The sequence below is a fragment of the Muscardinus avellanarius genome, assembly GCF_963383645.1.
Source record: "Muscardinus avellanarius genome assembly, chromosome: 18".
NCBI classification, from domain to species: Eukaryota; Metazoa; Chordata; class Mammalia; order Rodentia; family Gliridae; genus Muscardinus; species Muscardinus avellanarius.
Window position 1 is genome coordinate 52,768,078 of NC_137804.1, and position 111,807 is coordinate 52,879,884.

At 53.2% G+C, this 111,807-nt stretch overlaps 5 protein-coding genes across 6 annotated transcripts; 1 reads left to right on the top strand and 4 right to left on the bottom strand.

Annotated features, from left to right (window-relative positions):
• Positions 1–4,336: 4,336 nt before the first annotated feature.
• On the bottom strand, positions 4,337–6,193 carry FAM32A (family with sequence similarity 32 member A). Its single transcript, XM_080715288.1, has 4 exons — positions 6,113–6,193; positions 5,884–6,025; positions 4,980–5,033; positions 4,337–4,474 (listed from the first exon to the last, which is right to left on the bottom strand). Exons 1-4 carry the CDS (start codon positions 6,184–6,186, stop codon positions 4,406–4,408), a joined length of 339 nt encoding a protein of 112 aa, XP_080571414.1. The 5' UTR covers positions 6,187–6,193; the 3' UTR covers positions 4,337–4,405.
• An 11,569-nt stretch (positions 6,194–17,762) lies between these two features.
• CIB3 (calcium and integrin binding family member 3) lies at positions 17,763–24,790 on the top strand (the record flags this gene model as incomplete). The annotated part of the gene is made up of 6 exons (XM_080715594.1): positions 17,763–17,813; positions 18,013–18,047; positions 19,326–19,437; positions 21,626–21,773; positions 22,577–22,772; positions 24,769–24,790. The coding sequence occupies 6 exons, from the start codon at positions 17,763–17,765 to the stop codon at positions 24,788–24,790; spliced, it is 564 nt and encodes a 187-aa protein (XP_080571720.1).
• Positions 24,791–35,778: 10,988 nt separating this feature from the next.
• On the bottom strand, positions 35,779–42,193 carry HSH2D (hematopoietic SH2 domain containing; the record flags this gene model as incomplete). The annotated part of the gene is made up of 5 exons (XM_080715595.1): positions 41,881–42,193; positions 39,609–39,698; positions 37,813–37,978; positions 37,044–37,178; positions 35,779–36,294 (listed from the first exon to the last, which is right to left on the bottom strand). The coding sequence occupies exons 1-5, from the start codon at positions 42,012–42,014 to the stop codon at positions 35,779–35,781; spliced, it is 1,041 nt and encodes a 346-aa protein (XP_080571721.1). The 5' UTR covers positions 42,015–42,193.
• Positions 42,194–53,552: 11,359 nt separating this feature from the next.
• RAB8A (RAB8A, member RAS oncogene family) lies at positions 53,553–72,560 on the bottom strand (the record flags this gene model as incomplete). The annotated part of the gene is made up of 8 exons (XM_080715972.1): positions 72,372–72,560; positions 64,633–64,693; positions 61,559–61,619; positions 59,856–59,933; positions 56,922–57,011; positions 56,402–56,467; positions 54,532–54,582; positions 53,553–53,645 (listed from the first exon to the last, which is right to left on the bottom strand). Exons 1-8 carry the CDS (start codon positions 72,493–72,495, stop codon positions 53,553–53,555), a joined length of 624 nt encoding a protein of 207 aa, XP_080572098.1. The 5' UTR covers positions 72,496–72,560.
• A 3,054-nt stretch (positions 72,561–75,614) lies between these two features.
• On the bottom strand, positions 75,615–96,750 carry TPM4 (tropomyosin 4; the record flags this gene model as incomplete). 2 transcript variants are annotated; one of them, XM_080715763.1, is made up of 9 exons in its annotated part: positions 75,615–75,697; positions 81,159–81,228; positions 81,301–81,363; positions 82,804–82,879; positions 84,185–84,255; positions 84,352–84,469; positions 86,829–86,962; positions 90,588–90,713; positions 96,637–96,750. In XM_080715763.1, 9 exons carry the CDS (start codon positions 96,748–96,750, stop codon positions 75,615–75,617), a joined length of 855 nt encoding a protein of 284 aa, XP_080571889.1. The 2 variants fall into 2 exon arrangements, with proteins under 2 accessions (XP_080571889.1, XP_080571890.1); XM_080715764.1 differs by lacking the exons at positions 90,588–90,713; positions 96,637–96,750 and adding an exon at positions 90,263–90,394.
• Between the last annotated feature and the right edge of the window lie 15,057 nt (positions 96,751–111,807).

Genomic DNA, 111,807 nt, shown 5'->3' on the forward strand with positions numbered 1-111,807 from the left:
TTGCAGCTCAGTGAGACCCTATTTCAAAATAAGAATGAAGCTGGGCGTGGTGGCGCACACTTGTAATCCCAGCGCATGGGAGGCTGAAACAAGAGGATAGTGCAGGCTCAAAGCCAGCCTCACCTATTTAGTGAGGCTCTTGGCAACTTAGTGAGACTCTGCTTCTAAATAAAAATATAAAATAGGTCTGGGAATGTAGCCCAGAGGTAGAAAGCCCCTGGGTTCTACCCCCAGTGCTACCAAAAACAAATAAGTAGGGCTGGGGTGTAGCTTGGAGAAAGAACATTCTTGGGTTCAATCCCAATACCACGAAAAGAAGACCTATAGTCAGGAGCAGCCATACCTGCCCGTCACCCCAGCTACTCAGGAGGCTGAGGCAGGAGGACTGCAGGTTCTGGGCCAGCTTGGGGAACTTAGGAAGAAAAGACCCTGTCTCAAAATAAAAAAGGGCTGGGAAGTGTAGTTCAGTGATAGAGTATTCCTGGGCTCAATATCCACTACCAAAAATGGAAGAAAAAAAGAAAGTCAGCCTCAAAGGAGTTGGAAGAGATGGGACAGGTCTTTGGAGGCTGTAATTCTCATCACAGTTTGTCTTTACACAAAAACCACTAGAAATCCTCTTTCCGTATGTGGAAGCAATTTGGTCACATCTGAATTTCATCCCTGGCATTTACATAAGTTTAATTTATAAGCCAAATTTGGCCACTGTGATACCAGAAAAGACCTTATCTATTGTGGTACACCAGAGTTCCTCAAATTTTGTTGCAGGCTAATATTATTTTCTTTCTTTCTTTCTTTCTTTCTTTCTTTCTTTCTTTCTTTCTTTCTTTCTTTCTTTGTGGTACCAGGAATGAAACCCAGGGACTACCTACCTCTGGGCTACACTCCCAGACCTATTTTATATTTTATTTGGAAACAGGGTCTCACTGAATTGCTGAGAGCCTAAGTAGTTGAGGCTGGCTTCGAACCTGTGCGATCCTCCATTTCCACCTCCTAAGCGCTAGGATTACAAGCATGCGCCACCATGTCTGGCTCTAATATATTTTATTTTTTGTGTGGTATTAGGGATTGAACCCAGGGCTGTTCTACCTCTGAGCCACACCCCCAGCCCTATTTTATTTTTAATGTTAAAACACGGTCTTTTTTGGTGTGTGTGTGGTCCTGGGGATGGAATCCAGGGGTATTCTACCTCTGAGCTATACTCCCAGCCCTATTTTATTCTATTATTTTCAAACAGGGTCTCACTATGTTGCTGAGGCTGGCTGCGAACCTGCATTCTCCTGACTCAGCCTCCCAAGTACTGGGATTACAAGTGTGCACCACCACACCCGGCTGAAACAGGATCTTTCTAGGTTGCTGAGTCCCACTATGTTGCTGAGGCCGGCCCCAAACCTTTAATCCTCCTGTCCCAGCCTCCCACGGACTGTGATTACAGGTACGCACCACCACACCTGGTCCTTGGATAATTTTTTTTTTTCGGGTTGGGGTGGAACCCAGGGGCATTTGACCTCCGAGCTACACCCCCTGCCCTATTTTTTTATTCTTTATTTTGAAACAGGGTCTCACTGAGTTGCAGAGAGCCTCACTAAGTAGTTGAGGCTATCCGCGAACCGCGATCCTCCGGTCTCAGCCTCCTGAAAGCTGGGATCACAAGCGTGCGCCACCACGCCCGGCTGGTCCTTGGATAATTTAAATGTTCTCTGGACCTGAGTTTCCGACGTCCACGGTTCTTAATGCTCCGTAGGAAATCGTAATGTGCAGCAGAATTTGAGAACCCCTTGCCAGGCATGGTGACACATACCTGTAATCCTAAAACTTGGGAGGCTGAGACAGGAAGATCTTGAAGGTTCAAGGACAGCCTTAGGAATGTAGCAAGGCTCTCAGCAATCTAGTGAGTCTGTTTCAAAACAAAAAGTTAAAAGAATTCGGGGTGTAATTCAGAGGTAGAATGGCCCTGGGTTCAATCCCCAGTACCGCCCGCCCAGAAAAAAAAACCCAGAGAAGCCTGCAGTGGAGCCCAGGGTAAACTACATCTCGTGTGTAGTTTCCTTTCAGCCCATGTTTGGCTACATGAGTTGCTGTGAGCAATAAAATAAGGTGTGTGCAGAGATCTGGGATAACGGGCTGCACCTCGGACTCCTGGGCCCAGAGTGAGTCAATACAGTTGAGCAAGTGAAATAAACCTCACGAGAACTGTCCAGCCGAGTCGTCACACCGCACAACTGTGAGAGGAGGGATCCGTTTGAAACCCGTTTTACAGCGGCTCGCTACACAGGGGCTGAAGGTTGACCGTAGCCGCCTCGCGAAGGCTCTTCCCAGCACACTGGCTTGTACGCGGGAAAGGCCTGAATCCGCCCTCCATCAGCCCCAGGACGATCCGTGACAAAACCAGCCAGTGCCAACCAGAGCGCAGGCGCAGCGGCCTCGCCCCAGAATCTGCGACGCTCCACCCCCCAAAATGCGTGGAGTTGACACGGCAAAAATGCAAAGCCCCGCAACACACAACTGTCCCATACACAAAATTTAAAATACTGTGTAAAATTACCTTTAGGCTGTGTGTGTGTGTGTGTGTGTGTGTGTAAAGTGTACATGAAACATAAATGTTTACCCTTGGGTCACATCCCCTGGATATCTCATTATATATATTATACACAAGCTATATATATCTACATATATAATATACACTAATATAGCCGGGCGTGGTGGCGCACGCTTGTAATCCCCGCGCTTGGGAGGTGGAGACAGGAGGATCGCGCTGGTTCGGAGCCAGCCTCGCTGGCTTAAGAGACTCTGTTTCCACATAAAAATGTTAAAAAATAGGTCTGGGAGTGTAGCCCGTGGGAGTGTATACCGGAGGTAGAAGGGCTTCCAGGAACCCCAGTGCCACCAAAAAATAAAAAAATAAAAAAAATAATATACACTATATATATATATATATATATATATATATATATATATATAATCCTACACACGAGATGTAGTTTACTCTAGGCTCTCTCACAGTCCACTGCAGGCTTCTCTGGGTTTTTTTTTCTGGGGGCAGTACTGGGGATTGAACACAGGGCATTCTACCTCTGAATTACACCCTCAATTCTTTTAACTTTTTGATATATATAAATAAATATCTCAAAAGATCATCAATCCCAAGCTCTTCTGGTCCCAAGTATCTTGGATGAGATGCTCAACCTGTCTGTCATCTCTCTTAGGCGTAAACCACGGGTGGAAAACAATGTGTCTTCTAATCTTTTACACACTGAGTACACACTATGCACGGTCAATTGCAATAAATCCAAAAGGGAGCGTTCCTATGATTATCAGCCCATAATTTTTATTTTTTCTTTTTGGTACTTGGGATGAAACCCAGGGGTATTCTACCTCTGAGCTACACTCCCAACCCTATTTTTTTTTTTTCTTTATTTGGAAACCGGGTCTCACTGAGTTGCGGAGGGCCTCACTAAGTAGCTGAGGCTGTCCGCGAACCGCGATCCTCCGGTCTCAGCTCCTGAATGCTGAGATTATGAGCGTGCGCCACCACACCTGGCTATCAGCCCATAATTAAGACAGTCATATTCCTATAAATAAGACACCGAGGCTTGGATTTAATAACTGGTCTTTGCTTTATTGTGTAGTTTACACATGGCTGCTGCAAATCCACCAGCTGATTTTTCTCTTCTGACTTTGTTCTTTTGGTACCAATGCCAACAGTTTTTGCCATCAGCATAAGCAGTTTGGTTCTCCTGTGGCACAGAGAGGCCCCAAAGATCCTGGCTCTCCAAGCTTCGTATAACTGTCCCCCCATTTCTCTGCATCCACCTCTGTCTGTGCCGGGGCCCTGCCCTGGTCCTGTCGCTCAGGACGTGTCCTTGGGCTAGGAACACCACTGGATACACCAACTCAGGGCGCTGAGACGACATCTGAAAGCCACAGGGCTGTGGGCGGCTACCCCGGGGCCTGAGTGAAGAGCTGAGTCCCCACCAGAGGGAGGTTGGCAGGCGGGCAAGCAACGCCCAGCTCGTGGGGTCTGCACACTCGCCACGAACCTTAGCTTCTTATCCTGTGATGTCTGTCTCATTCAAGCCAAGACCGCTGCTGACCTCAGTCTGTGAGCTGCCACCCTGGATAAAACCCTTTTTACACGGCAGTCACAAAGAAATGGCCATAGCCTCTGGACAAATCCAGAACGCTCCAACCCGAACTAGAAAGGTTATCGTCTACGTGCTGAGAAACCAAAGCTAACTAAGAGGAGAATCTTACTTTAATCCAAGTTCCGGGATGAGGGGACAGTTTGGAAAAGCCCGCAGCAGACGCACGGTGTGTGTAAAAGAAGGTTCCCGGGAAACACCAAAGGGACCACATGGTGCCGGCTGCCGTCCGCTCCCCCTCGCCCTCCACAGCGGGGCGGTGGCTACTTGGTCCAGCTGACTTTGGGGATGTCGTAGTGCTCTGTGAGTGTATCCAGGTGCCTGTTGAAATCCTGGGATGCAAAGGAGATAGCCAGCATCAGTCAGCGCGCCCCAGGCAGGGAACACACACACACACACACACACACACACACACACACACACACACTTGGAGCCTCGCACCCTACCAGCCCCGCCTTACAAGCCCAAGCCCCAGGCTTCCCTTCCAAGAGCCCAGGGAGGTGTTGCTCCTGTTGGGTAAACTCCCCTCCCTATAGACCTCTGCCTCATGCCGGGCGTGGTGGTGCACGCTTATAATCCCCGCGCTTGGGAGGCTGAGACAGGAGGATCGCACGGGTTCGAAGCCAGCCTCAGCTACTCAGTGAGGCTCTCAGCAACTTAGTGAGACCCTGTTTCCAAATAAAATATAAAATAGGGCTGGGAGTATAGCCCGGAGGTAGAAAGCCTCTGGGTTCTACCCCCAGTACCACCAAAAAAAAAAAAAAGAAAAGAAACTCTGCCTCTGGGCTGATCTGGGATCACAAACAGCTCAGTCTCTGCCACCAAGCACACACATACCTCCACTCTCTGCTTGTGGGTTTTGGATGCCTTCTTCAAGATCCTTTCCATTTGCTGCAGAGAGAACAAACACAGATGTGAGTTGGCCTGCTACCGGCCACTCCAGGAGGGAAGACAGGAGCCTCAGCCCGCCCGGAATCGACAGCAGCATCTAGAAAAGCCGCTGATGCCAGGCTGTGCACCCACCCACCACCAGGCACCCTGTTGTGTGCCAATTCTAAACAGGCTGGGCGCGGCAGCGCACGCTTGTCATCCCAGCATTCGGGAGGCTGAGACAGGAGGATCACGTCTTGCAGACAGCCTCAGCTACTTAGGCCCTTCGCAACCCAGTTGGACCCTGTTTCCAAATAAAGAATAAAAATAGGGCTGGGGGTGTAGCTCAGAGGTAGGATGCCCTTGGGTTCCATCCCCAGTGCTTCCCAGTGCCACAAAAAAAATATAATAAATAGATAGACGGGCCGGGATCCCCAGTGAAGGGCGTCTGAGACAGTCAGGCCTGGACTCAACTACTAAAACCGCTGTGATTGGTAAGCAGTATCTGCCAGGACAAGAACCATTGAAGAACCGCATCTTGCTCGAAGGCAAAAGTCCCCTAAAGAGAATCATTCCACGAACCTCCACCCCTGCCTTCCCCTCCTCCGGGATCCACTCTGGTCAGCCTCCTCCCTCCCCGAAACGCTCAGCAGCCCCTTCATACCGACAGCACCAGAGCCGGTGCCCCAAAGTCCCCAACCATCCTGGGAGATGGTGCTACCCCGACGGCTAGAGCTGCAGCCGAGGCACGGAGGGGAAAGTGGCCAGGGTCGCCGTGAGTCACAGAGGTGCTGCGAGCCGGGGTCCCCCTCTGGGGTCCCCTCGGACCAGGGGCCACCTCCTCCCGGCCGAGCCCCGCCCGCCGCCTCACCCGCTTCTCCTGCATCTTCTCGAAGGCCGCCTGGGCCGGGGTGCGCTTGTCCAGGCAGCGCCGCTTCTCCTCCTCGTTCTTCTTGCTCGTCCCCATCGCCTCCAGCAGTTTCGCCTTATCTTTGTCCTTCTTTTTCTTCTTCCTGGGAGAGGAGAAGCGAGCGGGCGACAGATGAGAGAAGGTCGGGGCAGGCCTGGGGGGACAGAGGCCGGGGTCCCGCGGGCCTCACCGCTTGGTCACGCCGAGCTCCGCGACGCCTTTCAGCTTCAGGGGCCCCTTCTGGACCTGCTCGTAGGCCTCCATGACGCCCGACGGCGGGTCCGCGGGAGACGGCCGCACTTCCGGGTTTCGTAGCATTTCCGCCCAAATCCCCGCCCTACTTCTTTTTGATTGGTTGAAATCGCAGGCGTGGGAACGAACCAGACGGCGACCTGTGCCACACTTCCGGTTGCGGGTATTTGGAGGAGGGATAACTGCTGCCACACTTCCGGTTTGGTGGCTCAATTTGGTTTTCTTTGCCTTTTTATTTCTTTTTCTTTTTCTTTTTCCTTTTCCTTCTTTTCTTTTTAACCCAGGGGCATTGTACCTCTGGGCGTCAAACACCCAGCCCTATATTTTTAGTCTTTTTTTTTTTTTGCGGTAGAGCTACATCACCAGTCCTATTTTTAGTTATTTTTTATTCTTTGAAAGAGGGTCTCACGAGTTGCGAAGGGCCTCGCTAAGTAGCTGCTGCGATCCTCCTGTCTCGGCCTCCCGAATGCTGGGATTACAAGCGTGCGTCACTACGCCCGGCTACGATGCTTTAATATTTAAAATATTTAGTCTTTCTCTCTCTTTCTTTCTTTCTCTCTCTCCCTCCCCCCCCCACTCCCTCTCCCTCTCTCCTTTTCTTTCTTTTTCCTTTTTTTTTATTTTTTAGGGTCTGGGGATGGAACCCAGAGGCATTTGACCTTCGATCTATGCCCCCCAGGTCTTCTTCTTCTTCTTCTTCTTTTTTTTTTTTTAACTTTTTTTGGTAGTACTGGTGTTCCTGGAAACCCTCTACTTCCGGGCTACACTCCCAGACCTATGTTTTTTATATTTTTGTTTGGAAACAGGGTCACAAGCCAGCGTGGTTGGCTTCGAACCTGCGCGATCCTCCTGTCTCCGCCTCCCAAGCGCGGGATTACAAGCGTGCGCCACCACGCCCGGCTCCCAGCCCTATTTTTAATTCTTTATTTTGAAACAGGGTCTCACTGAGTTGCAGAGGGCCTCACTGAGTAGCTGAGGCTGTCCGCGAACCGCGATCCTCTGGTCTCAGCCTCCCGAATGCTGGGATTACAAGCGTGCGCCACGCTCCCTCTCCTTTTGTAATCACCAGTCTAATTTCTACTCCTGTGAATTCCGCTTTTTAAAAATCATTATTCCATATGTACACCCTTAAGGCAAACTGATACACAAACTAAATAAGAAACAAAAGGAGCTGGATAGTGGTGGTGCACACCTATATCCCAGGACTTGGGAGGCTGAGACAAGAGGATCACAATTGGAGGCCAGCCTTAGCTGCCAGATAGAATGCCCTTGAATTCAATCCCAAAAACACACACAGGAGTTGCAGCTCCTGAAATACATTTCAGGCAGACCAAAATGATCTGGGGCCTTATAGGTTTCAAACAAGTTTTGTTGTTGTTGTTTGTTGTTGTTGTTGTTGTTTGTTTTGTTTTTGGTGGTACTGGGGTTCCTAGAAGCCCTTCTACCTCCGGGCTACACTCCCAGACCTATTTTTACATTTTTATTTGGAAACAGGGTCTCCTAAGCCAGCGCACGTGGCTGGCTTAAAACCTGCACGATCCTCCTGTCTCTGCCTCCCAAGCGCAGGGATTATAAGCATGCGCCACCATGCCCGGCTCAAACAGGTTTTAAAAGCAAAGATCAAGCTGGGTGTGGTGGCACACATTTGTAATCCCAGTACTTGGGAGACTGAGACAGGAGGATCGTGCAGATTTGAAGCCAGCCCCAGCTACTTAGTGAGGCTCTCAGCCACTTCGTGAGACCCTGTTTCCAAATAAAGTATAAAATAGTCCTGGGAATATAGCCTGGAGGTAGAAAGCCCCTGGGTTCCACCCCCAGTACCACAAAATATTAAATAAGGAAAAGCAAAGATCAAGGCCGGGTGTGGTGGCACACAATTGCAATCCTAGCATTTGGGAGGCTGAGAGAGGAGGATCACGGGTCACAGACAGCCTCAACTACTTAGGAAGGTCCTTTGCAACTCAGTGAGACCCTGTTTCAAAATAAAGAATTAAAAATAGGGCTGGGAGCCGGGCGTGGTGGCGCATGCTTGTAATCCTAGCATTCGGGAGGCTGAGACCGGAGGATTGCAGTTCACGGACAGCCTCAGCTACTTAGTGAGGCCCTCCACAACTTAGTGAGACCCTGTTTCAAATTAAAGAATAAAAACTAGGGCAGGGGGTGTAGCTCAGAGGTCAAATGCCCCAGGGTTCCATACTCCCCAGATCTGCAAAAAATAAAATAAAATAGGGCTGGGGATATAGCTCGGAGGTAGAATGCCCCTGGGTTCTGTATCACAAAATAAATAAAATAAAAATAAAAGCAAAGATCACAGATAGAAAGGGGGATTGCTAAACTGGGCGTGGTGGTGCACACTTGTAATCCCAGCATTTTGAAGGCTGAGACCGGAGGATCGCGGTTCGCGGACAGCCTCAGCTACTTAGGCCCTTTGCAACTCAGTGAGACCCTGTTTCAAAATAAGGAATAAAAAAATTGGGCAGGGGGTGTAGTTCGGAGGTCAAATGCCTCTGGGTTCCATCCCCAGACCCTCAAAAAAATAAATAAATAAAAGAAAGGGGGATTGCTCGGCTGTTTATAAAGAATTTAGACCTGGCCTGGCATGGTGGTGCACTTGGGAGGCTGAGACAGGAGGATCACGGGTTCATAGCCAGCCTCAGCTACTTAATGAGGCCCTGTTTCCAAATAGAAAATAAAACAGGGCTATTGATGTAGCTCAGAGGTAAAGTGTCCCTGGGTTCAATTCCTAGTACCATCCACACACACACACACAAACTTAGATTAGTAGCTTGGCATTGAGGCACACACCTATAATCCCAGTACTTGGGAGACTGAGACAGGAGGATTGCAGGTTTGAGGACAGCCTCTGTATACAGTGAGAGTCTCATCAATCTAGTGAGACTCTGCTTAAGAAAAATTTAGAAGTCGGGCGTGGTAGCACATGCTTGTAACCCCAGTACTTAGGAGGCTGAGACAGGAGGATTGCAGGTTTGTGGCCTTAGCAACTTGTGAGGCCCTCCGCGACTTAGTGAGACCGTTTCAAAAATAAAGAATAAAATAGGGCCGGGGGTGTGGCTCAGAGATAGAATGCTCCTGGGTTCAATCCCCAGTAACACACACACACACACACACACACACACACACACACACACAAATTAAGGCTGGGGGTGTAGCTCGGGGGTAGAGTGACCCTGGGCTCAATCTTCAGTACTATAAAAAACAAATAAAATTAAATTGAGCTGAGAGCTGGGCATGGTGGTTTATGCTTGTAATCCCAATACTTGGGAAGCTGAGACAGGAGGATCAGAGGTTTGTGGCCAGCCTCAGCTACTTAGCGAAGCCCTCTGCAACTTAGTGAAACCCTTTTCCAAAAAATAATGAATAAAAAATAAGGCTTGGGGTATAGTTTGGAGGTAGAATGCTCCTGGGTTCCATCCCCAGTACCAAAAACAAACAAACAAAAAAGAATAGAAATAGGACTGGGGGTGTAGCTCAGAGGTAAAATGCCCCTGGGTTCAATTCTTGAATCTGGAAAAAAATATTGAACTGGGGGTGTAACTCAGGGGTAGAAAGCCCAGGGATTCAAACCCAGGACGAAACACAAAAATGTCTGTTTGGCTGGGTATGGCGGCACACACTTGTAATCCCAGTATTTGGGAGACTGAGACAGGAGAACTGCTGGTTAACAGCCAGCCCCAGCTACCTAGTGAGGCCTTCTACAACTTAATGGGACCCTGTTTTAAAATAAAGAATAAAAAGTAGCTCCTAGGAGGCTGAGATAGGAGGATCACAGGTTCGGGGACAGTCTTGGCAAGTAATGAGATTCATCACCCTAGTGAGACTGTTTCAAAATTAAAAAATAAAATAAGGCTGGGGGTGCAGCTCAGAGGTAGAACACCCTTGGGTCCAATCCCCAGTACTGCAAAAAAAAAAAAAAAAAAAAAAAAAAAGTTTGCTTGTTTGTAGCTAGAACTAAAGCCTCATTGTCACCTTTATTTAAATTTTCCACACATCTATAAATGAGACAATGTGTTACCTGTCTTTGTAAAATGAATCCATTTAATTGCACCCTTTAATGAGTGTTGATACATTTATATTTCTCAATTATATGACACTTTTATAGGCTACTCACAAATGTGTGCTATACACATTCATAACCACCCCCACAATCAAGGTACAGAGTTCCCAAAGGAACACCCTATGTCCCCCTTCCCACTTAATCTTCCCTTCCCGGTCTCCAGACACCTTCTAATTGTTAAAAATGGATTTTATCCCAGTACTTGGGAGGCTGAGACTGTAGGATGACAGGTTCTAAGCCAGCCTCGGAAAGTTAACAAGGCTCTAGGCAACCTAGTGAGACCCTGTTTCCAAATAAGAGGTAAAATCCGGCTGGGATGTAGTTTGGAGGTAGAATGCCTCTCCTTTCAATTCCCAGTAACCCCCCTCAATGAATTTTAGGGAAATCACAAATAAAAACTCATGAAATCAAAAGTAACTCAGCAAGGCAACTGACTTCTGCACAGAAGAGGACAAGCACACCGGGCGGGTGGTCGCTCAGCCTTTTATTCCCTAACGCTAAGGCCGCTACGCCCTTCCCTATTGGCTGGACTATGGCTTGTACAGTCGAATCTGGTTGGCTAGTTGTCACTGGGCAGATTTTATTTTATAAAAGGTAAAACACAAAAGCAGTATAATATATTCCTGCGTGGAACACACACACACACACACACACACACACACACACACCTGTGCCCAAAAGATACAAAATGGATACTTAAGTTAGAGTTACAAAATGGAAGTCTGCCAGTTTCTATGCCTTCCTTTCTTACGTGATCTCTTTCTCTCTCCTCTCCTCTCCGATCCTCTTCTCTTCTCTCTCTCTCTCTTTCTCTCTCTCTCTCTCTCTCTCTCTCTCCCTCCCTCCCTCCCTCCCTCTCTCCCTGTCTCTCTCTCTCTTTCTTTCCACTGTTGGGGGGCATTCTACCTCTAAGTGACACTCCCACCCCCCCTTTTTTTTGCGGTACAGAGGATGGAACCCCGGGGCATTCGACCTCCGAGCTACACCCCCAGCCCTATTTTTTATTCTTTATTTTGAAACAGGGTCTCACTAAGTTGCGGAGGGCCTCACTAAGTAGCTGAGGCTGGCTGTGAACCGCCATCCTCCTTTCTCAGCCTCCCAAGGACTGAGATTACAAGCATGTGCCGTCACGCTTGGTTTATAAAATCTATTTTGTCACTGTAGATCAGATTTCTCTTTAAAATTACAGGAGGCTGACACAGGCCTCCTGTAATCCCATTACTTGGAGGCCAAGAAAGGAAGACCAAAGGTTGGAGGCCAGCCTCGGCAACCTGGTGAAACCCTCATCAAACCAACGAGACCCTGTTTCAAAATAAAGAATAAAAGCCAGGTGTGGTGGCGCACGCTTGTAATCTCAGCATTTGGGAGGCTGAGACAGGAGGTTTGCTGACACCCGCAGCTACTTAGCGAGGCTCTTTGCAACTCAGTGAGATCCTGTTTCAAAATAAAGAATAAAGCCAGGCGTGGTGGCGCACGCTTGTAATCCCCGCTCTTGGGAGGCTGAGACAGGAGGATCGCACGGGTTCGAAACCAGCCTCAGCTACTTAGTGAGGCTCTCGGCAACTCAGTGAGACCCTGTTTCCAAATAAAATATAAAACAGGTCTGGGAGTATAGCCCGGAGGTAGAAAGCCCCTGGGTTCCGCCCCCAGTACCACACACACACACACACACACACACACACACACACACAAAGAATAAAAAGTAGGGTTGGGGGGTATAGCTTGGAGGTAGAATTCCTTGGGTTCCATTCCCAGTACCACTAAATAATCAATAATAAATAAATAAATAATAAATAAGGCTGGGAGTGTAGCTTGGAAGCAAAACACCCCTGGGTTCAATTCCCAGAACTGCAAAACAAAACAGCCATAACCAAAGCCCCACGTACCTGTAAATGGACGCGTCGCCAGGTGTCTGCGCTGGGGCTGCTCGCTCAGCGAGGCGCCCGGGATGCTTGCCGTGGCTGGGGTAACAAGACCGCATTCAATTTTATTGCGCAGTCTCCTTCCATTGCGTCCGTGCGCCCCCATGCCTATCCCCTCTCCCGTTGATGGATTCCCGGGTTGTTTCCAGGCCGCCGCGAACATGTCTGAGCCTGTGTGTGGACGTGGGTTCTGCTTCTCATGAGCTCATTCCGGACGCCTCTATTAACCCCAGCAGAATGTGGCAAGGCTTGGATTTCTCCAGAATCAGATGTTTATTATCGACCACTCTGCTTCGAGGATTTAACCATAGGAAAGAGTTGCATGGGGTAGACTTTAAAAACCCGATTTTAGGCTGGATGCGGCGGCGCACGCTTGTAATCACAGACATTGGGAGGCTGAGACCGGAGGCTCATGGTTTTGCCGAGAGCCTCGGCTACTTAGTGAGGCCCTCTGCAGCTCAGTGAGACCCTGTAGAATTAAAAAAAAGAAAAAAAGACAGGCGTGGTGGCGCACCTTGTAATCCCAGTGCTTGGGAGGTAGAAAGCCTCTGGATTCCACCCCCAGTACCACCAAAAAGAAAAAAAGAAAAAAGAAAAAAATAGTTCTGGGAGTGACACCCTTAGCAACTTCTTGAGACCCAACTTGAAAACAAGTAAACGAAAAGGCTTGGGGGTGTGAATGGAGATAAAATGCCTCTGGGTTTAATCTCTAGTACAAAAATAAAAAATAGAAAACCAAACTACCAGAATCCAATGAGTTGGTATTTTTGTTCCCCAACGCCATGAGTAATTTGTTTCTGGAACAAGCAGAACGATTATCATAACCCAAACACCTTTCTATTTTTGTTTCCTGCCATCATTTTAAGCATTTTTTTAAACATGCAAGTCATCTTCCTCTGACTCTGGGTAAATTACTAGCAGGCCCCATGACATGCCCCGTGTTTTTAGGCCACATTATGAGGTTATAATGAAGTCTTTTCTGTCCAAGGTTTAGGTGTGTGCGTGCGTGTGTGTGTGTGTGTGTGTGTGTGTGTGTGTGTGACTACGGACTGAACCCAGAGGCATTCTACTTCCAAGCTATACTCCCAGCCCTATTTGATTCTTTTATTTTGAAATAGAGTCTCACTAAATTGTGGAGGGCCTCACGAAGTTACTGAGGCTGGCCTTGAACCTGCGATCCTCCTGTCTCAGGCTCTGAAGTACCGGGATTATAAGCGTGCGACACCATGCCTAGCTATTTTTAATTTTTGGTACTAGGAATTGCACCCAGAGGCATTCTACCTTTAAGCTATATCCCCAGCCCTATATTTATTTATTTATTTATTTACTTATTTATTTCAGTATGGGGATAGAACCCAGGGACATTCTACCTCCAAGCTCCACCCCAAGCCCATTTTTCTTTTTCTTTCTTTCTTTCTTTCTTTCTTTCTTTCTTTCTTTCTTTCTATTTTTTGTGGTTCTGGGGATGGAACCCAGGGGCCTTCTACCTCCAAGCTACACCCCCTGCCCTATGTTTTATTCTTTATTTTGAAATAGGGTCTCACTAAGTTGCGGAGGGCCTCACTAGATAGCCGAAGCTGGCTGAGAACCTGCGATCTCCTGCCTCAGCCTCCCAAGTACTGGAATTATAAGCCCAGGCCGGCCTCTGACTTGAGATCCTCCTGCTTTAGCCTCTCAAGTTGCTGGGACGACAGGCATGCACCATTTTTTTTTTCTTTTTCCGGTACTGGAGATGGAACGCAGGGTCATTCCACCTCTGAGCTACACCCCCAGCCCTATTTTTTATTTATTTTGAAACAGGGTCTCACTGAGTTGCAAAGGGCCTCAATAAGTCACTGAGGCTGTCCTCGAACCCCGATCCTCCAATCTAAGCCTCCCAAGCACTGGAATTATAAACGTGCGCTACCACGCCCAGCTTATGCGCCGACTTTTGCAAGCGAACTGCGTTCACAGCAGTAGGGATGCTGGGCCTGATTTACGGACTGCTCTGCTCTTTCTTCCTTTCTTTCCTCTTTCTCTGGGGATGGAACCCGGGCTCCCGTGTGCCAGGCAAGTGTTCTACCACTGAGCTACACCCCGCCCCGTGAATTTTACTTCTCACATCTATTGCCCAAATTATATCAGAGATGGGGTGTGTGTGTGTGTGTGTGTGTCTTGCAGGGTGGACAAGAGAGAAGAAACAACTTTCTTAAATCGACAGGACAAGACCAAGGAGGGCACAGTGGTCGCCCTTCCCAGTCTTGCCTGCAGGGGGCAGCAAGCAACAGCCTTTTGCTTGGCCGACTGGACAGAGCAAGCACCGCGGCACCTGCGTGAGGGTGAGCTGGGCCAGCGTGCGTCCCCGGGCTCCATCCCCAGCCACCCACCTCAAACGAGGTGACGCCGCACCTGCCTAGCAGAATCATCTCAGAGAGTGACAGGGCAGACTCATGGGGAAACCTGTCCTCCCCCATCCACCAGCAGCCTGGGCTGAGGGAACACAGAGGCCTGAGGGGGCTCTACCTCTGACCTAAAAAAAAAAAAATTATATATATATATATAAAATTTTTTTAAGTACTGGGGATGGAACCCAGGGGCATTCTACCTCCAAACTACACCCCCAGCCCTATTTTTTATTCTTTATTTTGAAACAGGGTCTCACTGAGTTGCAGAGGGCCTCACTAAGTAGCTGAGGCTGGCCGCGAACCGTGATCCTCCGGTCTCAGCCTCTTAAATGCTGGGATTACAAGTGTGCGCCACCACGGCCGGCTCAATAATTTTTATTTATTTATTTATTTAATTTATTTTTTGGTGGTACTGGGGGTGGAACCCTGAGGCTTTCTACCTCCGGGCTATACTCCCAGACCTTTTTTATATTTTATTTGGAAAGAGGGTCTCACTAAGTTGCTGAGAGCCTCACTAAGTAGCTGAGGCTGGCTTCGAACCCGTGCGATCCTCCTGTCTCAGCCTCCCAAGCGCGGGGATTACGAGTGTGTGCCACCATGGCCGGCTCAATAATTTTTATTTTGAAACAGGGTCTTGTTAAGTTGCGGAGGGTCTTACTAAGTAGCTGAAGCTGACTGTGAACCTGTGATCTTCTTACCTTAGCATCCCAAGTACTAGGATTAGACAGACGCGGGGTGTGTGTGTGTGTGTGTGTGTGTGTGTGTGTGTGTGTTACTGAAAATTAAGCCCGGTGGAATTCTACACCCCAAGTGTTATTTTTATTTTGAAACAGGATCTCGATAGATTGATGAGAGTCAACCTACCTGCTGAGTCTGTCCTGGAACCTGTGATCCTCCTGTCTCAACCTCCCAAGTACTGAAATTGCAAGTGTGCACCACAAGGCTTGACTTCCAGGCCTTTATTTTATTATATTTTACTTTTATTTTTATTATATTTTACTTTATTATATTTTACTTTATTTTACTTTATTTTATTATATTATTTTTTACTTTATTTTATTTATGGTACTGGGGATTGAACCCAGGGGCATTCTACCTCCAAGCTATGCCCCCAGCCCTATTTTTTATTCTTTATTTTGAAACAGGGTCTCACTAATTTACAGAGAGTCTCACTAAGTAGCCGAGGCTGGCCACGAACCACGATATTTCTGTCTCAGCCTCCCGAGTAATGGGATTACAAGTGTGCACCACCAGGCCTAGATTTTTATTTTTATTTTGAGACAGAGTCTCACTAGGTTGTGGAGGGCCTCATGAGATTGCTGAGGCTGGCTGTGAACCTATGATACTATGTATTAGCCTCCCAAGTACTGGGATTACAAGCTTGCGCCACCACACCAGGCTTATCTCAGCCTATTATTATTATTATTTTATTTTATTTTTACTTTTTTGGTGGTACTGGGGTTCCTGGAAGCCCTTTTACCTCCGGGCTACACTCCCAGACCTATTTTTATAATTTTATTTGGAAACAGGGTCTCTTAAGCCAGCGCGGCTGGCTTCGGACCTGTGCGATCCTCCTGTTTCCGCCTCCCAAGCGCGGGGATTACAAGCGTGCGCCACCACGCCCGGCTTATTATTATTATTTTATTTGAAAACATGTTCCCAGTGTTGCTGGCACTTAGGTTGGAGAGTCTCACTATGTTGCTGAGGCTGTCCTTGAACCTGTGAATCTCCTGTCTCAGCCTCCAAAATACTGAGATTATAGGCGTGTACACAATAGCACCTGGTTTACATTGTGTGTACTTAAGGGTGCAGGGTATACATTAGAATATCAAAGACCCTGAGAATCCCTGCAATAAAAAAAAAAAAATAAGTCTGGCCAGGCATGGTGGTTCAGGATTCCAGTACTTGGGAGGCTGAGGGAGGAGGATTGCAGGTTTGCAGCCAGCCTCAGCTACTTAGTGAGACTCTCTGCAACTTAGTGAGACCCTCTTTCTTTTCTTTTCTCTTTCTTTCTTTCTTTCTTTCTTTCTTTCTTTCTCTCTTTCTTTCTTTCTTTCATTTTGTGGGTCTGGGGATGGAACCCAGGGGCATTCAACCTCCGAGCTACACCCCCTGCCCTATATTTTTATTCTTTATTTTGAAACAGGGTCTCACTAAATTGCGGAGGGCCTCACTAAGTAGGTCAACTGCAATCCTCCTGTCTCAGCCTCCCAAATGCTGGGATTACAAGCGTGCACCGCCACGCCCGGCTGAGACCCTGTTTCAAACTAAAGAATAAAAGCCAAGCATGTTGGCGCACGCTCATAATCCCAGCATTCGGGAGGCTGAGACAGGAGGATCACAGGTTCTGGCTAGCCTAGGCTATCTAGTGAGACCGCTTCAAAATAAAGAATAAAAAATAAGGGTGTGTGTGTAGCTCAGAGGTCAAATGTCCCTGGGTTCCTTCCCCAGTACTGCAAAAAACAAAATCAAGAGCTGGGCGTGGTGGCTCACGCTTGTAATCCCAGCATTTGGGAGGCTGAGACAGGAGGATTGTGGTTTGCGGACAGCCTCAGCTACTTAGTGAGGCCCTGTGCAACTCACTGAGACCCTGTTTCAAAATAAAGAATAAAAAAAAAATAGTGTTGGGTGTGTAGCTAGGAGGTAGAATGTTCCTGGGTTCCCTCCTCAGTAATGCAAAAACAAAACAAAACAAAAACCCTCAGTCTGGTGTTATTTTACCCACTCTTTCATGACATATAATAATATTAAAAACTCCAGGACATACCTCAGAACCCCCAGAGCGGGTGGTCATCAGGCTTCCAGCCAGTGGTCGTTCACCTCTCTAGGTCCTCAGAATGAGCCAGTAAGGTAGGTCCTGATGTAATTTCCATCTCACAAACAAGGCCTGGAGAGGTCTCCCCCTTACCTAGGGCCACTCAGCCAGAGGACAGGAAGCCGGGCTTTCAGGCAGATGCGCCCACGGCCTTCCTGCCACCCTGCTGTCTCTGGAAGGTGCCCAGATCCAGTGTTACCTTAAGGTGACAGCGGGGCTGCCCACCCACCGCTCCATGACCTCTCTCGGCCCTCCCCCGGCCCAGACCGCGCGAGTAACCTGAGTCTCACCGGGCTTGGGGTGCCGGGGGTGACACCCAGGGTAGCCATTCGCCCAGACGCGGTGCGCGGCTCCTGGCCAGTGTGTGCCAGAGCCCGGGCGGGGTCCCCAGCATGGGCAGCAAGCAGACAGTGTTCACCCACCAGCAGCTGGAAGAGTATCAGGTAGGGTGGTGCGCGGCCCTCGGGGGCCCCGGGCTTCGGTTCCTGGTGAGCCGAGCAGGGCCAGCGCCCCTTCCTCTGAGCAACTGGCCTGGGCTCCCGGAGACACCCCGTTGCAGCATCAGGCCCTCTGTGTGGATTGGGGCGGCTGGAGGGGGCGGAGGAAGGAGGGCTGGGGTGCAGACCAGGTTTCTCTCCCCAGGACTGCACTTTCTTTACGAGGAAGGCGATCCTGAGGTCAGTCGGGTCTGGAAAGGAGGCGAGACCTGAGATCGGCTTTCTAGAGAATACCTGTGACCCCCCTCCCAATATGTCGGTGATGCTAAACGCTCCAGTGGGGGCCAGTTCAGTCATGGTCAGTGGATGGGAGCAGAAAGGGGAAGCTGCGAAGTCCTGTTCTATCCGATGGTCACAGTCTCTTCGCTAACGAGCTCTCAGGTTTTCTCCAAGGGTATTTGGGAGCCATGGAAGGTGCATGAGCAGGGGAGAGGCAGGTCAGTCAGCAGGTTGGAAGATCTCCCCGAGGCCAGGTTTGGAGTGTGGGTGCAGCTGTGGGCAGGGCTCCTGCGGGTCCCTGGCATGAGCCCAGCGAGATGGGCAGAGCTAAGCATCCTTGTCATCGCTCGGCTGGTGGGGCCATTGTCCAAAGGCCGACCCGTGAGCCCGGAGCTGTGAAACCCAAGCTGGCCGGGCCCCCCACGGCGGAGCGAGCAGGGCCGCGGCCCCAATCGTGTGGGCGCAGAACATCCATTATTGATGGGCACACTTTTGACCAGGGAGCCCATTGTCTGCCTGAGGTCAGCCTGCATGTTACCTTGGTCATTGCGATCGGGTTACTCCTGGGGAAACTGAGGCTCGGACAGGGCGGGGCTGGCCCCAGGCAAATACACAGAATCCTGACTTTTTTTTTTTTTTTTGCAGTACTGGGTATTGAACCCAGGAACATTCTACTTCTGAACTCCACCCCCAGCCCTGTTTTATTTTTTTTATTTATTTTTTTGCGGGTCTGGGGATGAGCTACTTAGCCTCACTAAATAGCTGAGGCTGTCCGCGAACCGCGATCCTCCTGTCTCAGCCTCCCAAATGCTGGGATTACAAGCGTGCGCCACCACGCCCGGCTCCAATTCTATTTTTCATTTGGAAAGAGGGTCTCACTAGGTTGCTGAGAGCCTCACTATGTAGCTGAGGCTGGCTTTGAACCTGTGATCCTCCTGTCATAGCCTCCCAAGTACCGTTGTGACAAGCGTACGCCCTCCCTCCCGGCTTTCAACTCTTTTTCATACATCTACACTGAGCACCAGTGCCCACCTCCAGGATGTAGCCCCTGCTCTTTAGCTGGCTTTCCACACTGCAGTCTTTCCTTAGCCTTGGGGTCCTCTCTCTGCCTTGGCTCTGTGTCCAGCAGAGGTGACCTGTATGGCTCTAGCGGCCCTGCGTGCGAGCGAGGATGGCTGGTCCCTGCCTCCCTCCTGGCTCCTAGCCTCTCCTGCCTTCTCCCCCCAAACCCTACACTAGGCTCTTCTATCGCTACCAGGACCTGGCGCCCCAACTCGTGCCCCTTGACTACACCAGGAGCCCAGATGTGAAGGTGCCCTACGAGCTCATCGGCAGCATGCCGGAGCTGAAGGTATGCCGGGGCCCCGGGCAGGAGGGGATGGGGAAGAGATGGCCCTTGTTGCATTCCTGTGAGGGAGGCCACAACCACCACCTCCCCATTTTGCAGAGGAAAAAAACTCAGGCTCTGAGAGGCTAAAACATGTGTTCATGTCACAGAACTACAACCTAACAGAGGCAGGATTACAGAGCAGTTGAGAGCCAGGTGTGGTAGCCTATACCTATAATCCCAGGACATGGGAGGCTGAGACAGGAGCATCACAGGTTCAAGGCTAACCTCAGCTAGTTAATGAGGCCCTCCATAACTTAGTGAGACCCTGTTTCAAAATAAAGAATGAGGCCGGGCGTGGTGGCGCATGCTTGTAATCCCCACACTTGGGAAGCGGAGACAGGAGGATCGCGCAGGTTCGAAGCCAGCCGCGCTGGCTTAAGAGACCCTGTTTCCAAATTAAAAATATAAAAATAGGTCTGGGAGTGTAGCCCAGAGGTAGAAGGCTTCCATCCCCAGTACCACCAAAAAACAAACAAACAAACAAACAAAAATAGGGCTGGGAGCCAGGCTTGAGACAGACTTGTAGTCTCAGCATTTGGGAGGTTGAGACAGGAGGATCGTGGTTGTCAGAGAGCGTCAGCTACTTAATGAGGCCCTTTGTAACTCAGTGAGACCCTGTTCCAAAATAAAGAATAAAAAAAACAGGGGTGGGGGTGTAGCTCAGAGGTCAAAGGTCCCTGGGTTCCCACCTCAATACCACAAAAAAAAAATAATAATAATAATAAAAATAGGGCTGGGGATGTAGCTCAGAGGTAGAATGCCCCTGGTTTCAATTCCCAGTACTGAAAAAAAAAAAAAAATTCAGCACAGGTGGAAGTTTTTTGTGTTTGTTTGTTTTATGTGTGTGTGTGTGTGCCTGGGAACTAAACCCAGGGACATTCTACCTCTATTTAAAACAGAGTCTCACTAGATTGATGGGAGTCTTATTACTTGCTGAGGCTGTCCTCCAACCTGCGATCCTCCTGACTTAGCCTCCCAAGTACTGGGATTAGAGCATGCACCACCAAACCTGGCTTCTTTTCTTTTCTTTTCTTTTCTTTTCTTTTCTTTTCTTTCTTTCTTTTCTTTCTTTCTTTCTTTCTTTCTTTCTTTCTTTCCTTTCCTTTCCTTTCCTTTCCTTTCCTTTTCTTTATTTGGAAACAGAATCTCGCTGAGTTGCAAAGGGTTTCACTACGTAGCTGAAGCTGTTCTCGTACTAAGATCCTCCTGTCTCAGCCTCCCAAGCGCGGGGATTACAAGCGTGCGCCACCACGCCCAGCTTCTATCCTCCTGTCTCAACTCGAAGTACTGGGATTGCAGATACGTGCCACCACGCCGGGCTTTTCCTAAATAGTGTCTACCTATGGTTGGTTGAATTTCTGGATTTGGAACCTACAGATCTGAAGGGAGGACTCTTATCGCAAGCAACAGAAAACTCATTCAAGAGAAACAAATTGAGAGCTGGGTGCGGTGGAACACACCTGTCATCCCACTACTTGGGAGGCTGAGACAGGAGGCCAGCCTCAGCTTAGCAAGACCCTGTTTCAAATTTTAAAAAGGGGTGGGGGGGGCTGGGTGTACAATGGGAGGTACAATGCCGCTGGAGGATATGAATGAGAGAGAATGAGAATAAATATAAATAGGGGCACCTGAAAAAAAAAAATGTAGGAGCAGATCAGTACAGGTACAGCTAGAAGCAGGGCCGCTGACGACGCGCCGGCCCCTCTCAGCTGCTACAGGGGCGGCGCTTCCGTCTCAAGCAGCTTCTCCCCTCAAGATGGTGAAGAGAACCTTCCGCCAGCCCAGCCTTAGCTCCCGTCTACTCTGCTACCCGCAGAAAGCAAGTCTCCTGTCCCCGTCTCTCAGAAAAGCCCCAGGGCAGCCTCGGATTGGCCAGCTGGAATCACATGCTCAACCCAGAGCCAATCACAGTTGCCAGATGAATGGCGATCTCTGATTGGCTGCCGCTGAATCACGTGGTTTCTCCTTCCGGGTAAAGGCAGGTGGATGCTGGCGGACCACAGAGGCAGTGAAGTGGGGATGCTGATTGTCCTCTCCAGGGTCCCCGTGAGGGGCAGAGGATTACCGGGGGTCCCGAGGAAAGTGGGGGCGCGTGGACCTCAGAGACCCTGCTCAGAGGATGGTCCCCCTGGTTTCTTCCTGTCCTCAGGACAACCCTTTCCGCCAGCGGATCGCCCAGGTCTTCTCCGATGATGGGGATGGTCACATGACCCTGGACAACTTCTTGGACATGTTTTCTGTGATGAGCGAAATGGCTCCGCGGGACCTCAAGGCCTACTACGCTTTTAAAATTTATGGTGCGTGCGGAGTGCGGGGCTGCACATCTGTGATAGCTGGTACCTGGGAGGCAGAGACAGGAAGATAGCAGGTTCGAGGCCAGCCTCAGCTAATTAGGCCCTGTGCAACTTAGTGAGACCCTGTTACCAAACAAAATAATAAGATATGGCTAGGGGTGCAGCTAAGAGGTAGGATGCCCTGGGTTCCATCCCCAGTACCGCACATATACAAAAAAGAAAAGAAAGAAAGAAAAAGAAAAGGAAAGAAAGGAAAAGAAGCAAAGAAAGAAAAAATTGTACAGCTTAAAGGAGCAATACCCCTGGGTTCTAATTCAAGCACAAAATAAATAAATAATAGTCATCAGAGTGCCTGGCACACAGTAGGCACTCAATAAATACTTGTTAAATGAGTGACTACATGACCAAGTTATCAGCCTGGCACACAGTCCCCACTCAATAAATATTTGTTGAAGCCGGGCGTGGTGGCCCGCTCTTGTAATCCCAGCATTCGAGAGGCTGAGACAGGAGAATGGCGGTTCTTGGACAGCCTCGGCTACTTACTGAGGCTCTTTGCAACTCAGTGAGATCCTGTTTCCAAATAAAAAATAAAAAATAGGGCAGAGAATGCAGCTCAGAGGTCGAATGCCCCTGGGTTCCATCTCCAGACCCGCAAAAAGATAAATAAATAAAAATAAAATAATAAAAATAGGGCTGGAGATGTAGCTCGGAAGTAGAACGCCCCTGGGTTCCGTCCCCAGTACCACTAAAAAATAAAAAAAAGCTGTGCCTAGAGGCCGCCGCCGGCGCCCGCCTGTCCCCCGCAGACTTCAACAACGACGACTACATCTGCGCCTGGGACCTGGAGCAGACGGTGACGCGGCTGACGCGGGGCGAGCTGAGCGCCGAGGAGGTGAGCCTGGTGTGCCAGAAGGTGCTGGACGAGGCCGATGGCGACCGCGACGGCCGGCTGTCCCTGGAGGACTTCCAGACCATGATCCTGCGCGCGCCCGACTTCCTCAGGTGCCCGCACCCCAAGACTGCCCAGACAGCCGCTGGCTGGGGGGGGGGGCACTCTGGCGTGCATTTGTGACCCTGGGAAACCCTCCCTGGCTCAGTGCCTGCATCTATAATACATATATATAATATATATGAACATATATATATGAATATATATACGAACATATATATATGAATATATACATATATACACATACACGTGTACAAATATACACATATACATATATACATATATATGGGATGGGGGGATTAGGAATGGAACAACCCAGGGGCATTCTATCTCAGAGGTACACCCTCAGCCCAATTCATTCATCCTTCCTTTCTTCTTTTTTTCTTTTTCTTTTCTTTTCTTTTCTTTTTTTTTTTTTTTTTTTTTTTTTTTTTTTGCGGGTACTGGGATTCCTGGAAACCCTTCTACCTCCGGGCTACACTCCCAGACCTATTTTATATTTTTATTTGGAAACAGGGTCTCTTAAGCCAGTGAGGCTGGCTTCGAACCTGCGCGATCCTCCTGTCTCCGCCTCCCAAGCGCGGGGATGACAAGCGTGCGCCACCACGCCACCACGCCCGGCTCCAATTCCAGATTTTATTTCTTGGAGACAGAGCCTAGGTACTAGGCTCAGAGCCTAAGTAGCCGAGGCTGGCTTTGATCCTAGGATCCTCCCGTCTCAGCCTCCCAAGTCCTAGGATTACAGGCGTGCACCAGCTCACCCGGAGCCAAACTTAACTCTTAAAGAGTGGAGCAAGTCCATGCAACGTGGGATCCTGATGGGTCCCGGCACAGCCAAAGGCCTTCAAAACTGGCTCTTTACCCTCAGAGTTTGCCAGCCCTGGAGTTAATCAGTGGGAAGGATTTACGGTAGTGCAAGCATACAGTAGGCATCCCATAAGTGTGTGCTCCCTTGCTGTTGTTGCTAATATCGGTGACGTCCTTTGGTGCACATAACGATCTTTTCTACCTTGAATAAGAAAGATGGATCTCCTGGCAAAAAGAAACACTAATCTAGCCAAGGTGGCACATGCCCATAATCCTCATACTTGGGGGGGCTGAGACAGGAGGATCGCAGGTTCAAGGCCAGCCTCAGCAATTTAGCAAGACCTCCTCCCAACCCCGCTAGCATCTTAGTGAAACCTTGTTTCAGGGGCATGCTGGTACACACTAGTAATCCCAGGATTTGGGAGACTGCGATGGGGTGGGGGTGGGTCACAGGTTCAAGGACTGTCTCAGCAAATAGACTCTCAACCTAGTGAGAGACTGTTTCAAATTTTAAAAAACTAGCCGGGCGTGGTGGCGCGCTTGTAATCCCAGCATTTGGGAGGCGTAGACAGGAGGATCTGGGTTTGCGGACAGCCTCAGCTACTTAGTGAGGCCCTTTGTAACTCAGTGAGATCCTGTTTCCAAATAACGAATCAAAAATAGGGCTGGGGGTGTAGCTGGAAAGTAAAATGCCCCCGGGTTCCATCCCCAGTATTGCAACAAACAAACAAACAATTTGCCAGGCGTGGTGGCGCACGCTTGTAATCCCAGCATTCGGGAGGCTGAGACTGGAAGATCACGGTTCGCAGACAGCCTCAGCTACTTAGTGAGGCTCTCCTCAACTTAGTAAGACCCTGTTTCAAAATTAAGAATAAAAAAAAAAAATAGGGCTGAGAGTGTAGCTTAGAGATAGAAATGTCCCTGGGCTAAATCCTCAGGACTGCAAAAATAAATACATCAATAAATAAAAAGTGAAATAGGGCTGGGAGTGTAGCTTGGAGGTAGACTGCCCCTGGGCTCAATCCCCAAAATAAATAAATGAATAAGTAATAAAAAATAAAGAAGGGCAAGGGACATAGCCCAGTCCCCAGTACTGCAATTCCTGCGTAGAGCTGGGATACAGACAGATACAGAGCCCTGGGGGGCGGGAGGCTGGTGGGGGCCCCTCCCACGCGGTCCTGGGGGTCGTGGGGGTGTTGCCCTGGCCCGCCGGCCCTGACCCGCTTCCTTATCCTCACACAGCACCTTCCACATCCGCATCTGAGAGCACCTGGCAGCGGCAGAGGGCGGTGTGAGCCCTGGTCTGTCTCCCCGAGGATTCCAGCCCACTTGGGCTCTGGGAATAAACACTGGTCACTCCCCTGCTGATTCTGCTTGCTGGAGGACAGTTTTCCACCTCCAACCTGGCGCATGGGAGGGCGGAGGACCGGGGCCGGGAGCCTGCTGTCTGCCCTTTGCTGCGTGACCTTGGGTGCCAGAGTCCAGCCCTAGCAGGAGTTGGGGGTCACGTGTTGGTGAGAGAAGAGTCGAGGTCACTTAGCGGGAAGACTCTGACACACGAGACCAGATGCAAGCTTCTCTAACTTTATTCCGGACTTGCTACAAGCTTTATACTTTCTTTCTTGGCAGGATAGACAAAAACAGTCATGCAAGCAGAAAACTTCAAGGATAGAAAAAGTCTTTAACAGACTTCAGGGCAGGGTGCCAGACATTTAATGAATCATAGAAAGTATGCTTTGCCTCATATCACACGGCCAGCTTGAACTTAATGTTATATGTTGGCCCAAACTAAGGTCAGCTTGAACTTAATCTTTGGCCCAGACTTTGTCCTTGGGGAAAAAAAAGATCTTTGCTGACTCAGTCTCTCACATGTCGCTGCCCATCTATTTTAGTTATAATGCTTATACATAAAATTCCAATTATACATATTAATCTAAATAATCTTTTTTTCTTTTTTTATATTTATTATTGATGCATTGTAATCATACATCACATTGGAATACAAGACTTGAGAGGATATACAAGCACACATCATCCAATTAGCCCTCCTCCAGTCCGCATCCCACTCCCTCCCCCTCCCTCGATCCCATGCTTGTTTGGTGATTAACTTTGATACATGTGTTTATGTACTTCCTGCTTTTTAAAAAGGCTCCATCCTCCCCCATTCCATCCCCTCTGATTGGTCACCTTAATTGCTTCTCTATAGGGCCCTTTCTACAACTCAACCTCCTCCTGTTACTCCTTTCCTCCTAGTTCTTGCTAATTAGGGGAAGCATCTGGTTTTTACTTTCTGTGATATTTCTCTGTGCATGCCGCATTGCAAGTTCCGATTCCACTCTTGACGGCCCCAGTAGTGGCCTGGCCACCCAGAGGACACTAATCCTGACCTCGATGGCTCCAGCACCGGCCTTGCCTCATGGGAGGCCCTGATCCTGGCCTCGCTGGCCCCGGCACTGACCTAAACCTTGGCTGGCTCTGATCCCGGCCTCAGAGGCCCCAGCACCGGCCTTGCCTCACGGCAGGCCCCAATCCTGGCCTATCTGACCCTGGCACCAGCCTAACCCCTCGGCAGGCTCCTATCCTGGCCTCAGAGGCCCCAGCAGAGGCCTTGCCTCATGGCAGGCTCTGATTCCAGCCTTGCTGGACCCGGCACGGGCCTAACCCCTCAAAAGGCTCCGATCCCGGCCTCCGAGGCCCCAGCAGAGGCCTTGCCTCACGGCAGGCTCCGATCCCTGCCTTGCTGGCCCCAGCACCGACCTAACCCCTTGGCAGGCTCCAATCCTGGCCTCGGGGGCCCCAACACCAGCCTTGCCTCATGGCAGGCTTCGATCCCGACTTGGCTGACCCTGGCACCGGCCTACCCCTCGACAGGCTCTGATCCTGGCCTCAGAGGCCCCAGTACCGGCCTTGCCTCATGGCAGGCTCCAATCCTGGCCTCACTGGACCCGGAACCAGGTTAACCACTCGGCAGGCTCCGATCCCGGCCTCGGAGGCCCCAGCACAGGTCTTGCCTCACGTCACACTCCCATCCCGGCCTTGCTGGCCCGGGCACCGGCCTAAACCCTCAGCAGGCCCAGATCCTGGCCTCGGAGGCCCCAGCACTGGCCATGCCTCATAGCTGGCTCCAGTCCCAGCCTCACTGATCCAGGCACCCAACTAACACCTCGCAGGCTCCAATCCCGGCCTCGGAGGCCCCAGCACTGGCCTTGCGTCACGAAAGGCTCAGATCCAGGTCTCCCTGACCCTGGCACCAGCCTAACCCCTCCGAAAGCTCCTATCCTGTACTCGGAGGCCCCAGCACCAGCCTTGCCTCATGGCAAGCTCCGATCATGACCTCGGAGGCCCCAGCACTGGCCTTGCCTCATGGCAGGCTCCAATCCCGGCCTCGCTGTCCCCGGCACAAGCCTAACCCCTTAACAGGCTCCGATCCAAGCCTCGGAGGCCCCAGCACCGGCCTTGCTTCACGGCTGGCTCCAGTCCCGGCCTCGCTGGCCCTGGCACCAGCCTAACCACTCGGTAGGCTCTGATCCCGGCCTTAGAGCCCCCAGCACCAGCCTTGCCTCACAGCAGGCTTCAATCCCAGCTTCGCTGACCCTGGCACCACCCTAACCCCTTGGCAGGCTCCTCTCCTGGCCTCGGAGGCCCCAGCAATGGCCTTGCCTCACAGCAGGCCCCTATCACCACCACAGAGGCCCCAGCCCCAGCCTTGCCTCATGGCAGGCTCCAATCCCAGCCTCGCTGGCCCTGGCACCGGCCTAAACCCTCGGCAGGCTCCGATCCTGGCGTCGCTGGCCCTGGCACTGACCTAACCCCATGGCAGGCTCAGATCCCGGCTTTGGGGGCCCCTGCACCGGCCTAGCCTCACGGCAGGCTCCGATCCTGGCCTGGCTGGCCCCGGCACCGGCCTAACCCGACAGGCTCCGATCCCGACCTCACTGACCCTGCACCGGCCTAACCCCTCGGCGGGCTTCGATCCCTGCCACAGAGGCCCCAGCACCGGCCTTGCCTCATGGCTGGCTCCAGTCCTGGCCTCCCTGGCCTCGGCACCGGCCTAACCCCTTGGCAGGCTCCATTCCTGGCCTCAGAGGCCCCAGCAAAGGCCTTGCCTCATGGCAGGCTCCGATCCCAGCCTCACTGACCCCAGCATGGGCCTAACCCCTCAACAGGCTCTGATTCCGGCCTCAGCAGCCCCAGCAGAAGCCTTGCCTCATGGCAGGCTCCGATCCCAGCCTCACTGGCCCCAGCACCGACCTAACCCCATGGCAGGCTCGGATCCTGGCCTCGGAGGCCCCAGCACTTGCCATGCCTCATGGCTGGCTCCAGTCCTGGCCTCGCTGATCCCAGCACTGGTCTATCCCCTCACAGGCTCCAATGCCGGCCTCGAAGGCCCCAGCACTGGCCTAACCCCTCGGCAGGCTTCGATTCCTGCCTCAGAGGCCCCAGCACAGGCCTTGCCTCATGGCAGGCTCCGATCCTGGCCTTGCAGGCCCCAGCACCGGCCTTGCCTCACGGCAGGCTCCAATCCTGGCCTCACTGGCCCCGAAACTGGCCTAACCCCTTGGCATGCTCTGAACCCAACCTCGAAGTCCCCAGCAACAGCCTTGACTCATGTCAGGCTCCAATACCGGCCTCGCTGGCCCCGGCACCGACCTAACCCCATGGCAGGCTCCGATCCCGGCCTCGGAGGCCCCAGCACCGGCCTTGCCTCACAGCTGGCTCCAGTCCTGGCCTCGCTGATCCCAGCACTGGCCTAACCCCTCACAGGCTCTAATCCTGGCCTCAGAGGCCCCAGCACTGGCCTTGCCTCACGGCAGGCTCCAATCCCAGTCTCGCTGACCCTGGCACCAGCCTAACCCCTCCAAAGATTTCTATCCTGGCCTCAGAGGTCCCAGCACCAGCCTTGCCTCATGGCAGAATCCGATCCTGGCCTCGCTGGCCCCAGCACAAGCCTAACCCCTCACAGGCTCCAATCCCAGCCTCAGAGGCCCCAGCACTGGCCTTGCCTCATGGCAGGCTCCAATCCCGGCCTCACTTGCTCTGGAACTGGCCTAACCCCTCGGCAGGCTCTAATCCCGGTCTCCGAGTCCCCAGCACAGGTCTTGCCTCACAGCAGGCTCCGATTCCGGCCTTGCTGGCCCTCGCATGGGCCTAACCCCTTGGCAGGCTCCGAATCTGGCCTCAGAGGCCCCAGCACCGGCCTTGCCTCATGGCAGGGTCTGATCCTGGCCTCACTGGCCCCAGCACAGGCCTAACCCCTCAAAAGGCTCTGATCCCAGTCTCCGAGTCCCCAGCACAGGCCTTGCCTCAAGGCAGGCTCTGATCCCAGCCTCGCTGGCCCCGGCACCAACCTAACCCCATGGCAGGCTCCAATCCAGGGCTTCGAGGCCCCAGCACTGGCCTTACCTCACAGAAGGCTCCGATCCCAGCCTGGCTGGCCCCGGCACTGGCCTAACCCCTTGGTAGGCTCTGATCCCGGCCTCGGAGGCCTCAGCACTGGCCTTGCCTCACGGCAGGCTCCAATCCCAGTCTCGCTGACCCTGGCACTGGCCTAACCCCTCAGCAGGCTCCTATCCTGGCCTCGGAGGCCCCAGAACCAGCCTTGCCTCATGGCAGGCTCTGATCACAGCCTCGGAGGCCCCAGCATTGGCCTTGCCTCATGGCAGGCTCCAATCCCGGCCTCGCTGGCCTTGGCACCAGCCTAACCTCAGGCTCTGATCCTGGCCTTGCTGACCCCGGCACCGGCCTAACCCCTCAGCAGACTTCTATCCTGGCCTCAGAGGCCCCAGCACTGGCCTTGCCTCACGGCAGGCTCCAATCCCAGTCTCGCTGACCCTGGCACCAGCCTAACCCCTCCAAAGATTTCTATCCTGGCCTCAGAGGTCCCAGCACCAGCCTTGCCTCATGGCAGAATCCGATCCTGGCCTCGCTGGCCCCAGCACAAGCCTAACCCCTCACAGGCTCCAATCCCAGCCTCAGAGGCCCCAGCACTGGCCTTGCCTCATGGCAGGCTCCAATCCCGGCCTCACTTGCTCTGGAACTGGCCTAACCCCTCGGCAGGCTCTAATCCCGGTCTCCGAGTCCCCAGCACAGGTCTTGCCTCACAGCAGGCTCCGATTCCGGCCTTGCTGGCCCTTGCATGGGCCTAACCCCTTGGCAGGCTCCGAATCTGGCCTCAGAGGCCCCAGCACCGGCCTTGCCTCATGGCAGGGTCTGATCCTGGCCTCACTGGCCCCAGCACAGGCCTAACCCCTCAAAAGGCTCTGATCCCAGTCTCCGAGTCCCCAGCACAGACCTTGCCTCAAGGCAGGCTCTGATCCCAGCCTCGCTGGCCCCGGCACCAACCTAACCCCATGGCAGGCTCCAATCCAGGGCTTCGAGGCCCCAGCACTGGCCTTACCTCACAGAAGGCTCCGATCCCAGCCTGGCTGGCCCCGGCACTGGCCTAACCCCTTGGTAGGCTCTGATCCCGGCCTCGGAGGCCTCAGCACTGGCCTTGCCTCACGGCAGGCTCCAATCCCAGTCTCGCTGACCCTGGCACTGGCCTAACCCCTCAGCAGGCTCCTATCCTGGCCTCGGAGGCCCCAGAACCAGCCTTGCCTCATGGCAGGCTCTGATCACAGCCTCGGAGGCCCCAGCATTGGCCTTGCCTCATGGCAGGCTCCAATCCCGGCCTCGCTGGCCTTGGCACCAGCCTAACCTCAGGCTCTGATCCCGGCCTTGCTGACCCCGGCACCGGCCTAACCCCTCAGCAGACTTCTATCCTCGCCTCAGAGGCCCCAGCACTGGCCTTGCCTTATGGTAAGCTCCGATCCCAGCCTTGCTGGCCCCAGCACGGGCCTAACACTTAGGCAGGCTTCTATCCTAGCCTCAGAGGCCCCAGTACCAGCCTTGCCTCATGGCAGGCTTCTTTCCTGGCCTCGCTTGTCCCGGCATGGGCCTAACCCCTTGACAGGCTACGATCCCACCCTCTTAGGCCCCAGCTCAGGCCTTGCCTCACGGCAGGCTCTAGTCCTGGCCTTGCTGGCCCTGGCACTGACCTAACCCCATGGCAGGCTCCGATCGCGGCCTCGGAGGCCCCAGCACTGGCCTTGCCTCACGGCAGGCTCCAATACCGGTCTCGCTGACCCTGGCACTGGCCTAAACCCTCTGAAAGCTCCTATCCTGGCCTCGGAGGCCCCAGCACCAGCCTTGCCTCATGGCAGGCTCTGATCACAGCCTCAGAGGCCCCAGCACTGGCCTTGCCTCAAGGCAGGCTTCGATCTCGGCCTTGCTGGCCCTGGCACCGTCCTTCCCCTCAGCAGGATCCAATTTGTCCTCAGAGTCCCCAGCACCAGCCTTGCTTCACGGCTGGCTCCAGTCCCGGCCTCACTGGCCCCGGCACCAGCCTAACCCCTCAGCAGGCTCCAATCCCAGCCTCGGAGGCCCCAGCACTGGCCTTGCCTCACGGCAGGCTCCAATCCCAGTCTCGCTGACCCTGGCACCGCCCTAACCCCTCGGCAGGCTCCTATCCTGGCCTCGGATGTCCCAGCACCAGCCTTGCCTCATGGCAGGCTCTGATCACAGCCTCAGAGGCCCCAGCACCGGCCTTGCCTCAAGGCAGGCTTCAATCTCGGCCTTGCTGGCCCTGGCACTGTCCTTCCCCTCAGCAGTATCCAATTTGTCCTCGGAGTCCCCAGCACCAGCCTTGCTTCACGGCTGGCTCCAGTCCCGGCCTCGCTGGTCCTGGCACCGGCCTAACCCCTCAGCAGGCTCTGATCCCGGCCTCAGAGGCCCCAGCACCGGCCTTGCCTCACGGCAGGCTCCAATCCCAGCCTCGCTGACCCTGGCACTGGCCTAACCCCTCGGCAGGCTCCTATCCTGGCCTCGGAGGCCCCAGTACCGGCCTTGCCTCACAGCAGGCTCTGATCACAGCCTCGGAGGCCCCAGCAATGGCCTTGCCTCATGGCAGGCTCTGATCCCAGCCTCGCTGGCCCTGGCACCAGCCTAACTTTTCAGCAGACTCCGATCCCAGCCTCGCTGTCCCTGGCACCAGCCTAACCCTTTGCCAGGCTCTGATCCCGTCCTTGCTGACCCCAGCACCAGCCTAACCCCTTGGCAGGCTTCGATCCCCACCTCAGAGGCCCCAGGACTGACCTTGCCTCATGGCTGGCTCCAGTCCCAGCCTCCCTGTCCTCGGCACCTGCCTAACCCTTCGGCAGGCTGCGATCCTGGTCTCAGGGGCCCCAGAACCAGCCTTGCCTCACGGCAGGCTCCGATCCCCACCTTGCTGGCCCCAGCATGGGCCTAACCCCTCGGCAGGCTCCAATCCTGGCCTTGGGGGCCCCATCACCGACCTTTTCTTACAGCAGGCTCCAATACCGGCCTCACTGGCCCCAGCACTGGCCTAACCCCTCGGCAGGCTCCGATCCTGGCCTTGGAGGCCCCAGCACCGGCCTTGCCTCATGGCAGCCTTGCATCCCGGCCTCACTGGCCCCAGCACCAGCCTAACTCCTCGGCAGGCTCCGATCCCGGCCTTGGAAGCCCCAGCACTGGACTTGCCTCACTGCAGTCTCCAATCCCAGCTTTGCTGTCCCCGTTACCACCCTTACCCCTCAGCAGGCTCCAATCCGAGCACCCTCTTCACCCAGCAGGTTGTCCCATGTTCCCGAGGGAGCATGGTGGGTTCTGCCTCTGGGTTATTTCTTCAAATTTTCCAGGTGTATTGCATCAGATCTCTGCCTCTCCTGAGTACTGGCCGCTGCCATTGCCGCTGCCTCCACCATTTCAAATATTTCTCAAGCTCTTTTCCCACACTGCATGTTGTCCAGTGTTTCAAAGCCTGCGAGACGGTAGCATTGCACCTTTGGGGTAATTTGTTCTTCAGAAGATCAGGGTGGGTTGAATCAGATCTCTGCCTCTCCCAGATACAAACCTCCACCGCCATCACGGCCACGCTGCCAACACCGCCTTCCTCCTAGGTCTCCGCTAAACTCTCTCCTTACAGGTGATGTCCAGGATTCTTAAGGAAGTAGAGAAGAAGCAGGCCTCCTTCGTGGGGAATTTTTCCAAAAGTTCCAATTCAGTTGGATATGTTTTGTCTGCCACTCCAGTATCCTGGCTGCCGCCGTGGCCATCTTGACCCCTCTCCAATATTTTTCTTTTCTGTTTTCTTTTCCTTTTTAAAAAAAAAAAATAAGAGAAGACAGTATGTGTGGTTTGAGGAGGTTGTGGGATCAGGCACTTGGTAGCAATGAATTTTTTTCCTTTCCTCCTTTCCAAGAGTGGAGTCCAACAGCCTCACCACGCAGAGCAGAATCTGCTGTTCTAAGCGCACCATGGCCTGGCGCAGCACAGCAGTGCTGGGTTCCTCTGAACCCACGGCTGGGCCTCCTGTTTGGTACCAGGCCTCCCGGAACTTGGGCTCGGCCTCCTGCCCAGCACCATGCCTTCCCGGGGGGTAGGCCGGGCCGCCCCTCCCCCTTGCCCAGGGCACCGGACCTTCTGGCCTGGGCCCCGGTCCTTCCGGCGTGCTAATCTAAATTATCTTAAATTATTTTTTATGAAGAAGGAGATTCTGATCATGCTCATGGGGGACTTAGGCTTTTGCGAGTCCCCTGGCCGAGCTTTTGCTCAAGGCCTGCACGAGATGCCGTAGCACTTGGGTGCAGCCATGCCCTCTCTGGGCCGGGACCTCCCATTGGTACAAAGAATGTGCGGACTTGTAGATTCCCCTCCACCGCGAAGGCTGGGTGGGCCTTGTGGCTGGGAGTCAAGAGCCCAGGGGCAGCTGACTTTTAGAGCTGTCACGGGAAAACCCACCTCAGGGTGTCACGCACCGAGGTGGGCACCACGATCCAGTTTGCACTTGGAGTTTGCCCAGGTCCCACTACAAGTCATTGTCAGAGGCCTCCAGGTCCCACTCTTCTTATCTCGTGAGCTTCGGACCCTCATCTGCAGCCCCAGGGACCTTCCCAGACACCTCTGCTGTAAGCGCGCCCCCACTCTGAAACCCATCACCTTAGCCAAAGACCCAGGTCTTGCCTGCCTCCTGACAACTCCCCCTGAGGAGGGACAGCTCTTCTCATTTTCTAAGTGAGGAAGGAGGCCCAGAGAGGCCTAGATTTGGCAAAAGTCACACAGCACTTATTTATTTATTTATTCATTTATTATTGGTGGTACTGGGGATGGAACTCAGGGGCCTTCTACTTCCGGGCTACACTCTCAGACCTATTTTATATTTTTATTTGGAAACAGGGTTTCTTAAGCCAGCTGAGGCTGGCTTCAAACCTGCCCAATCCTCCTGTCTCAGCCTCCCAAGCACGGGGATTACAAGCGTGCACCACCACGCCCAGCAACCCCAGTCCTTTTTATTTGGAAACAAGGTCTCACTGAATTGCTAAGAGCCTCCCTAAATGGCTGAGGCCGGCTTCAAATGTGTGATCCTCCAGTCTCAGCCTCCCAAGTACTGGGATTAAGGGCCTATTATAGCCAAGTGTGGTGGCGCACACTTGTAACCCCAACATTTGGGAGGCTGAGACAGGAGGATCACGGATTGCAGACAGCCTCAGCTACTTAGTGAGGCCCTTTGCAACTCAGTGAGACCCTGTTTCAAAAATAAAGAATAGGCCGGGCGTGGTGGCCCACACTTGTAATCCCCGCGCTTGGGAGGCAGAGACAGGAGGATCGCGCAGGTTCGAAGCCAGCCGCGCGCGCTGGCTTAGGAGACCCTGTTTCCAAATAAAAATGTAAAAATAGGTCTGGGAGTGTAGCCCGGAGATAGAAGGGCTTCCAGGAACCCCAGTACCACCAAAAAAAAAAAGAAAGAAAGAAAGAAAGAAAGAAAGAAAGAAAGAAAGAAAGAAAGAAAGAAAGAAAGAATAGCCGGGTGTGGTGGCGCCCGCTTGTAATCCCAGCATTCCGGAGGCTGAGACCTGGAGGATCGCGGTTCGCGGACAGCCTCAGCTACTTAGTGAGGCCCTCTACAACTCAGTGAGACCCAGTTTCAAAATAAAAGATAGCCGGGCGTGGTGGCGCACGCTTCTAATCCCAGCATTCGGGAGGCTGAAACCTGGAGGATCGTGGTTCGCGGACAGCCTCAGCTACTTAGTGAGGCCCTCTACAACTCAGTGAGACCCGGTTTCAAAATAAAGAATAAAAAATAGAGAGCAGGGGGTGTAGCTCGGAGGTCAAATGCCCCTGGGTTCCATCCCCAGACCCACACACACAAAAAAAAGAATAGTCAGGCATGGTGGCACATGCATGTAATCCTAGTACTTGAGAATCTGAAACAGTAGGATTGTACAGGTTTGAAGCCAACCTCAATAACTTAGTGAGGCTCTCAGCAACTTGATAAGCCCGTTTCCAAATAATCCAGGTGCAATGCCCCTGGATTCCATCCCCAGTACTAAAAAAAAAAAAAAAAAAGAATAAAAAACAGGGCTGGGAGCTGGGTGTAGTGGCACATGCTTTCGGGGGCTGAGGGAGCTGAGGCCCGAGGATCATTCGGGAGGCTGAGGCTGGAGGATCACGGTTCGCGGACAGCCTCAGGTACTTAGTGAGGCTCCCCACAACTTAGTGAGACCCTGTTTCAAAATAAAGACTAAAAAATAGGGCAGGAGGCATAGCTCGGAGGTCAGATGCTCCTGGGTTCCATCCCCAGAACTGCAAAAAAGGGCCTATTATATTATTAAAATAACCGAAACCGGGCGTGGTGGCGCACGCTTGTAATCCCCGCACTTGGGAGGCGGAGACAGGAGGATCGCGCAGGTTTGATGAGGCCCAGTTTCCAAATAAAAATATAAAAAATAGCCTGGCGTGGTGGCGCACGCTTGTAATCCCCGCGTTTGGGAGGCGGAGACAGGAGGATCGTGCTGGTTCGGAGCCAGCCGCACTGGCTTAAGTGACCCTGTTTCCACATTAAAAAAAAGTTAAAAAATAGGTCTGGGAGTGTAGCCCGTGGGAGTGTATCCCAGAGGTAGAAGGGCTTCCAGAAACCCCAGTACCACCAAAAAAATAAAAAATAAAAAATAGGTGTCTGGGAGTGTAGCCCAGAGGTAGAAGGGTTTCCAGGGACCCCAGTACCACCAAAATAAATAAGTAAATAAATAACTGGATCACCCCACTGATAGTTGCAGGGTTAGAGCCCCCCACTAGAGCCCCCCCCCCCCGTGCAACTTTATTACACACCCCTGTCCCTGAGCTCTGCTGCAGGACGGGCCAGGAGGGAGGAGTGCTGCAGTCCTGGATCCATGTGGACACAGGTGAAGCCCTTCTCTAACAGTACCCAGGGGCAAAGGGCGGCGGAGGGCGGTACTCCTCAGGGAGCCAGTCCTCCTGGGGCTCAGCCAAGTCCCCAGGCGGCTCTGGCCCGGGCTCCTGGGAAGACAAGGCCCTCAGGATCGGCTGGTGCCTGGTCCCTGGAGCCGCCTCACTCCAGCTGGAAGCCCTGGTGAACTCTCTGGAGGAGGTTTCTCTGCCTCTCCGGGTCCCAGCAGGGTCCTCCAAGGCCGTGGCTCCAGGGACGGTGTGCTGGGCCAGGTGGCCTGTGTGTTCTTGGCTGTCAGCTGCGGACCTGGGCCCCGGGGCCACAGCCGATCGCCTGGCTTCCCAGAGCGCTGAGAAGCTCGCAGCCCTGAGGCGGGACCGCAGCTGCTGCTGGACTCTCCTGCTGGACTGGGGCAGTGTCTTGAGGTTCCTCCAGAGTTTCTCACGGACCTCCCCAAAAGGCACTTTTGGGGGGCAGGGGAGAGTGGCTTCCTCTGGGGGCTGTCTGTCCATCTCTGCAGGAGCCTAAAATGGGAAGAAAGTGATACCTGGGGGCTGGAGCCCCCCAGAGCCCTCGAGGCTGAGCAATGCCCTGGTGAACCCCCAGCCCCGACCCACGCCCGGCCTTCCTGTCTGCCTGTATGGCTTTACTACTGGGTGTGGTGGGGCACGCCTGGTATCCCAGTCCTTGGAAGGCTGAGACAGGAAGATCACAGGTTCGAGGACAGCCTCGGCCACTTAGGTCCTCAGAAACCTAGCGAGACCCTGTTTCCAAATCATAAAATAAAATTTATTTATTTATTTTGGTGGTACTGGGGGTGAAACCCAGAGGGTTTCTACCTCCGGGCTATACGCCCAGACCTATTTTATACTTTATTTGGAAACAGGGTCTCACTAGGTTGCTGAGAGCCTCACTAAGTAGCTGAGTCTGGCTTCGAACCTGTGCGATCCTCCTGTCTCAGCCTCCCAAACGCTGGGATTTCAAGCGTGCGCCGCCACATCCGGCTCTTATTTATTCTTTATTTTGAAACAGGGTCTCTCTGAGTTGCAAAGGTCCTAAGTAGTAGCTGAGGCTGTCCGCGAACCGCGATCCTCCTGTCTCAGCCTCCCAAATGCTGGGATTATGAGCGTGCGCCCCGCACCGGGCAGTCAGAAGGTTTTTGAAGCACCTAGCTGCAGGACTGAATCTTTCTAGACCAGCCTCCCCTGGCACTGCCGGGCATTCTCTGCTTATGGCCCGCGTGGGTTGGCGGTGTCATCCTCCTGTCCCTTACCTCCTTGACGGCCCCAACTTGACCTGAGGAAGGCCCTTGACCTTCTCTGGGGTCGTGGTCAGGGCTGGTGGCCTCCTCAGCAAGCGTGTAGGAGTAAAGGAAGAGATCTTCATAATCCACATTTTCTGGGTCCTTCTGCAGAACAAGAGACCTACAGTTCAGACCCCTGGGAGAGGAAAGGCTGGAGCCCTGGCCAAAGCCTGGCAGAGGGCCTCACAGCCTGCTGGCCAGTCCTACACAGGAGTCTTAGGGTCTAGGTCACACCCACGGAGCCTTAAAAGCAAATATCCCCATTTCAAAATAAAAATAAGATAGAGGTGGGGGTGTAACTCAGAGGTAGAATAGCCCCCTCCCCCGTGACATTCCCAGTGACACAGAAAGAAGATAGATAGATAGATAGATGATAGATAGATAGATAGATAGATAGATGGATGGATGATAGAGAGATAGATAGATGGATGATAGATAGATGGATGATAGATGGATGGATGATAGATAGATGGATAGATAGATGATAGATATAGATAGATGATAGATAGATGGATGGATGATAGATGGATAGATGGATAGATGGATGATAGATGGATAGATGATAGATAGATGATAGATAGATAGATAGATAGATAGATGGATGATAGATAGATAGATGGATGATAGATGGATAGATTGATGGACAGACAGACAGACAGACAGACAGAAGAAGCCAGCCCTCGAGTCCGTGGCGCCCAGGAACGCCCACCGCCCTCCCGGGCCCGGCCGGCCCCCTCACCTGCCCGCAGGCCCGCGTGAGCAGCTCGCCGTGCGGCCGCAGGGGCGTGCGCCGGTGGAAGGCGACCAGCGCGGGCAGCGCGGCGTGCGCCGCCCCCTCCCCGGGGATCCGCAGGCGCCCATCGTCCAGCAGCTTCACCATCAGGTGGCGGCAGCAGCCGGCGGCTCTGCGGAGACATCCCGCCCGCGCTCCCGGGCCGCCGCGCCTCAGTTTCCCCACTTGAGACAGGGCGACGCTCGCCGAGCTCAGGGCTTCTCCCGTGAGGCCCGGGTGCATGACCGGGGGAGAGCGGAATGGGAGCCGGGCGCCGCGGCGCAGCTTGGAATCCCAGCACTCGGGAGGCTGAGACCCGAGGATCGCGGTTCGCGGACAGCCTCCGCTGCTCAGTGAGGCCCGCTGCAGCTCAGGGAGACCCGGTTTCAAAATAAAGAATTAAAAAAAAAATTGGGCAGGGGGATGTAGCTCAGAGGTCAAATGCCCCTGGGTTCTATCCCCGGGCCCGCAAAAAAACTAAAAAAAAAAAAAAAAAAAAAAAAAAAGAACTGGATTTGTTTGTTTGTTTGCGGGTCTGGGGATGGAACCCAGGGGCATTTGACCTCCGAGCTACAGCCCCTGCCCTATTTTTTATTCTTTATTTTGGAACTGGGTCTCACTGAGTTGCAGAGGGCCTCACTAAGTAGCTGAGGCTGTCTGCGAACTGCGATCCTTCAGTCTCAGCCTCCCTAATGCTGGGATGACAAGCGTGCGCCACCACGCCCGGTCTTATTTTTTATTTTTTATTTATTTATTTATTTTGGTGGTACTGGGGGTGGAACTCAGAGGCTTTCTACCTCTGGGCATATATTCCCAGACCTATTTTATATTTTATTTGGAAACAGGGTCTCAATAACCATTGCTGAGAGCCCAAGTAGCTGAGGCTGGCTTTGATCTTCCTGTCTCAGCCTCCCAAGCACAGGGATTAGAAGCTTGCGCCACCATGCCTGGCTAAAAGAACTGGGTTTTAACCCAGGGGCATTCTACCTCCAAGCTACACCCCCAGCCCTATTTTTTATTATTTATTTATTTATTTATTTATTTATTGGTGGTACTGGGGGGTAGAACCGAGAGGCTTTCTACCTCCGGGCTATACTCCCAGACCTTTTTTCTATTTTATTTGGAAACAGGGTCTCACTAAGTTGCTGAGAGCCTCACTAAGTAGCCGAGGCTGGCTTCGAACCTGCGCGATCCTCCTGTCTCAGCCTCCCAAGCGCGGGGATATTCTTTATTTTAAAACAGGGTCTCGCTAAATTGTGAAGGCCTCACTAAGTAGCTGAGCCTGGCCACGAACCTGCGATCCTCCCGTCTCAGCCTCCCAAGTTTTAGGATTACAGGCATGTGCCACCACATCTCTTGTATTTTTAATTCCTTTGGCCAAGTATTATTTGTATTTGCTTGTCAGAAAATAGTTTAGGGCTTCAGAATTCTCTGAGATGCCAAATCGGGCTTCGAGGCCTGGAAGGGGAAGGCTGTCCTGGGTGTCCTTCACACAGACTCAGGGAATCACTAATAGATTTTAAGGGAGAAGGAAAGGGCGCGGCCACTCTCAAGCCCCTGGCAGTCTCTCTTGTTGGATAGTAGTCACTTACCAAGTGCCTGTGTTTGCTGGATACAGCCAGACCTGCAGCTGTATCTTAGAATCTGCCCAAACCCTCACACTGCTTATCTCTCTAGAAAGCTCTGGTCCACGGCACCTCTCTCCCCACCAAGGAAGCCCCGGAGCCCGCCTTCCCCTGCCCGGGCCCCCAGCCCAGCCTTACTTGTAGGACAGCGTGTAGCCCACGTGGCTGTGACTGACCCTGATGAGGAAGGATCCCAGCGGCTGCGACTCCAGCAGGTTCTCAGCAGCTCTGGAAAGCACACAAGATGGGGCGCCGGTCCAGGCCACGCCTGAGGCCAGACCGGGCAGGCCTGCGCTTCCCGGGCTCCAAAAGGAGCACACAACCCAGAATCAGTTGTTTCTCCATGGATGTTTCAAATCTTAGGACATTTGGGGAGGGAGACGGCCCCCCCAGGACTGCAGTCCACCTCTGATGCTGCTCCACCGGGGACCTTGTCCTAGCAAGCAGGCCACGCCGCCAGGGCTGGCCCGCGCCTCGCGGTGGGAACACAGCTGAGTCCACCCCCTGCCCTCTTTCCTTTTCTCTTTCCTTCTTTTTCTTTTTTGCGGTACTGGGAATGGAATCCAGGACCATTTTTCCTCCGAGCTACACCCTCAGCCCTATCTTTTATTCTTTATTTGGAAACAGGGTCTCACTGAGTTGCAAAGGGCCTCACTAAGTAGCTGAGGCTGTCCGCGAACCGCGATCCTCCGGTCTCTTTCTCTTTTTTCCTTCCTTCCTTTCTTTTTTTTTTTTTTTTTGTGGTACTGAGGGTTGAACACAGAGGCTTTCTACCTCTGGGCTATACTTCCATACCTGTTTTATATTTTATTTGGAAACAGGGTCTCACTAGTTGCTGAGAGCCTCACTAAGTAGCCGAGGCTGGCTTCGAACCTGTGCGATCCTCCTTTCTCAGCCTCCCAAACGCTGGGATTACAAGTGTGTGCCACCATGCCCGGCTTCTTTTTTTTTATTTTTTTAAATTTTTTTTGTGTGGTACTGGAAATTGAATCTAGAGGCCTTCTACATCTGAGTTACACCTCCAGCCCGATTTTATTTTTATTTTTGAAACAGGGTCTCACTGTTGGGTGTGGTGGCACACACATGTAATTCCAGTATGTGGGAGGCTGAGACTGGAGGATCACAGATTCATGGCCAGCCTCTGCAACTTTGTGAGACCCTATTCCAAAATAAAACAAAAAATAGGGCTGGGGTATAGCTCAGAGGCAGAAAGCCCCTGGGTTCCATCCCCGGTACCACCACCACTACCCCCTACAAAAAAAGAAAAAAAAAGAAACGGAGTCTTGGTAAGTTGCTGAGGCTGGTCTTGAACCTGCAATCCTCCTGCTTCAGCCTCCCAAGTACTGGGATTACTTACAGGCGTGCACCACCATGACTGACTTTTTCTTAGTGGTGCAGGGGGACCCAGGACCTCGCTCATGCTGGCATGCGCTCTGCCACTGAGCTACACCCCTAGCTCTGCTATCCATCCATCCATCCATCCATCCATCCATCCTTCCTTCCTTCCTTCCTTCCTTCCTTCCTTCCCTCTCTTCCCTCCTCCTCCTCCTCCTCCTCCTCCTCCTCCTCCCTCTCTTCTTCTTCTTCTTCTTCTTCTTCTTCTTCTTCTTCTTCTTCTTCTTCCTCTCTCTCTCTCTCTCTCTCTCTCTCTCTCTCTCTCTCTCTCTCTCTCTCTCCCCCTTAGCCCTCCTGTTACTAATATTTTAGTATCTTTATTACCCCCTTTGCCTACAGTTCCCAGAGTAAGGTGGCCTTCTGTGGGACAAGATGAGGAATCCTTGCACCTGTCTTTTGTAGTACAGAAGGTCCTGGCTCAGTCAGGCACGGTGGCACACACTTGTAATCCCAGCATTTGGGAGGCTGAGACAGGAGGATCGCAGTTCGCAGACAGCCTCAGATGCTTAGTGAGGCCCTCTGCAACTCAGTGAGACCCAGTTTCAAAGTAAAGAATAAAAACTAGGGCAGGGGGTGTAGCTCGGAGGTCGAATGCCCCTGGGTTTCATCCCCAGACCCGCAAAAAAAAAAAAAAAAAAAAAATAGCGCTGGGGTGTAGCTCGGAGGTAGAATGCCCCTGGGTTCCACCTTGAGGAACACACACACACACACACACACACACGTCTGAGCTGCACACTGCGTTCCTGGATTGTGATGTCTGGCCTGGACAAAGTGGCAGCTACGGCCAGGTGGCTGGCGGTGCCAATGAGGTGGCCACTGGAGGAGAGAAAAGACGAGTCCCAGAGAGGGGAAGCGACCTGCCCGAGGTCACACAGCGAAGCACGCAGATGGAGGCCAGGGCTCTGGAGCTCAGATGGAGGCCAGGGCTCTGGAGCTCGATTCAGCCCGTGGAGACAGGTGCTAAGCAGAGCCCGGGATCGCGCAGAGGGCCCTGGTCAGGGCGGGGCGTCCTCACTCTCTTGAGATGGCGCCATGGAACCACTCCGGGATGCCGGCTCCGGCCAGCGGGCCCATCTGGGTGTGCACGAACCAGTCCAGCCGAGGGGGCAGCGGCGGGGGCAGCGCGGGGCGCGGCTCGGCCTCTTCCATGGCTCCCAGGAGGCGGTCACCTGGGGGCAGAGGGCGGAGCGGTGGGGCTCTGCTCAGCGCACCTGCTCCGTTGAGAAGTTCCCGCTCCCGGGCAGAAGAGGCCAAGGAGCCGAGCACCAACGGGCTCCTCCAGGTGCTGGGGGTGGAACTAGCTAAAACGCCAGTCTTTTTTTTTTTTTTTTTTTTGCAGTACTGAAGATGGAACCCAGGGGCCTTCTACCTCTTGCTGAGACGGGAGGACGCAGGTTTGCAGCCAGCCTCAGATAATTAGCCCCTAGCAGGGTCTCAGTGAGACCCTGTTTCAAAATAAAGAATAAAATAGGGATGGGGGTGTAGCCCGGAGGTAGAACGCCCCTGGGTTCAAAAAGAAAAAGAAAGTATTTATTTTATTTATAAAGGGCAGAGTTGCACAGTGGTTAGTCCTTACCTAGCATGTATAAAACCCTGAGTTAGCCGGGCGTGGTGGCGCACGCTTGTAATCCCTGTGCTTGGGAGGCGGAGACAGGAGAATCGCGCTGGTTCGGAGCCAGCCTCGCTGGCTTAAGAAACCCTGTTTCCAAATTTAAAAAAAATATAAAATAGGTCTTGGAGTGTAGCCCGGAGATAGAAGGGCTTCCAGGAACCCCAGTACCACACACACAAAAAAAAAACCTGAGTTCCATCCCTAGTACGGGGGGGGGGGGCGGGAGGCAGGTGCAGTGTTACACACCTGTAATCCCTGTACTTGGGAGGCTGAGACAGGAGGATTGTTCGAGGCCAGCCTCAGCACTTTAGCGAGACCCTGCTTAAAAACAAAACAAAACAAGAAGGCCTAGAGGCGACTAGAGGCGTGGCAGGGGTAGCCCGGCCTGGGCTCAGGCCCCAGCAGCGGCCAGTCTGCAGTCTTTGCTTAGTGGGCTGTCCCCGCAGGGAGGAGCGGTCGGTGTTGACTTTCTCCAGTAGGTGACGGTGCCTCCAGGGAGTGGCCCAAGGAAATTAAACAGATCTTTTAGGACGTCTGATAAAGCAGCGGCTCCTCCCGCCCCTCCCAGCTGCCGCCCTCGCCCCCCACCCCACATCCTCATGGGGTTGGGACCTTGTCGAGCTTCAGCTCCGCCAGACCCAGAACTCCCGGGACCGCGGGCCAGATAGCACAGTGCAGCTGGAGCTCGCGAGCATCTCCGCGCACGGTGCTCCCCCCCCCCCCCGGCGGTGCTCCACCTCCTGTGCCTGGATTCATTCTTTCTTTCTTTCTTTCTTTCTTTCTTTCTTTCTTTCTTTCTTTCTTTCTCTCTCTTTCCTTCCTTTTTTTTTTTTTTTTTTGGCGGTACTGGGGATGGAAGCCAGGGGCCTTCTACCTCCGAGCTGCACCCCCTGCCCTATTTCTTCATTCTTTACTTTGAAACAGGGTCTCACTGAGTTGCAGAGGGCCTCACTAAGCTGAGGCTGTCTGCGAACCCCGATCCTCTGGTCTCAGCCTCCCAAATGCTAGGATTTCAAGCATGCGCCACCACGCCCGGCTCGATTTTTTATTTATTTTGGGTCTCACTGAGTTGCAGAGGGCCTCACTAAGTAGCTGAGGCTGGCTGCGAACCGCGATCCTCCGGTCTCAGCCTCCAAGTGCTGGGGTTACAAGCGTGCGCCACCACGCCCGGCGGCTCTCCCTCTCTCTCTCTCCCCCTCCCTCCCTCCTTCCCTTCCTCTCTGTGTCTGTCTGTCTGTCTGTCTGTCTGTCTGTCTGTCTGTCTGTCTTTCTCGTTGCGGTACTGTGGATGGAAGCCAGGGCTCTCTACCATCAAGCTACACCCCCAGTCTTTTCTGTTTTATTCTGAGACAGAGTCTTACCAAGTTGCCCAGGCTGGCCTCCAACCGGCAATCCTCCTGCCTCGGCCACTGGAATTCCAGGCATGCACCACCACGCCTGATTCCAGGGGGTCTCACCTACTTCCTCTTCCTCCAGGAAGCCCTCCCCAGTGCATCCAGAAATTCACCAGCCAGCTGTGGCCCGGCCCACGTGGCGTCCCCCGGAGGCTGAGCAGGGCTGAGGCTCTGGGCCTCACCTGGAGACCCCTGGGTGCGGATCCAGCCTGCGAGGCAGCGGGCGCGGGAGCCTCGGTTTCGTTTCAGGGTCTGCCTGCCAGGCAGCAGGCGGGGCCAGCTGAGCCGGGCAGTTCCTGTCTCCTGGGGCAGGTGCGCCCCGGAGGGTGGGGCCAGGAAGCCCAGCAAATCTACGCCCCCCTGCAGGCTTGGCGCTCCAGAAGCCTTTCTGAGTACCCACTGTGTGGCAGCTCCCGCGGGGCACACGGGGAGGATCCCAGGACAGGTGCAGCCCACCCCTCCCTGTCGATATTCTAGCAAGCAATGAACAGGGGTCATGACACAGTGGGTGCTTGTTGGGAGAGGGGCAACCCCAGAACCCCCGCAGGGGCTGCATGACCTGGACACCCACCCCTTTCTTTCTTTGCTGCTGGTATTGAACCGAGGGGTGTTCTACCTCTGTGCTCCACCCCCAGCCTTACATTATTTTTATTTAATTAATTTTGGTATCAGAGATTGAGCCCAGGGGCATTCTACCTCTGAGCTACACCCCCAGCCCTATTTTTTATTCTTTATTTGGAAACAGGGTCTCACTGAGTTGCAAAGGGCCTCACTATGTAGTTGAGGCTGTCTGCGAATCGTGATTCTCCTGTCTCAGACTCCCAAATGCTGGGATTACAAGAGTGCACCACCACGCCCGGCTTATATTCATTATGAGCGTACACATTTTCCTAATATTTTTTGTTTTGTTTTTTGAAGCCAGGAGCGTTCTGCCTCTAAGATACACCCCCAGCCCTATTTTTTTGTTTTGTTTTGAAACAAGGTCTTGCTAAATTGCTGAGGCTGGCCTCAAACCTGCGGTCCTCCTGTCTCAGCCTTCCAAATAGTGAGATTACCAGAGCGTGCCACCATACCCGCCTTTTGTTTAGAGATTGACATAAACTATTAGTGGGGCCTCTACACACATCAAGGGGGAGGGCAGACTGGCTGCCGTCGCCCCCACCCCTCCCCTCGGCTGTGCACAGGAACCAAACCACATCCTCCCATCCTGTCAGGCAGAAACAGCTCAGATCCTCTTGTGGGCCCAGGGCCTCCCCACCGCCTATCGCCCTGGCCCAGCTGGCCGAGGGGAGCCCCGGCTGAGGCTGGAGCTGGGTGCCCTCGCCCCTGCTCCCCTCAGAGGAGTTGGGAGGCTTGGGGGGGAGACCCATGGAACCGCATCTGCCACCTTATCTGCTGTGTGGCCCGCGAGCCTTGCTCCGCCTCTCTGGGCCTTGGTTTCTACATCCCTGAACCAAGCAAAAGAACACCCTCTTGGCTGCATGCTTGTAACCCTAAGCTGAGACAGGAGGATCGTGGTTCGCGGACAGCCTCAGCTACTTAGTGAGGCCCTCTGCAACTTCCTGAGACTCTGTTTCAAAATAAGGGATAAAAAATAGGGCTGGGGGTGTAACTCGGAGGTAGGATGCCCCTGGGTTCTATTCCCATTATCACAAAATAAATACACAAAATAAAAAAGATAACACCCTAACACCCTTTTTTGTCATATAAAGACAATAGGAGACGCTGGGGCACGTGCCTATCATCCCAGTACTTGGGAGGCTAAGACAGGAGGATCCCAGGTTCAAGGCCAGCCTCAGCGATTTTGCAAAGTCCTCGGCAACTCGAGAAACCCTATTGTGTGTGTGTGTCTGTGTGTGTATCGCTAAGGATTGACTCAAGGGCATGCTACTCTGAGCTACACCCCCAGCCCTATTTTCTCCTCCTCCCCCTCCTCCTTCTCCTCCTCCTCCTCCTCCTCCTCCTCCTCCTTCTCCTCCTCCTCCTCCTCCTCCTCCTCCTCCTCCTCCTCCTCCTCCTCCTCTTCTTTTTTTTGGTGGTACTGGGTTTCCTGGAAACCCTTCTACCTCCGGGCTACACTCCCACACCTATTTTTACATTTTTATTTGGAAACAGGGTCTCCTAAGCCAGTGTGCGCGGCTGGCTTTGAACCTGCGCGATCCTCCTGTCTCCGCCTCCCAAGCGCGGGGATGACAAGCGTGCGCCACCACGCCCGGCTTTATTTTATTATTTTCTGCAGTACTGGGGGATGGAACCCAGGGGCATTCTACCCCCAGCACTATTTATTTATTTATTTATTTATTTATTTATTTATTTGGTGGTACTGGGGTGGAACCCAGAGGCTTCCTACCTCCAGTCTATACTCCCAGACCCATTTTACACTTTATTTGGAGACAGGGTCTCACTAAGTTGCTGAGAACCTCACTAGTAGCTGAGGCTGGCTTCGAACCTGTGCGATCCTCCTGTCTCAGCCTCCCAAGTGCTGGGATTATAAGCATGCGCCCTCATGCCTGGCTTTTATTCTTTATTTTGAAACAGGGTCTCACTGAGTTGCAGAGGGTCTCTCTAAGTAGCTGAGGCTGTCCGCGAACCACGATCCTCCTGTCTCATCCTCCCAAATGCTGGGATTACAAATGTGCGCCACCACGCCAGATCCCTATTTTATTTTTTATTATGAAACAGGGTCTTGCTAAATTGCTGAGGCTGGCCTTGAACCAGCGAGCATCCCATCTGTACTGAGATTACAGGCATGTGCCTGGAGAGACACTGTTTCAAAATAATAAATAAAAAGGGTTGGGAAGCTGGGCATAGTGGCTCAAATTTGTGATCCCAACATTCAGGGGGCTGAGGCAGGAGGATCTTGGTTCCCGGCCTCATCTGCTTAGTGAGGCCCTCTGCAACTCAGTGAGATACTGTTTCAAAAGAAAGAATAAAAAATAGAGTCTGGCATGGTGGCGCACCCAGCATATGGGAGGGTGAGACCGGAGGATCGCGGTTCATGGACAGCCTCAGCTACTTAGTGAGGTCCTCTGCAACTCAGTGAGACCTGGTTTCAAAATAAAGAATAAAAAATAGAGCAGGGGGTGTAGCTCAGAGGTCGAATGCCCCTGGGTTCCATCCTCAGACCCGCAAATAAATAAATAGAATTAAAAAATAGGGCAGGGGGTGTAGCTTGGAGGTTGAATGGCCCTGGGTTCCATCCCCAGACCCACAAAATAAAATAAAATAAAATAATAAAAAATAGCCAGGCGTGGTGGCGCACGCTTGTAATCCCCGCGCTCGGGAGGCAGAGACAGGAGGATCGCGCAGGTTTGAAGCCAGCCGCGCGCGCTGGCTTAGGAGACCCTGTTTCCAAATAAAAATGTAAAAATAGGTCTGGGAGTGTAGCCCGGAGGTAGAAGGGCTTCCAGGAACCCCAGTACCACCAAAACAAAACAAAACAAAACAACAAAAATAATAAGAAATAGGACCAGGGGTGTAGCTCAGAGGTAGAATGCCCCTGAGTTCCATCCCCAGTACAAAGAAAAAAAAAAAAAAGAATGAAACAAAGGGTTGGGGATAAAGCTCCTGGGTTCAGTCCCAGCAACACACACACAAGCAAGTCACGCCTGCATCGCAGGGCTCTTCTGTGACACAGTCCTTGGCTGGGGCTGGGTCGAGGGCCCAGGCTGTCAGGGAGGGGGACAGGTAGCACCTGGACACCCTTGTTCCTTAGAAAGCCTGGCCGACCTGGGTCATATGTGTGGATTCGGAGTCTCCGGGAACTTGGGGCGCCTGGCCCACCACAGGGGCTCCTCCCCTCTTCACCTGAGCTGCTGGGGACATGGTCTCCGCAGGTCAGCCTCCTGCCTGCAGGGTGCAGGAGGGGGAGGGGTCCTCCCGGTGCCTGGGCCTGGGCACCCAGGCCATGCTGTGGGCGGAGGGCCAGGGCCCCATGGGCACGGAGCTCTGTGGCGGTTCCCAGTTCCGTCTTCCTACTATACCCTGTTCTGTCATTTTTGTGTTTGTCCTGGGGGGTGCACACGGGACGTTCTACTTCCAAGCTACACCCCAGCTCTATTTTTTTTTTTTTTTATGGTACTGTGGATTGGACCCAGGGGTGTTCTACCTCCAAGCTATACCCCAGCCTTATTTTAGTCTTTTATCTTTTTTTTTTTTTTTTTTGGTGGTACTGGGGGTGGAACCCAGAGGCTTTCTACCTCCCTCCCATACCTTTTTTATATTTTATTTGGAAACAGGGTCTCACTAAGTTGCTGAGAGCCTCATTAAGTAGCTGAGGCTGGCTTCGAACCCGTGCGATCCTCCTGTCTCAGCCTCCCAAGCGCGGGGATTACAAGCGTGCGCCATCACGCCCGGCTAGTCTTTTATCTTGAAACAGGGTCCAAGTTGTGGAGGGTTTCACTAAGTTGCTAAGGCTGGCCACAAACCCGTGATCCTCTTGTCTCGGCCTCCCAAGGATTACAAGGTGCATCACCACGTCCGGTGCTGGGGTGTGTGTGTGTGTGTGTGTGTGTGTGTGTGTTACCGGGAATGGAGATGGAACCCAGGGGTATTCTACCCATGAGCTACACCCCAGCCCTATTTTTTGTTCTTTATTTTGAAACAGGGTCTCACTGAGTTGCAAAGGCCTCAGTAAATAGTTGAGGCTGTCCGTGAACTGCGATCCTCCTGTGTCAGCCTCCCAAGTAATGGAATTACAATTGTGTACCACCACGACTGGCCTGTTTTTATTTGTTTGTTTTTAAGATTTTTTGTGGTGCTGGGGATTGAATCCAGAGGCATTCTACTTTCAAGCTACATCCCCAGCCCAATTTTTGTCCATTCCACAGACATCGACTGAGCCTGGCTGTGCGTCCCCCACCGTGGGTGCCAGGATGAAACAGCAAAGAAAACAAACTTGTTTCCTACCTGCCTGGAGCCCACGGCCTGTGGCGCGACACGTGGGTTCACACACAGGGAAAGCCGACAGAAAAGGAAGCAGTGAGAGCTGGGGTCCTGTTGTAGGAACAAACTCAGCAGGACTGAGGAGCAGCAGGCAGGCTGCCAAAGAGGAGGGAACCATCAGAGGTCCCTAACCGGATGAAGGGACAAACTGAATGTAGTAAGAACATAAAGCTTTGCCTGTCTCCCATTGCAGCAACAAAACACCCAGGGCGGGACAACTTACAAAGTAAAAAGGTTTGGCTCATGATTCTGGTGGCTGGACAATTGCAACAGTGTCACAACACTGTGGTTACATCACAGTGTGGCAGAGAAGCAGAAAAGCAACCAGCCTCGCCTGCAGGCTACCTCACTGTATAAGACATAACTCCTGCTGGGACCCAGCCCGCCCCAGGGGACCAGCACTAATGTATTCAGGAGGGCGGAGCCAACATGGCCGAATCGCTCTCCTCTAGGCCCCACCTTTTAAAGGTTCCTCCACCTCAACACCTTCACGCCAGAGACCGAGCTGCCAGCTCATGAGCCTCGAGGGGCACACATTCAAGACATAGCACCCTACAGTGGAATAGTACTCAGCCAGAAAAAGAAAAGAATACACACCGACACATGCTACGACCTGGGTGCACCTTCGGAACGTGGCGCTGAGTGACAGGGCCCGACACGGAGCCACACTCGTGCGACTCCGTTATCTAAAATGTCCAAAAGAGGCAAGTCCACAGACAGGAAGCGGATTGGTGGTTGCCAGGGCAACTGATGGGGAGGAGAAATAGGAAGTCACTGTTCAGGAGGACTGGGTGATAAAAATGTTCTATGATTGACTCGATGACTGCACAATTCCGAGAATACACTGAACCGGCCAATGAGTAGCAGCAGGCTTAGTGAGTGGACAACGACGTGAATTCCATCGCAACAGAACTGTTATTAAAAAAATCAGAATGATGCCGGGCGTGATGGCGCACGCTTGTAATCCCAGCATTCGGGAGGCTGAGACAGGAGGATCGTGGTTCAAAGACGGCCCCAGCTACTTAGTGAGGCCCTCTGCAACTCAGTGAGACTCTATTTCAGAAAAATAAAGAATAAAAAGTAGAGCTGGGGTGTCACTTACAGGTAGCATGCCGCCGGGCGTGATGGTGCACACTTGTAATCCCCGGGCTTGGGAGGCGGAGACAGGAGGAGCACACTGGTTCGGAGCCAGCCGCGCTGGCTTAAGAGACCTTGTTTCCACATAAAAAGTAAAAAAAAAATAGGTCTGGGAATGTAGCCTGTGGGAGTGTATCCCGGAGGTAGAAGGGCTTCCAGGAACCCCAGTACCACCAAAAAAAAAAAAAAAAAAAAAAAGGTAGCACGCCCCTGGGTTCCATTCCCAGTACCCCCCAAAAAAGAAAAAGAGTTGGGCATGGTGACACACGCTTGTAATCCCAGCATTCAGGAGGCTGAGACAGGAGGATCGCGGCTCGCGGACAGCCTCAGCTACGTAGTGAGGCCCTCTGCAACTCAGTGAGACCCTGTTTCAAAATAAAGAATAAAAAAATAGGGTTGGGGGTATAGCTTAGAGGTAGAATGCCCCTGGGTTTCATCCCCAGTACCACAAAATAAATAAATAAATAAATAAATAAATAAATAAATAAAGCCAGGTGTGGTGGCGCACACTTGTAATCCCAGCATTTGGGAGGCGGAGTCAGGAGGATCAGAGTTCATGGCCAGCCTTAGCTGCTTAGTGAGGTTCTTTGCAACTCAGTAAGACCCTGTTTCAAAATAAATAATAAAAAATAGGGCTGGGGGTGTTGCTCAGAGGTAGAAAGCCCCTGTGTTTTATGTTTTATCCCTAGTACTGCAAAAAAAAAAAAAAAAAGAATAAAAATGAATAAAATAAAGCCGGGCGTGGTGGTGCAGGCTTGTAATCCCAGCTTTCAGGAGGCTGAGACTGGAGGATCGCGATGTGTGGACAGCTTCAGCTACTTAGTGAGGCCCTCTGCAACTCAGTGAGACCCGGTTTCAAAATAAAGAATAAAAAATAGAGCAGGGGTGTAGCTCGGAGGTTGAATGCCCCTGGGTTCCACCCCAGAACAACAACAAAAAAGAATTTAAAAAAAGAATAAAAAATAGGGGATGGAGGGATCACTTGATCTATTGGAGACAGAATACCCCTGGGTTTCATTCTCAGTACCGCAATAAATAAATAATAAAAAATAGGGTTGGGGGTGTAGTTTGGAGGTAGAATGCCCCTGAATTCCATCTTCGGTACCATCAAAATAAATAAATAAATAAATAAATAAATAAATAAATGGCTGGAAGTATAGCTCAGAGGTAGAATGCCCCTGGGTTCAATCGCCAGTAACACACACATACACACACACACACACACACACACACACACACACACACACACACGAAAGGCAGTGACTCTGGCTGAGTTCAGTTCAGGGTGGGACCCCGCTGGGCCCTGGAGGAGCTGCAGGGCTGGGGCCAAGCCTTGTGTCAGATGGGGAGAAAGCGGCCCGGAGGCCAGGAGTACTGGGCTCAGTGTCCAGCTGCGCCACTGGGCTCATCAGGTACCACCTGGGCCCCGGAGGCGTGGGGGGGTCAGGCGGAGGCACCGTGTGCAGAAGGGGACCCCGTTTCTTGTGAAGAACAGGGCCCAGGGCTGCGGGGGTGGCGTGGGCTGGGGGCTCATGATGAACTCAGCCTGGAGCTACACTCCACACCTGTTTCTTTCTTTCTGAAATCGGATCTTGCTAAGTTGCCGAGGCTGGAGACTATAGGTGTGGGCCACCATGCCCGTGTCTTTATGGGCTGTGCGTGTGTGTGTGTGTGCGTGTGTGCGCGCGTGCGTGCGTGTGTGTGCGTGTGTGTGTGCGCGTGTGTGTGTTTCTAGGGATTGTACCCAGGGGCATTTTACCGCTGTGCTACATCCTCAGCCCAATTTTTTTTTTTAATTTTAATATTTTTTAATGCTGGGGATTGAACCTAGGGTATTCTACTTCAAAGCCACACCCCCAGCCTTTTTTATTTTTTCAGTACTGGGCATGGAACCCATTCTATCTGAGCTACACCTCCTGCCCTGTTTTTTATTCTTTATTTTGAAACAGGGTCTCACTGAGTTGCAAAAGGCCTCACTGTGTAGCTGAGGCTGCCCACAAACCATGATCCTCCTGTCTCAGCCTCCCAAATACTGGGATTACAAGTGTGCGCCACCATGCTCGGCTCCGCTTTCTTTTTTGAAACAGGGTCTCACTAAGTTGTGCAGGTGCTAAACTGCTGAGGCTGGCTTGGAATCTGCGGTCCTCCTGCCTCAGCCCTCTGAGTATTGGGATCACCGGAGTGCACGATGCACCTGGCTCTCGGCTGTCTTTTCCTTTTGGTACTGGAGTCTGAACCCAGCTCATTCTACCTCTGACCTACACCACCAACCCTTTTGGGTTGTTTTCTTTTGAAACAGGTCTTGCTAAGTTGTTGAGGCTGGCCTGGAGCCTGCGATCCTCCCGTCTCGGCCTCGCAAGCGCGGGGATTCCAGCGCCCCACCGAGCCTGGCGAGGAGCCGTCTTAGTACACGGCGTCCTTAGGACACTCTGGGCAAACGCGCACATGAGAACCATCAGCTTTCGAAAGAGCTTTAATTTGTTTTCCTTAGGTGTGTTTATCGATGTAAACAGAGCAGGTTAGAGATCCCGGGAGAGCAGACTGTTGCTGGTACGTTGGTTTTAATTCGTAAAATGAGGATGATGCCGATGAGCTGGGTTGACAGCAGCTTTGGGGGAAAAGTAAAAAGAAAAGAAAGGCTGGCGGGGCGGCCTGGCCTGGCCGTCTGGTCCCAGTCCGTCTTGGAGAGCAGAGCTGCCGGGTTGGGGACAGCGCTGCCGCGGCCACCTGTCACCTGGAATGCCGGGGTCCGGGCCGCGCCCGTGGGGACGGCGACGGCGCTGCTGGTGCTGGTGGCCACGGTGGGCCAGGGCGACTCTGCGCCTGTTCCTGGTCACCTGGGCTTGCCGCTGGAAATCAAAGGCGGAGTCACGTCGTGGCACTACAAATCTGGAAAAATAAAAATCTTCAGCTAGAGTGTCCGATTTGGAGATGGCTGGAGCGGGCGGAAGGCGGGCCGCTGGTCCTGCTGAGGAGGGAGCCCCCAGGGCTGGCGGCGGGGCCCTCGGTGCTCCGGTGAGGACAGCTGCGACGCCTGGCTGGGCCCCAGACCGCGGCTGGCCCGTCCTCCTTCCTTCTACACGTTTCACACAGGATTTCCTTAATTTGTGCTTTCCTTTGGTTTAACAGTTAAAAAGAAGGGGTTGGAATTGTCACTGGTCCAGAACTGAGAGGAGGTCATGTGGGCCCCGAATCTGCCGGGCAGGTGCTCCCCGGGCCTGGCCTCGCTCCACGCGGAGGATGGCAGGCTTCCCGGTGGGCTTTACTCGTGTTGGGGAGAGACATGGAACGGAACCCATGGCCCAGAGCCAAGGCCCGTCATGTTGGCTGCCGCTGGCGATCACACCTGGACTCCATCTTTATCTGGGTACACGATGCGTACGTGGGCCCACTCAGTTGGATGCTACAGGAAAAATAGCAGATTCTTGACTTCTTCCATCTCCAAAGTTGAAAAAGATCAGACAGCTACTAAAATAAACAATTTCTCAAGTGCGCCCTGGTGGCTGCGCCTGGGCGGGCGTGGAGGCGGCAGGCCCCGGCCGCGGGGCTCGCTGGCGGCGCGCACAGTCAGCTCGGTGGAGCGGGCTCGGCGAGGCGGCCTCACAGAAGGGCACATCGGAAGAAGCTGCTCCGCTTCTGCTGGTCGGGGCTGATCTTCACGCCCTGGGCGCTCCCCTGCGGGCTGTGGCCTTCCTGAAGTCACAAAGGGTGTCCTCAGGTTAGCGCTCAGCACCAGTGCTCGCCTCGGGACCAGACAGCCACCCGCCCACCCACCCGCCTGTCCACCTCCCCATCCACACATTAGCCAGCCCGCCATTCCCTAGCCATCCAATTCACACACCCACTCACCCACCCACCCACCCTCCTCACCCATTCATCCATCCTTGTCCCCCCCGCACCCTTTGGTCCTGGGGATGGAATCCAGAGGCATTCTACCTCTGAGCTACATCCCTGGCCCAGCTGTATTTATTTGGAAACAGGGTCTAGTAGGTTTCTGAGAGCCTTGCTAAATTGCTGAGCCTGGCTTCGAATCTGTGATCCTCCTGTCTCAGCCTCCCATGTACTGATTACAAGCGTGTGTCACCACGCCCGGCTCACCCATCTGTCCATCCACCCATCATCCACCCCCCCACCCGCCATCCAATCTTTCTGTCCATCCATCCGTCCATCCATTGGTCTGTCTGCCGACCCACCCACCTCTGTGCGTCTATCCATTCTTCCAACCATCCCTGTCCATCTGTCCACACATCCCTTCCCAGCCTCGGCTCACCTCCCACGCCCCGCCGGGCTGGCTTTCCTGTTTCCCGCCTCCCCTCCCAAGCACCCATCTTTCAAGCATGAGCCACCACGCCTGCCTAAAACTACTCTTTATAAATGATCTGGTCTCAAGTATTTTGTCACAGCAACAGAAAGCAGACTGTGACGCCTTCTCACAGGTGGGGCGAAGGGCCATGTGCCCACGGTCAGCCTGGGCAGCGTCCGCTCCGCCATACCCACAAACCTCCCCCCAGCCACGTCCCGCCGGGATGGCCGGACCCAACAGGGACCGCGCAGGGATCCAGGAAGGGCACACACTCACCAGCTTTTTGTCCATTTTTGCTTTGATATCTCTGGCGAGGGTGAAGAAGGCCTGTGGGACAGCGGGGTCAGGGCCTGAGCGGCACGGGGCGGGGCCTCTCACCGCTCCTTCGCTTCCTTTTTTTTGTGTGTGGTGCCGGGGATTGAACGGCATTCTACCTTTGAGCGACACCCTCAGCCTGATTTTCTATCTTATTTGGAAACAGGGTCTCACTAGGTTGATGAGTCTCAGTACTTGCTGAGGCTGGCCTCAATCCTCCTGTCTCAGCCTCCCAAGTACTGAGATTACCAGGCGTGCGCCACCACGCCCGGCTGGTGTCCTTTTCATTTTTTGTGGTACTTGGGGTTGAATCCAGAGGTATTCTACCTGTAAACTACATCCTCATCTCTCTATCCCTATCTCCCTCCCTCTGTCTCTCTGTCTCTCTCTCTCTCTCTCTTTACAGTACTGGGGATGGAACTCAGGGGCATTCTACTTCTGAGCTACACCCCCAGTCCTATTTTTTATTTCTTAATTTTGAAACAGGGTGTCACTGAGTTGCAAAGGGCCTAAGTAGTAGCTGAGGCTGTCCCAGAACCGTGATCCTCCTGTCTCAGCCTCCCGAATGCTGGGATTACAAGCGTGCACCATGCCTGGCTCCTCATCTCTTTATTGTTTTAAAACAGCATCTTGCCGGGCGTGGTGACGCACGCTTGTCATCCCCGCGCTTGGGAGGCGGAGACAGGAGGATCGCGCAGGTTCGAAGCCAGCCGCGCTGGCGTAAGAGACCCTGTTTCAAAAATATAAAATAGGTCTGGGAGTGTAGCTCGGAGGTAGAAGGGCTTCCAGGAACCCCAGTACCACCAAAAAAAAAAAAAAAAAAAAAAAACCAGCATCTATGCCAGGCGTGGTGGTGCACGCTTGTAATTCCAGTACTTAGGAGGCTGAGACAGGAGGATCGCGCAGGTTCAAAGCCAGCCTCAGCTACTTAGTGAGGCTCTTAGCAACTTAGTGAGACCCTGTTTCCAAAGAAAATATAAAACAGGTTGGGAATGTAGCTCAGAAGTAAAAAGTCTCTGGGTTCCACCCCCAGTACCACCACCACCAATAAGAGTATTAATAATAATAATAATAATAATAATGATGATGATGATGATGATGAATAAATAAAACAGGATCTGTCTAAGTAGCTGAGGCTGGCCTTGAACCTGTGATCCTCCGGTCTCTGCCCTGCAAGTACCAGGATGACAGGCTGTGCCTCCACGCCTGGCAACTCACTTCTGCAGGTACCTAGTCGTGGGCAGGGGCTCTGAAGTGTGCCCCCTCCTGTGTGAACACCCCGGGAGAGAGGACGGGGCTCCCTGGCCCAGGGGACGCCGCGGCCAGAGGGCCAGTGTGGCTTGCTCATGGCGCTCAGCTCAGGGCTCAACTCTGGCCCAGAAGGATCTGGGTTTGGCGGGAGGACAAATCCGCACACACGCTGTGTGCTGTGGAGGCCCTTGGTGGAGGGTGGCGAGGTGCTGGGGTCCCCAGGGGATGGAGGCTTCCCGAGGAGTGGCGGTGGGGCTGGGTCTGCAGGTGAATAACCTTTGTGGAGGGAGAGGGTGGGGCGGGGGGCTCAGAGGGGGAGCCGCCAGGGCCTCGGGTGGCCAGGGGAGTGTGGAAGGTACTTGGGGGCCACAGGAAGCTACGGGAAGAGGCTGGCCTCCCAGAGGCAAGAGGGCCGCACCAGCCTGGCTGCCGGCCTGGCTGTGGACAAGAAACAGGGCCGAGAGCCTGACATGCGTTAGCCCAAGCCCTGGGCCCCGGTTTCCCCATTTGAAAATCTGTGCCTGCCCCCGCTCCCCAGGCAGCGGGGGTCCCGTGCCCGTCTCCCACCAGCGGGACTCACGTTCTCCACGTTGATGTTGGCCTTGGCGCTGGTCTCCATGAACTTGATGCCATAGTCCAAGGCCAGCTGCGGAGAAGGGAGACGGGGGACATCAGCCCCGGGTCACACTCGATGTGGGGATCGCTCCCCAGGTCTCCGGCGGGAGCCCGAGGCAGCCAAGGTGGGGGCTGGGTCCCGATGCGGCCCTGTCCCTGCTCCTGTAGCCTTGCTGGGTCCTGGTCAGCTGGGGGTCCCGAGGTAAAGCCGGAGGGAGCCCGCGCGGCCTGAGCCACTGCCATCCGCCCTTCCCGGGGTGTGCCCACTGCGGTGTGAGGGCGCTTGGTCCCTGGCACACCAGGATGGCACGGCACTGCCTGCTCATAAAAACAGAGAGGGCAGATACTGCCCGGTGCTTAGCACGTGCCTGGACCAGGTGAGGCCCTGGGTTCCATCCCCAGCACTGGCAAAGAAACCCAGCATCCCAAGGCCCCCAGCCTGGCCTGCGTCAGCGCGCGGGCGTGCGGGGGGCCGTCACACCCACCTTCTCTCCCCGCTCCCTGGACACTTGTCTCTTGTCGTTCACATCGCATTTGTTCCCAAGTATCATCTTCTCCACGTCCGCGGAGGCGTGCTGGGGGCGAGGAGAGGTCAGACGGGTCTGCGGCCGGCCAGCCCTCGCCACGGCGCGGGCTGGACCGCAGGCGCATCCCGCTCATGGGACGGGCTGGAGCCAGCGAGGCTGCCCAGCGGGCACCAGCCTCGGGCAGGAGCCGGGGCTCGGCTGCCACTGGCAAGAGCGTGCTTGTTTTTTTTTTTTTTTTTTTTCCTGCCTTTTTTGTGGTTTTGGGCATTGAACCCAGGGGTGCTCTACCTCCAAGCTACATATCAGCCCAATTTTTTTTTTTTTTTTTTTTTTTGGTGGTACTGGGGATGGAACTCAGGGGCATTCTACCTCCAAGAGACACCCCCAGCCTGTTTTTTCAGGGGGTGCCTGGGGATGGAACCGAGGGACAATCGACCTCCTCTGAGCTACAACCCCTTCCCTAATTTTTTTTTTTTTTTTTTTTTTTTTTTTGCGGGTCCGGGATGGAACCCAGGGGCATTTACACCACTGCCCAATTTTTTATTCTTTATTTGTGGTACTAGGGGTGGCCCTACCTCCAGGCCATACTCTCAGATCTATTTTATATTTTATTTGGAAACAGGGTCTCACTAAGTTTGCTGAGAGCCTCACTAAGTAGCTGAGGCTGGCTTCGAATCTGTGCGATCCTCCTGCTCACCTTCCCAAGCACTGGAATTACAAGCGTGCGCCATCACGCCCGGCTATTTTTTATTTTAAAACTGGGTCTCACTAAGTTGCGGAGGCTGTCCACGAACCATGATCCTCTGGTCTGCCTCCTGAATGCTGGGATTACAAGCGTGTGCCACCACACCCGGCTCCCCCAGCCCTGTTTTTTATTTATTATTATTATTATTTTTTTTGTGTGTGTGGTGATGGAGATTGAACCCAGGGGCATTCTACCTCTGAGTTACACTCCCTGCCTTAATTTTTTAGTCTTTATTTTGAAACAGGGTCTCACTAGGTTGCTGAGGGCCTCACTAAGTAGCTGAGGCTGGCCAGGAACTGGAAATCTTCCTGGCTCAGCCTCCCAAGTACTGCGATTACAAGCGTGTGACGCCATGCCTGGTTATTTTTTATTCTTTATTGTGAAACAGGGTCTCACTGAGTTACAAAGGGCCTCACTAAGTAGTAGGGGCTCCCAGCCCAATTTTATTTTATATATTTTAATTTTTTCTTCAGTATTGGGGATGGAACCCAGGGGCATTCCACCTCCAAGCTCTACTCCAGCCCTATTTTTTATTATTTATGTTGAAACACGGTCTCACTGAGTTGCCGAGGGCCTAAGTAGCTAAGGCTGCCCGTGAACCGTGATCCTCCTGTCTCAGCCTCCTGAATGCTGGAATTACAAGCATGCGCCACCACGCTCGGCTTTCTGTGCAGCTTTGATCATGTCCCTCTCTTACTCTGGGCTTCAGCTACGTTGTCTGACGATCTAGAAACTTGAGGTAGACAAAAGGCTGGCCTTAAAACTCAGTGCTCTCGGGGTATGGCGGTGCACACTTGTCATCCCAGTAATTAGGAGGCTGAGACCGGAGGATCGCGGTTCTCAGACGGCCTCAGCTACTTAGTGAGGCCCTCTGCAACTCAGTGAAACCCTGTTTCAAAATAAAGAATAAAAAATCGGGCTCGGAGGTAGAATGCCCCTGGGTTCCATCCCCATTACTGCAAATAAAGCTGGGCGTGGTGGCACACACTTGTAATCCCAGTACCTGGGAGGCTGAAACAGGAGGATCTGGGTTCGCGGCCAGCCTCAGCTACTCAATGAGAACCTTCACAACCTAGTAAGACCGTTTCAAAATAAAGAAAAAAAAATGGATGTGAGCGATCTGGCTGCGACGTCTGTCACCCCACTGACCATCGGGGTGGATTCGGCTGATCTGGCTGCGACGTGGGCACCCCCTTCCTCCCTCACCGCTCTGTGTGCCTCCCTCCCGACGCTGTACACTTGGTCAAAGAGGACGACCTTCCCCGAATAGAGGACCGGTCTTCAGTCAAGGGTACACGAGTAGCTGTGCTCCCCTGCTGGGACCTCCGAACAAAATTAATAATAATAGTAATAATAATTATCGGGCTGGGGGTGTAGCTCAGAAGTAGAATGCCCCAGGTTCAATCCCCAGCACCATAAGAGAAAAGACAAAGCCCAGCCAAGGGTGGTGGAACATGCTTGTAATCCCAGTACTTGGGAGGCTGAAACAGGAGGATCACAGGTTTGAAGACAGCCTTAACTACTTGGGAGACCCTGTTTCAAAATAAAATATAAAAATATGGCTGGGGGTGTAGCTCGGAGGTAGAATGACCCTGGATCCCGTCCTCCAATCTCACTGGATTATTCAATCCCCAATATCTATGTCTGTCTGTCTGTCTGTCTGTCTGTCTGTCTGTCACACACACACACACACACACACACACACACACACACACCCCGCCGCCTGCTTGGCTAGCCCAAGAGGCCAGAACACGGGGACCATCTTTCCCTGTGGACTTATGGCTGCCAAGCCCCACCTGCTTAGTCATCAAAGCCCCAGGGGCTGCTGCCCAGGAAGCCTCTGAGGCCGGGGAGCAGGGAGAGGCTGGCTCAGGCGATGGCCTCCCCCTTCCCAGCTCTCCCTCCCGGCCCAAGGTCTCCTCAGCCAGCTGGGCCGGCTCACACCCTGCTCTGCTCAAAGTACGAGCTGACAGACTCTCGCCACACCCGCCCAATGCGAGGGTCATGCTGCTTCTAGAACCTTCTCTCTGGAGAGCACCGCATGCGGGTCGTGACCACGGGTACAGATATCTCTCGTCTCACGACTGAGATCGGCCAACCCCGCGGCCTGGCTGTGGCCTGGGGCGCGGTGGGGGCGCGGGGCTCACCTCCTCAATGTTCCGGATCCAGTTCCGGATGTTGTCGAAGGACTTCTCGTTGGTGATGTCGTAGACCAGCATGATGCCCTGGGTGAGGAGACGAACGTGGGTCCTGGCGAGCTGGCTCTCGGGGCACGTTTCTTTGGGATGGGGGTGGTGTCCTGCCTCCCCAGGGCCTCGAGGCCAGCCCTGCCAGCCCAGCGGCCATCTTTCCCCTGACTCTTGTCCAGCGCCCTCCTGCCCTGGCCCTGGGGTGAACCTTCTTTTTTGGCACTGGGGAGTGAACCCGGTTTGCTCCACCTCTGACCTCTGCCTCGGCTCTAGGCCCCAGCCCCACTCGCAGGGTCTCAGCCCGCACCCTCGCCAGCCCGTGGTGGCTGTGACTTTCAGTCTCCTCTTGGGTCCAGGTCACCTGGGCCGGAGTCACCAGCCCCATGTAGTGATTTGAAGATTAGTTAAACTGAAAACCAGCCTGTCACCACGGCGTTCCAGGTGTGGCCAGAGGCCACGCGGCCACCCTCGGCAGTCATCCGCCGGTGTGGTCCTGACCCCCGGGCCGAGCGCTCAATGGAAGGGGCTGGTCAGCTATTTCAGCCCAGAGAGGGGCGGGACAGGCCTGTGCCCACACAGCTGTCTCTGGAAGTTCCTCAGGGCCCGGCCTTGCCCAGCCCCTCTGCTAGGGAAGGGAGCGGGCTAATCTTAGGGAGGAGCTCCCCACCGCATCGCGCGGGGTTTCTGTATTGCTGACACCTGGGCTCAGGCCGCCCACCACGGTCTCCCCAGCTCCTCCCAGGTGCCCACCAGCTCCCAGCTACTGCGCATGCGCAGGGCTGAGCCGGGGGCTGCCCTCCCAGAGCGTGTGGTCCAGCGGCGCCTATGCACCAGGGCTGAATGGAAAGCGACAGCCCTCCGTCCTCGGAGCTGCCTGCATACTGCGTAGACGTCTATTTTTTTTTTTTTTTGGTACAGGGGATCGAACCCAGGAGCATTCTATCTCCAAACTGCACTGCCAACCCTTTTTATTTTTTACTTTGAAACAGGGCCAGACTGGGTTGCTGAGAGTCTTTATAAACTGCTGAGGCGGGCCTCGAACCTGCGATCCTCCTGTCTCAGCCTCTCAAGTACTGAGCTTATAAGCACTGGTCTGAGACACTGTGCTGTTTTCTAGGTGAGAAGACTGAGCTCAGTGTGGCCCAGGGCCCCACTCCCAGTCCCCTCCGGGCCCCCAGTGCCCTGCTTGGGGTCAGCGCCGCCTCCTCCCGTCTGGCTCAGGCCCGCCCGGGGAAGGCGCGGGGTAAATACTTGAGGGATGACGAGCCAGTGTTCCTCACGTCACCCCGCTGCAGGCCTGGGCGAGGATGTAACGGCCAACAGCCTCGAACAAGTTGTCGGCAGCAAATTCCGCAGAGACTGACGTGGGCCGCGTGGCCCCCACCCGCACGCTGGGGCACGTGGCCCTAATTTCACTGACCTCACCTGGGAGAACGGGCTTCCCCTGCTCCCCAGGCGGTGACGACTACAGCTGAGACAGGCCTGCAGGGTCCCCAGAGCCAGAAGGGCGCACATGCGCACCCGGCGGGCTCTTCCTACAGACTAGGGGTGCGCACGTCCAGGGAGCCCAGCAGGCTGCACGCGGGCATCTGGGCTCGGCATCCGGGCCACACCGAGGCGCACTTGGACCTTCAGAGCTAGACAAGAAAAGGAATCCATACCATGGCGCCCCTGTAGTAGGCAGTTGTGATGGTTCGAAACCGCTCCTGACCGGCCGTGTCCCTGAGGAGGAGGAAGGGCGGGGAGTTGGTGATGGCGAGGTCATCGTCGTTTGTCCCAGCTCTGGCTTTCGGCTTCTCCTGAGTCCAGGCTGTGGTTTGCCCTCCCGAGGCGAGGGCCACCCAGCGTCTCCCGCCCGGGCCCGCGCGCTCTCTCCCCTGTCTCCACCTCCAGGGAATCCTCGCTGGAGTTCGGAGTCAGAGGAGTCAGGGCTGAATGCCACTGACTGTGGGAACCCGGAGCCACCCACAGGGAACCGCCTGGCGGAGCATGGCGCGCTGACAGCCGCCGCCAGGGAGCACCTGCGGACTCCTCCACTTGGCCTAGGTGAAGGGAAGTCCTCCCTCCAGCTACGAGGAAGTGGTACCTCTGGCCCAGCGAGGGGAGCGGGGTGAACAGCCACGCACAGCCACGCCCGGCCCAGCTCCTGGTGAGGGGGCCTTGGTTTTGGGTTGTTGTTTTTTGATGGAAGGAGCTGGGGGTTGAATCCAGGGGCATCCTACCTCTGAGCTACACCCCCAGCCCTATTTTTGATTCTTTATTTTGAAACAGGGTCTCACTAATTTGCAGAGGGCCTCACTAAGTAGCTGAGGCTGGCCACGAACTGCGATCCTCCTGTCTCAACCTCCCAAATGCTGGGATTACAAGCGTGCGCCACCACGCCCAGCTAACTTGTGTGTGTGTGGGGGGGGGGTGCTGGGGATGGAGCCCAGGGCCCTCGCATGTCAGGGAGCGCTTCGCCGCTGAGCCGCACGCAGCCCTACACTGCTGACTTCCAGGTGACAAGTGGTCAGGACAGTCTCTGCGCGCCACCCCCCAGGGAGAGGTTCAGAACAGAGATACGGAGGAGGAGGGGAAGGGGGCAGCCTGACCGTGGTGGCAGGGCCACTCTGGACTCACCCCAGGCCTCCACCTGTCAGCCCTTCCACAGCTCCTGCCGGACCGAGCCCGGCCTGGCAGGGAGCTCGACCTCGTGCTGACTCGGGCTGAGGCAGGACCTAGGGGTGCACCGTGGCTGGAGGGGAGGCCCCTGGAGGCGACAGGCCGAGCGTGGCGGGCTGCAGGATGCCATGCTGCAGAAGGCAGAGCGATGGCAGCCGTGCGTCTCTGCCCGGCGTGGAGGCAGGTGCGCGCCCTGCTCCTGGGCACCTCGCCAGGGTGGGCTGCGCTCGGGCCGCACACCACTGTGCTGTTGGCGAGGAGCCTCCAGACCCACAACTTCCTCATTTCATGAGGTGGGTGTTTTTTTGGAGGTGGTGTTGGTGGTACTGGGTCGTGCTAACTCGCAGAGGTTGGCCTCAGACCTGCAATCCTCCGGCCTTGGCCTCCCAATACTGGGATCAGAGGCATGCGCGCCACCACACCTGGCTCTGACTTTCCTAATCTCTGGTGGCGTGCCGAGCCACCCTCTGGCTGGGGAAGGCGCACAGGCCTCCCTCACCGCCGGGCCAGGCCTCAGCCTAATTTTGGTCTGGGGCTTTCAGGTCAACGGTGCCAGGAAGTGAGGCCCGGGCTTCCCCAGGATAGAGGAAGTGAGAGGAGGGCCTTTATGCCATTTCCTTTTTGTGGCGCTGGGGATGGAACCCAGGGGCGGTCTACCTCTGAGCTCCACCCCCAGCCCCATTTTATTTTTCTTGTGAAACAGGCTCTCGCCAGGTGGAGGAGTCTCGCTGAGGCTGCCCTCGAACCTGTGACTGAGCCTGCTAAGTACTGGGATTCCAAGCGCGCACCAAGATGCCCAGTTTATTTTTGCTTTGAAACAGAGTCTTGCTAAGTTGCTGAAATCACAGGTGTGCACCACACCTGGCTCAGACTCTTATAATTTTTTCTTTGGTTATGTTACTGGGGATTGAACCCAGGGCCATCTACCTTTGAGCTCTAAACTACACCCTTAAACCCCATTTTATTTTGGAGCCAGGCACTGAACCCAGAGGCATTCTACCTCTGGGCTACATCCCTACCCTATTTTATTTTATTTTATTTTATTTTATTTTATTTATTTATTTATTTATTTTGGTGGTACTGGAGGTGGAACCCAGAGGCTTTCTACCTCCGGGCTATACTCCCAGACCTTTTTTATATTTTATTTGGAAACAGGGTCTCACTAAGTTGCTGAGAGCCTCACTAAGTAACTGAGGCTGGCTTTGAACCTCCTGTCTCAGCCTCCCAAGCATGGGGATTGCAAGTGTGCGCCACCATGCCTGGCTTTTTTTTTTTTTTTTTGGGTGGTACTGGGGGTGGAACCCAGAGGCTTTCTACCTCCGGGCTATACTCCCAGACCCATTTTATATTTTATTTGGAAACAGGGTCTCACTAAGTAGCTGAGGCTGGCTTCGAACCTGCACGATCCTCCTGCCTCAACCTCCCAAGCGCGGGGATTACAAGCATGCGCCACCACGCCCAGCTTACCCTATTTTATTTTAGAGTCTCCTGCAATCCTCTTGTCTCAGCCTCCCAAGTACTGGGATTACTACAGGCGTGCGCCACCACGCCCAGCTACCTTCATACTTTTTTATTTTTATTTTTTGAGGTACTGGGGATGGAACCCAGAGGCATTCTACCTCCGAGCTATACCGCCAGCCCAATTTTATTCTTTATTTCCTAACAGGGTCTCACTAAGTTGCGGAGGGCCTCACAAGTTGCTGAGGCTGGCCGCGAACCGGCGATCCTCGTGACTGAGACTCCCAAGTACCGTGATTACTACAGTCCTGCGCCACCACGCCCGCTGCCTTCATGTTTTTGAGTAAGTTTCAAAAGGAAACTCCGGCCAGAGCGCCTCGCTGACCCTCTGCGAGGTCAGCAGGAGCGGGCTGCTCCGAGCTGGCCTGGAACGCCGGCCACCTGGGTCGGGAGCTCTGCCCACAGGTGGGGACACGGGCCCGGGCCCCAGCGGCCAGCGGGGCAGGCTCCCCAGGAAGCGAGTCCGTGCCGGGGACGGGGGGTACCCAGACACCGAGGCTGTGGTTGCAGGGCGAGGCCGTGGGCCGGGTGGAAGGCACGGGGCAGTGACTCTTACCATATCTGTAGTTTGATTCTTTTGCCATCGAGTTCTATGGTCCTAATTTTGAAGTCGATTCCTGAAAGAAAAGGGAAAAAAGGCAAATCACCGTCAGCCCGGGTGCTGGGCTGCAGCTGAGGCGGCGGCCACGAGGACTGGGCTGACGGGGAGCCCACCTGGCACCCTCAGGAGCGCAGGACCCCGCCTCCAGCAAGTCGGGAGCATCTGAGAAGTGTTCCCGCTCACAGTAAGGAAGCCCAAAGCTTAGCTTCTCCTCCTCCTCCTCCTCCTCCTCCTCCTCCTCCTCCTCCTCCTCCTCCTCCTCTTCTGACCTTCTCCTCTTCCTCCTCCTCCTTTTTTTTTGTGGCACTGGGAATTGAACCCAGAGCATTCTACCTGCAAGTACACCCCTAACCACTTATAAAATTTTTATTTATTAGCCGGCACCACCCCTAGCACCACCACTAAAAAAATAAAAGTATGGGCCGGGCGCGGTGGCGCACGCTTGTCATCCCCGCGCTCGGGAGGCGGAGATAGGAGGATCGCGCAGATTCGAAGCCAGCCGCGCGCGCCGGCTTAGGAGACCCTGTTTCCAAATAAAAATGTAAAAATAGGTCTGGGAGTGTAGCCCGGAGGTAGAAGGGCTTCCAGGAACCCCAGTACCACCAAAAAAAAAATAAAATAAATAATAATAATAATAATAAATAAAAAATAAAAGTATGTATATATGTATGTATTTATTTTTGCGGTACTGGGGATGGAACCCAGGGGCATTCTACCTCCGAGTGACACCCCCAGCCCTTATTTTTCATTCATTACTTTGAAACAGGGTCTCACTGCGTTGCAGAGGGCCTCGCTAAGAAGCTGAGGCTGTCTACGAACCCCGATCCTCCTGCCTCAGCCTCGCAAATGCTGGGATTGCAAGTGTGCGCCGGCGTATCCAGCTCCTTTTTTTTGTTTGTTTGTTAATTTGAAATGGGGTCTCACTAAGTTGCTGAGGCTGGCCTCCAATCCACAATCCTCTTGTCTCAGCCTTCCAAGTGCTGAGATTACAGGTGTGCGCCATCACGCCCGGCTAAACTGTACACTTTCAATGGGTGAATCACATGGTGGAATTTATGGCCGCAAAGTTGTTTAAGTTCTATCAAACCACTGAAGTGAAGAGCTTCACTCTTCACTTTGTAACACTTTATAAAATAAATAAATAAAGATTAAAAATAAAAAATAAAAAAAGGGGTTAGGGGTTACTCGGAGGTGAAACGCCCTGGGTTCAATTCCCAGCGCCACAGCAAGGTCCCGTCTAACCTGGCTGCCTCTCGGGACCCCCTTGGGATCAGGATCGCCTCTCCCGGGCAACACTGCCCGAGTGGCTCTTTCCAGAATGTTCGAGCATGTGCCCCTTGCCGGGCTCTGACGATTGCTCTTCCCTGCCCTGCGATGCTCTTTCGTCCATGGCCACCGGGCTCCCTCCCTGGGCTCAGGCCCGTGTTCGGGGGCCTCCTCGGGCAGCCTTCCTGGCCGTGTGCTGATGCTGACATTGCATAGAGCCAGCCTCCAGTACCCCAGGGGGTGGTCCATCAAGACATCCCAATCTGCCGATGCTCAGCCTGGCGTCGGGCGCGTGCTTGTACTCCCAGAACTTGGGAGGCCGAGACAAGAGGATTGCAGAATCGAAGACAGCCTCGGCAAGGGGCGAGACTCTCATCGGCCTAGTGAGATTCTGTTTCCAAGTAAAGTCACAAACTAGGCTGGCGTGGTGGCGCACACTAGTCATCCTAGTGCTTGGGAGGCTGAGACAGGAGGACGGCAGGTTTGCAGCCAGCCTCGGCTACTTAGTGAGGCCCTCCGCAACTTACTAAGACTCTGTTTCAAAAATAAAGAATAAGCCAGGCGTGGTGGTGCACGCTTGTAATACCAGCACTTGGGAGGCTGAGACAGGAGGATTGTGGTTCGAGGCCAGCCTCAGCTACTTAATGAGGCCTTTGCAACTCAGTGAGACTCTGTTTCAAAGTAAAGAATAAAAAATAGGACTGGGGGTGTAGCTCAGGGGTAGAATGCCCCTGGGTTCCATCTCCAGTACCGAAAAACAACAACAACAAAACAACAACAACAACAAAACAGGCTGGGGATGTAGCTTGGAGGTAGAGTGCCACTGGGTTCAACCCCCGTCCCTCTTCTATCCCTTTCCTCTCTCTCTCTCCACCAATCCTCCCTTCCTTTCTCTCTCTCTCTCTCTCTCTCTCTCTCTCTCTCTCTCTCTCTCTCTCTCTCTCCAGATGCTCAAAGCTCTTCGGTAAAATGTGGTATCTGCAAAGAACCTATGCGCATCCCCCCACCCCAGGCTTTAAACCATGGCTAGTGGCTTGTAATCCGTGATACAATGTATACACTCTAAATTGTTATATCACTTAAAGGAATTAATCTCTAGATGGCTTAGGATACCTGATACAATGTACATGCTATTTAGATCCTTGTTACAAAGCCAGGCGCGGTGACGCACGCTTGTAATCCCCGCGCTTGGGAGGCTGAGACAGGAGGATCGCATGGGTTCGAAGCCAGCCTCGGCTATTTAGTGAGGCTCTCAGCAATTTAGTGAGACCCTGTTTCCAAATAAAATATACAAAAGGTCTGGGAGTATAGCCCGGAGGTAGAAAGCCTCTGGGTTCCACCCCCAGTACCACCAAAAAAATAAATAAATAAAATAAAATAAATAAATCCTTGTTACAAACTGGTAGCACGCCTCTCATCTAAGTACTTGGGAGGCTGAGACAGGAGGATCTCAGGTTTGAAGCCAGTCTCAGGGACTTAACAGGGCCCTCCAACTTAGTGAGGCTGTTTTTGTCTTTTAAACTGGCTGGAGTATAGCTCAGAGATAAAACACCCCTGGGTCCCTTCCTAGTACCACAAAAAGTAAATAAATAAAATGTTGTTACACTGTATTATTCAAGGAAGAATAACAAAACAAAACAAAGTCTGTCCATGTTAAGTAAAGATGTAACTTTTTTTTCCCCTTTGTGGTACTGGGGATTGAATTTAGGGTCATTTTAAAAGAACGGAGGGGCGTCTACCTCCAAGCTATACCCCCTGCCCTATTTTTCATTCTTTATTTTGAAACTGGGTCTCACTAAGTTGTGGAGGGCCTAAGTAGCTGAGGCTGGCTGCGAACCTGCGATCCTCCTGTCTCAGCCTCCCAGGTACCGGGATGACAAGCGTACACCACTGCCCTGCATCCTGGCTTAATTTTATTTTGAAACGGGATCACTAGGTTGCTCTGAGTCTTGCTAAATTACCAAGACTGGCCTCAAACCTCAATTCTTCTGTCTCAGTCTCCCAAGTACTAGAATTACAGGCGTGTGCCACCATATCCAACTCGGTTATAACTTTGGGGGGTACTAGGGGTTGAACCCTGGGGCATTCTACTTCAGAGGTACACCTCGGTCCTTCTTTTATTTTTATTTTTGAAATAGGGTCTATGTTGCTTAGGCTGTCTTCAAACCTGTGATCCTCTGGTCTCAGTCTCCCAAGTACTGGTATTACAGGTGTCCCGCTACACCTGGCTCAGATATAACTTCATTATTATTATTATTATTATTATTATTATTATTATTATTATTATTTTATTTTTGCAGGGCTGGGGATGGAACCCAGGGGCATTTGACCTCCGAGCCACACCCCCTGCCCTATTTTTATTCTTTATTTTGAAATAGGGTCTCACTAAGTTGCAGAGGGCCTCACTAAGTAGCTGAGGCTGTCTGCAAACCACGATCCTCCGGTCTCAGCCTCCCAAATGCTGGGATTACAAGTGTGCGCCACCACGCCCGGCTTAACTTTATTATTTTTTTAATCGAGTATGGTGGTGCATGCCTGTAACACCAGTACTTGAGAGAAGCTGAGACAGGAGGATTGCAGGTTCGAGGCCACGACTCAGGAACTTAGCAGACTCCCAGCTACATAGTAAGACCCTGTTTCAAAGTAAAAAGGCGGAGGCTGTACTTCAGAGGAAGAACAGCCCTGGGTTCAACCCCCAGTAGCGTGAGAAAAAAAAAGAAAAAGAAAAGGTACGAAGCCAGGCATGATGGCCCACATCTGTAATCTCCAGTACTTGGGAAGCTGAGACCAGAGGATCGTGGTTCGCGGCCAGCCTCAGCTACTTAGTGAGGCCCTCCACAACTTCGTGAGATCCTGTTTCAAAATAAAGAATAAAAAATGGGGCTGGGGGTGTAGCCCAGAGGTAGAATATCCCTGGGTTCCATCCCCAGTACCTAAAAAAAAAAAAAAAAAAAAAAAAAAAAAGTTGCGGAGTTACAGGGTGCAGTGGTGCTAGTTTCTGAGCCACCGAAGCTCCCAGTATCATCTGTGCGGTCCAGCTGGAGTAAGGAATGGCCCGAGGAGGTCAGAGCCTCGGGGCCACGTTCACACCATAACCGATCCCTACCGCGGAGGAGAAAGGGCTCTGGCTCCGCATCACTAGGGCGGACATGAACAGCATTCAATGCCCAGTCCACAGAGAAAGCCAGAGGAGCACTGTGCAGGAGCACTCTGCCAGGAGCACTCTGCCAGGACAAGACCTCCGCTGTGTGCTCGGCTGCTCTGCAGGACAGGCGTCCAGGGTCTCCTCTCTTCTCTTTTTGGACTGGGGATAGAACCCAAGGGCATTCTACTCCCAAGGGACAGCCCCAGCCCTCTTTCTTTTATTCTTTGCTTTTATTTTTATTTATTTATTTTTTTGTTTTGCAGTACTAGGGATGGAACCCAGAGGCATTCTGCCTCCGAGCTCCACCCCCAGCCTTAGTTTGTATCCTTTATTTTGAAGCCGGGTCTCACTAGGTTGCAAAGGGCCTCGCTAAGTAGCTGAGGCTGTCCTTGAACTGTGATCCTCTGGTCTCACGCCCAGTGCTGGGATTACCAGTGTGCGTCGCCACGCCCGGCTATTCTTTGTTTCTTGAAACAGAGTCTGACTGAGTTGCAGAGGGCCTCACTAAGTAGCTGAGGCTGTCTTCGAACCACGATCTTCCTGTCTCAGCCTCCCTAATGCTAGGATTACAAGCGTGCGCCACCACGCCCGGCCCTTCTCTTCCTGAAACCTCTCCTGCCTCATCCCGGATGCCCAGGGACATTCAAAATCAGTCAGGCCCCTGCAGCCAGCCGAGCTGCCCAGCATCCCTCTGCTCTGCACTCCTCCTGGGTTTTATTAACACTCCAAACTTAATTAGGAAGTGTAAACTTTACGAGGCCCAAGAATTATGAGGCTGTAACTTCAAGGTCATGGCAATAGAAACTTTCCTAGAAAACACAGGCCTGTAGAAGGCCTACAGATGCACCGCCAAGGGTGCTGGGCTGAGGCAGGGGCCTTGGGTTCGGCTGCCACCTCCACCTCACTTAGGGCTCTTGCACCAAGTCGCATCTTCCTCCGGCGAGGCCGCTTCTCTGCAGCCTGAAGCGCTGAAGTGGGGTTTCTGGTCAAGAATCAGAGAATAGTGGAGTGTCGTGGTGTGTGCCTGTTAATCCCAGTGCTTGGGAGGCCGAGGCAGGAGGATCTCCGGTTAGAGGCCAGCCTTAGCATCCTAATGAGATTCTCAGAGAGAGCCTCTAGCAAGACCCTGTTTCCAAACAAATAATAATAATAAAAAGGCTAGGAGTAATTTTAAAAAGGCTATAATAACATAATATATGATAATAAAAAATTATTATATAAATTATATAAATTATAATAATATAATATATAATAATAAAAAAAGCTCAGAGGTAGAGTGCCCCTGGGGTTAGCCGGGCGCGGCGGCACACGCTGTAATCCCAGTACTTGGGAGGCCGAGACAGGAGGATCGCGGGTTCAAGACCAGCCTCAGCAACTCAGCGAGACCCTGTTTCAAAATAAGAAGGCCTGCAATGTGGCTCGGAGGTATGATGCCCCTGGGTTCAACCCCCAGTACCTCCGCTCTCCACACGCCTCCTGGGTGGGTCAATCCCTAGTCACACACACACACACACACACACACACACACACACACACACACACACCAAACAAAACCCTGAATTGATGTCACTCATGTTTGTGCCAAGCAGGTAGAATTTGAGACGGAAAAACTGAGGTCTGGGTTGTGAGCCTGGCACAGCCTCCCAGGAGCTCACGCCACTTCCTGGCTGGTGGACTCAAGGGCCACCCCGAAGTCTGAACTTGGAGTAGGGCGGGGGAGAGGGTTCACAACCACCGCCGCCCAGGGCCTGCTGGTGTGCTCACAGGGGCCATTCTGCTCCTCCTCGATGGCGTCTGGGACAGCGAAAGCCCTGGACTGCCTGCACAGTTCTGAGCCGGGGCTCAGAGAGGGATAGGGCTTGCTCAAGGGTGATCAGCAAGTGGAGACCAGGCGTGATTTCCAGTCCACTTTTTTTTTTTTGGTGGTACTGGGGATCCTGGAAGCCCTTCTACCTCCGGGCTGCACTCCCAGACCTATTTTATATTTCTGAAACAGGGTCTCTTGCGCCAGCGCGGCTGGCTTCCAACCTGCGCCATCCTCCTGCCTCCGCCTCCCCAGCGCGGGGATGACAAGCGTGCGCCGCCGCGCCCGGCCTTCCAGTCCACTTCTGACACGTAACTGCTTTACATACAGGTCAAGAGTGAAGTCAACACATCATGGCGGGCTGATGTCACACAGGGACAGAGCCGGGCCTGACCCCAAGGTTTTCTCAACTGGGGCTGAACTCCGGGCTTGGCGGCCACCTCCCGCCTCCAGCGGGGCTCCCCAGCTCACAGGTCACTCTGGTGGGTATCGCTTCCAGGTCAAACCTTTCCATTGTGGGAAGGGACTGTTTTTAAGGCTCGAGAAGCCAGCTCGGCTGCCAGGGAGCCGGAGGCAACAGGCCGGTTCCCTCGACCACAGTGTGGGCTGGCACCGCGGGAGAGTGGCTCTGCTGAGTGCCAGCCGTGCCCTGGTGCCCTGCACGGACGGCAAGGCTGCCTGGGGCTGCGGCTGGCTTTAGTTTCTCTCTGGGGTGTTATCTCACGGCTCTCTGGGGGATGCTTCTCTCCTCCCCAGAGTCACCACGGGAATCCCGGGAGGAGTCAGTCATGGGGAAAGGGGCTCAACCTCTGAACCCGAATCCTCCAGGATTAAAACCAGGGCCGGTGTGCGCTGGACCAGACCCCAGCTGTGCCTGTCCCGGGGTGGGTGGGGGGGGTGCATGGCGGCATCTCTACGGGATGGATGAACCTCGAGTTTCCGGGCCCGGTACACCTGGGTTCAAATCCCATCCCTGCCACCTGTAGAACGCAAGGGCAACGGGGCACGCCCTCCCTGCGCCGCCAAGTCCTCCCCCGTGTGGCGGGCTGATAAGAGCACCTAGCACAGGGTGCTGGGCTGCGACGACGCACACAAAGAGCCTGGCAACCGAGCAAACCCCCCCAGGTCAGGTGTCACCGTCCTTTCCCCATGCCGGCTCCCCGTGTCTCAAGGGAAGGCAAGAGAGCCGAGTCGGAGGCTGCTGCGAGGACCCGGCAGGATGACATTCGCCTAGACCCCAGCCCAGGACATACACTCCCCGGAAACAGGCCGGGGCCTGCGCCTCAGTGTTCCTATCTGCACAATGGGCACGGCCCCGGCACGGCCCGGCAGCTCGGATGGAGGCGAGGGGCTGCTCTCCCCCCGCAGCCCCTTCCCTGGCCCAAGGCCGGCCCGGCCAGGTCGATCCCTCGGCCCCAGCCCCCAGGGGCGCGCCCGCCCCGGCCTCCGAAGCCCCCGGCCGCTCCCCGGCCCCGCTACCTATGGTGGAGATGAAAGTCGAGTTGAAGGCGTCCTCGGAGAAGCGGAACAGGACACAGGTCTTCCCCACCCCCGAGTCCCCGATCAGCAGCAGCTTGAACAGGTAATCGTAGGTCTTCGCCATATTACACTCTCTCCCGGACGGGAAGTGCGGACAGCGCCTCGCCACTGGCCGCCGGGCCCGTCCATCAGCCCCGAGCCCGCCCCCCATTGGCTCCCGGCCCGCCGCGCGTCACCGGGGCCGACGCCCGCCCCCGAGCCCCGCCCGTCGAGGGGAGTCCTGAGGAAAGGAGCGAGCGGAGCGCGGAGCCGGAAGCAGACTGAGCGCGCCGCCCATTGGCCGGTTCTTAGGACAGGGCGGGCTATGATTGGCCAACGGTGAAGAGTTAGGGGCTTCAAAGGGGCCTGGACCGGGGGCGTGGCACATCGCGTCCCCGCCTTCTTCTCTGCTAACTGGGCGGCTCCGCCCCGCCTCCCGATGGGCGGGGCAGGGCGGGGAGCGTCGCTAACGGCTCCGCGCGCCCGCGGCCCGGAGGCGGGGCCTGCTTCTGCGCACGCGCACGGGGAGACCGTTAGCTTCCAGCAGAGGGCGCGCGCGCGCGGAGGGAGCGCTCGGTCTGCGCAGGCGCAGGAGGCCCCGAGGCCAGCGCGGGAAGGACCGGCCAACCTGACACCTCCATCTGCGGTCTGACATCTCCGTCAGCGGCGAGGAAAAAGAAAGGGGCCTAGAACACCTTTCCAGACGCGTCCCTGAGCGGGAGGGCTTGGACATAAATACCCCGGCCTCCGCCACATGGACGACCTGGGCCAAGAGCTGCGCGCCGGGCCTCCTCGGACCTCGGAGATTCATGGTACCCAGGGCCATTCCCGTCTGAGCTACACCCCCAGCCATTTTTATTTGGAAACCGAGCCTCAATCCTGCAATCTGTTTCGACCTCAGTACTAGGATGACAGGCGTGCGCGACGCCCAGCTGCTTTGCTTCTCTATGTGTTCAGCACACAGCCTTGTTCAGGCCATCCTTGGCCTTCCTACAACTTGCAATAGAAACCGTCTTCCCTGCCCTCGCCATCTATGAAGATACTACTTACAGCCGGGCGTGGTGGCGCACGCTTGTAAACCCAGCATTCGGGAGGCTGAGACAAGAGGATCCGGGTTCGAGGACAGCCTCAGCTACTTAATGAGGCCCTCTGCAACTCAGTGAGGCCCTGTTTCAAAATGAAGAATAAAATTAGGGCTGGTGGTGTAGCTCGGAGGTCGAATGCCCCTGGGCTCCATCCGAAGTACCGTAAAAAATAAATAAATTCTTATCATTCACAGTCCAGCTTAGGCAGAATTGGAGGTCGCAAAGAACAGCTGCTTTTAAGTTACTAAGGCCCAACTGGTCTCTGCAATATGGAGGTCATAATTTTTATAACATATAGGTGTGGTGGTGCATGCTTGTAAATCCCAGTACTTGGGAGGGTGGGACCCACAGCTCAGGTTCAAAGTCACCCTCAGCAATTTAGTGAGGTCCTCGGCAATTTAGGGAGACCTTCATTGAAAATAAAAAAAGGCTAGCCGGGCGTGGTGGCGCACGCTTGTAATCCCCGCGCTTGGGAGGCTGAGACAGGAGGATCGTACAGGTTCGAAGCCAGCCTCAGCTACTTAATGAGGCTCTCAGCAACTTAGTGAGACCCTGTTTCCAAATAAAATATAAAATAGGTCTGGGAGTGTAGCCCGGAGGCAGAAAGCTTCTAGGTTCTACCCCCAGTACCACAAAAAATAAATAAATAAAAAGTACATTTAAAAAGAAGAAAAAAGAAAAAGGCTAGGGGTGTAACTCCAAAAGAACACCCTTAAGTTCAATCCCAGCACCACACAAAAAATGCAAACAACACTTGCTAAGTTCTCAGCACAATCTTCTCTTCCCATCCTATTAACGTGGGTTGAAAACACTTATGTCCACACACATTCTCAGATTCACACAGATCGTCATTTATGTAAAAATTTATTTGACCAAAATGTAGAAAAAAGTGGTACTATTACATATGATACAGTTGCAAGCGTCTAAGGAAAAGCGTGGGTGTTTTTTTCAGTTGCACCATGTGCTAGTGTATTCCTGGATAGTGTGATGCTTAATAAATAGGAGTGAGGGCGGGGGCCGGACAAGCTAGAAGCAGGGTGACGTTTCGAGTCAGGATTGTAAACTTGAGTTGGCCCCCACGCTGTCGGGGAAAGTGGAATGTTTCCGCTCTGAGATGTCAACTGAGAAAGCAAAAATTCAACAGAGCCAGAACATGCGGCCCCTGCCTACAAAATCCTCCATAAATCCAGTTTATTCAGGAGTTTCTTGGTCTTCAACTAACTTGGTCCCAAAGAAGGAATTAAAAAAAATCTCAAAGAAGTAAATCTTCAATTTGCTATTTCCATGAAGTATGGAGATGAAATCAGGCCGGTTACTTCTCCTATCTCTCCCTGGATGCCACAAAGACCCCTTCTAACCAGTATGTTAACAAAAAAAAAAAAAAAAAAAAACAAATGTGGAATTTCGGTGGCCAGCAGTCTCTTGGATATGGCTGGCCCCAACAGGACTGAACTGTACCATGTCCCTGCGGAGTGTGACCTTACAGCAGATAAGACTCGTGTAGGAGAGCAGAGCATCCGGAAGATATCTGGGTGAATACCGTGAGTACCTCCCGAGCATCCTCTGTGCCGCACACGGGCGTGTGGAGAAAAGCTGGAGGGTTTAGGATTATATTGGCTTCCCACTACAGCCCCACTGGGGAACTCTGGGCAGAAATCTCCACCCATTTTCTTGTGATGGCCCCAGGCTCCGGTAATTTGGTCCACAGTGACCTGGTAAGGTCACGCTCTCCAGCATTTTAAATCAACCCTGAACTAGGTACTGGAGTCTGTGTTCTCAGAAGTATGGGCTTGACTCTTCTCCCAGGATCCGAAAGCTTCAGTCTTTAAGAGAGTATGCTGCAGATGAAACACCCTGCCTAGTTTAGGAATAAATGCAACTTACGGCTAAAAAAATAGAGCTGGCAGAAGCTGGTGCCATTGAGAGAAAAAAAGGGGGAGGGAAAGGAAGTAGATTTAACTGGTGCTCAAAGCTTCTCTGATACAAAATATTTGGTCAGGTATTCGTAATTTGCTTGACAGTTCCAGCAAAGCGAAGACGCGGTAACAAAAGGAACTCCTTACAGAAGACAAAGACGTGGCGCGCTGGAACGTCTGCAGAGGAAGACCGCTGCTTCTGGTTATATACAGTTAAGTTCGTTTAGTGTCTGATCCAGTGTCTGGTGTAAGCCCACGTTCTCTTCTTTGGCCTGGGCAAGTTTTTCTGTAAAGGATGAAAAAGGGAGGGAGAAATAAATTAATAAGCATCTTTTTTTTTTTTTTGCGGGTCTGGGGATGGAACCCAGGGGCATTCTATCTCCGAGCTACACCCCCTGCCCTATTTTTTATTCTTTGTTTTGAAACCGGGTCTCACTGAGTTGCAGAGGGTCTCACTAAGTAGCTGAGGCTACCCGCGAACCGCGATCCTCCGGGTCTCAGCCTCCCGAATGCTGGGATGACAAGCGTCCGCCACCACGCCTGGCCTAATAAGCATCCTTGTTAAAGAGGAAACAACCACGGGCCAGGTGACGCACACCTGTCATCCCAGTACCTGGGAGGCTGAGACGGGAGGATCATGGTTCGCAGCCAGCCTCAGCTACTTAGTGAGGCCCTCTGCAACTTGGTGAGACCCTGTTTCAAACTAAAGGATAAAAAATAGGGCTGTGGGTGTCACTCGGGGGTAGAATGCCTCTGGGTTCCATCCCCAGTACCACAAAAAAAAATAAAATAAAATAAAATAAAATAAAAAAATGGCTGGGGTGCTCCTGGGTTCCATCCCTATCGCCAAAAGAAAGGAAATACAGCCCCTACCGCCCCTGGCCATGTCCTCTGGGCTCCCTGGCACCACTTTTGGTATCTGCTCTAGAGTGTTCACTGCCCCGTGACCAGGCTCCCACGCTGGCAGCCGAGAGTAGCTGAGCCCCACGGCCCCAGTCTCTCGGTGGGTGAGGTCCCGACGCTGGGTCACGTGGAATGACCGGACAGGCAGGATCGGGTGCTTATGGCGGAGGGCGGAGGCTGCAAAGTTCTGGAAAGTTACCAGGAACAAGTAGAGAGAACCGGGCCCAGAGCCCAGCCTGGCTCTGGTTAGCGAAGAGGGAAGGGACGGGAGCGGCTGGGGTGGAAAGGTGTGGGGCTTTAGGGAGGAATGTACGTGGGAGAAAAAAGAATAAAGAACTGGGACAGGGACAGGCATGGGGGCAGGAGTCCATAATCCCAGCACTTGGAAGGCTGAGATGGGAGGATTGCAGGTTGGGGGCCAGCCTCAGCAATTTAGTGAGGCCCTATTCGTTTTTTTCTTTTTTTTTTGTTTTTTTTTTTGTTTTTGTAAAACTGGGGATGGAACCCAGGGGGCATTCTACGTCTGAGCTACACCCCCTGCCCTATTTTTTATTCTTTATATAGAAACAGAGTCTCACTGAGTTGCAAAGGGCCTCACTAAGTAGCCGAGGCTGTCGGCGAACCACGATTCTCCTGTCTCAGCCTCCCAAATGCTGGGATTACAAGCGTGCGCCACCACGCCCGGCTGAGGCCCTACTTCAAAACAAAACAAACCAAAAAATTAAAAAAAGGACTAAGGCTAAAACTCAGAGGTAGAATGCTCCTGGGTTCCATCCCCAGTACAAAAAAAAATAGTGTCTCACAGACATAATTTGAGATTACGGTCAATACAGGAGAATATTCAATAGAATATTGGCAACTGACAGAACCCAGGGGCATTCTCTCCCTGAGCTTCACCCAACCCCCCTCTTTTTATATTTTGTTTGAAATAGGGTCTTGCTAGGTTGCCGAGCATCTCACTACATTGCCGAGGCTGTCCTTGAACCCACAATCCTGTCTCAGCCTCCCAACTACTGGAATTGCAGGTGTGTGACACCACGCTGGGCAGGATGTTATTTCTTTTTTGGTACTGGGGATGGAACCCAGGGGCATTCTACCTCTGAGTTTTAGCCTTAGTCCTTTTTTGAAACAGAAATTGCTAAGTTGCTGAGGATGGCTTCAAACCTGCCATCCTCCTATCTCAGCCTCCCAAGTACTGAGATTCTCAGTAATGCAAAAAAAAAAAAAAAAAAAAAAATTGTATTGCAGAATCACACCCGTGGGCATTCTACCCGTGAGCTACATCCCGGGCCTTTTGTATTTTTTATTTTGAAACAGGGTCTCACTAAATTGCTGAGGCTGTCCTCAAACCTGTGATCCTCCCGTCTGAGCCTCCTGGCCCTGGGATTGCAGGCATGCGCCACCAGGCCGGGCTCCACTCTAGACTCAGCCCTGCTGGCTCCCGGGAGCTCTGCCCGCTCTCTAGAGCTGCCCACAGGGCTCACCGCACACAGAACGGTTTCTCCGTGAGGAAGAACGAGGGGCCTCCGACCCAGTCAGTCGAGGCCACGCAGTGGGGCTGATGCCAACGTGGCTTCTGAGTTCACGCCTTGGGGGAGCCTGGCTTTTCTTGGCATGGCTTTTCTCCACTGGCAGGAGCCCCATCTGGAGCGAGGGAAGGGCAGCCACCCTCTTTCTGTACAGCCCTGATCCAAGGCGGCCAGCGGGGGGCTAAGGACTGGATGGGAGGGAGACGGGACGCCTGTCCTTCAGAGTCAGCAGAAGGCGGGAAGGAGCAAGCCGGGGCAGATCTCGGAGGTCCCGAAGCGGCTGGCGGCTCACTCTGCGCTCTGCGGGGCCCGGGCCTCCCAGAGAGGTCCCGGTGCCGTGCCACCCGCTCCTCCCCGATGGCTCTGTGCTCCAGGGAACAAACACCCAGGCTCGCGAAGGAGAGGCACGGACCAAGGAGAGGAAGAAGCTGAGAAGGCCCGGCATGAACGAGGAGAAAGCGGTGCCCACACAAAACACACCAAGAAGAAATAAAAAGATGTACGGAGCCAGGCATGGCGACTCAATAATCCCAGCTCTTGGGAGGCTGAGACAGGAGAATCCAAGGTTGGAGTAGCGAGGCTCTCACCCACCCAGCGAGACCCTGTTTCAAAATAAAAAGGAAGCCGGGCGTGGTGGCGCACGCTTGTAATCCCAGTACCAGGGAGGCTGAGGCAGGAGGATCCCGGTTTGCGGCCAACCACAGCTACTTAGTGAGGCCCTCTGCAACTTAGTGAGACCTTGTTTCAAAATAAAGAATAAAAAAGAGGGCTGGGGGTGTAGCTCGGAGGTCAAGTGCCCCTGGGTTCAATCCCCAGTACTGAAAAAAAAAAAAAAAGTAAAATAGGTCTGGGGGTGTGGGGGTGTGATCCAGAGGTAGAAGTCTCTGGGTTGAATCCCCAGTTAACGAAGGAAAAAAACAGCCAGGCGTGGTGACGCACACTTGTAATCCCAGCATTTGGGAAGCTGACAGGAGGATCGCGGTTCGCACACAGCCTCAGCTATTTAGTGAGGCCCTCTGCAACTCAGTGAGACCCAGTTTCAAAATAAAGAATAAAAAATAGGGCAGGGGGTGTAGCTCGGAGGTCAAATGCCCCTGGGTTCCATCCCCAGACCCGCAAAAACAAAATGTGTATGGAGTGGGGCTCCGTGGTGGGGCCGGCCAGTCCAGCAGCGGGGATGGACAGAGCTTCCTCCTGCCCACCCAGGCCCCAGGCACGTCTTTTTCCTGGGTGGGCCCTGGGGACTGAACCCAAGGGCATTCTACCTCCAAGATGCACCCCCAGCCCTATTTTCTTTATTATTTTCAAACAGGGTCTTGCCAGGTTGCTGATGGTCCCACTAAATTGCTGAGGCCGACCTGCAATCTGCGCTCCTCCCGGGTCAGCCTCCCGGGTCCTGGATTTCAGGTGTGAGTCACCACGCCCGCCCGGGGTTTCTAATCTCCGCTGATGTCACCGGTCCAAAGGTCCCACTCCGGAATGGAATGGGCATTTTCCCTCATGTGGAAACTTCACCCCCCCAAACCAAACCCAGGGACACGTGGTCTGAAGAGAGTTTTGCAGTCTCTCTAGGTGACAGGTGACCTAAGAGAGATTTCTTTTCTTTCAGAGGACAGTAATAGGAATTGAATACCAGGAATCGAACTCAAGAGATTTTACTTTGAAACAGGGTTTCACTGAGTTGCAGAGGGCCTCACTAAGCAGCCGAGGCTGGCCGCGAACCGCGATCCTCCTGTCTCAGCCTCCCAAGTCCTGGGATTATAAGCGTGTGCCACCATGCCCATAGGCGCATTCTACTTCTGAGCTATACCCCCAGCTCCTTTTATTTTATTTAATTAATTAATTATTTTATTTATTTATTATTTTGGTATTAGGGACTGAAGCCAAGAGTATTCTACCTTGAACCTGAAATCCTTCTGTCTCAGCCTCTCAAGTGCTGGGATCACAGGTGTGTACTACTGCACCCAGCTTTGGGGGAGTTTTGGGTTTTGTTCCCCAGTACTGGGGATTGAACCCAGAGGCATTCTACCTCTGAGCTACACCCAGTTCTACTTTTTCTTTTTTTGGTGGTACTGGGGTTCCTGGAAACCCTTCTACCTCCAGGCTACATTCCCAGACCTATTTTTTTTTATATATCTTTATTTGGAAACAGGGTCTTTTAAACCAGCGCGGCTGGCTTCGAACCTGCGCCATCCTCCTGTCTGCGCCATCCTCCTGTCTCCGCCTCCCAAGCGCGGGGATGACAAGCGTGCGCCACCACGCCCGGCCTAGTTTTTATTCTCTGTTTTGAAGCAGGGTCGCACTGAGTTGCGGAGGACCCCGCAGCATTGTGGAGGTTGGCCGCGAGCCGCGATCCTCGGAGTCTCGACCTCTCAAGGACTGAGGTTACAAGTGTGCAGCCACCACACCCGGCTGGAGATTTCATTTTAATCCCAAACTTCTGGCATTTCTGGTTCTGTATCATGAAGAAGTGGGGGCAGAATTTTAAGAACCAGAGCACTTCAAGGAATGCTGACCTCAGTAGCCGGGCGTGGTGGCGCACACCTGTCATCCCAGCATTCAAGAGGCTGAGATAGGAGGGTCTGGGACTGCAGGCAGCCTCAGCTACTTAATGAGGCCCTTTTAAACTCAGACCCTGTTTCAAAATAAAGAATAAAAAAGCCGGGCGTGGTGGCACAGGCTCGTCATCCCAGCATTCGGGAGGCTGAGACCTGGAGGATCGCGGTTCGCGGACAGCCTCAGCTACTGAGTGAGGCTCTCTGCAACTCAGTGAGACCCGGTTTCAAAATAAAGAATAAAAAATAGGGCGGGGGGTGTAGCTCGGAGGTCAAATGCCCCTGGGTTCCATCCTCAGACCCGCAAAAAAAAAAAAAAAAAAAAAAAAAGGATAAAAAAATCGGGCTGGAGGCGTAGCTCTGAGGTAGAGTACCCCTGGGTTCCATCCCCAGCATTGCAAAAAGAAAAAACGCTGGGTCTGTGGGGCCCCACGCAGACCCACAGAACAGAGCTAGGCTAGTCTTCATCTCTTTCTGTATTTCCATTTTCTCAGACTGTGAGAAGCCCCAAGCTCCGGAGAGTGTGTGGAAAAATGCAAGGCATCTTTAAAAAATGCCAAGCATCTCCATGAACTCAGCGAGTTGAAAGAAATTCCAAAGACTTCTGCCCCCTGCACTGTATTTTCCTAAGGCAAACAAAACCCAGGCAGGCGCCTTCTGAGACTGCCCCTGCCTTCCCCCCCCCCCCCCCCCGCAGTCTGGGACAGGTCCCTGCCGCCAAACAGGACGAACGCACACGGGAGGGCCGCGGCAGGCATACCTTCCAGGTCGTCGATCGTCTTTTCCAATTTTGCAACCGTTCTCTCCGCAAACTCAGCACGAGTCTCCGCCTAGAGAAGAAGCCGGTGAGACCGGAAGCTGGAGCCAGGGCCCGGGCCAGCCCGCCCGCCCGCCCAACTCACCTCTTTCAGTTTGTCGGACAGAAGTTTAATTTCCTCTTCATACTTATCCTCCTTTTCAGAATACTGTGGACGAAACCAAAAAACAGAGCTCTTCAAGAGAGCCGGGCACAGTGGCGCACGCCTGTAATCCCAGAACCTGGGATGCTGAGACAGGAGGATCGCAGGTTCGAGGACAGTCTCGGCTACTTAGTGAAACCCTCTGCCATCTAGCGAGACCCTGTTTCAAATTAACATAGGGATGCGGGTATTGCTCAGAGGTAGAACACTGTTGGGTTCAATTTCCAGCACCACCAAAATATAAATAAATAAGCCAGACATGGTGGTGCACACTTGTAATCCCAGCATTCGGGAGGCTGAGACAGGGATCTGGTTCGCAGGCAGCCTCAGCTACTTAGTGAGGCCCTCTGCAACTCAGCGAGACCCTGTTTCAAAATAAAGAGTAAAAAATAGGGCAGGGGGTATAGCTCAGAGGTAGAACGCCCCTGGGCTCCATCCCCAGACCCACAAAAATGAATAAATAAATAAATAAATAAATAGAGCCGGCCCTGGTGTCACATGCTTGTAATCTCAACATTCAGGAGGCTGAGACAGGAGGATCACGGTTCGAGGACAGCCTCAGCTACTCAGTGAGACCCTGTTTCCAAATAAAGAATAAGCAATAGGACTGGGAGTGTAGCTCGGAGGTAGAATGCCCCTGGGTTCCATCCCCAGTACCGCAAAAAAAAAAAAAAGAATAAATAAATAAATTAATTGACCTAAAAAACAAAAAAAGCCACACCCCACCTCTAGCAGGTCTTTCCGGAGAAGAGGAGAGGGTCTGGATTTGCTAGGTTTTACTGACATCGTCCTAGGAGGACCCTTACAAGGTACCAACTTCATAATCCACCTCCATCCTCCTCGGGTATGGAGATCAAAGATGGTGCCAAGACCCCAAGGAAGGGAACCCAAGAGAACCGGGAAAACCCACGCCACTGGGTGTCTCTTTGTGCAGAGGAATACCCAGATGCTGGGCACCAAGGCTGCTGCAAGACAGAGGTCAGATTCCTGATACCCTGCGTTCCCCAGCACCTTAGGCAAAGAAGAGGACAAGCCAGGAGCACGCTTGGAACCCCCATACTTGGGAGGCTGAGACAGAAGGATCAGAGGTTCGAGGCCAGCCTCGGCAACTTGGTGAGATCCTGTTTCAAAATGCAAAAAACACGCCGGACGTGGTGACGCACACTTGTAATCCCCGCGCTTGGGAGGCTGAGACAGGAAGAACGCGCAGGTTTGAAGCCAGCCTCAGCTGGCTTAAAGAGACCCTGTTTCCAAATAAAATATAAAATAGGTCTGGGAGTATAGCCCGGAGGTAGAAGACCCCTGGTTCCATCCTCGGTACCATCAAAAAAAAAAAAGCAAAAAATAAAAATATTCTGGAGGGTGTAGCTTGGAGGTAAAAATGTCCCTGGGTTCAGTCCCCAGTACCAAAAGGAGAAAGAGGAGGAGGGGGTCTTGGCCACCGACCTTCTCTGAGGCAGCCTCCAGCGACTTCAGATTGTTGGTGACGTTCTTCAGCTCCTCTTCCAGGTCACCGCATTTCCTGCACCAAGGCAAAGGGCTGCTGCAGTTTCTCCTCCTCTACGGCATCCGAAGCCCAGGGCACCCTCCCGCCAAGGGAATGCGGGAAAAATGTGGACGGAGTTTTCTGAGACAGACTTATGGCCATCCCATCATATGGGGCAGAGGCCAGGCGGGCCCGGGAGCGCACCAAAGATTCGCAAAGCATCCTGGGATCCTGCCGGGGGGCCCACGGAGGGCCCGCAGGGACCTGAGCAATCTCTGAGCAATGGGATGGGGCCCAGGGAAGGGGGCTGGGCAATTTCACAGCAAGAAACGAGCTTAGAAGCCGGGCGCGGTGGCGCACGCTTGTAATCCCAGCATTCGGGAGGCTGAGACAGGAGGATCTCGGTTTGCGGACAGCCTCAGCTACGTAGACCCTTCACATCTCAGTGAGACCCTGTTTCAAAATATAGAATAAAAAATAGGGCTGGGGTGTAGCTTGGAGGTTGAATGCCCCTGGGTTCCATCCCCAGTACTGAAAAAAAAAAAAAAAAAAAAAAAAAAAAGAAGCATATCTCATTCTAACACAGGGTCAGAGAGGTCTGAAACAGAATGTGAGCGTAGCCTACTGTCTCAAGCCTCTTTAGAAAAACGGAAGCCTGCCGGGCGTGGTGGCGCATGCTTGTCATCCCTGCGCTTGGGAGGCGGAGACAGGAGGATCGCGCAGGTTCGAAGCCAGCCTCAGCTACTTAGGCTCTCAGCAACTTAGTGAGACCCTGTTTCCAAATAAAATATAAAATAGGTCTGGGAGTATAGCCCGGAGGTAGAAAGCCTCTGGGTTCCACCCCCAGTATCACAAATAAATAAATAAGTAAATAAAATAGGTCTGGGAGTATAGCCCGAGGGGTAGAAGGGCTTCCAGGAACCCCAGTACCACCAAAAAAAAAAAAAAAAAAAAAAGAAAGAAAAACGGAAGCCGGGCATGGTTGCACACACTTGTAATCGCATTTGGGAGGCTGAGACAGGAGGATTACACAGGTTCGAAGCCAGCCTCAGCTACATAGTGAGGCCCTTTGCAACTCAGTGAGACCCTGTTTCAACATTTAAAAAACAGGGCTGGGGGTATCACTCGGAGGTAGAATTCCCCTGGGTTCCATCCCCAGTACCACAAAAAAAAAAAAAAAAAAGAAAAAGAAAAGAAAAAAAGAAAATCGGAGCTTCTGGTCTCTCCTCCGGCCTCCCCCCTCGCTGTCACTGTCCAGTATCTTTGTGGGAAGAGAGGCCGAGCGCGGCTCCCAGGGCACAGAGGACAGTCATCTTGGAAGCAAGGGCGGCGGCCACTCACAGCTCCGACACCTCGGCGCGCTCCTCCGCCCTCTCCAGCTCGCCCTCCAGGATGACCAGCTTCCGGGCCACCTGCGGAGACAGAGGCGGCGGGAAGACCCCTCCAGGTGACCCCTCCAGGCCACCCCGGGCCACGGCCGGCCCCCGCCCGCATCCCCGGCCGCTCACCTCCTCGTACTTGCGGTCCGCCTCCTCCGCGATGTGCTTGGCCTCCTTGAGCTGCAGCTCCTGAATCTCCATCTTCTCCTCGTCCTTCATGGCCCGGTTTTCTATCACCTTCATCCCCCTGCAAAGAGCGAGCTGGCGGTCAGCAGCCAGCCCCGCCCCCGAGGACTCACGGAGTACCATGCTGCCCAGAAGAAGCCCGCCGGCCGCCCCGAGCTCAGTTCACCTTCGCCAGCCGCCCGCCAGTTCCGAGCGCCCCAGCCTCCGCGCTGCCCCAGAGGGGGTCCTTTATCTCCTCCCTACGCCCCTGATTTTCATAATGGGGATGGAACCCAGGGGCATTTTACCTCTAACCTACACCCCCCAGCACAGCCTCGTTTTTATTATTTATTTTCAACAGGGTCTCAGTAGGTTACCGAGAGTCTCACTCTCTCGCTAGGATCGGCCTCAAACCTGTGATCCTCCTGTCTCGGCCTCCCAAGGACTGGGATTACAGGTGTGCATCACTGTGCCCAGGTTTTTTGGTTTTTTTTTAACTTCATTTTGAAACAGGGCCTCACTTAGTTGTGGAGGGCCTCACCAAGTAGCTGAGGCTGACTGAGAATACGATCCTCCTGTGTCAGCCGCCCACGTACTGCGATTACAAGTGTGCAAGTGTGTGCCACCACAACCAGCTTTTTTTCTTTTCCAAACAGGCTCTCACTAAGTTCCTGAGGCTGACCTCTAACCTGTGATCCTCCCTTCTCAGCCTCCCAAGTACTGGGGTCACAGGTGTGCACCATCACTTCCCGCTCCATTATTGCCTTTTGTGTGTGTGGTGCTGGGGATGGAACCCAGGGGCATTCAACCTCCAAGCTACACCCCCAGCCCTATTTTTTATTCTTTATTTTGAAACCGGATCTCACTGAGTTGCAGAGGGCCTCACTAAGTAGCTGAGGCTGTCCGCAAACCGCGATCCTCCGGTCTCAGCCTCCCAAATGCTGGGATTACAAGCGTGCGCCACCATGCTCAGCTAAAACAAAACGTTTTTGCAAAGTGCTGGTGGTGTACCTTGGAGTAGGATTCCCCTGGGTTCAGTCCCCAGTAAGACACACACACACACACACACACACACACACACCAGAGCTAGTGGGAACAGGGTGACGGGTGGACCACGATGGGCAGGGCGCCCCAACCTGAAAACCCAACACCCAATGCACTCCAAAACCAAACACGTTTTGCGCATCCACACACCGTCACGAGTGCAAAATTCCACGCCTAACCACATAGTCACCGTTAAATGCAAGTACACTAAAAATAGTGTGTAAGATAACCCTTGGAAGCTTAGCGTGGCAGTACACACTGGTCATCCCAGTACTTGGGAGGCTGAGACAGGAGGACCCAGGTTCGTGGCCAGCCTCAGTGGCTTAGTGAGGCCCTCAACAACTTAGTTAAGAACCTGTTTCAAAATAAAGAATAAAAAATAAAACTGGGGTCTAGCTCAGAGGTAGAATGCCCCTGGGTTCCATCCCTAGTCCCGCAAAACAAAAACAAAAACAGGGTCTTACTAAGTTGCTGAGGCTGGCCTTGAACCTATGATCCTCCTGTTTCAACCTCCCAGGTACTGGGATGACAGGTGTGCACCACCACACCTGGCTACACCATTGGTTCTTAGTATACAAATGGTGCCGGCCTGTGCGTTTCCCCAAAATACAGTTGTCATTTTCCTGGGCCTTTCCTGACCGTGCTCTCATGATCACAGATGCAATCTCTTCTAGTTTTCATTACCCTTTTTTGCTTTTTTTTTTTTTTTTAATGGTACTGGGGGTGGAACCCAGAGGCTTTCTACCTCCGGGCTATGCTCCCAGACCTATTTTCTATTTTATTTGGAAACAGGGTCTCACTAAGTTGCCGAGAGCCTCACTAAGTAGCCGAGGCTGGCTTCGAACCTGCGCGATCCTCCTGTCTCAGCCTCCCAAGCGCGGGGATGACAAGCGTGCGCCCCCATGCCCGGCTCTTTTTTGCTTTTTTATTTTATTTTATTTTCTTCAGTTCTAGGGATTGAACCCAGAGCCTTGTGCACACGAAGCAAAGATTCTACTACTAAACTCCCAGCCCTTTCTCCTTGGTCTTGAGACAGGGTCTCCCTAAACTGCCCTGGCCGATCTTGAACCTGCGACCCTCCTGAGACCCCAAACCCTGCTGTCCCCTTTGTTCACATTACCCTGGAAACCAGTGAGAGGCACCTGGCTCTTGGAGAGGGTGTCACTTTGCAAAGTGACCACAGCCGCCTGCAGTGCCGCGCCCGCCTGGGCCTTCCTCTGCCCGCTGAGAGTTTCTCTCCGCACAGTGCAACACTTTACAGAGCCCCCATTCGCCTGGGGACACCTGCACCTCGGTGCAACCTCGTCTACTTCCCCTCCAGCTCCCAGAAGTCAGAAACACGGTTCCCATTTCCAAAAGCAAGCAGCGATGCCGCGGGACGCTGGGCGCCCTTTTACCTCTCGCTCTCGTCCGCGGCCTTTTCTGCCTCCTCCAGCTTCTGCAGGGCGGTGCCCAGGCGCTCCTGAGCCCTGTCCAGCTCCTCCTCCACCAGCTGGATGCGTCGATTGAGGGCGGCCACATCTCCTTCGGCCTGCGAAGGCAGAGGCGCAGCTGGGTTAAGAAGAAGCGACCGACGGCCGGGCGTGGCGGCGCACCCTTGTCATCCCAGCACTTGGGAGGCCGAGACAGGAGGATCCGGGTTCGGGGACAGCCTCAGCTACTTAATGAGGCCCTCTGCAACTCAGTGAGACTCTGTTTCAAATCAAAGAATAAAAAACAGGGCTGGGGGTGCAGCTCGGAGGTAGAATGCCCCTGGGTTCCATCCCCAGTACCCCAAAATAAATAAATAAAGTCAGGCTCTACGGGCTAGAAAACAGAATCAGGATGGTTTCTCTTCCCCAGAATCTTAGAAACAGACACCCACAGGTCTCTACCCCCCCCCTTTTTTTTTTTGTAGTGCTGGAAATTGGAACCCAAGACCTTGTGCAGGCCAAGCAAGGGCTAGCCACGAAACCACACACCTATCCTAGAACACCTCTCTCTCTCTCTCTCTCTCTCTCTCCCTCTCCCTCTCCCTCTCCCTCTCCCTCTCCGTCTCTGTCTCTTATGTGGTTTTGAGGATTGAACCCAGGAGCATTCTACCTCTGAGCTACATCCCAGCCCATTTTATTTTTTGTTTTATTTTTTGCAGTACTGAGGACCGAGCCCAGGAGCATCTTACCTCCAAGCTACACCTGTAACCCTATATTTTTTTTTATTCTTTATTTTGAAACAAGGTCTCAACTAAGTGTGGAGGGCCTCACTGAGTGGCTGAGGCTGGCCACGAGTCTCCCCTCCCAAGCGCTGAGAGTACAGGTGTGCGCCACGCCCAGCTACGGCGTCTCTCTGGTTTTCATTTTATTCCTTTTGCTCCGCTGGGGATTGAACACAGGGACATTCTTCCTCTGAGCTACACCCCAGCCCTATTTTTATTTTTATTTTTTAATTTTGGACACAGTATCTCACTATGTTGCTGAGGCTTCACAAAGCAGCAAAGGTTGGTCTTGAACCAGCGATGATTCTGTCTCATCCTTCCAAGTACTAGAATTACAGGCATGCTGGGCTTTTTTTTTTTTTTCCCTTGTGGTATGCCTCCAACCCTATTTTATTTTTATTTTGAGACAAGGTCTGGCTAGGATGATGAAAAAGTCTTGGGAAATTTCAGAGGCTGTCCTCAAACCTGTGATCCTCCCGTCTGAGACTCCCAAGGACTGGAATTAACAGGTGTATGCCACCACGCCCAGCTAGGGTACCCCCTTTTATTACACTCCTATCCTCCTGCACTGTTTATTATTTTTTTCCCCTTTGATGGATTTCAGTGTATTTCACAAAGTTGTGCAAACACCACCACTGTCAAATTTGCAAATCGTCTCAGAAGAAATCTTGTTCCCATCAGTAAGTAGCGACGGGGTTGATTTTGCAACCTAGGGAAACCCTGTTTCAAAAAATATAGAATAAAATCTGGCTGGGAGTGCCACTGGGAGGTAGAATGCCCCTGGATTCAATTCTCAGTACCCCTCCAAAATAATTTTAAAATCACACAGAGGTGCTGAATTCATGAATCATCTTAAAAAAAAAAAAAAAGAAAAAAAGACTGAACAGCACCTGGTGTCGCAAGTTCTGAGTCCTGCAACCTCGCTTTTGGCAGGTTTCAACTATCTGGTATGGAAAGCATTCCCAGCTGCACACATACATGCCCACACTGCACACACATATATACGTATTTTTGAAAAAACGGCGAGTCATTCCGGGCCCCACCTCTTCCTGCAATCAAAGTCTCCCACCCTCTATAAAGGAGTTCCCTTATAAGGTAAAACAGACTTGCTCCACACATGTGGCAAAGGAACCGGAAGTTGTCGGTTAATCACACAAAAATCTAAACGAAACCAGCTGTTGGGCGGCAGGCCCAGAAGTCCACACAGAGGCGCCTGGCTCTCTCTGTTGTGAATTTTTATCTTCTCTCTCTCTCTCTCTCTCTCTCTCTCTCTCTCTCTTCTCTATTGTGAATTTTTATTTCTCTCTCTCTCTCTCTCTCTCTCTCTCTCTCCCTGGCTTTCTCTGTTTTGAATTTTTATTTTCCCTTTCTCTCTCTCTCTCTCTCTCTCTCTCTCTTCTCTGTTGTGAATTATTTTTATTTCTTTCTCTCTCTCTCTCTCTCTCTCTCTCTCTGGCTTTCTCTGTTTTGAATTTTTATTTTCTCTCTCTCTCTCTCTCTCTCTCTCTCTCTGGCTTTCTCTGTTTTGAATTTTTATTTTCTCTCTCTCTCTCTCTCTCTCTCTCTCTCTCTCTCTCTGGCTTTCTCTGTTTTGAATTTTTATTTTCTCTCTCTCTCTCTCTCTCTCTCTCTCTCTCTCTCTCTCTCTCTCTCTCTCTCTCCTTTCTTTGACCAGGGTTGGCCTTCAGGTCAGTCCTGCCCAGCCCAGGAGAAGCATGCTTTGTTTGTTAAGGGAACTTTTTTTTTAAGAAGCCCCCAACGCCCGCAAAGCACCCTCCCTCCTCCCTGCTCCACCGTCCGGCTCTGTCTTGGCTGCGGTCAGAGGGCCATTTTGGAGAAATAACTGTCCTCCTGCGAGCCGGCTCGGGGCGGGATGGGACGGAGGCTCGCGCGCGCGTGGGTGCGGGGCCAGCCGGCCACCGCCGGGGCTTGCCCGGCTCCTGAAGCCTCCTGGAGCCACAGACCCCCGCACAGGACCCCGCGTTTCGACCCAGCCCACCTTTGAAAGAGAGGCCACGCCAAGACCAGAAGGGAACTGCAATACACACCGCCTTCCCTGCTGGGGACCCCCGCCCAGCCCCCGGCCCCCGCCCTGCGCCTCCCGGCGGGGACGCCGAGCCTGTCCGGGGCGGACTTGATTCTCCGAGACCCAGCTCGCCCCCGGGCCGCGCAGAATGGAGGCCCCGGGCACACCCCCGGCCCCCGCGGGCTCCGGCCAAGCTTCCGACCCCGCCCGGGCCCACACGCAAGGCGCCCGGGACCCCTGGGCCGGGAAAATCGGGGCGGGGGCCTCGGGCTCGGCTCGGCGGGCGGAGGGGCGCGACCCCAGACAATGGGAGCCCCGCGATCGCACCGCGCCCGCCGGGCGGCGCAGCGGGGCCGGGGATGCGCGGACGCGGGATCCGCGAATGCGGGATGCCGGATGGGGGATGCGGGATGCGGGATGGGGGATGCGGGATGCCGGATGGGGGATGCGGGATGCCGGATGGGGGATGCGGGATGCCGGATGGGGGATGCGGGATGCCGGATGGGGGATGCGGGATGCCGGATGGGGGATGCGGGATGAGGGATGCCGGGATGGGGGATGCGGGATGCCGGGTGCGGGGATCCCGGATGGGGGCTGCGGGCTGCGCTCACTTTCTCGCGGCGCTCCCGCTCGCCGTCCAGCTCGCGCTGCAGGCCCTGCGCGCGGTCCTCCGCCTCGTCCGCCTGCTGCTGCAGCGCCTGGATCTTGCGCTTCACCGCCTCCAGCGAGTTGAGGCCGGCCATGGCGGGGCGCGGGCGCACGCGGAGTGCTGCGGCGGCTCTGGGCTCCCGGCCCTGCCCGCCCCGCCCGCGGCCGCTGAGGTCACCCGGCACACGTCAGCGCCGCGGGGAGGGACCCTACCGGGACTTATTTGGAGAAAGCGGCGGGAGGCGCCGCCCTCCTCCCGCCCCGGCCCCCGGCCCGTCGGGCACCTACGTCCGAGGCCTTCCGCTCCGACAGCTCCAGCTTCTCCTGCGCGTCCCTGAGGTCCTCGGAGTGTTTGTCCAGCTCGTCCTCCGTCCCTCTGAGTTTCTTCTGGAGGTGCTCCAGCTCCTCCTCCACCTGGGGGCAGAAGAGGGGCCTCTGTCAGCTCCCGTGGTACCACGGCTCCGAAGGCCTCCTTAAACAAGTTTCCTCTTTAAACAAGGATAATCAGCCGGGCGTGGTGGTGCCCGTTTATAATCCCAGCGCTTGGGAGGCTGAGACAGGAGGATCGCAGGTTGGAGGCCAGAACCAGCCACTTAGCGAGACGCTCATCCACCTAGCGAGACCTTGTTTCAAGATAATAAAATAGGAGCCGGGCGAGGTGGTGTATGCCTGTAATCCAGGCATTCGGGAGGCTGAGACAGGAGGATCGTGGTTTGAGAACAGCCTCAGCTACTTAGTGAGGCCCTTTGCAAGTCGGTGAGACACTGTTTCAAAATAAAGAATAAAGAAAAAATAGGGCTGGGGGTGTAGCTCCCAGGTAGAATGCCCCTGGGTTCCATCCTCATACCGGAAAAATAAATTAATTAACTTAATTAAATAGGGCAGAGGCGTAGCTCGGAGGTAGAATGGCCCTGGACTCGCACAGGGCGTGGTGGGCACGTTTGCAATCCCAGCATTCGGGAGGCTGAGACAGGAGGATCGTGGTTTGAGAACAGCCTCATCTACCTAGTGAGGCCCTCTGCAACTCGGTGAGGCCCTGTTTCAAAATAAAGAATAAGAAATAGGAGCCCGGTGTGGTGGCGCGCGCTTGTAATCCCAGCAATTGGGAGGCTGAGACAGGAGGATCGCGATCTGAGAACAGGCTCAGCTGCTTAGGCCCTTTGCAACTCAGTGAGACCCTGTTTCAAAATAAAGAATAAAAAACAGCTGGGGGTGTAGCTGGGAGGTAGAAACGCCCTGGGTTCCATTTCAAATACGGCAAAGAAGAAAGAAAAAAGAAAAAAAGAATGCCCCTGGACTCAACCCTCCCAGGACAGGACACACACACACACACACACACACACACACACACACACACACACAGCTCAGTAAATGCTACCCCCTGATAGTGCCTTCACATCCTGCCTTGTCTCTGGGGCCAGCTGATTTTGACCCTAGTGGAGTCTCTTATACTCTCGGGGAGTGGATTGTGGCTTTGAGGAAACCGAGGTCAGCACACATTTGTTAGAAACGGTGCCATTGAATTAGCACGGCAATTGTGGTCTCCAGGGGACCCTGGGGTAAGCGGGAAGGAGCCCCCGACTCTGGACCTGGGCCCCTCGCCTTCCTCCTCTTGTCTTCCTCTGGTTCTGCAGCCCCCTTCACACACTGGCAGCCAGAGAAAGCTTCTAAAGATTGTGGGCTGCCTAGAACCTGCCATGGCTCCCCATTACCCAAGGCAGTGATTCTTAGACCATCTCACCAAAATGCTCCTGAAGGGCTCTTGGTGGCCCTGGCCACCTCAGGGGTCACGTGCTCACCCTCGAGGTGATGTGCGAACTCTGTCAGCTTGTGCAAATTCTTAGCAGGGCCTTTGTCCCCAGGCAGGACAGTCAAGACCTGCCATGCTGGGAAGGGGGTGGGGGTCAGCTGGAGTCACGGAGTGTTGTTGCAGAGGGCAGAGGGCCGTTTTGTCCCTGGTCCCCAAAGGCTTCCCGGTGTCCAGAGTCAGCCCTGGGAAGGCAGCAGGGCCCAATCCCAGGCCCAGCAGCGACTCAGGCCACAGTTGGGGTGTGGAGACCATGACCTGGACCTTCAGGCAGGGGGGCCAGGCAGCCTCCAACGCCAAATCCCAGCGAGGAAACCCCGCCCCTTGTTCTCGCCTCAGTTTCCCCATCTGCAGACTGGAAGCCTAGACTGAAAAAAGGAACCACCGTCCTTAAAAACATATCACAGCCGGGCGTGGTGGCGCACGCTTGTAATCTCAGCGCTCGGGAGGCTGAGACAGGAGGATCGCACAGGTTCGAAGCCAGCCTCGGCTACTTAGTGAGGCTCTCAGCAACTTAGACCCTGTTTCCAAATAAAATATAAAATAGGTCTGGGACTATAGCTCAGAGGTAAAATGCCCCTGGGTTCCATCCCCAGTACCACAAATAAATAAATAAATAAATAAATAATAAATACAAAGCCAGGCATAGTGGTGCATGCTTATAATCCCAGTACTTGGGAGGATGAAACAGGAGGCTCGCAGGTTCACAGCCAGCCTTGGCAATTTAGCGAGGCCCTCAGCAACATAGTGAGAACCTGTTTCCCAATAAGAAATAAAATCGAGCTTGGGGTATAACTTGGAGCTAAAACGCCTTTGGGTCAAGCCCCAGTAACAACAACAACAACAAAAAAACATTTAATGGGTCAGCCTGACCTAGCAACCACCTGTCTTCCTTTCAGATCTGCATTTACTGAGTGCCGACTGTATACCCCGCCCCGGAGCTCTCTATTATGAAAGAGAGCCGACTTGAGGGCGTTGAGCTCCTGGGTGTAAGATGGTTTGGGCTTTTGACACGCAGCCTCAGAAAGGGAAAGGACTAGTCAGGCGTGTGATCCCAGTGCTTGGGAGGCTGAGAATGGAAGATCGCAGGTTCGAGGACAGCCTCAGCAAGTAGTGAGACTCCTCAACCTAGTAAGGCCCTGTTTAAAAAAAAAAAAAAAATAGGGCTGGGAGTATAGCTTGGAGGTAAAATGCCCCTGAGCTCAATTCCTGGTACCACAGAACAACACCAAAAATAAATAAGTAACAATAATAAAAGGGCTGGAGTGTAGCTTGGAAGTAGAATGCCCTGGGTTCAATCCCCAGTACTAAAAACAAAACGAAACCAAAAAAACGTAGACTGAGAACAAAGGCACTTTCTTCTTTCTTTCTTTCTTTCCTTCTTTCCTTCTTTCACTCACACTGGGGATGGAACCCAGGGACATTCTACCTCCAAGCTCCACCCCAGCCCTATTTTTTATTCTTTGAGACAGGGTCTCACTGAGTTGCAGAGGGCCTCACTGAGTAGCTGAGGCTGTCCGCGAACCGCGATCCTCCTGTCTCAGCCTCCCAAGGACTGGATGACAAGCCTGCGCCCCACCCCTGACTTCTCTTTTCCCATTTCTCACACTGGACACACGCTGGTGTGCAGGGCCTTTGCCTGGCAAGGCACCGCCCCTCCCTGGGCCTCGGTTTTCCTACCAGGAGGCCCCGCAATGCAGGCTTTAGTCCCTGTAACTGGGGTAAGGCTGAGGCCGGACGTGGGGGTCAAAGGCCAGCAGTGGTGGACGTCACTGCCCGAGGAGGGAGGGCAGGAAGTAGCCAGGCAGCTCTCCCCAGGAGGTTCCCACAGAGGTGGACAGACAGGGCCGGGGATAGGGACGGGGCTTCAGGTTCCAGGAGTGGGGGGCTGGTCCCAGGGTCCCCCACCCCACCCCGCAGCCTCCGTGTCAGGCAGGACTAACTGTTGGTGCCACGGGGCTTCTGCCTTGAAACCCCAGGACCTTGGGTTCTGTGCTTAGACAGCAGAAAGCAGTTTCTGCCCTCCTTCCCTAAGGTAAGACCCCCCAAGGGCTCAAAGAAGCCCAGGTACAGAGCTGGAAGAGCCAGGTCCAGCCCAGCAGGCCTGCGGCTCGGACAGAAAGAAAAGAACAGATGGCCGGCATGGTGGCGCACCCTTGTCATCCCAGCATTCTGGAGGCTGAGACCGGAGGATCGCGGTTCGCGGACAGCCTCAGCTACTTAGTGAGGCCCTCTGCAACTCAGTGAGACCCTGTTTCAAAATAAAGAATGAAACACCGGGCGTGGTGGCACACACTTGTAATTCCCGGGGCTTGGGAGGTGGGGACAGGAGGATCCTGCAGGTTTGAAGCCAGCCATGCTGGCTTAAGAGACCCTGTTTCCAAATAAAATATAAAATAGGTCTGAGAGTGTAGCCCGGAGGTAGAAGGGCTTCCATCCCCAGAACTGCCCCCCCAAATAATAATAAATAAATAATAAAAAAAAGAATGAAAAATAGGACTGGGGGTGTAACTGGGAGGTAGGGGGGGCCCTGGGTTCCATCCGCAGTATCACAAACAAAGAAAGAGAAAAGAGAAGAAAATAGGATAAAGTGCGGTCGGAGGCCCAAAGCTATTCCGCCTGCTCGTCCACCTGGCTGCTGAAGGCCTCTTTTGGCCGCTTTGGGAGAGGACTTTCTCTCGGTCGCCAGTGAGAATTAGCTGCATACCACCAGCCGTCCTCAGACTCTCTCCGGGACAGCTAAACATGGACGGTGTCCCTGTTTGCCAGGGAGGAGCAGAGGCTGTGGCCGGGAACCCTGGGGTGGAGCTGGCCTGTCCCGACGATGTGTCACACTCCCAGGGCGGCTGGACAGACCCTGGGGGATGGGGAGGCCCGCTGGGGAAGTCGGGCCGGCAGGAAATGACCCCACGTTTACCGAGCGCTTACTGGGTTCCAGGCGCCCAGCCAAGGTCTCCACCTGCACGGTCACCCTGGCGCTGGGGCGGCAGGGAGGACCCGCCATCCCTTCCCTTCGATAACATGTGGCCGGCGAGGCGCGGACCCGGGGCCTGCGTCCCAGGCGCCCGCTGTGATTTGAACTGGCGCCTGGCCAGGGGGGCTGGCACTGGGTGTCGCTGTCCTGGGCCGCTCCCCGGGCTTATCCGAGGCCTGTGAGGGTGTGGCTGTTGGCCCTGGGGTGGGAGTAACCCCACGGGCCGCAGGGCGCCAGGGAGGGGCAGGACCCCTTTCTTCTCCCCCCAGTCCACAGAACCAGCTCTCCAGCCTGGACGCCGCGGCTGCTCTGGCCCAAGCCAGGTCACAGCTTGGGGCTGCTCAACCCAGACCTCCCTCCCCCCAGACACTCCCTAAGCTTCCTCTCCCCGGGGGGGGGGGGGGGGGGGGGGGGGGCCCTGGAACTCCCTCCCCAAAGCTCTGGGTCCCTGCTGATGCCTCTAATTCTTGCTTGAGTGTGAACATCTGATAGAGCTGTATCTCCCACGGCAGCCAAAACCCTGCCCCGCCACGGAGTAAGGGGCGCCTTCCTCGAGCCCGGGGACGAGAGGTGGGACCCCGATTCAAAGGCACCCGGAGCCGGGCGTGGTGGCGCACGCTTGTAATCCCAGCATTCGGGAGGCAGAGACTGGAGGATCGCGGTTCGAGGACAGCCTCAGCTACTTAGTGAGGCCCTCTGCAACTCAGTGAGACCCGGTTTCAAAATAAAGAATAAAGACTAGGGCTGGGGGTGTCGCTTGGAGGTCAAATGCCCCTGGGTTCCATCCCCAGACCCATAAAAGAAAAGGCACCCTGAGATTCTCAGCCTCTTTTTCCCCAGCCTCTCTGTGGTGGGTCCACACTGCGCACCACCCAGTCGCCCTCCCCAGCTCGGCTGCAGCGGGGTCCAGCGCACAGCATCGCAAGCAGACACACACACACGCACACGCACACACAACAGCAACACACATCCATCCCGACCCTAGAGACGCACACACAGTCACCTGGACACATACCACCAGCGGAAGCACAGATGTCTAGGTGTACACACACACACACACACACACACACACACACACACACCAACAGAACAGCACCCTGGCTCCGACCCACACGCACACGCACATGCCAACACAGCCACCTGGACACACGCTCTGGGTGACAGGACACCCACACTCAGCCTCCCCTGCGCACACCAAGAATCCTGCTGTCTACACGCAAGGTTATAGACACCCACAAACACTTGCACACATACACAAAGATGCCCAACCAACCCCAAATATACTTACACACAGACACAGAAATATTCAAACACACACACACACACACACACATACCCTTCGCACACATTCTCTTGAACTCCCTGGCCCTGATGAAGGGGTGTCAGGTCACCCCGCTCAGGGACACCCACCCAGGACAGACAAATGGTCCCTCTTTCCCCGCCAAAGCATCACCCCAGCACCCAGGTTTCAGGGTGCCCATGAGCCTCGCCCTGTGCGGAGTCAGCACAGAGGGCACCGCGCAGCCCGGCCCTGCCCGGCCAGCCGGGGCGCCCACCTGCTGGCAGCGGTCCTCAGCGGCTTTCTTCTCCGCCTCGGCCCGCTCCGCCCGCTCCAGGGCATTCTCCTTGTCCAGCTTCAGCATCTGCATCTTCTTCTTGATGGCCTCCATGGCTGGGCTGCGGCGGAGCGGCCGGGCAGCCAGGCAGGGCCTTATAGGCGGCGCCACCTCCGCTCCTCCCGGGGCGGTGGCGAGTCTTGGAGGAGAACCAAGGCCGGGCCAGCCGCCGCTCGCCCGCCCGCCCGCTCCTGGCCGCTCCTTATTTGGGCCTGGATTTTTCTTAAAGTGGGGAGAAAAGAAAGGGCCCTGGCAGCTTCCATTTTTAACCTGGCGACATGGGTCTGGGTTCCGCGTGGGCATCCGGACACGCTGCAGGCTCGGCAGGACCCCAGGGGCAGGCCGGGGTTGGGAATGCTCCGCGTGCCTCAGTTTCCCTGGCTGTTTTGGGGAAAACCAAAGAGGGGTGTGGGGAGATGCAGAGTCCGCCCCTGGATGTGGGGAGGCCCCGTCCCTCCAGTCTCCTCCATTCTGGGTCTCGCCGCTGGGTATCAGGGTCACACCTGCATCCCATGTCCAGTCGCCGTCCCCGGGAAGCCTTCCTGGATTGCTCCCGTCTCTCTGCTGGGCCTTTCCCTCGCTCTCATCACCCCTCCTGTCTCTGTCATGGTGACTGTCTCTGTGTCTTTCTCCAGCTCTCCTGTGTCTCTGTCTCACCTCGATTAAGCCCACTGCGGTTTCTATTACACCCATCTCACAAGGGGGGGAAGGCCAGTTAATCAGTCAAGCAATTTATTTTTATTTTTTGATACTAGGGATTGAACCAAGAGGCATTCCAAATATGAGCGTCTTTTTTTTTTCTTTTCTTTTCTTTTTTTTTTTTTGCGGTACTGGAGATGAAACCCAGGGGTATCCTACCTCCGAGCTACACCCCCAGCCCTATTTTTTTTAGTCTTTAGTTTTGAAACAGGATCTCACTGAGCTGCGGAGGGCCTCACTAAGTAGCTGAGGCTGTCCGCAAACAGCGATCCTCCTGTCTCAGCCTCCCAAATGCTGGGATTACAAGTGTGCGCCACCACGCCCGGCTCATTCTACCTCTGAGCTACACCTCCAGCCCTTTTTATTTTTTATTTGGAAGCAGGGTCTCGCTAAATTGCCAAGACTGGCTTTGAACCCAAGATCTTCCTGTTTTAATCTCCCAGGTACTGGGATACAGGTGTGAGCCACCACTCCCAGCCCAGTTGATGGACTCTTGGGTGCTCTTTGAGCCCTGGGTGGGTCCAGGCCCCGATGCCCTCCTTAGCTCTTGTGTTCTGTCTCCCCTGCTCGGAACCTGCCGCGGCTCTCCAGCACCCACAGAAACGGCCATGAGGAACCCTAGCCGCTGAGGCGCAGAAAGTGGCAGCTTTGCTGGGCGTGGAGGCGCACCCTTGCAATCCCAGTACTGTGATCCCTGGCTGAGCCAGGAGAAAAAGCAGGTTCAAGCCCAGCCTCAGCAATGCAGTGAGACTTTGTTTCAAAGAAAAAAAAAAAAAAATTGGCTGGGTGTGGCGGTGACACTTGTAATCCCAGGATTTGGAAGGCTAAGACAGGAGAATCCAGGTTTTTGGACAGCTTCAGCTACTTAGTGAGGCCCTCTGCAACTCACTGTTTCAAAATAAAGAAATGAGTGCCGGGCGTGGTGGCGCACGCTTGTAATCTCCACGCTTGAGAGGCGGAGACAGGAGGATCACACAGGTTCAGAGCCAGCCGTGCTGGTTTAAGAGACCCTGTTTCCAAATAAAAATATAAAAAATAGGTGTCTGGGAGTGTAGCCCGGAGGTAGAAGGGTTTCCAAGAACCCCAGTACTACCAAAAAAGAAAAGAAAAGAAAAGAAAAGAAAGAAAGAAAGAAATGAGATCTGGGCGTGGTGTCGCACGCTTGTAATCCCAGCATTCGGGAGGCTGAGACCTGGAGGATCGCGGTTCGCGGACAGCCTCAGCTACTTAGTGAGGCCCTCTGCAACTCAGTGAGACCTGGTTTCAAAATAAAGAATAAAAAATAGGGCAGGGGGCATAGCTCGGAGGTCAAATGCCCCTGGGTTCCATCCCCAGACCCACAAAACAAAAAATAAAAATAAAGAAATGCCGGGCGTGGTGGCGCACGCTTGTAATCCCAGCATTCGGGAGGCTGAGAACACAGGATGGCAGTTCGCCGACAGCCTCAGCTGCTAAGTGAGGCCCTCTGCAACTCAGTGAGACCCGGTTTCAAGATAAAGAATAAAAAAATAGGGGCTGGGGGGTGTAGCTCGGAGGTAGGATGCCCCTGGGCTCCATCCTCAGTACTGAAAGAAAGAAAAAAAAGGGTGTAGACAACGAGGTCCCAGTCTTGAGCCAAGCCAGGCCGGGCACGCACCCTCGCACTGGGGCCTAGTAACCCAGGAGATGGGGACGTGACTCACAGAGCAAGAGGCCGCCCCTCAGAGACACCCAGGGCAGCCAAAGCCCACAAGCGGAGTGAGGCTGCTCCGCCCAGGTCCCTCTGTCTTTGGACCCAGCTCTAGAAATTGGCTACAGTTATCAGAGCCTTATTTATTTATTTATTTATTTATTTATTTATTTATTTATTTATTTATTTGCAGTGTTGAGGATGGAACCCGGGGCCTGGTGCATGCTGGGCAAGCGCTAACCACTGGGCAGCATCCCAACTGCTCATCCTCATTTTTGTGTTTTTAATCTTTTTACTTTTTTGATACTGAGGATTAAACTCAGGGGCTTTCTACCTCTGAACTATACCCCCAGCTCTTTTAATTTTTTTTTTTTTTTTTTTTTTTTTGGTGTGTGTGGTATTGGGGGTGGAACCCAGGGGCTTTCTACTTCTGGGCTATACTCCCAGACTTATTTTATACTTTATTTGGAAACAGGGTCTCGCTAAGTTGCTGAGGCTGGCCTCCAACTTGTTATTCTTTTGTCTCAACCTCCTGAGTCCTGGGATGACAAGTGTGTACAACTGCGCCTGGCCCCTCCTTGCTTTACAGATGGGGAAACTGAGGCCAAGGTCCTAAGATTCTCTTCCCCCATACGTTCATGTTCATCCGTCTGCCATTCCTTGGTTTGGGGGCTCCCAGTCATCAGAGATCATCCTGTCCCGTCCCTGGGACCCTCCCAGGTCCAGGTGATGCAGCTAATTCCAGCCCTAACTCCAGATACTCAAAAAAAGGGATCCCTCGCTGGGCGTGGTGGCTCACGCTTGTAATCCCAGCATTTGGGAGGCCTAGACAGGAGGATCGCGGTTCGCGGACAGCCTCAGCTACCTAGCGAGGCCCTCTGCAACTCACTGAGACCCTGTTTCAAAATAAAGAATAAAAATAGGAGGCCGGGAGTGGTGGCGCACGCAGGGGCTTGTAATCCCTGCGCTTGGGAGGCTGAGACAGGAGGATCGCACGGGTTCGAACCCAGCCTCGGCTACTTAGTGAGGCTCTCAGCAACTTAGTGAGACCCTGTTTCCAAATAAAATATAAAAAAGGTCTGGGAGTATAGCCCGGAGGTAGAAAGCCTGTGGGTTCCACCCCCAGTACCACCAAAAAAAAAAAAAAAAAAAAAAAAGAATAAAAATAGGGCTGGGGGTGTAGCTCAGAGGTAAAATGTCCCTGGGCTCCATCCCCAGTATAGCAAGAAAAAAAAAAAAATAAAGCCGAGGAGAGAAGGGGACGCCCCTCTGCCCACAGATGCTTCCCCTGGCATCTGAGGCCCTCGGAGGGGCAGAAGGAGACTGGAACAATAGGAAAGAGTTAAAGTTTTTCTCTGCTTGAATCTTATGAAGTCTTACTCATCGAATAATGAAACGACAAGTGTGAAAATATTATTTTTTATAAAACCCCTTCTAGGGATCATTCAGGCCCGCCCAGGCGCTGGTGGGGGCGCTGCGCTGAGCCAAGGGGCTGAGGGCTGGGGGGTCTCCACGCTTCACCCAGAGCCTGTGCATGTGTCCACCCAGCGAAATTGCCCCCCAAGGCCTGTCAGGCTCTGATCCCAAGGCCCTGATTCCCGGGGCTCCTGAAACCACCACCTCTGCCTTGCTGCCCCTGTTATTATTATTATTATTATTATTATTATTATTATTATTATTTATTGTGGGAATTTCACCTGGGGCACTCTACCACTAAGCCACTCCCCCAGCCCTTTTTATTTATTTATTGTGAATCAAGGTCAAGCTAATTTGCCCAGGCTGGCCTTGAACTTGCAAATGATTGGGGGGGGGGATCACAGGTGTGCCCCACCAGCTGGGCTCTGCCTCCCAATTGTTAAGAACCATCCGGGGCCAGGAATGGCGGCTCACACCTGTTATTCCATACTTGGAAGAATTAAGACAGGAGGATCGCTGGTCCAAGGGCACCTGCAGCCATTTAGTGAGATCCTGGCTCAAAATAAAAAATAAAAAGGGAGCTAGGCGTGGTGGCACACGCTTGTAATCCCAGCCTTTGGGAGACTGAGACAGGAGGATCGCAGTTCAAGGACAGCCTGGTTGGGGATCGCGGTTCAAGACAGCCTGGTTGTCATCCTAGTAACTTGGGAGACTGAGACAGGAGGATCGCAGGTTCAGAGTCAGCCTCGGCAACTTAGTAAGGCTCTCAGCAAACCAGTGAGATCCTGTTTCCAAATAAGAAATAAAACTGAGCTGGACCTGGTGGCGCAAGATTGTAATCCCAGCATTTGGGAGGATCGGACAGCCTCAGCTACTCAGTGAGGCCCTTTGCAACTCAGTGAGACCCTGTTTCAAAATAAGAAATAAAAGCCGGACGTGGTGGCGCACGCTTGTAATCCCAGCATTCGGGAGGCTGAGACCAGGGGATAGTGGTGTGCAGACAGCCTCAGCTACTTAGTGAGGTCCTCTGCAACTTAGTGAGACCCTGTTTCAAAAAAATAAAGAATAAAAAAAATAGGGCAGGGGGTGTAACTCAGAGGTCAAATGCCCCTGGGTTCCATCCCCAAACCCGCAAAAATAAATAAATAAATAAATAAAATAAAAAAATAGGGCTGGGGGTGTAGCTCAGAGGTAGAATGCCCCTGGGTTCCATCCCCAGTACTGCAAAAATAAATAAATAAATAAATAAATAAATAAATAAATAAATAAATAAATAAGGGCTGGGGTGTGGCTCAGTGTTAGAGCGTCCCTGGGTGCGATCCCCAGTATCAAACACATACACACAAAGAATGGGTGTGATGGCACACATCTGCCATCTCAGTCCTTGGGAGTCTGTGACAGGAGGATTGCGGGTTCGAGCCCAGCCTCAGCAACTTAGAAAAACCTTAAAAAAAAAAAAATAGCTGGGATATAGAATGCCTCTGGTTTCAATCCCAGTTAAAAAATAAATGAAAAGTAATACAGAGCCACCTGGGGAGGGGCAAGCCATGGCGGGGAGGGGAACAGCCGGCTCCTTGTCTTCCCCAGGTCTCCGGGACGCACGCAGCAGCGGAGCTATGTGTGTTAAAGGGCTTGCCCTGCCTGCTAGCCAATGCCGCACAACAGGCAAGACCGCCTGGGCAGGATAATTAATAATAATTAGGGTTTACACCAATAGGCTCAGAGTGGTTGCTGCTCTAAGCAGCCTTACGTACCCGAACCTCCTTCTTTCCACTCTACCCCTGCGAGACCGGTGCTAGCACCCTTTCCATTGCACAGGAGAGGAAACTGAGGCACGGGGGTGTGGAACAAGTCGCCAGGATTTGAACTTATACTGCCTGCCGCCTGAGTCTGCACACTGACCCGCTGAGCTATACCTGGGCAGGCCGCCCTGCTTGACCACCAGCCTGTTATTCCCAAAGAAGACGCCCACTGCCATCCGGGCTACTGCTGCTCATGGGGGACTTTTTTCCCACGGGGCCTTGAATTTTCCCGCGCCTCACAAGCAGGGGTGTGGGCCGCTGTGGCTCTGGCTGGCTTTTGGAGGATGTTTGCATTCCGAATGCCATGGCTGTTGGAGCAGGTGCGCTTGTTGTTCAGGGAATAAAGACAGCGCCCCCCCCCCCGACGCTCTGACGCGAAGGTGAGGTGGATGAACTTGTGTCCACTATAAAAATGGGATCGCTAGCAGGCATGGTGGCACGTGCCTGTAATCCCAGTACTTGGGAGGCTGAAGAGGATCGCAGATTTGAGGACAGCCTCTGCAAATAGTGAGACTCTCATCAACCTAGCGAGCCCCTGTTTCAAAATAAAAATAAAATTGGGCTAGAGGTAGAATATCGCTCAGAGGTAGACTATCCCTGGGTTCTATCCCCAGTATGAAATAAAATAATAAAATAAAATAATGCCGGTCATGGTGACACATACTTATAATCCCAGCATTCGGGAGGCCCCTTTTAAGTTTTGAAACAGGGTCTTGCCAAGTTGCAGAGGCTGGCCTCAAACCTGGATCCTCCTGTCTCAGCCTCCTAAGTACTGGGATTACAGGGGTGTGCCTAAAAATAAAACGAAGATGTAGCTCAGAGATAGAATGCCCCTGGGCTCAATCTCCAGTACCACAAAGAGGAGAGAGAGAGAGAGAGAGAGAGAGAGAGAGAGAGAGAGAGAGAAATAAAAACCCCCAAATTCAGCAACTAAGATGATTACAATGAGCAAGAATGCCACCATAAATTGGCTATTTTTTGGTAGTGGTGGTGGTGATGGTGGTAGGGTGCGTGTGTGTGTGCGTGCACGCTGCTGGGGATCGGAACCAGAGGTGTTTTACCTCCACACTCTGCCCCCAGCCCGATTTTATTTTTCATCTTGAAACAGGACCTCATTACGTTTCTGAGATGTCCTCGAACCTGTGAGCCTCTCGTCTCAGCCTCCCAAGTCCTAGGATTACAGAGGTGTACCACCACGCCCATTCTTGCTGCTTTTAGCAAAGAAAGACAAGGAACGTCCGCTCTTAGACTAGAATTGGCCTCCTTTTTGAGTTGCGAACTTCACAAGCTTGGAAGAGCCAACAGCTTTAGACCTTCTGTCTCCTTTCCACAGTACTGCCCCCAGGTGGCCTCGATTTTTATTTTTATTTATTTGCTTATTTATTTATTTGCTTATTTATTTATTTATTTATTGCAGTACTGGGGCGTTCTACCTCCGAGCTACACCCCAGCCCTATTTTTATTCTTTATTTTGAAACAAGGTCTCACTAAGTTGCAAAGGGCCTCACTAAGTAGCTGAGGCTGGCCGCGAACCAGGATCCTCCTGTCTCAGCCTCCCCGATGCTGGGGTGACAGGCGTGCGCCGCCACGCCCGGCTGGCCTCTATTAATTGCGAGTGACAAAATGTGTATTGTTCGGGGAATCAGATGCTGCTGTTAAACAGGCTGGGCGAGGTGGCGCGCGCTTGTCATCCCAGTACTTGGGAGGCCGAGACAGGAGATCGCAGATTCAAAGGCAGCCTCAGCAACTTAGTGAGGCTGTCAGCAAACTAGTGAGATCCTGTTTCCAATTAAGAAATAAAATTGAAGGCCGGGCGTGGTGGCGCACGCTTGTCATCCCCACGTTTGGGAGGCGGAGACAGGAGGATCGCGCAGGTTCGAAGCCAGCCTCTCTGGCGTAAGAGACCCTGCTTCCAAATAAAACTAGGTCTCTGGGAGTGTAGCCCAGAGGTAGAAGGGTTTCCAGGAATCCTAATACCACAAAAAATAATAATAACAATAATAAGTTGAGCCGGGCATGGTGGAGCTGAGACAGGAGGATCTCAGATTTGAGGGGCAGCCTCAGTAACACGGTGAGACCCTCTTCCAAAAATACATACATACAGGCTGGGTGTGGTGGCGCACACTTGTAATCCTAGTACTTGGGTACCTGAGACAGGATCGCAGGTTCAAGGACAGCCTCAGCGATTTAATGAGGCCTTCCACAACTTAATAAGATCCTGTTTCCAAATAAAAAATAAAATAGGGCTGCGGGTATATGTCGGTTAAAATGCATCTGGGTTCAATCCCCAGCACCAGAATACACACATACATACATACATACATACACACACACATACATACACACATACATACATACATAGGGCTGGAGTTCTTTCTCAGAGGTAGAACACCCCTGGGTTTAATCCTGAGTACAAAAATCGAAAAATAAAAAAAGATTTACAGGGAATAGCACCAAAATTCAGATCCAGGTACAGTGGCACGCAGTGTAATCACACGTACTTGAGAGTCTGAGACAGGAGGAGCACAGGTTGGAGGACAGCCTCAGCAAGTAGTGAGATATTGCTATGAAACAAAAAATAAAAAAGGGGCTAGGGGGATAGCTTGGAGGTAGAATGCCTCTAGGTTGAATCCCCAGCACTGATAGATGGATAAATAAATAGATGATAGATAGATAGATAGATGATAGGGGTGAGGGTATAGCTCGTAGGTAAGGCACCCCTGGGTTCAATCTCCCATACCTGCAAGTAGCTTCCCCAGGAAACAGCATCTGTGGTGGACGCCCGAGCCAAAGACGAATAAAGTTGACACTATGTCCGGCTAAGAGGCCATGGGAATCAATCGTTTATTGATTATTGATTTCGATTTGGCAACTCTGCTTTTGCTGTTTTGAAACATCCAATGGTGTTTTTTGCTTTTTGTTTTCCCCGTGCTGGGCAGGGAACCCAGGAGCATTCTACCTCTGATCTACACCCCAAGTCCGATTTTAATCTTTTATTTAGAAACGGGGTCTCACTAAGTTGCCGAGGGCCTCACTAAATCGCTGAGGCTGGCTGCGAACCTGCGATCCTCCTGTCTCACCCTCCTGACTCCTGGGGATTGATTACAAGCTTGCGCCTCCAAGCCGGGCAAACCGCGCGCTTTTAAGTTTGTTTGTTGTTCTTGTTTGTCGTGGACGTTTTTTTAATTTTAATTTTTTTATTTTTTATTTTTGGAGTCTTCTGGACACCCCAGGGCTTCCGGAGGCCCCGGGGCTGCGGGAGGGAAGGATGGCTCCGCGGTCCTCGCGGTGTGCGGGCGCCCCCTCGCGGCCACACCGGGAAGCGCACCCCGTGAGGCTGGGGTCCCGCCTGGAGTGGGCTGCAGAAAACCCACCCAGGCCAACACCTGCTCCCCCCTCCACCCGTCCCCTCTCCGGGAAGCTAGGCTCCAGCTAGAAGGCTCGGCCCGCAACACAACATTCCCTTCCCGCCTGCTTTCGTTCTGCGGGTCACTCTCCGGTCCTTTTTATTTTTTATTTTTTGTACTGGGGTTGAACCCAAGGGCATTCTACCTCTGAGCCACGCCCCTTTCCTATATAAAATATATATATATAATATATATATAATATAAATATATATATTATATATATATTTTATAAAATATATATATAAATATATATTTATAAAATATATAAATATAATATATATTTTATATATAATATATATAATATATAAAATATATATTTTATATAAAATATAAAATATATATAAAATATATATTTTATATAATATATAAAATATATATTTTATATATTATATAAAATATATATAAAATATATATTTTTATAAAATATAAAATATATATATAAAATATGTATATTTTTTAATTTTGAAAAAGGGTCTCATTAAGTTGCTAAGGGTTTTGCTAAGTTGCTGAGGCTGGCCATGAACCTTCCATCCTCCTGTCTCAGCCTTCCAGGTACTGGATAACAGGTGTGTGCCAACAACACCTGGATCACCCTTCTTTTCCTTATTTACTATTCTTTTCTCTCCCTTCTTTCCTTTTTCCTTCCTTTCTTCCTCCTCCTCTCCATCCATCCTTCCTTCCTTCTTCTCCTCCTTCTTCTTATTTTATGGTACTAGGAATGGAACCCAAGGGCATTATACCTTCAAGCTATACCCAAGCCCTATTTTGTTTTGTGATACTGGGGATGGAACCCAGGGGCATTCTACCTCCGAGCTACACCCCCAGCCTTATTTTTTATTCTTTATTTTGAAACAAGGTCCCACTGAGTTGCGGAGGGCCTCGCTAAGTAGCTGAGGCTGGCTGCGAACCCCGATCCTCCTGTCCATCACACCCAGCTCCCTTTTATGTATTTTAAAACAGGGTCTTGCTAAATTGCTGCAGCTGGCCTCAAATCTGCCATCCTCCTGTCTCAGCCTCCCAACTACTGGAATTACAGGCAGGTACCACTATGCCTGGCTCTGAGACTTTTCTTTCTTTTCTTTTCTCTTTCTTCTTTTCTTTTGTACTAGGATTGGCTGACAGCCTAAGTTACTGAGGCTGGCCTCCACTCTGCCATCCGCCTGTCTCAGCCTCCCAAGTACTGAGATTACAAGTACTCTCATACGCTGAATAATGCAGGGACTTTATACCTCTCAGCTATATCCCAAGCCCTTTTTATTTTTATTTGATTATTTATTTAATTATTTATTTATTTTTGTGGTACTGGGGTAGAACCCAGGGGCCTCCCAAATGCTAGAATTACAAGTGTGAGCCACCACGCCCGGCTATTTTATATTTTATTTGGAAACAGGGTCTCACTAAGTTGCTGAGAGCCTCACTCAGTAGCTGAGGCTGGCTTCGAACCTGTGCGATCCTCCTGTCTCAGCCTCCCAAGCGCTGGGATTATAATCGTGCGCCACTACGCCTGGCGTTTATTTTTTAGTTTGAAACAGGGTCTCGCTAAGTTGCTGAGGGCCCTGCTACATTGCAGAGGTTGACCTCAAACCTGTGATCCTCCTATCTCAGCCTCTCAAGTACTGGGATTATATGCCATGTGACACAATACCCAGCACAACTGTGCCTGGCATGGTGGCACATGCTCCTATTCCCAACACTGTGGAGGCTGAGACAGAAGGTTTGCAGGTTTGAAGCCAGCCTTGTCAATTTAGTGAGACCCTCTTTCAAAAATTAAGAATAGGCCAGGCATGGTGGCGCAGGCTTGTAATCCCAGCATTCAGGAGGCAAGACAGGAGGATCACGGTTCAAGGACAGCCTCAGTTACTTAGTGAGGCCATTTGCAACTCAGTGAGTCCCCATTTCAAAAAAAAAAAAAAAGATTTTAAAAATAGGACCAAGGGTGTAACTTGGAGGTAGAATGCCCCTGGGTTCCATCCCCAGTACTGCAAACAAAACAAAATTTTACATAGCCTGGCATGGTGATACACCTCTGTAATACCAGTACTTGGGAGGGTGAGACAGATAATCGCAAGGCGGGTCTCAGCAAGTAGTGAGACTCTCATCAATCTAGTGAGACTTTGTTTCAAAATAAAAATAAAATATTGGGTATAGCTCAGAGGTATAATGGCCTCAGGCTCAATTCCGTGTAACACACACACACACACACACACACACACACACACACACACACAAAAGAACCAGGTGTGGTGGCACACACTTGTAATCCCAGCATTTGGGAGACTGAGACAGGAGGATCGCGTTTCCAGGACAGCCTCAGCTACTTAGTGAGGCCCTTGGCAACTCAGTGAGACCCTGTTTCAAAATAAAGAATAAAAGATAGGGCTGGGGGGTGTAGGTCAGAGGTCGAATGCCCCTGGGTTCCATCCCCAGTACTGCTAAATAAATAATAAAAACATAAATAAAAACATAAATAAATAAATAAATAAATAAATAAATAAATAAAAATAGGACTGGGGCATAGCTGAGGCAGTGTGCCCCCACTCCATCCCCAAGTACAAAAAAACAGAAATAGAACAAAACAAAACAAAACACAAAAAACAAACGTGGGGATGAAAGGTTAGTAATTGATGAAACTGAAATACAGAGAGGTTACCAGTAAAATTCTCACAATTCTATGTTGGAAATATTTCAAATTCTAAAAAAGGCCGGGCATGGTGGCACACACTTGTCATCCCAGCACTTGGGAGGCTGAGACAGGAGGATCGCACCGGTTCGAAGCCAGCCTCAGCTATTTAGTGAGGCTCTCAGCAACTTAGTGAGACCCTGTTTCCAAAAAAATTATAAAATAGGGCTGGGGGTATAGACTGGAGGTAGAAACACCCCTGGGTTCCACCCCCCAGTACCACACAAAAAATTAATTAAAATTATACAGTCGGCTGGACGTGGTGGCGCATACTTGTAATCCCCGAGTTTGGGAGGCGGAGACAGGAGGATCGGGAAGGTTGGAAGTCAGCCTCACTGGCTTAAGAGACCCTGTTTCCAAATAAAAAATATAAAAAAAGATGTCTGGGAGTGTAACCCGGAGGTAGAAGGGTTTCCAGGAACCCCAGTACCACACACACACACACACACATACAAACATACAGTCGCCAAGTGTGTTGGTACATGCTTATAATCCAAGTATTTGGGAGACTGAGACAAGAGGATCACAGGTTTGTGGACAGCCTCAGTTACTTAGTGAGGCCCTCTGCAACTCAGTGAGACCCTGTTTCAAAATAAAGAATAAGCCAGGCGTGGTGGCGCATGCTTGTAATCCCCGCGCTTGGGAGGCTGACACAGGAGGATCGCGCAGGTTCGAAGCCAGCCTCAGCTACTTAGTGAGGCTCTCAGCAACTCAGTGAGACCCTGTTTCCAAATAAAGTACAAAATAGGTCTGGGAGTATAGCCCGGAAGTAGAAAAGCCCCTGGGTTCCACCCCCAGTACCTCCAAAAAAAAAAAAAAAAGAATAAAAATAGGGCTGGACATGTAACTTGGAGGAGGTAGAATGCCCCTGGGTTCAATCACTAGTCCCTTACACACGAAAAAAGTACAGTCGGGTGTGTAAATATATAAACACTTATCAAATGCACACTCTAAATATGTGCTTTATTATGCCGGGCGTGGTGGCACACACTTGTAATCCCCGTGCTTGGGAGACAGAGACAGGAGGATCACGCAGGTTCAAAGCCAGCTATGCTGGCTTAAGAGACCCTATTTCTAAATTAAAAAAAAAAAAAAATAGCCGGGCGTGGTGGCGCACGCTTGTAATCCCAGCATTCAGGAGGCTGAGACCGGAGGATCGCGGTTCGCGGACAGCCTCAGCTACTTAGTGAGGCCCTCTGCAACTCAGTGAGACCTGGTTTCAAAATAAAGAATAAAAAATACGGCAGGGGGTGTAGCTCGGAGGTAGAATGCCCCTGGGTTCCATCCCCAGACCCGCAAAAAAAAAAAAAAAAAAAAAAGACAAACTCTAAGCCGGGCGTGGTGGCGCACTCTTGTCATCCCCGCGCTTGGGAGGCGGAGACAGGAGGATCGCGCAGGTTCGAAGCCAGCCGCGCTGGCTTAGGAGACCCTGTTTCCAAATAAAAATGTAAAAATAGGTCTGGGAGTGTAGCCCGGAGGTAGAAGGGCTTCCAGGAACCCCAGTACCACCAAAAAAAAACAACTCTATATATTATATATGTGTGTGTGTGTGTGTGTGTGTATAATATATATATCACAAAAGAAAGAGGAGGAGGAGAGGGAGGAGGAAGTGGAGAAGGAGGAAGAGGGGAGAAGGAAGAGGAGGAGGGGGAGGAGGAAGTTGAGAAGGGGAGGAGGAAGAGGAGGAAGGAGAGGAGGAAGGGGAGGAGGGGAAGGAGGAAGTAGAGGAGGAAGTAGAGGAGGGGAGAAGGAAGTGGAGGAGGAGGGAAATAGGAAGAGGAGGAGGAAGTGGAGGAGGAAGTAGAGGAGGAGGGGAGGAGGAAGTAGAGGAAGAGGGGGAGGAGGAGGAGGGGGAAGAGGAAGTAGAGGAGGAGAGGGAGAAGGAGGGGGGAAAGCAGCAGGGGAGGAAGAGGGGAAGGAGGAGGAGGAGGAGCAGAGGGAGGAGGAGGAGGAGGAGGCTGCGGCGTCAGTGGCAGGCCGGCCTGAGCTCACAGGTCTCCTAAAAAGGCCGAGCATCCCGCGAGCTCCCCTCCATCACCTGAGGCCCGGCACCCTGCCCAGGGCAGCGCGAACCTCTCGGTCCTCAGGCTGTGGATGAGGGGGCTGAGGGAGGGCGTGAGCAGGCTGTAGGAGACGGACACCACGTCGTCCTGCCGGGGGCTGTGGTAGGCGCTGGGCACCAAGTACATGAACACGGCGGCCCCGTAGTAGAGCGCCACCGAGGCCAGGTGCGCCCACCAGGTGGCCAGCGCCTGGGAGCGCGCCCCCGCGGCGCATGCGCAGCACGGCGCGCCCACCAGGTGGCCAGCGCCTCGGAGCGCGCCCCCGCGGCGCATGCGCAGCACGGCGCGCCCACCAGGTGGCCAGCGCCTCGGAGCGCGCCCCCCGGCGGCGCATGCGCAGCACGGCGCGCCCCGCCCGCCCGTAGGAGGCGCCGACCAGCGCCCGGCAGCAGCAGGATCAGCACCCCCGGCGCGGACAGCGCCGCTGGAAGGCCGCCCTGGGCGCACGCCAGCCGCAGCCGCGCCCGCAGCTCGCAGGAGAAGTGGTCCACGGCCCGCGGGGCGCAGCAGGGGAAGCGCAGGGCGACGGAGGTCGGCCCCAGGCCGCCGCCGCCATGGCCGGGCACACCTGGCGCCGCCTGCGCACCTTGGGGATGGTGACCAGCGGGAAGGCGAGGTCCAGCGCGGACAGCTGGCCCAGCAGGAAGTACATGGCGTGCGCAGCCCGGGGTCCACGCCGATCAGGACGAGCGGCGTGGCGTTCCCCAGCAGGCCCGCGCCGAACGCCCCGGACACCAGCCAGAAGAGGACCAGGGAGCCCCGTGTGGCCGCAGAGGCCGCCCAGGACCAAGTCCGAGCTCGCAGACTGGTTGGCCCCGCCATCCTCCAGGACCCGGGCTCATCTGCGGGAAGAACCAGGCGCGGGGAGGAGGTCTCAGGCGGGCGCTGCGGGATGGGTGATGGGCGAGCCGGCCCCAGGTCGGGGGGAGCCGCAGCTCTCCATCCGCGCACCAGGCCCGGGACAGCAGCCCCCCGCTGTTTCTTGGCCTCTCTGAGCTAGTCTTGCCTTCAGCCTCAGGGCAAATACAGCCCACCTTGCACCTGCGTGCAAACTCTACACCAGCTGGGCGTGGTGGCGCACGCTTGTAATCCCCGCGCTTGGAGGCTGAGACAGGAGGATCGCACGGGTTCGAAGCCAGCCTCAGCTACTTAGTGAGGCTCTCAGCAACTTAGTGAGACCCTATTTCCAAATAAAATATAAAAAAGTTCTGGGAGTATAGCCCGGAGGTAGAAAGCCTCTGGGTTCCACCCCCAGAACCACAAAAAAACAAAAACAAAAACAAAAAAAACCTCTCTACACCCTGCCAGACCCCAGAGCGCGCACCTGGCATCCCAGGACTTAGGAGGCTGAGACCGGAGGAGCTCAGGTTCAAGA

Excerpts from the sequence above, each read along its gene's own strand:
- FAM32A (XM_080715288.1), bottom strand. The coding sequence starts at position 6,186 with ATGGAGGCCTACGAGCAGGTCCAGAAGGGGCCCCTGAAGCTGAAAGGC. Across the intron at positions 5,034-5,883 it reads AGAAGATGCAGGAGAAGCGG|CAAATGGAAAGGATCTTGAA; the intron begins GTGAGGCGGCGG and ends TTCTCTCTGCAG. Across the intron at positions 4,475-4,979 it reads CCCACAAGCAGAGAGTGGAG|GATTTCAACAGGCACCTGGA; the intron begins GTATGTGTGTGC and ends TTTGCATCCCAG.